Here is a 118,124-nt window from a genome sequence, read left to right as displayed (position 1 = left end):
CTATTGTTGGCGGCGTCGTCCTTCTTCCGGGCGGGCACCGGGATGACCTTCTTAATCTCCTCCGCCTCAACGGAAGCAGAAGCAGAAGCAGAAGCTCCTCCAATAATATTGGGATTGTTCGGCGACGTGAGGGAGGCGCCACTGGCCTCGGCTACGGCGGCGAGGAGGAGGAGGAGGACGAGCGACGCCTCGACGAACCTGTAGCTGGAGCAAGCCATGGTCGTCGTCGTCACAGTACTAGCTAATTAATCACACAGCTGCTGCTACTTCTCATGCTTAATTATATGGACCGGCTGGAGCATCTAGCTAGCGGGGATGGATGCAAGGCGTGACGCAACTACTCACTCCGATTCCGATCCGGCGATGGCCATGGCCATGACCATGGAGACGACGTGGTTTGGTGGCCAACGGCAGGGGCATGCATGCATGCAATTGCACAGGTGTCTTTTCTTTCCTGTTGGATGGAATTTGGAAAGCAAATTGCTTTTGGCGTGGAAAAGGTACCAAACCAAACAGAACCCGAGGACGCCACAGAAGGTTGGCGCCAAATCAATCAGCACCATTAAAAAAGGGTCTCATCTGGGCCGTCCGCTCCCGGGGACCCTGAGGCCCTAGACGGCCGAGATCAACGCTCGAATTGCCCCCCACCCCCCAAAAAGTGTCATTTCCCTACTTCCTCTCCTCTTCTCTCTTCAAATCGCATTTCGTTTCGCCACAGCTCGCCCCGCCCAATCTTAATCTCATTTGCCACTATCGTTGTCACACCCTAAAAACCCTAATATAGTCATCAAGCACGCATATTCATCATGGCATCATATTTAATGCTTTCGGTTCTTTTTAAGTGTTCAAAACTTTTGAAATAGCACATCGGTAATTGACCCGTTTTTCCACCATATAATTATGAGTAGGAATCACTTTTGAATAGTATGGAGGAGGAAAAGAAGAAAAACGTTATGCACGTGAGCCCAGCCCACATCTGACCACCAAGACTTAGAATGGTCACTTGAAACTCATCGACCACGTCACTCACTCTCTCTATCTCACTCACTTCCTACCCCAACCCAAAACCAAGAGAGAGAAGGGAGCTCACCTCGACCACCACGATGCCTAGAGATCTACGGAAGAAAACTTCCTCGAGCTTCCCGAAGCCTCCCTGAGCTCCTCCCCACTGTCTTCCTCACTGGAGAAGCTTTCCCCACATTCTTCCTCCACCTCAAGACCGAGCACCACCTCAGAGCTCAATCTCCAAATCGAGACCTCCCCGGAGCCGGCCAACCCTTAAAGGAGCTTCTACACAGCAAGACAAGATATCTCCGACCATTTACCCAACATCCCTAAGCTCAAATCGATCCCCATTAGCTTAGACGCAAGCTCCCTTTAGACATGGACATCATCCATGGGGTCCTCGAGTTGGGCCCCGTGCATGTCACCCAAACCACCCTAAATGAATTATCTTAGTCTGACGGAGTGTTTTGGTACCACTATTAACTACTACATAAACCCCCTTCACTGCCGGTTTTGGAGTCGGCAGTGGGTAACGGGGGACTATCACTACCGGCTCCTTGGACTGGCAGTGAAAAAGGTTATCACTGTCGGCTAAAGGATTCAGCTGGCAGTGATGCCCAAGTATCACTGTTGGTTAGTGGTTTCAGCCGGTAGTGTTGTGCCTCCCTCCTTCTACTCCGGTCCTGTCCTACCTCTCTGTCCTCCCTCTCTCTCCTCGATCTGTCCGTCTCTCTCCCACTCAATACATGCATACAATGAGATATATGTAATGTAAATCAATAATAAAGGCACATTCATTAATACATAGTAATTTATGTCACACATATACATAATAGTTCTCACAGGTCACCCCCCAAAAGTCGGTCGAGTTGAGCCAATCCAATATCCCTTTACCTCTCTTGCGATGAGAATCGCGTCTTCGCGCGGACGGCTGATGGCATCTGTACGTGCGGGGACGCTGGGGGGGGGGGGCGATGGTGGTAGAGCGGAGGACCCAGCCATGCTTGATCGATCGCAGCGTTGCCTAAGCTCTAGGCTCGTCAGCGTGTCAAAGACATCGAAGTCTGACTTCTGAACGCTAGTACGGTTTGAGCATTCGACCTCCCCCGTAACGCACTGACGGGCCTCCTCTTGGGCGCACTAACAGGCCACTGCTTCTTGCTCCTCCTTCGCATCATTGTTGGAAGGCCATTCTGTCGAAGAGTCATTCGATAGTACCAACTCCGAAATACACCTTCATTAATACATAGTAATTTATGTCCTATATTAATAGTGGCGGACCCAGAACCAAAATGATCGGGTGTCCCATACATGTGACTATGTATGTTCGGCCTGTTCGGGTGTCCTATTTGTTCAGAAAGAAGGTGTCACATAGGTCTGATGTACATAATGGATCCCTATAAAACGAAAACTACACGGTGTCCTAGCCCCTACCTACATGTGGGTCCGCCCATGTATATTAATACATAGTAATTAATGTCCTTCATTAAAATGGTGTCATTTGGTGATATATAAGCCATCTAACTCTCTGATAGACTTCCTCATTATCGCATACTCTGTACTAGAAGGTACGGTGTAATCTAACATGATATACTACAAACCACACTAATGCTCTCTGAACTAGTATTGCACTAGTGAATACATCATAGACATAGCAAGGTTTCTGATATTTCAGCTAACAAATATATCCTGATCTAGTTCTTCAAAATTTAAGACATCATCATGGACATGGCTGCTATGCCAACAAAGTGCACAAACTCTGAACAGAACAAATAAGAAAGTGTCGAGTAGTAGAACTGAATATCAGTTTGCAAAATGACTGCTCAGAGAAGCTAACATAATAATTTACCAAGTATCAAGTATATTAGACATATTTTGAACTTATAGCAGCACACATCCAGAGATCAATTTAACATGTATTGCATTAGATAGCCAAACCAACATAGATTTATTAGTGTATAGTTACAGAACTGAACATACAATAAGTAACATCCAGATCTATGCTAGTGTACTCAGAAATCAAGTCCAGTCTTAATGCATTCTTTTATCCTAGAGCATAAAGCACATGTAACTAGCTGTCCAGATTAACATAGTAGGGAGGAAAGTGATGATAAAATTTACCTTTACTCTATCAGTAGGCGAGGCGCGCGGGCGCGGACGATGGCGGCATGAGTGGGAGAGGGGACGGCGGCATCGGGGTCGGGGACGGAGACGGTGGTCTTTGGGATGGGGATGGCAGGGCTCTAGGGAAGGGGATGGTGGCCTCCGGGATGGGGACGATGGGGCTCTGGGGACGGCGGCCTCCGGGATGGGGACGACAAGGCTCCGAGGATGGTGGCGTCGGGGAGGATGCGACGGGGACGATGGCGTTGGGGAGGAGGCGGAGGGAGGCGTTTTAGCGCCGAGGGCACAGGCCGGGAAATTTTTTGTAAGTGTTAGAGGGCGTGCGTCAAGCAATTATATAGGGGAGGAATTTCACTGCTAGCTCAATATGAGCACCGGCAGTGAAAGAGTAACTTCACTGCTGACTCAATAGGACGACTATTAGTGAAACTATTTTCACTGTTGGCCCAATAAATCCACCAGCAGTGAAAGTAGTTTCACTGCCGGTCCAATGTGTCAACCAGCAGTGAAAACCCTTTCACTGTTGGTACTGCGGGGTGTAAAAAATTTGATTTAGTTTCGCGCGCACACCTAGAGAATTGAACCCATGAGTGCAACAAGTAAGAACGAACAAACCGTTAGGCTACTTAAGAGTTTTTGATTGAGTTTGTACTATCTATATTTATTAATATTTTGTTGACCTAAAATCCTAATACATGTTCATTTAAATTTAAAAGAGTAACTTCACTGTCGGCTTAATAAATCCATCGGCAGTGAAAGTAGTTTCATTATCGGCCCAATATATCCACCGGCAGTGAAACTCTTTTCACTGTTGGTACTACGAGGTGCAAAAAAATTATTTTAGTTTTGCGCGCGCGCAGAGAAATTGAAACTTCCATAACAAAAGTGAGGTATAATTGCATCTAAAACAAATTCATACATAGTAATTAATACAATTTATCTACTTTGTCTTAACGATTCGCCCTTCATTATGAGTATTTGTTGATACCATTCTTAGATTTTTTTTTTATTATTCAACCCTTATTTATGACTCATTGAGAAAAAAATGAAAAATAAATACGCTCATACCTAAATTTTTTATATTAGAGGTTGCTAATTAAATAAAATATAAAAAATACAATTGGATCTTGATACATATCTAATTATTATGGCTAATTTTTCTAATTCATTACAAATAAAAAATAAATATGCTCATACCTAAAGTTTCTATATTATAGACTTCTAAATTTATTCATATGGTTCATTAGGATTAACTTTGAAGATTTGCCTAAGTCTCTATAGGGATAAGATCAACTTTAGTTTTTTAGGTAATATTTTGAGTTAAAATGCTAAATATAGGATTAAACTTGGGGATTTCAACTTACTTGAGCTTAAGAGGCTCCTGCTAGAAGCTTGCTTGCTGTTGGGGGAAAATCCAGAGTTCACTTATCCTAAAAAATGAAGAAATGGTAAATGAGCAAATGGAGAGGAAAGAAGAGATTTTGTTTGGATAGTTAGAGAGCTCATCTAGACCTTCTTCTTGACCAAAATTGAGTTTGAGTGGTAGAGGAATCAATGCGGGAGACGGGATGAAGTAGTTGTTGCCATAGGAGATTTTGCGAGGGAGAGAGTACTGAAATGACTTTGTTAGCTCGAGGTAGAAGAAGGTGGGGAAGAGGAGGATATCACTACCGGCTCATATAATCCACTGACAGTGATGTAGTGATATCACTGCCGGTCAGTAGATTAAACTGGCAGTGATGAGGTGTGGGTGCATCACTGCCGGCTAAACCCATCAGCCGGCAGTGATGACCCTTATCACTGCCCGTTTATAAGCCACGATAGATGATTCTTTCCACGGGGCTAATGAACTAGCAGTGATGGGCCAGCATATAAGCTCAGTTTTGTAGTAGTATTTGATCAAAGGCATCGCTGGAGCCTTCGTCAACAATCTTGCTAAGGTGCTGGTGGCCAGGCCAGCAGTTTGACTGCCATATTGGCCGGTTTGACTGCCACATTGGCCGGTTTGACCGTCGGCTTGGAACTTGATCGGTTAGAATAAAGTTCAGATTCCATAGTCAAGAGTCAGACCGCCAGACCTTGCAATTTGATCGCTAAGGGCCCAGTCTAATCGGCATGGGTACTCAGTGTCGTTTTCTTCTCTGTTCGACCGCCATGGTCTAATCGCCACTCCACCCAGTCTGTCTGCTAGCTACTCATAATCCAATAAGCCTAGGTTGTCTCATGTGATGTTTAAACCCCTTCTATCCCAATCGATTAAGCGTTCTTTTGAAAATGTTTTCATATCATGCCACATTGCATCTAGTTCACAATCATGCATCATAAGCATACCTCTTAGTTCTTTATTTTGTTCATTCGATGCATTGTTTCCATTGATTATAGAGTGACGTATCGACAGTTCAAGAGGTCGAGATAGAAGTCAAACTGAAGGTGTACGTGAGTGAAGCACTTGATAACCAAGGCAAGTATCGATGCATATTTCACCTCTACTTTGGATCTACATGTGTTTAATTTTGATAAATTATCGTTTTATGCATGTCATGCATGTTTAGCAAGTTAATGTCAGGTTTTGTGGGTAGATCCTAATTATTGCATTGCCCTACCTTGACATTGTTTATTCCTTGATTCATTATAACCTAGGGTGTCATTATGTAATTGTCAAACATAAAATGGATGTGATGTGCTTAGCAAGATTAGGTCACTAGTAGAAGTCGAGCAGTGGAGCATTCCTTCATTCGCGAGCTATAGGGCTTAATTGTTATTTATAATGAAAATGATGTTGGGATAAGGAGTTTGTGAGAATGAGATGAGATGTGGGTGGTGTTAGGGGCAAGTCGGGAGTAACCTGGATGTCATAGGCTACTTGCATCGATTAAGCACCGATCGTTATTTGTTGTTGGTTTAATTACTTTCCATACTTCCACATATTCAATGAATGTACGAACAAACCGATTATCATATATCGTGCTAACACTTGACTCGTGACCCTATGATGCGTAAGAGAAAAAGAATGATGAGAAGTAAGGTGGTGAGGAGCCGGAGGTGTCCGGGACACACTCGCCATAACCTTGGTGCCATAGGGGCAAGTGCCAGTAGGTAGTTCCGGGTATGAAAAAGATTGTCCGGGGGCCAAGTGGATGGATCCGGGTCATGGGTAAAAATGTGCCCCCTACAGGGTGTAAGATCAATTTGAATTATCGTGCTCTCGGTTATGAGCATGCTTATATCCATTTGCATTAATCGTAGAGTTTCCAATATTTGGGTGATTGTGATTGTATATGGTATGTTGGGAAGTGACTCGAGTATGTCTATGATGAGATGAGTAGGTTCTTAGGTTAGTATGTCTACACTATGTTCTCATGACAGAATAGTGTAAGTGGATATATGTTAGGTGTTCACACTCTTGAGTAGATAAATTATCCTTAGAGTCGGGTTTTATATGTACCCATTATGAGTAAGTTTTGCGAGTACATTCACACGCACATTACTATCGTTGCGTTTTTGCATGTGAGAATGATCTAGTATATGGCTACTTCATGCCTGCCGATGTCGATGATGGGAAAGAGTAGTGGTGGGCTACTCGTGGTGACTCAGTGGTGTCTTAGGGAAAATGGCACTACCTCTTTGCTGTTTATAGATGTTACTCTACTACATAGTAACATTAACGGGTTCGGATATGAACTTGTTGTATTTTGTTATCTTGGTGTTTGTTGATGTTATGTTGAGAACTAAACTTGTTTAAGTGGCTCTCATCCTTAAATTTCAGCAAGTGGTACTTGAATTTGTTGAACTTGTAATGACTTAAAGACTTATAATATGTTTTAGATTACTTGCTCTTTATTACGCCTTAATATGATGAAGTTTGTTGTAAATGTGTGTGTTCCGATCTTAGGCATAAAACACATACCGAGACTATTATGATTGGATTTGTCTTAATTAGTTCATGACCGTGATGGTTGTTTTGATATGTGGGTTAGCACGTGACACGTCAAAGGCAGACATGTGCTACCTCTTATCTTCAGGGATGATCACTCGATTTGATTAATTCAAATACAATTTGGATGGTTCCTCATATAGGTGCGCCCCGCCCATTCCCAATCCCAATCTCATTTCTCACCACCACCGCATCCTCCTCCTCCTCCTCCTTATTTATCATCCCAACTCTGAACTCTTCCCCCCCCCCCCTCCCTTAAAATCAATCGAATCGTCATAATCTCCTTTTTTCTCCTCGCAATAACCAATTAATGTCCTTCAGGCAGCATCAGATCTGATCCATCCATGGTTGGGGCTCGATGACCAAACTCGTTGCGCGCAACAGGAAGCACGTCAAGGCCACCATCCTCAAGCGCTCCAGGGACGACAGCACATTCACAAGATGGTCGGTGCATGCGTTTCTTTCTTCTCCTTGCCATTTGCTTCTTCCTCCCTCCCTTCCTTCTCTCACATGCTAGATGAGACTGATGTGCAAGGTCAAATTCCAATCCAATCCACAGCGAGAACTACAACAAGGAAGTCCCCGTTGTCCTCATCGACATGCACAACTACAGCTTTGATTCCAAGATTAGGATGACCCTTGGTGAATGTGCTCGTCTTGTTTCCATTTGATTCGATTACCCCAATAATAAATCAGATCAGTTCAGGAACCAACCAATGGCTTGTTGTGCTAACGCTCCCTTGCCCTGGCCTCACCTCAGAGGTGTAGGTTATGGAGAAGACCGTCGAGGTCAAGAAGTCCTTAGCTGCTAAGATATAGAAGAGCGCCAAGAAAGGCAAAGATGAACCCAAGCGCAAGCGCTCGCCCACCGCCTTCTTCCTCTTCATGTAACCATCTAATATTTCCATACTCCCTTGGTTTTGGTTGGAGTAATCAATTGGAGACTCTCATACCTTGCATTGCAGGGACGACTTTAGGAAGGAGTACATATTCTACTACGTACATTATATTTATCTGAATTTCTTGTTTTGTGTCGGCAGCTAACTGTATGTATTCACACATGAATGTGTTGCAGGTTGCAAAGGAAGGAGGGAAGAAGTGGAACTCCACGACTGAGGAAGTCAGTGCCACTTACTACAAGTCCCCTAGCTACTTAGCTTGTTTTTTCTTTCATGTTCCAAATTCCTTCCTTATCTTGGTATTAACAATACTCCAGAACAGTTTATCATCGATCACTACATGTGTTGTTATTGTTGTTGTTGTTCCATCTATGTGGATCAGGAGAAAATGTCGTACATTGAAAAGGTTGTGGAACTCAAGGCTCATGATGAGAATGCTTGAGGGCAGTGGCATAAGTCCTTGTTATTTTTTATCACATCTTGATGCAATTTTTGCTTGCTAATTCAGCTACCTACAATATAATAAATGGCGATGGCTCACACTAGTTTCTGTCTAATTTGGTCTTGCCTATGTAAATCTGTGATGCAGGAGAATAATGTTGTCAATGGTGCCTATGTAAATCTGTGGAGAAACATAAGGCCAATGGTGCCATTGAGTGGGAGGTGGATCAGCCAACAAAGCTACTTCGATACAACAGTGACGGTGATGAGGATGAGGCGGGCGACCAGGAAGATGAGGACACGAGTTGGATGACGACTTGGATGATAACATGTAGATGGACGAGCTACTCTTGTCCATTTTTGTAAAGGAATTGGCAGGTGTTTGCGTGAGTCTAGATTAGATTGTCATTAGTTTCAAGAGGCCTGGGGATTGTAGTGCTAGCAGCAGTAGTGAAGATGGCATGTATTGTACTCCAGGGCTATTGCAGTCAATGATTCTGGGAATTAGAAGGCAGTGTTAGCTCACATGGTTGAGGACATGTTGTGGTGTATGAATGAATTATTGTTCATCTTGAGCTTCATTGGAATACTCCATCTAGAATTCATAGCGTGGCTTGAGATTGAATCCCTGAGCAGTAGCGGTGCTAGTGGTTGCTTTGTTCTTGTTGCTAGTAATAGGCATTGCAAGTACGTGTTGCTTTGGTTATGAATGAAAAGAAAAACAGTGGTGAGCTGCATATCAGTCGTTGATTAATCTTTGCTTTGAATTCTAAGATGAGGTCGTTCGAGGTATTTGCAACTTTAGCCTCAACTGATCGATTAGAATTGCAATCGGATAATTTTTTTCGAGGCAATTAGTGTTTGGTGTCTATTGGGAACTAAATTATTTGGCACTGAAGGGATCAGTGTTGTCCTAAGAGAGGGATGAATGAATTAGGACACTTAGAATCTATTTAACTTTAAATTTTTCACAAGATAAATTTATCTTAATTTCTATCTAAATATGCTCTAGATTTATCTAGTGTGTCTACTCTACCGCTCAAGAGACAAACTCGACATAAGAGATTTTTATCTCATGGTATCGATTGTATGAATGTCATCCCTAGTCTATGTTGGAGCTCTACCAAGGATATGCTCCTGGACGGCACCCGGTCACGACTCTTGAGCCACCAAGGCCTCAAACCAGATGAGCCACCAAGATAAGACCTCACCACAAACCTCTCTTCCGATCACTTACCTCCGTGATCACTTCAGAGCTTGAGCCACCAAGGTAAGGGTCACTGCATTCATGTACACGTGTCTTGCCATCGCTCCACACCAAGTCGGAGGGTCAACAAGTTACCGACGAATCACCAAGACTTCAAAGTGCTGGCGTACCAAGAGGTATAAGGTTGGATCACTCCTTGATCCAGTCTCTAGGTAACAATCACCTAGCAACATACTCTCTATACCTATAAATACTAATCACTCACTAATCTTGTGCTTAATCGTCTTGGATGATCACTTTAAACACTTTGGTGGCTTATATGTCTTCTCAAGTATCTATGAGGTTCCCTGGACTCCAGCAGTATGCCACACCTTCAAATTACTGAGTGGAGGGGTATTTATAGCCTTAAACCCGCCAACTAGTTATTTTCCCAATAGCTCAGAAATGCTGTTAACACCGGATGATCCGGTGAGAATAGTAGTACTAACACCGGATCATACGGCGAGTACATTCTCAAAAACTAGTCGTTGGAATCCACTCAACGTCATCCTAAACACCGGACACTCCGATGTCATTTGAACTCTATCATCGGACTATCCAATGAGTGTCTTGAACCAAACCGCGCCAGTAGTTTTTATTTGTGCAAAATACTTCGGTGTAAGGCTCCGGTGCACTTCCTCTTGACACCGGACCATCCGGTCAGTTCATCTTCGTTCTTCGACACTTGGAATCGTCTCTGCAAGAAATGTTCCGGTGAAACCTCCGGTGAACTCACTTCCCATCACCGAACCTTCTGGTCCATTGTTCTTTGATCTTCAATACTTGCAACCCTCTCTGCAAGAATTGCTCCGGTGTATATCTTCCGCGATCACCAAACTTTCCGGTGAATCCAACTTCTTCTGTCCTGAGCCAAAATACTCCGGTGATCACCTTCTTCATCAACACCAGACTATCCGATGGCTTCTTCAGTTCTGCTCTTCTCTGTAGATAAAGCTCTGGTGTTACACCGGCTAAGCACCGGACTATCCAGTGAGGCTAACAGTCTCTGAACACAATGCTCCGGTGAGTGTAAACTTCTCCGCACTAGACTATCCGGTGAGGTAAATCTTGCTGAGACTTCTCTAATTCAACCAAACTTTGTCCCAATTATGGTGGCTTTTTGATATATTACATCCATAAGACTTAGTAACATATATTCTTGATAAACATGTTAGTCCTATTGACTATATTTTCATTAATCACCAAAATTATAATCATGACTTAATATGATTATTTTTGCTACAGACACTTTGGTACAATATTTTAGGACTACATTTGCAATGATTATAATCAATAAGCGGAACAAGAAGCTTACAATTTGAAGGAAAAAAAATGTCTGCTCAATAAAACTAAAGAAAACCTTGAGATTGTAAAAAAATTGAAGTGAATAAATCTATGAGTATTATTACATTGATGACGTTTAGGAACAAAAATAGCAACATTTCACAAACACATTAGCAACAATTAGAGAATACATTCACACTAAATTTGAAAAAGAGAGTATGCATAATCCTAGAGAATATGTTACAACAACCAAAGCTAACAAATGCTAACATTTGTCGGAAACACATGTAAAATTTTAGGACAACAATGCATTGTATCGATAATTTTGCAACATTTCAAGAAATATTCTCACAATATTTTAATCTACATAATCAAATGTCCATTGCTCCCTAAAACAAATTTCCATATCCAAAGTACGATTCAACTCTTCTTCCCCAAAACCTCCATCTCCAACTTCTTCCTCATGTTTGTACCCAACTACCGTTTTCAACCATGATTTCTCATGCCAAAGACTATGATGGTGGTGTCATGTAGGAGAGTAGCGGCAGTGAAGTCCATGAGTGTAGGTGACAGAGGAGAAGCTACTAGTGAAGGAGGAGCTAATGTAGGTGAAGGAGATCAAAAGAGCTCGACCAAAGGCCTACGTTCACTCGTGATCAAGCTCATTTAGTATGACGACTTTGTTACTATTGGTTGTGTGGCCATTACTCGTGACTCGAGGACTTTGCGGAGGAAATGAAAATAGTGGAGAGTAGTTGATAAAATTGAGGAGAGCCTAACTAGCAAGCACTAAATCACGGACATACCCCAGATAAACATCGATAGTATTTCTGAGTAGAACAATAGTTTTGGACGTATGTTTGTTACTTGTTAGCATAACTGTGCCTTTTCTACATAACAAATGGGTATATATCACATTATACCATCCAAAGATCATGTATATTTTTTTAACATAGCACTCGTCAAGCGATGGACTTTGCATCGCCTTGTTTCTCTTTTGGAACTAAATTACATGTGTTAGTGTCCTAGCCACTAGATCCAATGTTTTATGTAGCTATCTCCCAAGCATGCTTTCCTTGTTACCACTAATGCCCTAGGGTTCCAACTGCCAAACGCGAGGATTGTGATAGAGTTCTGACGCAATACTAGGAGCCTAGGATTTTGATCGAAGATGGAGAGTGGTGGTAGAGCTAGGGTTTAAGCCAGAGTTTGCGAGGGAGGTGGTCGGTTTAGGGTTTTGTTGAGATCGGATAACCATTGACCATTAGATTCAGCTATGGTTGTCAAATTGGTCATAAGAATTACTTGGGAAGTCGATCTCTTTTCCTATGCAACTTTTTTGTGTATCATAACGAGAACTCGAAATTCAAGTAAGAGATGTATAATTGAATTTGTGGTATAATACCAGTACTATTCAGGTACGAATCTTGATACAAATTGAATGGTGTAGATGCCACGTTTGCTTTGTTCCCAAAGAAATGGTCAAAATGAAGAGAAGAGGCTACAAACAAGAGGTCTAGGGTAGCAGGCCCGCCCTGCACTTGCCAGGTCCTGCGCTGCGCTGCGCTGCGCTGCACTCCACTGCAGGTGGGTGGTCGTGGCCTCGGGCCTCCTCTTTCTCTCCCTTCCCCACCCCACCCCACCCCACCCCTCCCTGACGAGAGAGAGAGAGAGAGAGAGCAGCGCGGCGCAGGTGGGCGCGGGGTAGATGAGCTCGTGAGTGGGTTGCGGACGACCACATCCTTCCCATTCCATTCCATTCCATTCCATCCCCCACTGCCCTGCCTCCTCTCCTCTCCTCTCCTCTCCTCGGTCTGCTCTGGTCTGTGTCTTGAAGAATCCAGCGGCGCAGGAGCAAGAATGGGACAGATGGGCAACGGCGACGGTGGCGGCGGCGGCCACCCGCACTCAAACCCCAACCAGTACCACTACCAAGCGCTCCTCGCCGCCGTGCAGAACCCAAACCAAACCCTCCACCCCTTTCCCCTCCCCTTTCCCCTCCCCTTCCCCTTCCCCGCGGGTCAGTCACCCCCTCCCCCTCCCTCTTTTTTACTATACTTTATTTATTATCATTGCCTGCCTGCCTTCCTGTCATGCCGCATCCTCTCTCCCCTCTCATCTCATTTGTGGATGTGGATGGACTAGGGCACCGTAAATAATCCCTTCCAAGTTCGATCCTTTGATCTTATATGCCAATTTTCTTTTCTTTACCATCTTGTTTAGTAATTCCGGCTAGGCCCACCCCACTCCACAAGTGCTTAATTTTGCTGCTACTCCACCACCGCCAGTGATTTGTAATTCATTTGGGCGAGGACACTGGTTTTTCAGTGGTATTTGTCGGTTCAGTTGTAAGGAACACACATCTTAGCCCAAAAACAAGCTTCGGTTTGTTAGATATGATGATAATTCTACATCAAAATCCAAACCTAATGGACTGAATCAATAGCGGTTACTTCGCTTGGTTTAATTGACTGCAAAAACCATTACATTATGATTGATTTTTTAAAAGGATAGACTCCCAAGCTGAGGGTTGCTGGGACATAAATCAATCGATTACCATATGCAATACAAGATAAGGGCAAATGAAGTACGTTAACAAAAGATTAGATTTTTTTTGCTGTGCTAACAATGTCTTGAGAACAAAGCATGCCGACTGAAAAACCGAGCAAAACTGAGTTACCCAAAAATCAGGCCAAAACCATTTTTTCTTTTAGCTGGGCTGGCTGACCAATGTGCTTGAATATTGGCCAGTGCTGTTCGGAGCTCCGGTTTCTAATTTTTCTTACTCATCCCTATGCAGGACCAGGAGCTGATGCCTCAGCACACAATGCTGCTCCCCACTCTCAGACTCCAAGAGGTTTCACTGATTGGAGCGCATCCAACAGCGCCTTCGCGTCCCTTGCTGCGCAACCCGCTCCTGCCACCAGCAATGCAGCCTACAATTACAACCTCTCCCAGTCTTATGCTCTATGGACCCATTACATGCTTAACAAGAATGTATCTTACTCTTATCCTGCACCACATGAGGAGCATGCCCCCCCTTTGCGCCATCATCTCAGCCAGGATAAGGATTCAGGTACATCTCCAGTTTATGACTCTGAGCATGCAAAGCTACTTTCTTTTCTTCTCATGTTATTGAGAGACAACATTGCAATCCTTCTTGGTATGCTTAATTTTGATCTAAAGAAAACTGAGATGGGACCATTTAGTCCTTTCAGAAAGTTAGAGAGATGCTTTCTTTCATTCCTTTCAGGCTATAAATATAGCTTGCTCGAACTAGCAATTTTGATTAAGCTTGTTTTGTGTGGTTTTGTTTATGTTCATCTGACCTTGAAGCGTGTAAGTTGGCAGGGAATTTATATATCAGTATATTATTATCTGTGGCTGGAATTGGTGATGCATATATTAGAATCCATAGAGGCATTAACTGATAACTAGAGCTTCCCTACATTCATGTAAATGTGGGGCAACTAATGGTGTGTTGCAATAGTCAGCCTATCTGAATTATTATCCTCTAATGCGGAACCAATATGATATTCTTTCACAATGCCACCTCAATTAGTTTCTTCACATATCCTATGTAAACAACAGGTTCTGCATCCAGCCTCGGGGTTGAATCTTTCACTACAATGTCCCTAGGACCAAATATTTGCACTCACATGCCTCCCATGGAAGGATCTATATCTGCCAAGGAAGCTGATAATTCAGAGGTATAGATAGATATGAAGCTTCAGGGTTATGATAAACTTCAATGCTTTCATGACCCTGCCTAATCCGTACGATGCATAATACCCAGGATCTGCCTACAGTAGTTAGAAGCAGTGATGAAATGGAAACCGGAAACAGTGGTGAAGTCCACCGTGAGACAGTTGGCACTCTTCCGGATTTGAAGCAAGGTCATGAAAGCTGCACCACTGTGAGTAATGTGATACATTTAACATGTCCTTTCCATGTCTGACTTTTACTGCACATATCTTTCTCTTGTGTTGAACCTACATCGATAAGTACTACAGAAAAGAAGAAATTGATTAAATATTGCTTGATATATTTCTAGTTACTCGATGAGGCTTTAGTCATTGAACAACTAGGCAAATGAAGGATGCCAATTCCCTAGTAGTTCAGGAATCAGAACTTCAAATAGCCTTAGATGGTGCATAGATCAGAACACTAATACAGTAAGTGGACATATATTTCTCGCGTAATTAACAAGTTATTTTCCTTCCTGTGTGCGTGGGGACTTGCACGTCTTTCAGAAGTTCAACTCTGGGGAATACCAAGTCATTTTGCGCAAGGAGTTGACAAAGAGTGATGTTGCCAATGTCGGAAGAATTGTGCTTCCCAAGGTATATTATATCACTTGAAATTTTCCATCCTATTATTCTGACTTTCTGAGAGTGAGAGAACTATAGTGATGTGTGAGCTATGCTTTATAGTAACTTTTTTTTTGGTTTTTGCAGAAGGATGCTGAGGCTAGTCTTCCACCATTGGTGCAAGGGGATCCTCTGATACTGCAGATGGATGACATGGTGCTCCCAATTACGTGGAAATTCAAGTACAGGTATGCTCTCGGTCATCTCATGACATATTTCGCATGCAGGGCGTGTTTGGTTGGAGGCCTCATGTGGCCAAGCCAAATTTTGGTCCTGTCCAAAATTTGGTCTCGCTTTGGCCGGCCAAAATTTGGCCTCCATTTGGTTCGTGGCCAAGCCAAAATTTGGCTGGCCAAAATTGGGGCGGCCGTTTTGGCCGCCCGAATTTTGCCCAGCTGTGCTGTAAAAATTTTTTGGCCTCCAACCAAATGGAGGCCAAATTTCCTGGGCACGGCCAAAATTTGGCTTGGCCACATGGGACCTCCAACCAAACACGCCCACAATATTGGAAAATGAAAACGAAGAACAAAATATGGTTGATTGATAATGGCTTACCAAGAGACCATAACTTCTTTCTTGAGGAAAGATGGGAAGTTGAAGGCATTGTATAGATTGATTTATTAAAATGTCACACCACCTTCTTTAATTTGAAGGTTATGAAAAGCAGTTGACACAGCAGGTGCCTGATTTCTAGTTCTGGGTTCATTGCATCATAAGTAGGCACAGCGTGCATTCCATCATAAATAGCAAAAACTGATGCATTTTTCCTGTCGCCAATTTCAAATGCTTACTCTAGTGTCCTCATACTCATGCTATGCTATTTGACTATTTCAGATTCTGGCCAAACAACAAAAGCAGAATGTACATCCTGGAAGCTGCAGGTATGCTTCAATATGGAATTGGATACAGTTTCAAATATTTCCCGAGTATCTGGACATTGATAGTTTGAACTGTCTCATTCTCTTCGTCAGGAGAATTTGTGAAGACACATGGCCTTCAGGCAGGGGACGCCCTCATTATCTACAAAAACTCCGTGCCTGGCAAATTTGTATGCAAAATTTCCTTAGTTCTTCCATTCATACTATATACTAATATTCTATATCTGAATCAAGCAAACATGACTTTAAATTCAATTATCGAGTTTGGCATAGCTGATTAAAAATACTTAAATCTAGAGCAAAACTTTCTCATTGCACAATTGTCAGTTGGATACATTTTTCTTTTCTTGAAGATTACGTTGATATCCTTTAATTTTACCTTTGTTTTGTATGAAGATTATCCGTGGGGAGAAGGCCAGTCAGCAGACAACAAAACCCTAGACGCATTTCTTTCTATATGACTGCAACAGCGTCAAAGAAGGTGTTGGAGGATATGAATTAGTTCACAATGCAAGATAAGTTAATATGGAGTTATCGACTTTCATTGCTGGGTCACCGTCACATGAGAATGAGAGAAGAAAAAAAAAAGGTGACGAGTCTCTGACTTCTTGACTCCGAGTGGATGGAGAAGAGGAAGAAGAGAAATTTTGGGAGAACATTGGAAGTGCGATTCTGCAAGCCTAGATCTGATTTGGGGACAAGTAGTTTACGCCTTTTTAATTCAGCTGTATTTGGAAGCTCGAGTTCTGCATTGCATTCTGAACAACATTTCGCAGTTTTTGTAAATATCTTGGATCTATAAGATAAAGGAAGTGGCCTGGACCTTATGGAGGTTCATATTCTAGGGGTGCTGCCTCTTTCTTTTCGTTTCGTTTCGTTTCGTTTTACCAGAGTTTTTTCATGGGTACTCCTGGCAGCAAATAAGACGGAGAGTGGACAAGGTTGAGAACAATTTAAGTGCATATTAATCAAATTTAATCTTGCAAACATTTATTAATTTGTATGAGAGGCGTCAATCTACCTAGAACAAAAACCATGCCTTTTGTGAGGTGTCGCTCTTGTCTTCTCCAGTCCTCCTCCTCCTCCTTCTCGTGCAGTCGGTCAGGTCAGTCGTGTCTCTCCTCTCCTCTCCTCCTCTGTCTGCTGAGGCATCTCATCGGCAATTCGATCGGCATAGATACAGCACAGAGGCGAGGCATAGGATAGAGCCGGAGGAGGAGGATCCCCAGGCCTTGGATTCCTTCCCTAGGGTTGTTGGGCAGCCTGCTAGGGTTAGGCTCGACGCTGGGGGCAGGGGGACGGGGCTCCTCCTCCGCCGCCAATGCCTCCCGGTGCTAGGCGCGCCGCCAAGCCCGGGCGCAAGTGGACCAGGGAGCCGCGGCTCGGCGACCTCGTCCTCGCCAAGGTCAAGGGCTACCCGCCCTGGCCCGCCAAGGTCCCCTCTTCCTCCCTCCCTCCCTCCCTCCTCTGCTTGCGATTGCGACTGCTATTGCTATCGCTACTGCTATCGCTATTGCTATGCTAGGGTTCCCTCCCTCTCCTCGGATCCCTTTTGGGGCTGGGGTTAACGCTCTCCATTCTTGTCTCCACAGGTCAGCAGGCCCGAGGACTGGGGCCAAACGCCAATGCCACGCAAGTTCTTCGTCTACTTCTTCGGCACCAGAGAGATGTAAGCTCCCCCTCCCTCACCGTTGTTTTCCCTGCCATTCTTGCAACTCATCAATCAATCGGATCACGTGCCAAACACGCTTGATACATGTCTCGCCTAAAACTGTCATACTAGATTCCTTATTTAATAAATAACCAACACTGATATTACTTTTCTACTTCAACTGCTGCTTCATGCTAGTCACGTCGAAAACCTACCTGGATTCAGGGATTCTTGTCCGGTATGAACAGAAATTGTTAGGGTTATATCCATGCGACACGTCACGCTTACCATGCAGTTCCTCAATAGTGTCGTTTAGCTCAGGAAACTGAACGGTTTGGGTCACGACTCTCCGCAGAAAATAGCACTTTCTCCCTTCTAGAGGTTTATGCTCATGATTTATTGCCCCACTGGTCAACATTACAGTTGTGCAACACCCGAACTTTATTCGACTAGTTCTGCTTAGTTGGGTAGATTTCTTTTTGTATCTGTACCAAATCAAACCCATTATTGTAAAGTGTAAAAAGTCATGCGATTATTGGCTCCACCGTGGATCTAAGGTTGCTTGTTGCTGTGCCAGGTCAGTCCACGAGGTATATATATTTTTTATTGGCTTGACAGATGAAAGCAATACTTATTACTAGAAACTGCTTCCGGAAATATCCTCACTGTGTCTCTTTAAGCCTTTTATTTTGGTTACTCAGTCCATCTTAAAATACTCTCGACTGTTCCTAAGGCCTCTATTTTGTAAATATAACAAAAATAAGAATGGTTTTAATTCCTTTGTAGCTTGACCCTGTTGAAGCTTGACAGAGCTTGCCTAAACCTTTTCTACCTTGTTTTTCTTTTAAATGTTTGGCATTTGCTTTAACTCGTAAAATGACCGTAACATAAAGCATTTGTCTTTATCGCTGTTAAATCCTCTCATCATTTCCTCTAGATTTGGTGTGCGTTTGTTGCCTTTGCTGCCCTACATATCTGCCTTTTCTTTGCTATGATAAGTGCTTGATTGCTAATGAACAAACATCATCCTGCAGTGCCTTTGTAACTCTGGCAGATCTTCAGGAATTTACCGAAGAGGCAAAAAATGAGCTGTTAGATCGAGCTCCGAACACTAAATTGCCGAAAAAATATGCCCAACCTTTTAGTGAAGCTGTGGAGCAGATCTGCAAGGCCCATGATGAGCTGCCAAAATCATCTGAAATTGCAAGCGGTGTTTTGCCTGATCAGAGTGAAAAGCCTACAGAGCACCTTGTGAAGTCGCATAATAATGGTGAGACTCCAGGATTGGGACAAATGGAAGGTGATAGTCCTATCGACGACTCTAAAACTTTAGGGCAAGGGTCAGGGACTGAGGAGGATGTGAAAGACGTTGGTCATGAAAAAGGGGATCCTTCTGTAGCAGTTTCTCAAAAGAAAAGACCTTTACGAAAGGATCATGATCACCCCAAGACAAAGAAGTCTGTTGCATCCAAGTCTGTTCTTGACATGTACCATGAACAGGAGCATTCACCAACCTCTGCGTGTGCAGAAAGGGAGACTGAAGAAGTAAAAGTTGAGAAAGAGAGCCGCCCACCAGAAGGTTTTGTTTTGGACCCCAACTTGGAGGTAGTTTGCGCTCTTGAAGTACCAAAGAAATCTAAAGCTAACAAGCAGTCGAAGAATGCCGAAAGGAAGGAAAACAAGCGTGCTGACATTAGTGGTTCTACTGGAAGGATTGCTACTGAAGCTGCAACTGATGCTGTATTAAACATGGGTGCTGACAAAGAGAGCATAGGATTTAAGAAGTCAAAAATCATGACGAAACAATCACTGGCCAATGATTCAGAGAAAAGGGACTATAACAAAATTGTGCATGGCAAGCCTGACAAGCAGTCGACTGGAAAGTCATCTGCAGGATTTTCTTCCAATAAGAAGCCTCTGCCTGGTAGCGGGCAGCGCAAGCCGGACCGTAGTACTGATACATATCCGGCAAAGAGGCCAAGACTTCTGGACAGGGCTGGTGAAACAGTTAAGACAGTGGCCAAGAGTGAGACGATGCTAACTGTTAATGACGAAAAGGATAATGCTATGAAGCATGAGAGATCTACCACTGTAGAGACAGGAAACAACACAGTTCCCAAGACTGGTATCAGCGATGATAGGGCACGGAGATCAGGGAGTGTTCTGTCACCTGTATCAAGGCTTCATTCTGAGGGATTGGAACCAGGATCTGGTTCTGCAACTCAGTCAGTTGTTGCTGATTCTGCTAAAAAGGGCTCCAGCATGAAGGAGGGTGCCTCCCGTGTTGATAGGCAATTGGTGAAACCCAAGAGAAGAGCGTGTCGCTTTGATGATGATGAGGACGAAGGACAGCGGACACCACTTCATAGAACTTCTGCCAAATCTTTCTCCACACATGTAGTCCCAGCTGAGAATACAGGGACTCGGGGGAATTTTTCATCTCAAGTTGGCAATGCTTCTGTAAAAAAATCTGGCGCTGCAAGAGAAGAGAAACCAAGATGTGTTGGGATGTCACCTGTGACGCATGAGCCAGTTTGTTCTTCACCAAGTCAAGATAAAATGCATGCTAGACAACAGATAGTGGGGAGAAGATCGATCACAGGCTCAGTTGATACTCCTGCTGGTTTGGGTAACAAAATTAACCTGGTAGATCGGAAATCCTCTGGACAATTAAAAATGCCGGCATCCTCTGAAGTGAAGAAACTTCATAGTAGTTCTTCTAAACTATTGCACCAAACATCTGGAAACTCCCATTCTCGAAAGCATGCTGCCTCAGAAAAGAATGCCTTGTTGTCCAAGTCAGAAAACACGAAGGCAAAACCTAAGCCTGGGGCACAGATAGCTACGGCTGTTGAGAATAAGGTAAGCGCCACTTTGTCAGCTGAACGAACTGGGAAGTGGGATCACTCGAAAGAGGAAAGGTATACTGCTTTGAAGTTTGAACCAACCAAGTTTCTTTCCAATGTTCATCTTTTTGCGTCCAAACAGGTTTAGCTGTGCACTTTGTTGATAGTTTGCGGTTTTCTCTTGCAGATCAAATTTTGTTGATAAAGCAGCTTCTTCTGAACCTAACCCTGATTCCGTCAGGTCAATGAAACATCTTATTGCAGCTGCCCAAGCAAGGAGGAATCTTATAGTGTCTTCTCATGGAAAGTTCGATGGGTCTTTGGCTGATAATACTGGTCTTACTTCAACACCATATGGTTTGCCTGGACTAAGCCCTAGTCCTGTTTTTCGCATTCCATCCGCATCTAGAATTTCTTTTCCAGAGAGCCCTGGTCAACGTATTGTTCTGAAAAGCCCAATGGAGCTTGACCATGAACATGGAAAGAGTCCCAAGCCTAGGCAGACCAGCGGTTCACCGAGCGGTGGTACAGATGCAGTGATTGCTCGTGATGCTCTGGAGGGAATGATAGAGACACTCTCGAGGACAAAAGATAGCATAGGGCGTGCGACACGTCATGCAATTGAGTGCTCCAAATATGGCATTGCTGGAGAGGTCCCCCCCCCCCCCACCTTCTCTCTCTCTCACACACACAAATATTTTGGATCTGGCATGTTCATGAACCCACATGCCATCTGCATGATTGTTTCATCATTAGTTAAGTATCCTTATTAATTTGTTTGTCATCCAGATTGTCGAGCTTCTCATACAGAAATTGGAGAGTGAGCCTAATTTGCATCGCAGAATTGACCTCCTTTTTCTCGTGGACTCCATAACGCAGTGTTCTCATTCTCAGAAAGGTATGTTTTTTTTGGTATTACATAAATCCTAGTCTCAGAGCTATCTTATGCCCAAAATTTATTCTTCCATCTGAATTCTGATACGTTCAGGCATTGCTGGGGTTTCATATGTTCCCACTGTTCAAGCTGCATTACCTCGTCTTTTGGGTGCTGCTGCTCCACCTGGAGTTGGTGCTCGTGAAAACCGGCGCCAGTTCCTCAAAGTATTGACGTTACTACCGATTCTTATTATATTTTGTGAACAGTTGATTAATTTTCTGCTGCTTGGCTTTGTAGGTTTTAAGACTGTGGCTTGAGAGAAAGATTATGCCAGAAGACATACTCCGAAGGTACATGGGTGACATTGAGGTGCCAAATGATGATACTAGCACAAGTTTTCTGTTGAAGAGACCATCCCGCGCCGAACGCTCTGTGGACGATCCTATTAGGGAGATGGATGACATGCTTGTTGATGAGTATGGAAGGTATTGTGTGACCTGATATGCCATTTACCTGTTCTATGCCTCAGTTTAACTAATTTTATTTTTTCCAGCTGGAGTTGTAAGTTCTGTTGGATTCTTCTACCCAACATTATAAATTTATAATGAGTTTGTTTAAAAGATGAGTATATGACGACTGGATAAACCACTTAACATTGACATTTATCTATATCCTTGGATTGCGTTTTAGGTTGCCTTGATATCTATGCTGGGTAGTAATAATCATGTCTGGCACATATTGGACATTCATATGTGACACAGCTTCAAATGGCACGAACTAGAGGTTGTATCTTTTTCAATTCAAAAAGCCAAGAAACACAGCAGCACCAGTACCTTCCTCACTTATACATGACTTTATTTGTTTCATATTGTAGAGTGCAGTTGTTATGTTTTAGTATTGTGGAACCATAGTATACTATGGTAATGTCACATACTCACATGCTTTGATGAGATTAAGCCATGGTAGCAAGATTTTCAAAACATGCTTTTTGTTATTGTTAAGAGAGCATCACAAGGACCTTGTTCATATTGCAAAAGTTTGTTGAATTTAATATGAATCTCAGTGAATGTGCTGTTTGGAAGTAAGGGTTCGTGTATCGAAGAAATGAAGTAACTCCCACATCGGAAATGTTCTGCTTTCCTAATGAATATCAACTCGTCATTGACATTCTTGACATATGCTCTGTGGTTTGTTCTTTTTTTCTCAGCAATGCAGCCTTTGAGCTTTCTGGAATTTTATCAGCAAAAATCTTTGAAAATGGTGAAGATTTTCCTCAAAATAATGAATCATTACCATTTATTTCGCGGCCAGTTGAAAGTGATGGCATACAAGAAAATGAAGATACTATTGCTCCAACATCTGTTACGGAACACATTATTTTACCAGAGACTGAAACTACTGATGCTGCTATGGAAGATGCTTCGGAGTTCCTAAGAAACAAGCAACAGACTGTTGAAGCTGTCCTCATTGAGCATGACTCTAGGCAAGAACCGGGTTCAGAGCAGGCATTGATTGATCAGAATGAGCTTCCCCCTCTAGCCGAGGGCCCTCCACCACTTCCATCGGATTCACCTCCTCCTCCACCACCCTTGCCTCCTTCACCACCACCTGCTACACCGCCACCGCCGCCACCGCCTCCACTTTCGCCAGCTTCGCCACCTCCGCCTCTGCCATCTGGACCACCTCCTCAGCCTGCTCCACCACCACTGCCAACCCAGTCCCCACCTCTTCCTTCTATTCCGCCGCCTGTTCCTTCATCTCCCTTATCATTGGGTTACCAGTCTCCAGCGCCAGAGTACTTCAGGGCCCCCAATGTAATACTTTTCCTGTAACTTACTTGCACATCCTGATGTGTTCTTGGTTGATAATTAAGACTTGTGTTGCAGGGCGACCGACTAACACAGATGACAGGAAATACATCGATTCAAGCTATTGGAAATACAACAAACTTCATTCCTGGTGGATCAGTCAATGGACAAGCTGCGGTTAATTTTGTACCTTCAATGCCAACAGAGTATGGAAACAATAATGTATTTATAGCACCTCAAGCTTCTAATGGTAATTACCAGTTTCGACCCACTGGTGTACCTTTTCATCAAGGGAATTTCAGTGCCTTTCCATCTTCTCAAACACTACCAGTTCATTCCCACTCTCGTCTTGCACACATGAATCCCATGGGCCAACAAGCTGTACCACCTCAGTGCAATCCTTATGCAGTGCAGTCCTTTCCAAATAGTCAAAGCCATTATCCATCTGATGAACATTGGCGAATGGCATCTGGTAACTTTAGTCCAGATGACCAGCATAATAATTGGTCAGCAGGTAGCAGAGCATTATCTTGCTCAGAAGGGTCATTCATGAAGGATGGTATTTTTTCTGCAAGCTGTTTAAATGTTATTTTGGACCAGCTTGCAGACCGATAATAATAGTTAACTTCTCATGTAGGATATTCAAGGTCTAACATCGACAGAACTTCAATGAATCCTATGAGTCATCAACATCCTGTTCTAAACCATTTCCCATCTGGAGCACCGATACCAGGTTTTTGGCTTCTTAAGAGTTTATGGTTGCCTCCTGGAGGGCTGTGCATCCATACGAATCTTAATGAAATTTTTATAAGATCCACTGACAAGCAGCCCCTCTGAGCTCCAATGTGCTGTAATGGGAACTTGTCAATTAATCTTATGAAACATTTCAGGAAAAAACAGTCCTCTGGTGGATGGCATCTATGCATTTTCTTTCAATTGTTAAAACCTTTTCTTTCTATTTTTGTTTTTGACAGGCCATGTTGTTCCTCAGATGCTACCAGCCAGATCTGATATGCACACACTTAATTGCTGGAGGCCTTCTTGATGAAGTTGTACATTGAATTCCTCGCTTTCCGGTACTCTCTTCTCTTTTGCTCTTTAATGTGCTTTTGTATTCCCCCCCGAAATATCTTCAGAGTTCAGATATCTTTCTTTTACATTTGTCTAAGATCCTTTCATCTATCCACTCACTCATGAGCTATGTGACCTTTCTGAAATTGTTGTTATACAGGTTTTGACATGGGAAGTTCGGGGCACTGGAGACCATTTGAGTTCGAGATACAACAAGTGGTGCTTCTGTTAGTCTGTTTTGTGATGAAGATACACTTGCATGGGGTGTAACGATGAGATCTGCCATAGTATTTGGAATGGACATTTTACAATGTAATTAGTCTTGACAGCAGCATCCAGCAGACTAATCTCCTAGTGTAAGCGCATGTTTCACATGACACAAATGTTCTCTGTTTCTTTAGATGTTGCTTCCAGCATGGCTCAGGACTGCGAACTATTTTTGTTATATTTTGCTCAGACGTGCGTTAGCCATAAGCAGAGGGTCTGGTAGTAAAATATTGGGAGCTTATTTATACCGTGTCATTTATTGATGGTGTCTATGGTATGTTCTGCAGTTCACTTTATTTGGACTGCTGTGCTCACTGTGCAACACTGTTTCAAGTTTCAATTAGATAAACACATCTAACCTCTTAAAGAAAGGCTGAATCTCCTGCCTATTAAGTGCTTTATATTTGCTGTTTAGACAAGAATTATGCTCAGCCAATATAGGGTAGCAGATACATAAGTTCTTCCGAAATATGTTGAGTTTAGTAAGAGAGAAAATGGTGTTGGGTTTGTTTGGACAATGAAATACATGAGAATATTTAAGAGCTCTGGTTTATTTGGGTTTCCAAATATTTGCTGATATTGTTTCCTATGTAAATTACCTGGTGTCATTACGAACAATTTTTGGACATCAATATTTTTGCATGTATGCTACTACATTGATTAATTTTTGGGATTTTTCTTTAGGAACAATGCATCACACACTTTTCACAATGGTGCACATAGGAACACGAATTTGTATTCTTTTTTCCAAAATAAATTTTCCTATCTAACTGGGTGGCATTTGGTAAATTGGAATATTAGTTGCATGGAGGGAAGTTAGCGTAAAGTTTGAATTTAGTAAATTGGAATATTAGTCGCATGGAGGGAAGTTGGCGTAAAGTTTGTTAAGACGTAATGCAGAAATATTATGTGCTTTTGCAATTGAGTCATAAATATCTCTCATTTGGCCTTATGATCAATTTGTTGTAGGAATATTTGAAAGAAAATAAAATGGGCTGTACATTTGTACTAACATATAGGCCTGCAAAGTAGGTTTTTACTTTTAGCTCATGAATACATGAGGATGGAAAGTTCAGTGTGTGTATTTTGTTTTTCTTATGTGATTCATAACTGTGGGAGATTTGACCTCTCAAGATAAAAGACAGCTATTTAGGAACTATATTGTGTATCATTCTACTCCGGAAATTTTGCTTGTTCCATTTCTCTTGAAGTACATGACTATTATTTGGGTTTTGTGGTTAAATTCTCCTGTGGATTTTAGAATATTATTGGGTTTTTTTTGGTAACCATATTATTTGGGTATTTTGGTTCTCTCAGTTCTGTCGGCGAGAGCTACAGGGTCTCCCAGTTTGGTCGGCAAGAACGTATAAATTCTCCTGAGGAAGGGCCATCTCGATCTCCCAGTTCTGTCTGCGAGAGCCTTTCACTCTGCAATGCTATAGGATGAGAATGAGAGTGCTCGAGAGAAGGTAAGTAGCAGATATTGTCGCTATATTATGCAATTTAGTTATTGCTTTTGTGTGTGGTGAAGTATGTTTATGCTGTCTAGGGAATGCCCTCAAAATTCGACTTGGTCTAGATTCTGTTAGTTCATCTATTGATGGATGCACTAATAACTTTGGTTTTACCAGTTGCTCTGTTGTTTGTTGAATTTCCTGTTCTACAGGTTATGGGTGTTAATGTTTGATAGGAAAGAGATTAGAAAAGAAGAGAAATATTTGGCTGTCAGATAACTAAAGTTAAGTTGTGGGGGAAGAAAGAGAAATGTTTGACTAATACATACTGAAAAGAAGAGAAATATTTGGCTGTCAGATAACTAAAGTTAAGTTGTGGGGGAACAAAGAGAAATGTTTGACTAATACATACTGGCACCTATTGCATCAGAAGGGAGTTTATCACAGGACCACAAGGTATGAGAAGGGTTTATCACAGGACAACAAGGTAATCACTGGCCTATATCTTTTGAGATGTGAGACCATCTGATACCAAGAAGTGATAGTTGCTTGGTCTGTATATAGATTGCGATTGGGTTTATTTTGAAGCTCTGTATATTTCAGCTAAGTGTGCAAAAGTCCATATCCAATCCTATAAGTGAAAGATCGCTCAGTCGAGTCCCCTTCTCTTGTCTGAGTTATGTTTTTGTTTAGTGATATATTCCTTTGGAAATAGTACATGCATAGGATTTTTTTAAAGATCTCACCCTTTCTGAAATTCAGTGCTTGTTTCTTTTGGCCGTTAATGCTTTTTGGAGCCATGTTCAGAGGATGTTTTTGCTTATTAAATGTACACTTTTAAAACTGGACAATAAAGCAAAATAAGCACTGGCCGTCCTGTCCATAATGTATTGGTATTGTGCTAAGGTAGATGATGAAATAGCTTGAGAATTGCCAGTGATGATAATGGCATGCATTGCGCTTCTTTTTTTTTTTTTTTTTTTTTTTGCCCTAATAGCTTTTGCAACCCAGTTTTAGTTTCTAGGCATTTACAAAGAATGAACATTTGTAGTGGCTTATTTGTATTCCATTATTTCGATTTTTCAAGGGTGTTGAAGTCAAGATGAGGGAGGTACCATAAGTTAGACATTGGAAACTCCAAAGATGAAAAAGTGTACAAGAATGGGCTCTTGAAGAAGAAAACTTATGACGTATGCCATTACTTGCAAGGCATGATACCTATAATATGTTGCTAAGGTACCTTCTGATGTATAATATGAGTTATGATGTACCTCCTGTCTTCTGATAGATGCTGTTAAACAATACTCTGAGGCACCGATCAGTCCTAATACAGACCATGATTGAAGCCTCCGTGGCTGATGCGACTATGGTCAAGTTATTGATATGCTCTTTGAAACATGCAAACCTTTCTTTTTCTCGTAGACTACCCAAGTGCAGCTACCATATCAGCAATGCTTAATTCGCCACGGAGATGGAGTGTGCAGGCGGTGCCCCTCCACTCAACTCGCCGGGAAACAGCATCGCTGGCCTAGACAGCACAAGTGCTGTAGGCGGCCTCCTGCTGCCTGTCAACTTTGTGCACTTCTTAACCTGTGAGATATTGTTTAACCTTGTCGCGCTTTGATTTGGTGAAACTAATAAACAGTGATTTCTTTTATTGATTGATCTTGGAAAAGCAATGGCTGTTGTCTCCAGCATTTTTGCGGGGCTTTATGGAGCAGTCATTGTCGACCAGGTTGCTATCTTGCTGAATTCTTGCTCATCTGAAATTATGAACCATATGATGTGTGAAAGATTATGTGATAAACTTACAATTGCATGGTCTCACAATTGCAGAAGAAGTTGGCCTGGAGGGGATCGGAGTTTCCTATGTGGTGGCCGTTGTTACGGAGTTTGATGAATATACCACTGACTAGCTTTACCTCTGAGGGATAATTGTTTCAAAGTACAGCATTTCCTTTTTGACTGTTTTGAACTTAATGTGCTAATATACTTTGTCATGTGCTGCTTTGTCACTTAGCAGTTTTGTCGTTCCTTTTGTTAACAATTAGGCCTTCCTATCCTACCATAGAGAAGTTATCCGACTCCGTAGAGTTTTCATTCAGACTAGATGTCTCTGTTAAAGGAAGTAACATAATGGCTCATTGGTGCCAAAAGCAAGGAGGTGGACTGAGTAGCAAATAGGTAGTAGCCAGAACAAATCGATGGAGTTTGGAAAATAATCAAAGTAAGTTGTTTCTTCTATCATGGCATTATGAAATTGTTTAGGAATTGCATATTATTTTGGCTTATGAAGTTTATGATGGCTCCAACATTGCGTGAGCATTTTGTCAATGAACGTCAGTTTGGTAATACCTTGTTTCATCTTTTGGTAGCGAAATGCATAGTACTACCATGTTTATATTTGAGTGGATGCAAAGAACAAGAAAGCATCGTAACTATAATAGCTGAAGGACACATTTATCAACATATTTTGATTTAGTTAGTTCAGATTATGTGAGAAATCAGATAGTTGGGGTGTGTAATATTTGAGAACCGTTAGTTCAGATTACTCGTACTTGTCTATCTCTTCTCCTTTCGTCTGCCTATCCGTGTTTCGCTCCTGTTCCTGTAAAGAAATGAGCACCGACATCTCCAACCCGCTGCCCCGTCCCCAACTTCGCCGCCGCCTCCCTACCTCATTCTCCGCCAGATCATGGAGCTGGAACCCCATGCAGGCATAGGCGTGAGAGCCTCCTTCGTGCATCGTTGTTGTCGAATCCATGGAGGGGCGGATCCATGGAGCCAGGGGCGGAGCTAGAAAATTTAGCCAATGGGTTCACTAATTGTGAGGATTTAGTATGAACTAATTAGTGTAAAGTATAATTTTTCATCATCTTACAGCAAAATTTAGCATTCCAAGACAGTATAAGGAATAGAAATATAACATCACTTATCACATATAGTTGTTATATTAAAACTAAAGAGTGCAAGACATACTGGTTGAATGAAATTATAAAACCACTTGTTTACATATTTTAAATATAGTAGTGCCAAAATAACTTCATAGCTTCATGTGCAGCTTCTCATCTTTCTGAAAACATTGAACAAAAATGACATGTTAGTTTCACAAGTTTTAAATAAATGCTATCAGGCATCAAGCGAAACATGTAAAGTCACTCACATTTCAGAGTTTTCCCTTTTGATCTTTCATCATCTTAAAAAGATCAAACACAACATCATTACTAATGGTAGGAAACATGTCTTTCTCTACATAGCAAATTAGACAATCACTCATGAACTGATCACCCATTTTATTACGCAACTTTTTCTTGACAACATTCATAGCTGAAAAGCATCTCTCCACTGATGCCGTGGCAACTGGCAAAATCAGTACGAGCTTTAGAAATCGATAGACCAAAGGAAAAGTAATATGCTTATTTATCTTCACCAATAATTTAGCAACATCAGCAATCCCATCCAAATTGGCAAATCTTTCATCTACTCGCACGTTGTCAATGTAAGTGCGAAGTTCAGGACCAAGATCATCCAATTTTTTTGAATCAAAATTATCTAGATAAAACTCAGCTAGCTTCACTAAGCTCTCCAAGTTAAAAGTAGTAAAGGAGTCTTTTGGGTTGAAAGAAGCCATGTGACCAAGCAATGCAAAATTTACCTCGTTGAAACGGTCATCAAACTCTTGAAGTTGCCAGTCAATAACAGAATTAAGACATTCTATTTGGTAATGCTAGAGGTTTGTCTTATTGGTTCTTTGCCGTGGTTTATGCCGATTGACATATTCATCCTACATGTTTAGCTTCAGAATGTGATGTTCTTCACAAAATGAATATGCCTTCTCTAGAAGTGAGTCCCATCCATTCTCCCTTGGTTCTTGCACATCATTCCTTGTTGACTTCACACATGACATAGCATTCAGGATATCTTGATCCTTTTTTTGTAAAGATTGTGACAAAGTATTTGCACTTCCTAATATATGCAGCATCATATGCAAATAAAACACAAAATCAAAGATCTCAAAATATGCTAGAAGACCACGTGCCTGACATTTCTTCTCATTTTTGCCTTCTTTCTCAACATATTTCAGAACAGAAACAATAGATGGGAACAATCTCACTAGACTTGAGAGGGTTCTGTAGTGTGAACCCCAACGTGTGTTACCAGCTCTTTGAAGAGTTTGATCTTGATTTAACCCTGTACCAGTGCTAATCCGTCCACTACTTATAGTTTTTTTTATCCCCTCTCAATGTTTCTCTCTAATCATATCTTTTCTTTTGCAAGAAGCTCCAACCACATTGAATAAAAGAGAGATCATGTAGAAAAAATCTGCAATATCTTCATTCTTCTTTGCTACTGCCACAATAACCAACTAGAGCTGGTGAGCAAAACAGTGCACATAATATGCTGACCTATTCTCTTCCATAATTTTGGCTTTCAAGCCATTGAACTCACCATGCATGTTGCTTGCCCCATCGTAGCATTGGTCTCTGACCTGTTTTATGCTTAATCTAATATCAGTGAATAATTTTTGAAGAGCAGCCTTGAGACATATTGCTGATGTTTCCTTCACATGTACAACTCCAACTAACCGGTCAATGATAAATGCATTCTTGCTAAGATATCTCAAGATAACTGTCATGTGCTCTTTATCAGACACATCGGAAGCCTCATCAATCAACAAACTGAACACATCACCCCTAATTTCTTCAATAATAGAATTCAAAGTTATCTGTGCTAGAGATCAGCTATAACTTTTAAGAAAACAGAAATAATAGGCAATAGAATTAATGATGATGTTACCTTTGCAAAATAACTAGCAATTTCATTTTGAATGTCTCCACATACCCATTGACAATTTTCTGGAGCATTTCTAAGAACTACCTTCCGTATAGCATCATTTTGATCTGCTAAAGTCTGTACCAACTCTCGAAAGTTTCCCTTATTTTTTGACTCTTTTGATTCATCATGGCCTCGAAAATCTAAGCCTTGATGCAACAAGTATCTAACTGAATCAATTGAAGCATTAAGCCGAATTCGATTATCCTTTTTTGTAAGATCAGTTTGCTTATTGAAAGCAACCTGAATCGATTGATCTTAATTCATCAAAGCATCACATCTCTTCACTGCCATATTGTGAAAGCTATTAACATTACCCTTACCCATATGGGTATCTAGTCTGTATTTTTTGTTCCAACCGTTCAAACCTTTAATTGAAAATGCATCATTCCCAGCTTGTCCCTCATGGCAATCTCTGAAAAGGTAGCAACAGAAACAAAAGGCCTTATGCACTTTGTCACTGTATTCAAGCCAACCACCATATTCCTGAAACCATTCTGGATTAAATCTTCGTGGATCATCTCTAATGACCCTCTGTGGATAATCAAAATCAGGTGCTGGCCTATAAAGTCCCCTGGTTAAATATCTTTGCCTAATCTCATCTTGTTTCTTAGGTACTCTGAAATTCTCTTCTGATCAACCGGCTCATAAGGCAGTTCATCTAACTCAATTTCTCACTGAATAGAAGAAGGCTTTGGGAGAGCAGCAGCATTTGATTGCTTGCGTCTAAGGGGTGGCTTTGAAGTGCCTGCATCATTATCTGGACCTAATGATCGATCTTTTTTTTGAGAAATATCGTTTCATAACCTAGATTAATCAAGGTTCCGGGACACAGAGGGCAACACAGACGCACAAAGCTCACTCCCCCTTCTCAAATCTCACTCCCTCTCTGCTCCCTCCCTTCTCCCAGCCGAGCACACAGCCACACAGAGCACAACACAGCAGCAGCACGCGCCGCCGCCCCCAAATCCGACGCTGCGTCGCTGCCGAGACAAATCCACCGTCGAGCTACCCCGCCGCACCACCGTCGAGCCGTCACTGGCTAACTGCGCAGCCTCCCTCGCCGAGACGCTGGCCCGGCTTCCCGCGACCTGCGTGCGTCGCTCGCCGCCGCTACTGGCCGCTCGTCGGCGATTCGGCGGCCAAGCTCCGGCCGAGCTCGCCGTCCAGTCGACGGGCGACGGGCGACGAGCCGACGAGAGTAGGAGACGACGGGGGCTCCGGCCGAGCTCGCCGTCCAGTCGACGGGCGACGAGACGACGAGACGATGGAGTCTTGGATTTTGTTGCGTGGTGCTGAATTGCTGTGCAGCGTGCGGTGCGTCCAGTGTGCAGGTTCATACTAATTAAATGGGTTCATACTAATTAAATGCATATATACTATTACTTGGCTGCAAAAATTTATTGGTGTCAACTGCACCCAACGAGTATATACTGGCTCTCCAAGCCATGACAGGATCTGTGCGTTGGGAGGGGGATCCGGCCGCTGGGTTGGCGGCGGCCGAATCCGGGCGTTGGGAGGGCTGCGACGGCGGGATCCGGGTGCTGGGGTGGCGGCGGCCGGATTCGAGCGCTGGGCTACGACGGCGGTGACCACGGTGTTCCCGTCGCAGGCTTGCAGCCGTGCTCCATGGACCTCGTCTCCACGCGGCGTGGCTGGCGCCGTCCTGCTCCTGCTCCGCTTTGTCGCGAGTGTGCTCGCGTACTACCTCGTGTGCCGTGCGTGCACGCTGTTTGTGGACGCCCGGCTTGTGGGGTGGACGCGGTGCTGCGGTCCGGACGCCCGCGCACGATGCTGTTCGTCTTCGGGTTCCACTGGATCCGCTCGCTTATGCATCCTCTCCGGGTACATCATCTTTGTCGACCACCTTTGAATTATTTATAGTCGCTACCTGCTAGCATCAACTTATGAGAAAAACGGGCCATGACTATATTTGATTTATCTTGTTTAAACTTCTTCAGGGATCTTGTTTCTTCTGCTGCTTGCATTGATTCTGTAGTGCTATTTGATGGTCCTGGCGCTGTATCTAAAAACTGGAGACATGATGCTGAAGATAGTGGGGATCCTTCATTACCCGCTTCAGAGGAACAAGGAAGTGCTCCTAGATATTGCTTTCATTGTCAAAATGGCAAACCTCCACGCTGCCATCATTGTTTTGTCTGTAAGTCATCTTTCCTGATGACGATAACTAACCTCTCAACTCACTATAACTGTTTTGAAAGTTTCAAACTCACCATTGTACATTAGCGGTTATTTTACCATAGTAAAATGTTAATTAGTACTTGGACAAATATCTGAATTAACTCATCTTTTTGGCACTGCATCGTTTATTGACACGGCCCTTGTCTGGGTCTTCTTGTTGCTGTTCATTGCAATGATTCAGAAAGCGAACACTGTCAAGCTATGCAAAAATTTCAGTAGTTATTAGTGGCAAAAAAGTTTCAAACTCACTATCACTGAAGAGAGATGAATTCTGAAGGTTGGAGATTGTATAAAGCTTTTGGTTCTTCTGTGCTTATATACCTTGGTTTCAATATGTTTTACCTATACCATGGACAAAAAGAAATATTATCAACCGGTTTAGCTGTTCGCAAGAGTATATGTTTATAATGTTGATGCGCTAAATTTGCTTTTCCAATGCAATTTACAACTGCATGGTTTGCTTAGTAATGGACATACTAACGCAGTAACGCCTCACCTCCAGTATTCATGAATATTTTATTTGCCATTCAGAATTACTTAGTTGCTAACTTTGCATCCAAATTAGATTAATATATTTCTGCTTATATGTACTATTTTTTGTAACAACATAATGAATGTACATTTTGATTGCGCAGAGCATTACCTTATGTTCAATATATGTATGAATGGGTTAGATGGAAAGATATATGGACTTATATTTGTGATAAGAGGGAGTATATATTCTTGTTTTTATTAACACCACTTTGGATACTACTAGAATAATAGTGCGGTGTTGCCGCGCCCCCGTGTAATATTATATATTCCAATACCATTGATTGGAGATTGGAATTTTTTTTCATATATTAGAATATGATTTATCATGGCCACGCAGAAAGAATGCAAAAAATTGTATAAATGCTGAATGTAATACAACATTAGATATTTAAACATAGAAAGAGACTGAACCACAGAAATGTGCAAAAATTGCACCATTGACATCGCTGGAGACATCAGTGTTGTGACAACAATACTATCACAACACTGAGCAGACACAACGATAGCAGCAAGATAAACAACAACGACATGTTTATATTACAGTAATTGAAACAACAGTCATATTATAGTCATAATCATGTTCGAAGGTTGTAAATAGCAATAACATCATGTACAAAGAGCAACAAACAATTTGTAATACAAAAGTAGTCGCTAATAGGGATGAAAATGAACAGGAACGGTCGGGAAAAAGAACAGGAGATTTTGGCTTGCCTTCCTTTTGGATCCTGACAAGAAGCAACAATATAAAGATATTCAGAGCCACTACTATTACCAAATGGATTCAATTTCTAATATAGATCTCTAAATTGCAGGCAAATATGAAATAATGTAGAGCTGTAACAATGTATTTTTACATGGAACTGAGAATGTAGAGCTGTAATAGAATTGCAGGCAAATATGTTCATTGTAAGGAGCATTACTATGATCAACAATGTATTTTTACATGGAACTACACACGGATGACTTAAACATACAAATCAAGACCAATAATTATTTCATCAGGTTCACATGGCAGAACATAGCATGAGTATCAATGTATCATCAGTTCATCAGTAATCTGATAAAAAAAGTTCATCATTAATCACAGAATTCCCACAATCTCTAGTGACTTGCGAGGAGCACACATGGGCGCATCACTTCATCAGTAATCACAGGTTCTATGGATACATGGGTGTGGATCCAGGATAAACACGGACGAATCCACCTACGAGGAGCCGAGGAGCATGCAATCGAATCGAAGAGTCGAAGATGTACCTGAATGTGGCGGCGGTGGCGACGGGAGCATGTGGCCTAAGCCCAAAAACTTTTCCGGTGGCCTGGAGCCTAAAGGGGCTTCTCCAGTGGGCGCCATCAGCAGCTCGTCGCGGGCATGCGGCAGCGTAGTCGCACAGGAGCGGGTGGGCAGCGAGCTGGAGACGGCGGTGAGAGACTCCTGCAGTTGCGCAGGAGCGGGCAGGAGGCGAGCTGGCGACTTGCCGAGTGGCGATGGCACGAGCGACGACGGCGAGAGACTAGTGCAGTCGCGCAGGAAATGGCGACTTGCCGAGTGGCAACGGCAGTCAACAGGAGTGGCGACGACAGCCAATAGGAGAGGTGGGCAAGTGGCTAGGGTTAGGTTGGCTCCTCGTGGCCTCGTCTGGGCGCTGGGCCTTGGTAACACGGTTCGACACTTCGGCGGATGCACTATTGCTATTGGGCCTCGGTCCTGGGGGCCAAAAACGGGACAAAAACCGGGAGTATTCCGCTTAAATACAGGATACTGCAAAAACGGTTGGGACAAGGCCAAAATCGTTTTCGCTCCCGCTTCCCGGCTACCTCGTCCCATTTTCGTCCCATTCCCGTGTAAGTCCCGTGAAAACGAAAACGGCTGAGAAAATATAGAAAACGATATCGGGATGGGACGAGATTTTCCCGTTTCATTTTTATCCCTAGTCGCTAATGATAGTATAGGTTTATATTACACAGTAGAATAATGTTATCTAGTTGTAAACGTAGATATTAGTTTCTATCTAAATGTGCTCTAAATTTATCTAGTGTGGCTACTATACTATTCAAAGAGTTTTGCAACCTATAGCCAATCCTAGCAAACTATTCTAGGAAATTAAATTGCAAGAATGTAAATGCAGAAGCGTAAATAAGGTAGAGAGAACAAACTCGGCACAAGAGATTTTTATCCCATGATATCTGTCGGTGAATCAAGAACCGGGGGTCCCTAAATCCCGAGGCCAGGCCAGCAATCCGCCACGTGATGCCATCCCGCAGAGTCTCCTCCGCAAGGTAAAAAAGATTAAGTCCCGGGAGAGTAGGGTTGAAAACGGACGGGAACGGTCGGGAAAACCCTCTAACCGTTTTCACTTTCACATTTTATCTCGAAAACGAAATCGAAAACGGGAAAGTCGGAAACGGGTACGAACTCGGGAATGTCGGGATATCGAAAACGAATTAATCCGAACGGAAACACGTCGGTATCGGTCGGGAACCGATAATTCAAACAGGATATAACCAATCAATTTTCATACACTAGATGTTTGAATACTGTCACACTAGTACACCACATTCAACCGTGTTCGTTCACATAATGACATATGAGTCACAAATAGATAAATTCACACACCGACACAACATAGTCACAATAATAGCCTAATAGGAATATAGGATAGCAAAAGTGCAAAATACATAGACAAATATTCTTCCACGTAGCCGACAGCTCATCACTCATCAGCATCATTCATCATATCCATCTCTTGATATTTAGATTAATTCAACTGAACTAATTAAAAAGAAAAATCAACACCACCGACGCAAAGAGCAAGGTTTGCAGTCTTGCAGAAGCCAGTAAGCACACTGGATTTATAAGAGTTTCTGCCAATAGTATCATATACAGGTAGGCACAGATATGCTATTAGCATAATTAATAAGATATCCTTTTCTCTTAATAAAAGAAAAGAGGATTGTTAGGCCTGTGTGCTTCAGCTTGCAATGCCTGAATCTGAACAACATAGCTGAGTCCTTAAGACCTTAAGTCAGAAAACAATGTGATGATAACACTCCATCTGTTTTAGTACATGTACATTTTCTTGGGGATTATCCTTTTGCAATGCAAGTCCACTACGAAATAAAGTGTAGCCATTGCATTTTTTCCAACCACTGGCCATGCTTCCAAGGCTGTGTGAGAGAGAATGAGTGGTTAACCATTAAAGTATCTATTAATAAGGGTAAACATGACCCAATTATTAATCATTTTCTAGTTACTTCACCTAATTGATCTGTTAGCAAAAGGTTACCAGACATATACTGTGAAACAGAGAAGGTTAAATAAAACAATAGGTAAACAAGAATATCTTGCCTTGCTTCTTCGGTTTTTGAACTCTTATAGAGCGAAGCTCCTGTAGTTTCTCAACCATAAGGGCAAGCTCAAGCTGAAAGTGGAAGATTTGTATTGAGAAAATTAGTTCATTTGGAATCAAGAATATTATGCCGTTACTATTAACTAAAAAACGTCCATACAAATATAGAATCATTAGTAGATTAAAATATAAATAAAGCAACTCAAACAACTACACAATAATTATTTGATTGCATAACAACTCTTGGGGGAGGGAGGGGTAGCAAGCAGGAAGGTAGTGGAATGATGGCGCAGAAGTTGGATTGCACCTCAAAGAAAAATATACCATAGTTTTAGATAGAAACTTCCAGATAAAGAGATAATGGAGTTCAGAGGGTTCCTAAATTCATAAAACTAGAGAATAGAATGGTGTAACTTAAAGCTTGCTTGCAACTTAACTTATTCAAATTCAGTTCGATTGCACTTCAAAGGCAAATATAACAAAGTTTTAGATGGCAACTTCCAGATAAATAGATAATAGAGTTCAGAGGGTTCCTAAATTCATAAGAAAACTAGAGAAAGGTCACAGGTCACAAGAATATAAAGGTATAACTTATAGCTTGCAACTTAACTCATCCAAACTCAAGTATCAGGTTGTATTAGTATTCAATAGCACATGCAGATACACTTGCAGACAACTAATGAAACATAGTCCTCACAGAGAATAGAACTTTCACAGGACACCCTAAGCATTAATTTGGTTCCAATATTACCTCAGATTTTAGACGCTTCCTTTCCTCATTTGCTTTCTTCTTGGCAATCTGTTTCGTGCTTTCCACCTGGTTTGCATGTATACCAATGAATCGGTTAATCACTTAATCGTGGAGCCACAATGCTGTCCTACTACAAGGTATCCTTACGAATGAAACAACATTTTTCACAAATGAAAGGTACCTTGCGTTTCGCGATGTCCTTGGCTATTTGCCTAGCTCTCCATTCATCAGCTTCCTTGTCGATTCTGTCATAATCTGCACACTCCTGTGAAACATCAAGACAATGGATGTCATCCAATAGTTGGATTTTTGGTTGATTAGATGTGAAAGGAACGTCTTCGCAAATATAATGAACAGTAAAAGGCAACGATAAGTACCACCTTCTGGAAAAGCTCCGTGACATGCTTTCTTTTTCTCTTCCTCCACCGCTTATTTCTCTTGGATTTCTGAAGCTGGCGGAGCGCCTGGCGCCTGGCTGGGCGACGGCGCCTGGCTGGCGGAGTGCGGCTACGGTCTACGGAGCGTCTGGCCTCCGGCGGAGTGGCGGCTGGCGGGCGACTGCGCGGAGGCGGAGCTCTGGCGGCTGGGTGAGGGCGACAGTGCGACACGAAAAGGAATAGCCGAATAGGGGTTCAGCTGTTCAGGAAGCGGCGGTAGCAAGCTAACAGGCCGTCGGCACATGGGCCTTAGTGGGCTAGGGTTTATGTATTCAGGTCTTATCCCGCGAAGGAAAAACGGGAGGAAAACGGGAATATCCCGCATAAAAACGGAAAAATAGCAAAACGGACGAAAATAGCTCAAACCGTTTTCGGTACCGTTTTCGCCGGACCTATACCGTTTTCATCCCGTTTCCGAATAAGATCCGAAAATACGAAAACGATCGGGAAAAAACGGGATACGGCACCGGGACGGGACGGGATTTTCCCGTTCCGTTTTCATCCCTACGGAAGAGGGCGCTTGGGGCCGCAGTCAGTGGCCCCTGAGTGCCCAAGTTCTCCGATGATCTGCGAAGTCTAAGTACCGGGAAGAAAGTGCCAGGGGAGGTATGCGGTGGCCCCCGAGCACCCGAGTCCCCCGACGATCAGGAAAGCTAAGTACCGGGAGAAATGTGCCCGAGACCGCGAGCGGTGGCCCCCTGGGCGCCCAAGTATCCCGAGGACCCACTAAAGGAAGTTCCAGGAGAGAGTGCTCGGGGTTGCGTGCAGCAGCCCCCGAGCACTCGGTCCCCCGAGGATCCGTACAAGCGTGCCCGGGAGAGAGTGCTCGGAGAGGTGAACAGTACCACCGAGCACTCGGTTCCCCGAGGACAAGAAAGGGCATTCTCGGGAGAGAGTGCTCGGGGAGGTGAACAGTGACCCCCGAGCACTCGGTTCCTCGACGACTCAGAGAGCCCCCTGACAGTGGCCCCCGAGGGGCCCACTGATGAGGTGTCAGCCAGTCAAAGGCCCAAGGCCGCATTTAAAGAGCGTGCATGGCCTGTCACCTCCAACTGCTCCCGCCACGCTCGGTGTCAGTTCCTGCCACATTCTGGCAGAAGGGCGTGGGGTCATTAAATGCACGGGTCTCATCCCGTGCCATCCAGCCCGTCTTGGGATAACGTTGTAAGGGCCGAGGCGTTCCGTCTGTTGTGCTGCTGCGGTAGGAGAACAAGACAGGACGGGCATGCCGGGCCGCTTTGCGGCTGCCCGGTGGGCCCTCTCCACGACGCCTGTTGCCAGTGCATTTATGGTGACGGATGACCGGGCGTGTGACGCATTTTCCACCCCCGGTCACTTCGCCCAGAGGTGATGATGACGCCCTTTCCATTTATGGTACGTTGGAACTCGTGCCCGCCCGTTCGGGGCACGCTACTGTCGGCGGGTATTTAAAGCCGTCGGCAGAACGGACAAAAGGGGGCTGGAGGATGAATTAATTACTCACAAGCAGAGAAGAAAAGATCGAGAGCACCCAAAGCCAGCAGATACATGCAGACCGAAGAACAAGGAGCCTCAGGCTCTAAGATAGACAAACATTCTTGTAACCAGCAACATCCTTGAGGGACATTCTCAAGGCATTTATAGTATCCATACAGGAGTAGGGTGTTACGCCTCCGCACGGCCCGAACCTGTCTAAACACCAGCGTATTTACTCCGTTCCGCACTAGATCATTCCACCCCACCGGTCATCGCATTCATACCCATTTATTTCTCCGGCGAACATATTCAGGATCATCCCCCCGGCCGAATCTCTAAAAAGGGGCCCCTCGGTATCCCTGCGATAGGAGTTAACCCTCCGACGGTATCGATGGCATAAACGCCACCGCTAGTCCACGTTGGAGCTCCACCAAGGATATGCTCCCGACCGGTTCCCGGTCACGACTCTTGAGGCACCAAACCACCAAAGCAAGGTCTCACCACTAGCCTCTCTTCTAGTCACTTACCGTCATGATCACTTCAGAGCTTGAGCCACAAAGGTAAGGGTCTCCGCATCCCCGCACAATCACCTTGCCACTGCACAACACCAAGTCAGAGGGTCAACAAGCTTGCCAGCGAGTCACCAAGACTCCAATGTATCGACGTACCTCTTGGTACAAGTTAGGATCACTCCTTAATCCCCTCTCAAAGTCGCAACACCTAGCTACAACTCTCTCTAGGCCTATAAGCAATAATCACTCTCTAATGTTGTGCTTAATTGCCTTGGATTATCACTTCAGGCACTTAGATGGCTTGGATAGTGTATATGGATTTCTCTGGACAACCACCACTTCAAATGACTGAGTGGATAATTAGTTATAGCTTTAAACCCTCAAACTAGCTGTTAACCCAACGGCTCACAGAAATTGTTAACACCGGATAGTCCAGTGACAATAGTAATACAATCACTAGACAATCCGGTATGTACACCATCAGAAACTAGCCATTGAATTCCACTCAAAGTCATCATAAACACCGGATACTCTGGTGTTACTTTGTGAGGAACCGTCCAAATAATATTCTAATTAATTACCAAGAGGATCATTATTCATAATCACAACCTTGATGATTAACCAGAATATCATCCCGGTAGTCCCGACACGTGTTTTGTGTCCAAGATCGAAACACATGCCTTTCCAACATATACATCACAACAAAGCTTAAAAAAGAGCGAGTAATTAATATTATATTACAAGTTCTTAAACATGCAACAAGTTATCATAATTTACAGCAAAAGGGAGTTAGGAGGAGATTAAAACCTGCTCAACTCCTAACCAGCAAAAAAAACTAAGCAGAGGAAGACTAAAAGCTATACAACAAAAGGGGGATGGAGCCATATGCCCTTAGGCTCCATCACAAAAGCACGACCACCTAGAGTAGGATGTACTACTCTTTCCCACCACCCGCATCGACGGGCACGAAGTAGCCAAACACCGCCTCTTCCTCAGCAACAAGAGTACCTGAAAACGCAGGCTTGGATACGAAAGTACTCGTAAGACTTAAACCATATAGAGCACATATACATAGCTCGACTCCAAGGATTATGCATTGATCATTAGCAAGAATGAACCACAGGTTAAGTAAAACATATGCACTAAGCCTCCTTGACATATGTGTGAGCGACTGAATCTTAACCAAAATATATGAAAACTACCTTGCAACTAACAACCGAACAAGTGTAACTATAAACAACATGTATATCAATAAGTAACAAGTGCCCACATCACCATCTCCCACATACCGAACCACAAATCATACTCGAAACTCTACGACCGATGCAGATGGACAGAAACATGCTCATGACCGAGAGCGCGGCAGTTCGAACTGTTTATATATCCTGCAGAGGATACTCCTGAACCCACACGACTCGGGTATCATACGGCTTGTATCACCTGCTAAAGTGCACACAAGGGGATACCTATGTCAACCTTTCCCAACCAGTCCAACCGTGTGCGGCATGCATCGCTCGACCCGACGGTACTAGAACTACTCACAGAGCAAACTAGTACCACTTACAAGCCAGCCCGCACACATCGTCGAGGTTCAGGCCCCACAAAGCCACAACTGCAAAGGTATTCAGCTCGCCTTACCATTAGATCGACATGCGGTGAGTAAGGTAAGTACTAAAGCCAACTACCCCGACGATCGGTACTTAACTGGCGCAAAGCGGTCTATGGTGTTCGGTTTCCTCTACCGACCTACCTAGGGGAACTCCACATCCGGGTAGGACAAACACCTCCTAGCACCGCTCACACCTCGCCTCATACTCACCACTCGACCAACCAACATCAACAACCCAACACGGTAATCATTGTGAAAGTAATTTAACCTATAGCTCGCGAACGATGGGACGTTCCACCACTCGACATCTACCGAGGACCTATGCATTGCTAAGCATCTCGCATCACTTTTAAGTTAGACTTTATCATGAATAAACCCAGGCTACAAGGATATAGATTAACAATAATTCAAGGTAGAGACAATGCAATCAATATAGGTTCTACCCATAAAAGCCCGAAATCGACTTCCTATACATACAAACCTATAAATAAGCATAATTTATCAATATTTAGACTTTATTCAATTCAATTAGCATAGTGCAATATGTTAGATGCTTGTCTTGATGCACTGGCCCACAAAGGTGGGGTGCCTCCGGATCGCCCTCGCTCGCCAGGATCGTCGGTTCAACGTTCTGTTAGAAGAATAACACGTGTAATGCCATGAGTATGGATGAAATGTAACAATACATGCCATAAGATGCGCAAAACATGTTAAAATTGCAAATATGCGAGTTAGAACAAAATTGGGACTCAAACCAATTTGAAAAGTTGCCAAAAGTGCGAAACCTCCGGAAAATTCTCTGGAACCTCCGGACATATGCGGACTATCCACAAAATTATGCGGAACATTCGGACATTGCGCAACTCAGGCAAACTCCGGACTATCCGGAGAATTCTCCGGATACTCCGGACATATGCGGACCCTCCGGACTTTTGTCCGGACACTCCGGACTTGGGCTGAAAATGTGTTTTCGACGATTCGTCGATTGATTTAACCTCAAACTTGAATCTATGCTACATACCCTGCGCATATACCATACCAAGGGTTCTAGACTAACTTTGTAGCTTAACCCTAAGAAAATCTTGAATACAATTCAAATTGTCATTTTCCCAGAAAGTGCGGACCCTCCACACTTTGATACGGAACCTCCACATTTTGTGGACTATCCGCACTTTTATGCGGATACTCTACACTGCCTAGAACTTCTCTGATTTTGGAGAAAAAATTGCCAAATCAAATTGCGATCTTTTCCAACTAAAGAGGAACATGTTTGAGATGGTTTATGGAGTCTAGAATTCACTCATCAACCTAGCAACTCGATTCCTAACTCAAATCTCATCTAAATCCTCATTTTGGTCCAAAACTTCAAAACTCATGAACTTTGCTAAAACTCGAAATCGATCAACCAAATCACGAATTCTTACCATGGAGAGCCTAAGAGACTTACTCAAGATGCTGTGGAGTTGGGTGACCGCCGAGGAATGGAGGAAACGGAGGGAAATCGAAGAACTCTGGTGTTCCTTGTGCTTCAACCAAGAACACCAAAAGACATCAAATCTGGCTCGAATCTTTCGAGAAAACGAAAATGAATTAGATGGATGAGTAGCTTATGAGCTCTAGAATGTAATGGTACCATATGTATACCTTCAACCCTCTCTTGAGCTCGGATTTTGGAAGAAATGGAGAGGGGGAGTGAGAGCTTGAGTGGGAGGGGGAGCTCTTCCTTGTGGCCTGTTAGAGCACGGTGGGGTGTGAGAGTGGGAGCAGGTGGGAGAGAGAGGGGGGGGTAGGTGGGGACTGCCCACTTGAGTGGTTGAAGTGGGTGAGGTGTGGGGCCCACGTGTTAGATAAAGGAGTATGTTTTGACTGCGAATTCAACCATTTTCTCTCCCAAAATTTCTTCTCTCATCCAATTAACTTTTAACGAAGTGCATTAGTATTCCCAAATACAATTATGCAAAATTAAATATAATGCTTAAGAAGCATGATTATGCTTAATTGTGTGATTAAGAATTTGGGACGTGACATACTTGAATTTCATCACCGGACTATCCTGTGAGTTGTCTTGAGCCAGATTGCGTCACTTCAACCCTCTCTGAAAATAATGCTCCGGTGAGTTGTCTTGAGCCAGATCGCGTCACTTCAACCCTCTCTGAAACTAATACTCTGGTGAGATAATCTTCAGAGCACCGGACCTTCTGGTGGGTTGTTCTTCATACTTCAACATTTGTAGTCGCTTCTGCAAGAAATACTCCGGTGCTACAATCCGATGTGAACATTCCAAGCACCGAACTATCTGGTCAGATCTTCATCTTCTCTTCTGCTGGAAAATACTCCGGTGCACAAACCAAGCACCAGACTATCCGGTCAACTGTTCTCCATTCTTCAGCACATCATCCTTCTCTTAAAGAATTGCTCTGGTGAGCACATTTGCTAATCACCGGACCTTCTAGAGAGGTCTTCAGCCTTCTCTCCCCCTTTGTCAGAAATGCTCTAGTGAGTGCAACACCCTTTTCATCGGATCATCCGGTGAGACAAATCTTTCTAGGACTTCTCTAATTCAACCAAACTTTATCCGGATTGCGGTGGCTTCTTCATACATTGTATCAATGAAACCTACTAAAATATATACTTGACAAATATGTTAGTCCCATTGACTATGTTGTCATTAATCACTAAAATGACATATATATCTTAAAATATTTCGCTACAATCTTCACAAGTACATGTTTGCTACAGTTGCCTGCTCCAATACTAATACTTGGTGTAGCTATAAATACACACTGTAACACCGACTCGATTAAGTAGAAATGAAAAAAAAAATCATTCACGAGGACAGCTACGGACCAATGAGATCATACCGTAAGGACCACCCAGTCGTGTAAAGCAGCGCCCCAGCCTGTACATAGTCTCTCTTGGGGGTCCAGAGGTTCGTTCCATGAAGTTGTGCCCAAGGCAGAGACTCAGGTACGCAGGATTGGGCAGGATTGTTACTTCCTCTGCATCTTGCCCCTTGTCACCATGATCGTGATGGATGCTGCTTTTGCCTGTGCCACTCTAATCTCCGTATCTGCTCAGTTTTTGTTTCTTTCCCTCGGTAGCCAGCCTCGAGTTGTTGCTTAATTTGTTCTCTTCGCCCTTGAAGCGAGTCTCTAGTTCCAGATCCTGGCCATGGTCGTCTCCTATTGTTATCTCTCGGGATCGAGACAGAAATTTCAGCGACAACCTCAGGCTGCGAGTGGCTTCCTTGCTTCTGTTGCCGGGTGCCCATCTGTGCTCTCAAAAGCCTTGACGGTCCTCAAGTTCTTTTCGTTTAAGTTTCATGAGTTCTTTTTTTCATGAAAGTTTTAAGGGTTACGGAAGGGTTATTTCTGTCCATTCAGTTTTACTTCTCGTTTGGGGATCATTACTTTTTCTAGGTATATGTTAGTATAAATTATTAATAAATGATTTGAATGTACTTTCATGAAAAATCTAGTAGGAACATATTTTTTGGCAAACCATAATACTTTTTCGTGTATATTAGTGGCAACTTTTTATAGTTTGACACATGTTCCAAAACAGCTTTTGTTTGAGACCAACCTTTCTAACAGCCAGCGGCGAGCTCTTAGGGTTGCTAATCCACACACCTCCCGTGGTGTGCTTGAAAGCCGCAGTGGCGACGGTGCCGTCAAGCAACCCTGCAGATGAATCTGCTCCTTCCTCTTTTGTGCTTTCTTCCTATCCTCCACGGCGACGTTGGATGCAAAACAATTTCTACACGATGGTAAGGAATGAGAAGAAAATATCTGTGTTAGTGAACTGTCTGTCTTTCTCTATCAAGTTAGGCTTTTGAAGTCAATTGGCCGATACATACAGCTCAATAAAATATCAGAGCCATATGTCTCAAATGTGAGTCCTGACCGGCACAATTTAATAAGCAATTCCTATCCATTCCTATTCTACGTTTGCAGTCTAAGGAGCCAGCCTGCCCATGATCGGCCATGGCGATCTACTGCTCGGAAGGCGATCATCCTGGATCAGTGGCTTTCATCGTGGTGTCCTACCTAGACCTGGTGCTCCTGTTCGTGTGCCTCCGCCTGTTGGAGAGGGCGCCGCGGGACTCCCCGCGGCGGGAGTGGCTCAAGGCCTGCGTCTGGGGGCTGACCACGCTGCTGACGGTCATGTTCTCGCACAAGGTGGCCGCCGCTGGTGGCCTTGGTGGTGTGGGGAATGGCGTTCGCCACAATCGGTGGTGGCTTCTACGCCTTCTTCGCCCACCGGGACAAGGCTGCCCAGTTGGAGGAAGCGAACCGGTGAATGTGTACCAGCCAAAGCCAACTGCCACTGCCACTGCCATGCGCGAGCGCCTCCCCTTTAGGAGATGCAGTGGTAGTAGTTGCATGTATGTTAAGATAATAATGCGTGGTGTTAAGTGTGCTGAAGCTACTACTTACTTCAATGTCTGTCATCGTCATTCCTGAACCTACCACTACAATGTTTAGTATATATATATGGTCGTCCTGAACTTTGCGAGCGAGCATTTCTGTGTGTCTTACAGTCTGCATGCCTCTGCCATTACGTTTCCAGCAGAAATGCTACATCTGCATGTCGTCATCTCGCACCCTTGCCGTGCGCTCCGAAGCGATCAAATGCGTCTGGAATGCGGGCCACATCTCTGTCGATTTCTTGTCCACGTCGCTTACGCCGGCCATTGCTTGCACTCATCAGTGTGAAGACCTCAACGAAGCAACATTTCAAATTTAAATCTTCAACCGACTGCTTATCTTTGAATTGGATACTGGCGCGTTGATTTCATTTCAAGGCCGGGTCCATCCATATCCGTGTCAGAAAATTCGTCATTCTGCTACGAGAAAGCTCCATACTTGACCAATTAAGAGGCAAATACAAAAATTCGCTGTCTTTTCTGAACCTTAGTGGTCGCTGCCAGGTGCCAGAAATTTAAATTGCCACCTTACATACGACACTTCCCTAGGTCATGGCTGTGACGTGCTTGACCCGGAAGGCAAAGCTTATCGTTGACGTCGCATAATCTAGACACCACGTACGTCAAGTCGCACATAGATTCGACTAACTTGGTGCATGCGTTGTAAGCAGTTTCATGGAAGTTGCACAGCCTTATCGGTATGCTGAACATAGGGATTGCTGTCGGAAATACTATATGTCTCTTATGTGACTTATAGATGCTCGACGTACACCCTCTCTCTCCCAGCATCCTTCGGCACGCTAGGGTTTGGGATGTAGTTAGGATTCGGGATTAAGGGTGTGGGAGTAGGTTTAGAGGATGACCGGGGAGGCACGGCGGTGGCGAAGGATCGGCAGTGGGCCGACGTCGGAGGCAGGGGAGACTTAGCGATAGACCAACACCATCATGATTGAGGGTGTAGGGGCAGGTTTAGCATATGGCTGGGGAGGAAGGTGGTGGCTAAAGATCGGTGAGCTGTGGGGCCTTGCTGGCGTTGTCTCTCATGCATCATGCAATATTGTTCATAACCTTTTAGTGGTATTTGTGACACGCGGTCGCCCACATGCTATCAGTTACCACAAATAATTCTGTAACGCCCTCGGATTCCTTACCTAGAATTCAGGAACTCTGTACCTCTGTATCAGTCCGAGGAACAGACTGACACATACAACCATTGTCACAGATAACATCATTTCATACATTAAACGAGATTACATAATTAGAGTACATCGCTCCTCATTATTACATCATGAAGGCCCAAAGGCCAAGTACATAAATGCCCTCGGGCTAAAAGAAAAACATCATGATAGCGGAAAACTACGTAGCGACTCATGCATAGGCAACTCAACGGTAGATCGCAACCCTCCTTCCTCTAGTCTTCTGTGTAGTTGTCCAAGAAGCTATAGTCCGGCTCATCGTCTGAATCCAAAATATAAGTGTAGTATATGAGTACACAAAGTATCCAGCATGCTCTACTCAAAGCACTAGTGTATTCTACATGCATAGGATGAATCAAGGATTCTAGCTGTATAGGTTAATTTGCAGAAAAGAGAGTTTTAGCAATCCTAATGTTTTGAAAACCAAGGATGAGAAGATAGAAACCCATTTTGTTTCAAAAGTTAATGGTGTGATTAACGCATCTTTGTTGAAGCCACCACACTTCATGTAACATCCCAAAATCCTAGGTTGTAATTTTTGAGATAATTAATCGTTGTTAATACGAGGCTACAGGTTTAATTTTCAAGAGATTGAGTTTCTTTAAAATTTTAGGAGTATAAATTTGATTCTTTCAGAATTTGTCTGGTGTGTTCAATCTGTGATAGTTGATTTGTTTGATGTTAATGTATTTATGAGATTTTCTTTCTTTTATTTTCGTTGAGTTTTTCTGTGCATCACAAATCATGGTTTATATGCATAGTATCTTGTCTTAATTTTTTTAAAAAAAATTGGCTTAGCCAAAAGTTATAAAAATTTAACCAGATATACCTTATGGTCTGTACTATTTTGAAAATATTTGGTAGAATTTTTTTAGAGCGCATCTGGGTAAGTTTCAAAAATCAAAATTTTATTACCTAAAAATAGATGCGTATCTTGAGGGCCACATTCTCTCTTCCTAGTCCATTTCCTCTCTTTTGACCCAGCTCAAATCAACCAACAGTCACACTCAGGAAGCTTCGCCTATGTTCTCCTCGCCATACCGCTCCTGAGCTCACTATCAGCTAAGGACGAGCGCCACGCCTTGCTCTCTTCCCCTCCTGTGCTCATCTCAACCAAGGACGGTGACCATACCACCTCCCATGCGCTTGTCCTCCTCATCCTTATCTCCTCTGTGTCTTGGCTCATCCCCTCACGCTCGTGCATACAAGCAGCAACAGCAGAAGCTCCCTCTCTGCTCCTTTTCCATTCACAGCGGCACTTCATCTCCCTCCCGAGCAGCTCTTCCTCACTGCTCTCTCAGTTCTATCTCCTCCCTCCTGTTGTTTGTTGCACTCTTCTCTCTCTCACTGCTCTCTCTCCTTGTGTGGTCTTCACTGAGAGCACAGCACAGAAGCAGCAGCTCAGTTCTTGCTCCCTTTTCAATCATAGCTAGCAGCACACCTCTTCCTCTGTCTCGCTCTCCCTTCCACTTACGCACACAAGCAGCAGCAGAAGCTTTCCCTCTGATCCTCTTCCATTCCAAGCAGCACGCCATCTTCCTCCTGATGCGCTCCTCCCGCGCATGTGCTTGCCTTGCTCAGCCTCTCTGTCGCCGAGCTGCTGTATGGAGCACCCCTGGAGCCCCTCCATCGTCTACCGTCGCGCTCCAGCGAGCCTTGCCACGCCTGCCTACCCTCCCTGCTGTCGTCCGAGTTGGCGGGCATGTGCCCAGGCCGAGCCCCGAGAGCTACCGTCCCAAGTGGATGCCGCCGAGTTCCTGCTGGCCACCATGCCGTGTTCTTTCTGCTGCTGGCCGGGCTTCGCTGCGCGTCGACAAGTTCTGGCCGCCCAGCTGCATCACGCTGAAGTCCCGCGACGCCACGATGTCGTGTCGTCCTCCTGCGCTGCCGGCCTAGGCAACCGTGCAACCCGGAGCCACCCAGCGTGGTTCACCGTCGAACTACTTGCTGCCGACCAGCACCAACGCGCCAACGCCGCCAGACCCTTCTCTAGCTGCAACGAGCAACTCCGATGCCGCTCATCCCTATGGCCTAATCACTGCACATGCACGCAACCTCATCTTTTTTATTGCATTCCAGTAGCTAGCTAATAGTCCGGTCTAACTTCTGTGCTACTGTTCATTGTTTGCTCAAAATGACTAAGACTTGTATAATTCGTAGTAAAATTAATACTGTCGAAGGATTAATTTCAGTCGCAGGGATCTCGGGAGACCTTTTTTTTTGAGATTTGGTCAGGGATGATCCTGAATATGTTCGTCAGAGAAATGAATGGGAATGAATGCAACTGCTGGTGGTGGTGGAATGACCTAGTGCAAAATGAAGTAAATGCACCGGAATTTAGATAGGTTCGGACCGCACGGGGGTGTAACACCCTACTCCTGTATGGATACTATAAATGTCCTGAGGAAGTCCCTTAAGGATGTTGCTGGTTACAAGAATGTTGGTCTATCTTAGAGCCTGGGGCTCTTTGTTCTTCGGCCTGTCTCGTGCTGCTCACTTTTCAGCCGTTGCTTCTCTTGTGTTGTGTTCTTGTCTGTACTTGGGTGTCCTCTCTTTTTTCCATATATTCAAGGATGTTTCCTTCTGTGCCACCGACTGCTTTAAATACCCGTCGGCAGCAACGTGCCTCGAACGGGAGGGGGGCACAAGTTCCGAGACACCATAAATGGAAAGGGCGTCATCATTTTCTCTGAGCAAAATGACCGGGGTGGAAAATGCGTCGTTCCGCAACGGGCGCTGTAGGGAGGGTCCACCGGGCAGCCACTGAACGGCCCGGCGTGCCCGCCCGGTCTTGTATACCTGACACAGCAGGGCGGCAGGTGGGGCGCCTTGGGCTTCGCGATGTTATCCCGAGGCGCGCCGGATGACACGGGATGGGACCCGTGCATTAAATGTCCCCACGCCCTCTTGCCAGAATGTGGCAGGGACTGTCAGCAAGCGTGGGGGAGCAGTTGGAGGCGACAGGTCACGCGCCCTCCTAAATGTGGTATCGGGCCTTTCACCAGCTGACACCTCACCGCTGGGCCCCTGTGGGGGCCACTGGCGATGGACTTCTTAGGCCGTCGGGGAACCAAGTGCTCAGGGGTCACTGTTCAAAGCCCCGAGTACTCTCTCCCGGATATGTCCTCTCTTAGTCCTCGGAGAACCGAGTGCTCGGGGGCCACTAATCACGACCCCGAGCGCTCTCTCCCGGAATCTGACTGATCGGGTCATCGGGGAACCGAGTGCTCGGGGGCCACTGCTCGCGACCCCGAGCGCTCTCTCCCGGAACTGACTTCCTTTGGGTCTTTCAAAGTACTCGAGTGCTCGGGAGCCGCTGCTCGCAGCCCCGGGCACCCCCTTCCCGGTACTCGGCTTTCTGGTCGTCGGGGGACTTGAGTGCTCGGGGGCCACTGCCCGCAGCCCCGAGCACTCTCTTCCCGGCAGTTGGTCTTCTCGGGTCATCGGGGAACTCGGGTACCCGGGGACAACTGTTCATGGCCCCGAGCACCCTCTCCCGGGACTTAGTCTTCTCGTACTTCGGGGAGATGATCCCCGCGGGAGGACGCCACGTGGCAACCTGCTGATCTGGCCTCGGGACTCGGGGACCCCTGGTTCCTGTGTCACCGACACATGCCAAAACAGTTTTTACCATTTCTCCCACCCAACACACACAACCAAGAGATATAAGCCATCATAGATACATAGCATAAAGGAACATGTGATGGTACATAAAAGTAAGCAGTATCTCATGCAAGCAAAGCTAAGCAGTGCTATAAGCAATAAAATAATCCTGAGCATGAAGACATACTAGGATCATGGGGTAAAGGGTATAAACAGGTAATCAATCAAGCAAGGAATTGGCTCAATCAATTAGGTCAAGGGCTAATCAATCAATAACTATAAATAAAGTAAAAGCTGTCGTGAATACTATTCACTACGGAAAAACATAGGATTAATATGGTCAAGGGATTAAAAGGGCATGCTTTGGTACTCTTCCTCGCCTTCCTCAAACTCTGGCTGGTACTTTGGATCTTTCTGATCTTCGTCAACCCACTCCTGGTCTACGCAATGCAAATTATAGAGAAATAAATAATAACAGTAAAAGGGAAATTGAATTCAAATGCAAATTCAAATGGAAGAACCAAAATAACTCCAAATGCAAATAAACATATTTTTATTGTATAGATTACAATTTTAGAAAATTAATGGAGTTGGTTTCATATTATTCTGATTTAAATTGAATTAGTTATGATTTTCTAAAGGTTAAAAGGTTTTCTGAAAACAACAGGGAATATTCCCTGTCTTTTCTTTTTCTCCGAATTTCTCTGGATTTACTGAATTAAACGGCTGACAGGTGGGGTCTAGTGGCCATAGACAGAGAGAGAGAGAGAGAGAGAGAGAGAGAGAGAGAGAGAGAGAGAGAGAGAGAGAGAGAGAAATACATGGACTTGGTTTACAGATCAAAGAAACGTGGACCAACAGTCTAAGGCCTACATGAACCGGGTCTAGAGAGTGGTTTCCATCTAGGGTCCAGGTGCACTGGGCTCAGGAAAACGCAACCGGGTGAGGTGGCCCTTTTTGCGTCGCTGGCAGGTGGGACCGGGGACCGGACGCGCGCGATTCATATGGCAGCGCAAGGGGATAAATTCCAGTCCGAGCTTCTGACGGCGGCACCTCGCCGACTACACGCCATCGGCGACTACGACGACCGATCTAGGTCGAGATCTACACCTATAGCATCTACATCCTACGATGAACTAAGCCCGGGAGTCCTCGTCCCGAGACTAAGTCAAAATTGGCTATGGCCAGTGTTAAGATTATACCAAAATTTGGTTTAATTTATAGTGTTTTGTTAGTGACTAAGTCAAAATTAGACAGTGCCAAAATCTTAGATTGAAAAATCATGTTTGGATGGTGATCATGTCAAAATTTATCAAAACTGTGAGTGTGACAAGTGAATCCACATGCCAATATTTTAATTATCATTAAAATATAGTCAAATTGGATCTTGAATTGTTGATTGGATCTTGAATTGTTGATTTAATTGTAAGAAACACAATAATGCAAATGGGGATATACGAATTAGAAGATATAATTGTTTAAACCTTTCATATAAAAGAATATGAACCATTAATGCAGCCAACCAGATGCTGCCACATCAGCACATACACAGCCAGTGGCCAAGACAAAATTGGGGTCCCCGATTTGTTCGCCCGGGTGGGAGTCAAAGTTTGGCTTGGGTCTGTACTAAGGCTACCAAATTTTTTAGGGTCATACCAAATTTTGAACTCCAACCAAATAAAGGCCAAAATACATGAGCCAATTTTTGATTTGGTTAGGAAAGACCTAGAACCAAACACGCCTTAGGCGAAGCTAGGGCTTCCTGGCTCGTGGGTGGTTCGGTTGGCACAAGTGGGTGCGGTCACCTTGGCATCCATACGGTTCGGGAGCGGTTGGCTCAGCTCAATGCCTCATATGCTTCTGGAAGGAGTTCCTCGTGGAGCGGCTAGCGTCGTTGGGTAGCAGAAGGCGGTTACGGCGCAGAGATAGAAGCAGGTTTGCGGGCCCGGGCATGGAGCTCACACGCTCGGCGTGAAGGGCTAGCGCGTGCGCTGCGCTTAAAGCTGTCAATGAGCGGAGCTCGAGCGAGCCCATCACCTTAAACTTAAGTTTGATAGAAACTCGAGCCGAGCTCGATCCGAGTCAAAGATCTGGTCAAGCATACAACCAAACTTGAGCTTAGCTTGTTAAGGTCTCGAGACGAGCTCGAATCGAGTAAAGAGAGAGAGAGAGAGAGTCGAGTTCGAGTAGCTCACGAGTCTCGATCTTTTTTGATAACCTTATCTATGAGCCACATATGTATGTGGTCACGTGATTTTGAGATTGAACAATTGGACTTTGGGTTGGATGGTGAGGTTAAAAAAATAAACTTGGTTAAAGTGAATGGACACTGGTTTTACCTCGACGAATAGCAGTTGAAGTTAGCCGAGCTTTTGACGAGCTATTCAAGCTTGAGCTCGACAGACTTGTGAACTTATGGCTAGGCTTGAGCTTAGCTTATTAAAATCTTGAGCTGGGTTTGAATCGAACCTATAGCAAGTCGAGTTTGAAGGTGGGCACCAGAGAAAAAGAGGTTAGCGAGTCTGGGCCTTGCTGGGCCGTTGTGGTCCATGGAAAGAAACATAGAGAGATGTTTGGACTGGGCCGATCGATAGGCTTGGGCCTTAGGAGAGGTTAGGCTTTGGTCCAGATCCTTTAAGGTTTGGCCTACATGATCAAGAATTTAAAACATGGAATGTTACAAATTCGTTCCGTTGCTTTCGGCCACAGTTCAGTGCTATTCAAAAGGCTTGTTGCTCGACGTGTGGCACCGCCAAACCCAGTTCATTCATCGAGCAAAATCGAGCTGGACACGGTTGGAATTGATTGGATGATTGATCAATCTAACCGCGTTGCCCGAAATTCATCTGCTTTGCTTCATTTCACAGCAATAACGTTTTTTTTTAGGGAAAACATTTTTTTAGATGAGAAAACAACGTTTTGCCGGGACAGCAAAGGTTACACCGCATGTCCCAATTGATAGTCCTTGCTGCACCTACCGTCTAAACTTGAAAGGCCTGTCAGATGTTAAATGGGCTGTTTCGCTTATGGGCCTAAAAAGGTGCTTACTTTATATTGAAGATACATCAGTCTAATTACGGATATATTGTCGGGAACTAATCTTCGACACTTCACACTCACACCACACGCGTGCACATCCATACACACGCTATGGAAGTTATTGAAAAACACAAGACCTCTAGTACGTGAAAACACGTAGTACCACTAAACACGCACACATGTATACCTTAGACTAACTTGAACTAATTCCGGGTGCTACAAGAAACAAACTCCTGTGTGACACCCGAGTGTCGATCCAAGAATTGAACTCGAGCGGGTAGGTTGGCACTCCCAACGTTACCACTGAGCCAGAGGCTTCCTATATGGCGGCTAACCGACCAGGAGCACCAAATCGACCAACCTAGTACCCCACCTCACGCAAATTGGGCCGTCGTCCTTCTTCAACCTCCAGTTATCTTCTCCGTCACTGCCCCACACCTCCTCGCCGGCCTTCCCTCTAAAGCCGTCGACGGCGATTAAGCCCTCCAATTCCGAACCCTAACCTGGGCGACAGCGGTGTAACGTCGGCAACGATTGAGAGGCTGAGAGGAGGAAGAACGAGTTACGATCGTCCGATGCTTGCACGAATCTGGAAGGTGGCCGGGCTGACGACTCCAGTCAGTTAGCCGATATATATAGGAACAGGCAACAAGGCCTCCATTTAGGAACTACCATATATTGTGTATCATTCCACTCCGGAAATTTTGCTTGTTCCATTCCTCTTGAAGTACATGACTACTTTTTGGCTTTTGTGGTTAAATTCTCTTGTGGATTTTAGAGTATTATTTGTTTTTTTGTTGTAACCATATTATTTGGGTATTTTGGTTTTTTCAAATATTCAGTTAATTCCACATGCTCAGTTGTATTGCCTATATATTGTATAGCATTGCTCCTTTCAGTTTCAAAGAAGAAAATAGAGTGTTATTTTTTTTGTGCAAAATTGTACATTTCAAGTATCAGAATATTTGTTGAGCTCTAAGACTATTTTGTCTGTCTATTAATGAATTTGATATATTTATCTACTGTGGAGAATGGTGGATGTCAAAATATTCGTCTCTCTTAAATTTATGTTTACTGCACTAACCAAGGTCAGAAACTGGTTCCAAGGTTACAACTATTTGAGCAATGAATTTTTTTCAACTTGAAATGAAGTTCTATAGTTTAACATCATTTATTCATATCAAGATGGCTGCAAGGTCTCAAGAAGATATCGAGTGAGTTAAATGAACCCATAATAATACATGAAAGCACATACATATTCTAGTCCGGTATCGAAATTGTTACAAGGTAGGAGTAACAGGAAATAAAACTGAGGCATTGGAGTGGAGGGATCATCTGTATCTTTTGTGGTTGGTAGGATGTGTGATCCATCCATCAGTTGAGCTCTTGGTACCAACATTTTCACAAACTACGTTTACTGGTCGGGTTGAGTCGAGTCCTGTCCGGTCGTCCTCCTCGTCTTTATTTTATTATCCCTGGTTCATTAGCATAAATAAATATCCCTAATTAATTAATTAAAAAAAACGAGAAGGGAAATGCTGCTGCTAATGAACCAGGGATAATAAAATAAAGAAATAATAAAACAAAGCAATATTATAATCCTCTCTCTGCTGTGCTAATGCTAATGCTACCAGAGAATAGCAAGGCAAGGCAGCTCTTCCTCTTCCTTCCTCCCTCTCTCTCTCGTCGCCTGCCTTTGGGTTTCCTTTGCTTTGATCTAGAGAGACAGAGAGATGAATCAGAAGAGGAGAGAGGATTTCCGTCGCCGACATCGAGATCGAGATTGTTGAGACTGATCGCGCACCGCACAGCGTCATCACATCGTTCGCTTCCAGTTTCGATCCTTGCTTGTCTTCACCCTCCCGTCGCCCTCATCGATTCAAGGGTGCGTATGCCTATTGCGATTGCGATTCTGTACGATTTTCTTTTCTTTTGCCTTCCCAATTTGCTCTGATTCCGCTTTCGTTTCGGAGATAACATTACCTAGTATGAATTTATTTTATTTGGTGCAGTAACAAACCAAACAGGAATCCCTAGATTAGATGAGGCCTTTTGGTTTCTGATTGAGGCAGCCATAGTCTGGGATCGATCGATCCATTTAGATTTGATTTGATCGAGCATTTACGATCCCTCCACCTGTTTAGACTCTCATCTCCCCAACTAGTTTGTAACAATAATAATAATCATAATCATCCCCCCCCCTCCTTCCCTTGCAATGCTTGCTATTCCATCTATCTCTTTGTTTGCTCGACTGCACTGCCTCGTCATTGTTATATTTCCCCTGCCTTACTCTAGTTAACCTGGTAAATCACCACGGGATGATGATGACTTCTTCTCCCATTCTTCTTTTTTGTTTTGGGACTCCCGATTTTTCTACTTGTGTCAAAGGACGGAAGAGGGTTTTATCATTTTCATATCTGCAGCTTAAGTTCAGGCTGTTCTTGGTTTCCCCATTCCAAAGTTTGTTCGCCGTGCTTCCTATATTCTATTCCTCATTTAGGGTTTAAGTATTGGGAGTTCAAATCAAAATACTACTCTACTCCCAACGATTCTTGCGTTGCAAGTTGTTGTTTCAGGTCAAACATGGTTGTGCCCCGGTGGGAGCATTCTGAAAGGGATCATTCTGCTATTTGGTCAACGAGCTACTGTCACTGGGACTACCAAATGGCTCTCAACCTCCTTAGTCTCAGATCATGGCTGATGCCTCAATGTAACATCAGCGACCTTATCACCTTATGTGCCGCCATTTCTTTCATGACCTAATACATTGTTATAATTCTAACATAGATGGCCTATTCAATTTATCAGCAAAACGTGTTGTTGACTTTGTACTGTGTGGATGCTAAGTTTGTGTCAACAAAATGATTAAATGATTTTTCCCCTTTTCTTGTATCAAAAAATTGGGACTGCACTGTACATATTTGCAAAGTTCTGATGTGTTTTCTGCCCTGCCACTTTTGCAGGATTGATGCAAAATGCTACCTGGACATGCAACGGCTATTGGAACTGCTGATGGTGTCGTAAATAGGAGGCCTCGTCGCCTGTTTGGAAGATCCTCAGAGAGGAAGAACCCACTCAATGTTCAGTTTGTATGTGCCAAAAATCTGTGAATTCTCCTCCTTTACTTGCTTGAGAAGAAATACCATCTTCTGCCAGTATAAGTGTGCTGTGTAATGCTTTCCTTCCTACCATTTTCCAGGAGCGTCAAGTAGCTCGCCTGGAATCAAGACAGCAGCAGCAGAGGTATAGAGTTCTTATTTTTTCCTTTTTCTAACTGGACCAGTTTATGCACGTGGAATTATGCTATAGTACCAAGTAATGCATAAGTTTTCTACTTTCTGAATTGATGGGATTTTTCCATCTTTCTTTCTCCCTTCATTTATCATTTACAAGCTTAATTACAGAAACATCTTTTTGCAAGAAAGAATTTTATCTTCCAGCTGGAAGCTGTATATGGCATTCTGCCCTTTGTCAGTTTTTTTTTTCATGTTTCGCCTCTGGTAATTCTTTATATCTGCCCTTTGCTAATTAAAAGCTATGATTGTGCCGTTTGCTTACTTGTCAGGTGTATTGTCCTCACGGTTATTCCCTTCAATTTCTGTTGCGATTTCAAATCACCCTTGCTTGCCGAAAATGGAAGTAATCACCCCTCATCCAAACCTACATCTCCAGAAGGGAGCCTTGAGCCATCATACTCATCACCGAGTATTCCCCATCATGTTAATGTTCCAGATGAATCTCACAGAAAATGGCCAGATAATACATCAAGGCTACTGGAGGAGAAATCCCCCACATCCAATAGTATGCCCAATTCAGATTTCCTAGTCAGTAGCTTTACCAAGCCAAGCGTGAATGCAAGACATACTGCAAGAAGGAAGAGCAAAAAGAAAAGCAAGAAGCACAGGCAACATTGTAGAAAACCAACAGATGGATCTGAAGTTAAATGCAGAGAGAGCAACAATACTGCCCCTGCGATTGATGTGGGTGATTGTGAAGATTTGACACTTTCTCCTAAGCATGTTGGTGACATACGCTTTGAGGAAACTTTTTCTCCCAGTTCTTCTGCTAAAGAAGCTTCTGAAGAGGCTCCTGAGAGTGAAAATGATAATGAGTACCATTGCTGTTCAGGTGCTTCAGTTTCAAGTACATTCTACTGTGATGATACAGAACTCTCCAGATCAACAACTTCATGCCCTGGATTGTTTGGACAATGTAACAGCAGTAACTTCAGGTATTTGGATAACGCTCCAAATTCCGTATTTACGGGTTCATCTCAAGAAACTTGTTATGCTGGTGATAGTGTGAACTGTAGCCATGATACCGATACTATGTTGATCTTCAGAAATGAATGCGGACCTGATCCGTGCGAAGCGACAGAATTTTGCAGCTCTAGCAGTGGAGTTGATGAGAATTGGCTAGAAAAGTCCGATTACGGCAGTGGCATTTGCCAAAATGGTGTTGGCACGTGCAATGGAGTCCAAGCAGTCCATTTGTGCAGTGACACAAGCAGCGACAGTGATTTCCATCTGGTAATATCTAGAAAGAGAGCCAGAAAAGAGAAGAAAATGTCACTGTGGAAGAGTTATGGAGAATGTGCATCGACTGTTACATGTGGTCGAAATGAAAAATATGTTGGTCGCTCTCCTAGGCAGATGACCAAGGAACTCAACACTGAGGATTGGTCCCGTAGACAAAATCATGTTGGCAGCATACAGCCTCAGTATGGAGTTGCGTTAAAACATTCCACCAAGAATTTCATGCATAAGCCAAGTAATGTTTGCACAGAGACCCAAAATGGAGTTCCATTGAAAGATAACAAGTTAGGAGCAAGTCTCAATCATTTTACAAGTCTGAAAGAAAACAACCGTGGAAAATCAATTAACGGTTTTAACACAGTGCAGCATGTTCATTCAAACAGAAAGGTATCCGATGCTGTTCACAGCAGAGAATCCTTCCATTGTGAGATGAGATCAAATTCTTCTTCTGAACCGACAACTCCGAAGTCTTCAAAGGGCAATTGTACTTCAGAATCTGGTGAATCAACAGATCATACTGTAGGAGCTCTTCTCACGCAGAAAAGAGGGCTGCAAGATTCAGTTCGAATCAATCATGCCAGTAACACCATTTCTGGACTATCATCACCTGGTATGACTTCATCTTTAGATACTTTGCATCACTTCTTTTTTCTTTTCTTAATATCGAAACTTTATGATAAGATAGTAATTCTGCTTGCGGCGGATTTCTAACATCGAACATGATTTGTCCTCAAATATAGCAGGTTCTAAGTCAACTCCTACTAACTTGGTGGTCGGATGTGATACAGTTCCATCCATTGGAGGGAACCATGACTGTCAAGTGTTCTGTGACTCTGGAATGCATCTAGTTGAGATGATCAAGGTTGCTAATGATGCCTATAAAGTGCAGGTTGCTGCAGATGTTCACCTTGCTGCTGGTTATCCAATTACTGATCTTGAAAGATTTATATATTCTGCAACTCCAGTCATTGGTCATGTACCTTGCATGAGAAGCTGCAATTGTTCATGGGACCAAGTAGGTAGTAACTCAGTTTGTCAGAATGACGTCTCTAATATTTCCCTAAGGAGCATATGGGAATGGTACGAAGAGCCAGGGTGCTATGGGTTGGAAGTAAGAGCTCTTAGTGATCTCAGCTCTAAAACATCATACAGCAACAGTTCAGAGTTCTTTGCATACTTTGTACCTTATCTATCTGCAATTCAGTTGTTTGGGTCGTCTAGGAAGGATATAAATAACAGTTTTGGTGTACAAGGGGGAGGATTTTTGAAAGCATCAAGTACTTCAAGGTCCTTGAGCTCTCATCCTGTAGATGCAAAGTTGCATAAACCGTTTGAGGAAAATTTGTCAGAATCATCTTTCTTTGTAGAAGATCATGGAGAACTCATGTTTGAGTACTTTGAAACAGACCAGCCATCTTTTCGACCTCCATTATTTGAAAAGTAAGTTGTCCACAGGTGTTTTGTGTATATACAGATTATAAGAATGATATCTCAAATATTATGAATGTGATCACTACTTCCACTTTTTTCTTAAGTTCCTGGCACTGGGAGTTCTTGTAAAATATTTCATGTCTCATCAATCTGCTGTCATTTATCTCAAAAATGTTTTCTGGGTTCACAACTGCAAAGGATCCCAAATCTATCACAACAGGCAATGAATTTAACAGTTCTTGTTATGAACAATGTAATACAGGCAAGGAAGTTTAATAGTTCTTTTGTGAACAGTATGTTCTATAAACCGTTAATGAGTTTGTGAACCATGGCAATTTTCACAACCAAGTGACCTTGAGGCGTTTTTTTTTTCTGGTGATGCAAATTGGTTATGCTGATCAGGATGTTTATGACCTAGACAAGAGAACTTATTTTGTGCCCAAGTGAGTAGCTTAGAGCTCGGATTTATATGCTGCTAATGACTCTATTCATAAATGTGGCATGAGATGTACTGTTTTCATTTTGGTGCAGTCTTTCTCCTATGATTGTAGTGTCCTTTGTTCCACAACAAGACAGAACTTCAATGGAAAGTGTTATTGCTATTTATCTGTACTGGTTGTTTGCCCCCTCTTTCCTGTATTAATAGCTTCGTGCAATCTAACGTAGGATCAAGGAGCTTGTTAGTGGTGCAAATGTTTCTGACCACCAAATTCTTGGGGACCCTGAAAAGCTGCAAAATTTGAAATTGGGTGATCTTCATCCAGCTTCCTGGTTTGTTCCTGATCCTGGATGCTTTGTTCCCCAGCTCCTCAACTTGTACTGTTATCAATGATAAACATTTGATTAGTTATTTGGCTGTTGTGATCAAATCAGTAATGTTTCATTTCTAGGTTCTGTGTTGCCTGGTATCCTGTTTACCGTGTACCCCGTGGGAACTTCCGTGCAGCATTTTTGACCTACCATTCACTGGGCAAATTGGTTTCACAAAAATGCTCCCCAGATATGACTGGTGGGCATGCCCGCATAGTTTCACCAGTTGTTGGTCTCCAGAGTTACAACGACAAGGTACCATCTCTACTTCTCTTTTCCTGACGAGGGTAGGAATTGTTTGCACCACTGAGTGTATCCTCCATGCAGCTACAAATTCAACTGAAAATCCAGAAGATAATGATGCAAACAAGTGATTAGTTGCTTGGCAAAATTTTGTTTCCAATGATGGGTTGGTTTCCAGGTTCCAGCAATGTGGCAATGTTCACCCATCTGACCCTTGTATCTTTTTTTTTTTTTTTTTTTGCTTTTGATCATGAGCTTATTCATATTAAGGGGATGGGTTGTAGTTAGCAAACTTTCTCATTAATGTGTAAAGCAAAGTGTGGTAGAAGCTAAAACTGATAAGGACAGTGATAATTGCTCCTTAATTATAAGGAAATTTGATGTGGGGGTCTTGGTTAAAGAGTGATGTTGGAAAGGGTCAAGCAACGTTTGATTCTTGGTTGCTACATGAGAGAATTGTTATTGGTACATGAGCGATGCATGTTCTTGAGTGCTAGAAACTGCTATATTTACATGAGTTTAATTTTTTTATGCCGAACTTGGTTTGATTTGCAAACTCTTGTTTGCAGGGAGAGCATTGGTTTGAGCTGATGTGCCCAGATTTGAAGCAATCGGCAAGTCGTGCTGAAGTTGTGAAAGAGAGGCTGAGGACACTAAAGATGGGTGCACTAGCCATGGCAAGAGCTGTAATCCCGAAAGGAGCTGGGGAGTCTGTGAACCACCATCCAGATTATGAGTTCTTCCTGTCTCGGCGGCTATGCTCTGAAGAAATCAAACAGCGATAGCTTCCTGCTGACTGTAGTGCAACAAAGGGAAAAGAAAAAGAAAAAAAAAACAGTAGTGCTTGATAGGACATTCCACTAACCAGAGGCCGGCTATAGTTCATCCTAGAGAAGAGGAGAGGAGAGGAGAGCGTGGGTGTGATACGACCCATTATACAGACAGACAGGTAGACTGTAATCACCTAACCTGATACCGATGCAAACTGAGTTGAGTTTTAGACTTGTACTGGTGTAATGATGCAGGTGTTTTTGTACAGACAAAAGTTTGGTACCGCAGTTGGCAGTAACGTTTGTGTACAATTGGCCTTGTTTGCGTGTATGACAGTACAATTATCGGCTTCTGCTTGCCTTCCTCCACCAGTAAATAGTAACGCTACCCCTTGTTATCCTGCTCCTGCAGCAAATATTCAACACGAGGGGGAGAGAGAGGTTTGTTTTAGATGTTCTTGTTTCTGAATGAGCTAATACGTCTTAACTACAACACTTAAAAAGAGATAGGTGTATAGAGCGTTATCAATAATTTGAAGTAGAAACCCTGAATACGTCTTAATACCTTATCTAGGGCGCTGCTGCTAATTACGCCACACCCACTGACTCACACGCAAGACCTACAAACTATATCCACACCACGCGTCCTATGAAAATCTACGGATGACTCTGCTTACACTGATCGAGAAATAACACCGAGTCTGATCCAGGAGTCGAATTCAAACCACACACCGAGTGAACTAGTGTCCTCAACAATTGAACTGGTGCATTGGTAATACGAGATCTACAGCTCGACATAGGCAAAGACTCCTCTATTTGTCTTAAATAAAGTGATGGACCATACTAAAACTCTTGGGCTTAGGCTCTTGTTTAAACAATTTTAGACATAGCATTTGAGAAACGATTAAAGTACAGAAACGGACAATTCTATTTGTGGCACATCCTGCAAAATTTATCTACATCTTTTAATTGTACCTACAAATATATTCTGAATATACTTACAAGTTAGGTTAATATGCCAAATAAAGCAGTTGATCAGGGGGCTCTCGCGACTCGCCAGCCGCCAGGGCATCTTCTCCAACACCGTCCCTCGGTCCCCCTCCTTCTTCCCCTTTGGTGGTGAGATGGAGCCGGACCTCATCTCCCTATAGATCTATATAGCTAGAGTAGTCTAGTCCCTAAATAAATTCCCTTAGTACTTTAGATCTACTAAGTTAGGGTTTAGCTTTTCCATGGTGATGAGCAGGCATGGGGATTGTTACTTCTTCCATCTCTTCACTGGCAGCGATGACAGATTATGCAAGTTCTCCGGAGAAGATCTAGGAAGGTACATTTTTCTCAGCCTGGTTGTGAATGGGTTCGATGAAATTGTGCTCCCTTGGTTTGGGTGCTCCTTCTTCTGGGATGTTGACGCTTCAATCGGCAACACCGGCTTTGTGTTTTGGGTCACTGGCTTGTTAGGTGGCATCGGATTGCTGATCTGCTAGGGAAACAAAGATGGTGACCGATGCTCGTTCATAGGCTCTTGCCGTGCCAGAGTTGGTTAGTGTTGAGACTATACTTGTTTGTACGCATCTCTTGCGGTTTTTCAAGGTCTAAAGCCTCTTTGGTTTTTTTTGGTAGATCATCTGTGTTCCGTCCTCAATGTTCTTCATCTCCACACGATCTTGCGGTGGTTTGGCGATGTCTTGAGGTGATTGGGATCCATGTTGGACTTGGAGATTAGAACATGTGTCCGTGCTTATGTAATTTAGTTAATCTCTAGGGTTCCTTTTGTAATATCAGGTTGTAATCACTGCTATTAAGTTAATATAATCCATGCACTGCAGAAAAAAAGTTAGGTTAATATGCTCACAAGTTGGTTATACTAATTGAGTGAGTCAGATATACATGTCGTTTAGTTAGATTATAGTTACAAGTTAGTATACATATATGCACCATTTACATGTTATTTATGCGTAGTTATAATATTTTATTACCACTTATAAGTCGGGTACACATGCTTACGACTTTACGCATGGAAATTTCTTTCTTTCTAGTGATATAGACATTTCTTTGCAAAATTGAAAAAAGGCAGTAGTTATTTTTGGGCCTCACTACGTCGGGGTGGGATCGGCCCAAAATCTGGCCCAGACCTCACTCAGAGCCTCCCTCGATCACACCCACCGCACCGCGGCTTCCCTTCGTCGCCGCCCGCCGCCAGCCTCCGGTGCTTCCATCGAAGAACGGAAGGCAGCTAGTCGCACTTGCCCCGCCGACGCGTCGATTGGCATTGACTTTGCATGGAGTGGTGATCCATCCGAACTTGGGGTTGTTTTCTTTCCTGTGATGGTAAGGAACCCTAACTTGCTTGGATGTATTTTTTTCCCCTTTTTTTCTAAGAATTAGTATTACTTGTTCCAGGAGATAGTCTCTTACCTGCTTCTGTAAGGGGATGCCTTTTCTCGTTCTCCTGCTACCTATCGCCTTTGTCAAAGCATGTCTACACTAGATAGCACAGCTTTGAAGGTTCATTTCATTCTGCTAAAGAAAGAACGATATCCATTTTCACAAGGCATTCAATGCTTCTATCGCTTGTAGATGGCCACAAAACTTGATCAATCTTCTCCAGCTGAGTCTCGGCAAGCAAAACCCACTGCATCGCCATCTTTGGCACCCAAACTGTCAATTTTTGGCACAAAAGCTGGATTTGTCATACCCAAAAATAAGCTAGCTGGTTCACTTGTTATCCGGGGCAGCAGCGCCAAGAATGAAACACCAACTGCATCCAAGGAAGAAACCAACAAACATGTTCAAAGAAAGACAAAGTGGGGGCCTGACCTTGCCTTGGAGCCTGCCGTGTGCAAAGGCAGAGCTTTGGCCTACCAGGTATCGTAGAATCCATTATCAGTCTCCACTTTGAGCTCAACAAATTTACACTTCTCCTTTTCTTTTATCTGGCATCCATTATTCTACGCTGGGCTCTCATTTTTTGCATTTTGATACAAGATGTCCGCTTCAACTAGTAACTAGTAGTTACAACACGTCACCATTTTTGAGTTAAATTGATCTTCAGAATTAGCCTAGACAGCTGTACATAATTCCATGTCACTTTCAATCACAGTGATATCTAACTTGAGATCATATTTTCTCAAATATCTGTTTCTCTTTGTAGCCTTTTATCTCTGTGGATCTACATTTCAAATTAAGCAAGGATGCATACATTTTTCTAATTGCTTTAGAAATTCTAGTACTGGCCTGATATGCCAGTTTCTTTGACGAGAAAGAAAATGTGTTGAAAAACATGCTCTCAAGCTGCCTATAGTTCCACATTACTGTGCAGTCTAGGCCCAAGAATTATTCTTTTGAAGGGATAAGCCCAATAATTATTAGCAGCCTATGCCCCCTGGTTGCCTAGCAGGGGACAGAAATGGGCATTTTCCTTGTAGTTCTCTCTCATGTAGGACGCTTCAATTGCCAGGTGCCATTAATTCATATTAGTGCATGAGCAGATTCGAGTGGAGCAAATTACCAAGCTGCTGAAATCTGAAGCTCTGGAGATGGGCAAACTCGAGGGTTCAATGTCTACTGCAATGGGGCCAAATTCTGATGGTGCTGACAATTTGAAAGAGAATGAGGTATTTCTAATCTGAATAACTTGCCTATTTTTGCAGTCCCTATTTTCTATATAGGGTCTATGGTCTGCAAAATTTTTTGGATCTAGGCCTATATTGTGTCAAAAATGTGCTTTTGAATGTTGCATAGTCTCTTTGTGGTTATGTCGTTAACGAATATAGGCTCTCATTTGGTAAGCATGTTTTTTTCCCTTTGGCAGGAGGGCAAGGCGGAGCTCTTGGAACTTGAAAGACGAGAAATTATTGGTCAGAGAAGTTTTTTTTTTAAATCTGTATTCGTGCACTTATTTATTTACTGAATAAAAAATAACTATATGCCCATGTCATCGCATTTTGGTGCTGATGGGGCCATGGGGGAGTGCTCTATCGAGTGGTATCTTGCTTAATAATGCATGTAGTTGCCCAGTTGGTGTGTTTCTGTTAGGTTCTGGACAGGATGTCAGGATATTGGTCTTGCAAAAAATCTGTATTTAGTCTCGAAGAAAGACTGTAGTTTTAACTTGAGTGCATATTATCTGTAGGTGAAATACTCTGTTTGAATCCGGGATATAATGCTCCTGACGACTACAAACCATTACTTAAGGAGACAAAAATCCCTCTTCCGGTATGTAAACGCAATACTGTTTGATGCTTATTGTTTGGTTTGACCTTTAACCATTAGTTGTTTTGCTTGTATGCAAGAAGTTGTCCATCTTTTTGTTCTTATGCCAAGACTTCTTTTCATACTCCAGGAGGTCCTTCTACATGAATTATGAACTTACACCAATATAAGCGTATCCCAGTTTCCTAGTGCCATCTACTAGAATAATGTATCACTGCTTGAATTGTCTCTGAGAGTAGTGTATTGTTTGTTCATCCATTTTATCTATGAAATGCTGTAATTCATTGTTGGCTGGACTTGCTATTAACAGTTATCCTTTTGTTAAAGTTTTCCTAAATCTCTGTATATATTTGGCGCATTTACCTTCTGTTGTTTGCCATTGCAGGCAAAAGCACATCAAGGATATAATATTATTGGAGTTCTTATAGGACCTGAGAGCAATACCCAGAAGCGGCTGCAGGAAGTATGAGCTACTCTTGGATATCTTATAGTACATCTGTTAGACTCTGTTGACTTTGTTTACGTATGGCAGGAAACTGGAGCTATAATACGAGTATATGGGACTAGAAAAATCAATGGAGAGAAGGTAAATTTGTTTTCTTTATTCTATGAATTTACTGTTAACATAATTTTCACAGCATATGTTTGAATGTCTTGGTCTATTTTGCACTCCCTTTTTCGGCACAACTTTTAAGTTTCATTTTTTATCTTTATGCTCAAGCTCTACAGATCTACATCATATCATATTCTTGTGTATTTTCCTTACAGTAAATAATTGTGATAGCAATTTCAGCACACTAGACAAATGAGGTACTTAAAATTTTTTTATTCATGCTCAGAGTGAGATTCATTATCCAGAAATAGATGAAGCTCAAGCTGCTTATGAAGACTTACACATCAATGTCTCGGCTGACTCTTACGATAAAGTAGATGCTGCAGTTGCATTGATTGAGCTTCTCCTTACTCCTGTCTCCGTAAGTTCAGCAACTGTCTTCTCTCTAAAATATCTATTCTGTTAACTAAGCATGGAGCCATTTCGATCTTATTCAGGTAAAATCAACAGATACTACAACAACTGCTACTGTTTCTTCAGCAGTTACCTCTGATGCTGTAAATCCAGTTGATGTGCAACTGGTGCAGAGTACCACTTCACAGCCAGGTTTACTTCACTACCAATCACATAATGCCCCTTGGTTCTCCACTCCCCGAACCAATGGTCCATCAATTCCTTCATCCGGGCCTGTTTCGAGTTCATTGCCTAACAATCCGTTGCAACTACAACCTCAGATGAATACCATGCCAAGAAATCCAGTTCCTGTTCCTGGACCTCCACCATCAATACCAAACATTCAACAGCCTCCATCTCAGCTTCGAGCGAACCCCTCAAATTGGCCTCCATTTGGTCAGCCACCTGGAATTGTAACCCCACAAACAACACCATCTTCCTCAGTGCCACCACCAGTTAGGCCCCTTCAAACACCCCATTCATCTGGTGGATGGCCATCTTTTTCTCCTGTTATGTCGCAATCTCAGAGGTCTCCACAAGCTCCACTGACTTTTATGCCAATGAGACCTCCTATTTCTGTCTCTCCTCTTGGTTCAAATCCACCGCAAGGTCCCGTTGCATTGGTGCCTCAGTCAAATGTTCCCACCAACTATCGCAGTCAGCCACCAGTGGCAAATTTCACTCCTTCAGCAACACTGCTTTCCAGGCCTCCTGGTGGAGCACAGTCTTTTCCGCCTCAAGGTCCTTCCTCAATGCAGGTACTACCATTTCCTGCTGGGGCATCAGCGCAGTCACCTTACCCACTTTCCATGCAAGTGCATCCTACAATGTCGACACCTGATACAATGAGAGGCCCACCTACCTCAGCTCCTGCAAGCACAAGCTACATTCAGGCATCCATAGGCGCTTTGAGACCTCCATGTCCAGCCGCTGGTGATTTTACGTTTTGTCCTGTTGTACCACCTTCACATACCCTAGACTTTCCAGCATCGGCCAGTCAAATGGGAATACATGGCAACATTCACCCTGGTTTACCTCATGCACCATTTTTCCGCCCTGCCAATGTGGCAGGTCAAGGTTTCCAAAGGCCTCTTGATGGCAGGCCCATGGGTCAGCCTCGGATGCATGCCCCACCTCCACACTTCCCTGGAGCCTTCCCCAGGAATCCATCTAGTCATCAATTACCTGTGGGGTTTCGAGCGATCCCTCCAGCAGTTCAACCAGGTGGACGGATAATTTCTCCTCTAATGCCGCCACCGTCAAACGTGTCCAATTTCTTACCTTCTCGCCCATTTCAGTTCATGCCACCGCCACAACAGAATCTGATTCCGAATACGAACAGGCAAGGTGACAATCCAGGTGGTGCCAATCCAATATATGATCCTTTTGCACCAACAGCAGCCTCAGGAGCGAAGAAAACAGATGGCGACCCTTAGTATGAGGATCTCATGGCGTCGGTTGGTGTGAAGTGACTGCTGGGATCTCTGTGAGATCCAAGTTGTGAGCAGATCTGGCATGTAGTAGTTTGGATTTCATTTGCTACTGCTAGTTGTTCTTTCTGGATTTCCTATGGCCTCCCTCCATTAAAGAAAGAAAAAACCGCTTGTCTAAATGGAAATGAGTGGAATTTGACCCAGATAGTCTTCTGAACACATGTTGTGGGGTGTCAAGGTTGCGATCTCATGCGTGTTATTCCTGGCATCACTTGTTATTTATTATGAAAGGAGGAAATTGTGATACTGTTAAAGAGGAGGCAATAGCATTTTATTTTCTTCTTTTAGTTTATGGCTGTGACGATCACGTGTAGATCAGTAGATGAGATGATCTCAATGTCACAAAAAAAGCGTATGATACAATATTTTGGTTATCTGAGCCTCTCGCTAAACCAAAATAGGTTGTGCTATAGTTTTCTTTTTTAAAAAAAAAAAATTATTTAGAGAAGACGGTGATGTGCATTATTTATGCTTCATATTATACCGTACGTGCAAGAAGAATCGAACAGGCATGAGGTCGACTGGAGACTGCTTTAGCTCAGCTCAGGGGCTAGCCCGAATGCGGGAATTTCACAAGATTTATATAGTTTCGTATAAAATTTGCATTTCGAATGTGGTTTTTTTTCTGCTGGTGCTGGCCTATAAATTGGGCAGAAAAAAATGGTTTGAGATAAAAAGAAAAGAGTGAATTGCACAAAACTGCAGATATTGTGTTATTTGTAACATAAAACTACAAGTATTGTGTCTAATGATATAAAACTATAAGTATTGTGCATTAATTTTACATAAAATCTGATTTTAATTAGATTCATCTTAAAAGTAGTTTTATGTTTCTCAAAAAGTTCAGAATTTGTACGTGTTCTATAGTACATTTATATGCTCATTTCTATACTTATAAAAGAAATCACTTTTTCACCGTATAACTTAGGGCTGAAAATAATTTTAAAAATTAATTCATCATATAAGAGGAATATTAGTGAATTTTCTTATATTTTTGAAATTTTATTTGAGACCTAACAGTTGTTAAGAGTTATAAAAGTAGTATTTTTAAACAATTTTAGTTTAAATTCTACATAGATTTTTTGGGTGAATTTAATTAAAATAGGTTGCATATGTAACATGTAAAAAAGTTCTAGGATTTTTTAAAAAATATAAGACCATTTTTAAATAAATTTAATTAAAACTGAATTTTGTGTGAAATTAGTGTACAATATTTATAGTTTTGTGTTACTAAGCATAATACTTATTGTTTTATATTACAAATGACATAATTTTGTGCAATTCACTCAAAAGGAAATGAAAAGGCTGGAGGGTGATAATGTATTGATTTTAATTTGGTGCAGCTGCAGCCTGCAGTATGCAAAATCAAGGCTCAGATTTATGCCGAAAATTTAGATATTTTGAACTTTGGGATCAATAAATAAAATCCCCTGCATTTCCTTTATTCTTCTCAGCAGGAAGGAGCTGCTGCTGGTCCTCCTGCTCCTGCCCCTGCTCCGCTCTGCCAGTAGACAGCCCATTGCTTCGGCGGAGTCGAGAGGAGTAGGGTAGCTGCTGCTGCTGCTCCGGCTCCGACCGACGTCCAGCCATTGCTTGCCTCAAACCCTACCTTCCTTCCCTCTCTCTCTCTCAAATGGGGATGGGATCCGTCCCTTTCCTTCCCTTCCCTTCCCTTCCCTTCCTAGGGTGGGCAGGATTTAGGGTTTCGGCCTTCCTTTCTTCTTCTCGGATCGATTCGATTCCATTGGAATCCATCCCCTCCCTCGCAGGCGCAGGCGCAGGCGCAGGGGATGACTGGACTGGACTGCCTCTGCCGAGCAATGCACTTCGTCATCCACCAGCATTCTAGTACTCTCTTCTCTAAGGTAAGCTAAATAGTAACAAGGAAAGAGAAACAGAGGTCATTGCATTGCATTGCATTGCATTTTGTGAGATTGGATCATCCCTATTAGCTGCTTACCTTAGATTAGAGGAGGGATGCTTGGGGAGATGGCCGCCGACTCCAGCATGAGCATGAGCATGGCCATGGCCTTCCACCAGGGCCAGGGGCTCACGGTCACCTCCTCCTCCTTCTACAATCACCACCACCACCACCACATGCTCTCCTTCCAGTCCAATCACGATCCCACCCTCATGCCTTCCACTCCTAGAGGACCTAGACCAACCCCTGCTACCACTAGCAATGCCACCCTCTTCCTCCCTCCCAGCCCTGCCAACGTGACTCCCACCCCTTCCTCACTTCACGGGCCACCATCCGCTCCAAAGTACAAGTTTGTCACTGGTTCGCCTGCCGATTGGACAGCCCATGAGCTCGCAACATTGAAGGAGGGCCTCATCAGGTTTGGTTAACCATCCTTTGCTTTCTTACTGCTTTGTGTTGTTACTTACTACCTGCAATCTGAAATGTATTAGATTAGGCCTGCCTGAAACAACTGCTTTCCTCTTTTCTAGAATATCGTTCGACCTATTAAGCTGAGCTTGCCCAGTAATGTTGAGTAAAATATTTCAAGTTCATCACTCGTCGGATAGGAGATAGTAGGACTAGTGGTGCTTGCTACATGCTTATTCGATCCTATCTCGCCGCTTCCTTTTGGCTTTTCACTCTGGCTCTTTGTTCAATGACAATACTAGATACACTCATGAGCCTAATATTATGAAGTACATCAAGATTGCTGCTATGCTGCCCACTAGGACTATAAGAGATGTTGCATTAAGGTGCTGGTGGACTCCTGTAAGTTAATCCTTTTCATGCTTTTCACTCATGTATTCACCATGCCAGGTTCTCATCTCCATAGGTCTTAGTCTTGATCTGCCTCTGACTTTCTGAGAGCAGCTTCTCAGTGTTACCAGAGTGTCAACAAATCGCACACACCCTGACACATTTGTCACTCTCATCATCTTGTTTTCTTATCTGAATGTGGTCTTTTGCTTGAATACAGCATACACCTTCTTGAATACATAATTTGTTTCGTGCTTCTTTTCATTTTGCACAAGGGATTTAAGCTTTTTATGGCGTTGAATTACAAATGAACTGTCATACTAGTAGGAAGGATTATTTAGTGAATTGAAGCCTGCGGCAATTTGTGCAAAGCTTGGTTCTTATTGTAGTTACAATATGGAATGAAACATCATGTCTTTAGGTTTGCATCTTCGCTAATGGCCTGGACCCAGGTCTAATTTGTTTTCAGTTCTTAGATTTTTCATAACATGGCAGGTGTAATTACACTTGCCTATTTTGTTGGTGTGCTATTGCAATTCCAGGGCAAGGAAAGTAGGAGGAGGAAACCTGATGAATATTATTCTGGGAAAAACATGGCAGACTTGAAGGTATTCTTGTATCTAGCGATATCAATTATCAAGTGATTCATTTAGATACATACTCTGGTAGTTCTAAATCCTAAGCAATCCTTCTTTTTTTTTGTAGTATTAACCCCGTGTTTTTCTGATAATGAAATTCCTGGGTCATCGCTGCAGGATAACATGGCCACCTCTACCTCGGTAGCTAATATTCAAATGGCACCTCCAAAAAATGTGGTTCCATTTTCGATGTCGATGCATCATCCAAATCTAAATGGCTTTATCCCTACGGAAGGTTGGTCCATCGCTTAATGCTTTGTTCCCTTGAATGTGCTAAACTGTTTGCTTTATGTGACATTTAAATTTCAAGTGTGTGGTTGAATGTGCTAAACTGTTTGCTTTATGTGACATCTAAGCTATTATACGCTTGGGGTAATGGAAGGGGGAAATAGGTTGTAGACTGGGATGAAAGAACCTTTGGGAGAGGGAGACTACTAATGCGCCCCTTCTTGATTCAAGAAGACACAAAAACTTAAGGAAAGTTATGTCGTATCATATCTAATACATGGAATATATCTAAAAGGAAATAACCCCTACACTAGCAACAGAGAACTGATTGTTCCAACTACTTGCATGGATGGGAGCCATATGAACTGTGCATGAGGTTGCGATAGTTCCTGTGGACAGTGCTGTCACATTGTCAGATATCTATTGCTTCTGTTGCACGAAATGTAACTGTAATATATGTTATTACTGAAAAACTTATGCTTTTCTGATGTGATTTCGTGGAACTACTTCGTACTGATTTTTGTATCTCCTGACAATGTTCCTTTGTTTCATTTCTTAAGCAGTCCCTGTTTTGGATAGTGCAACTCAGCATCTTCTGGAGGAAAACAATCAGTTACTCAGCCAGATAACTGCAAATATCGAAACTTTCAAGGTTTGCGTGCTGATATACTTTACATGTTTTTGTGCTCATAAATGTATCAGTGCGTCATACTTGACTTCAACTGCACTGGGCACTGCTGCTAGGGTGCCCCCGCCATCTTCTGCTCAACAGATGGGACATGGAGATGAAAAATGACATTTGCGCAAAGCACATAGTAGTTCAAAGCTATGCACAAAAGCTTGAGTTGTAGTCCACAAAGGCTTGAGTTGTTGTAACTGTTTCTAAATTGCAAATTTCTTGTAGATGGAGGAGAATATGGACCTCTTTCTACATACAAATGACAATATAAGAGCAATTTCGAAATGGTATGATATTCTTATTTGTTGTGTTTCATTTATTCCTTGTATGGTACTTAAGTGAGTTAAGTCTGACACACGAAATATGCATAAGCCATATGTTTTGAGTGTGTTGTACTAATTGTCTCTATGTAATTGATATGAACATGGAACCTTGCATGGGAGCTGTCTTAGGAGATGAGTTGCTAAATAGTGAAACTGAGTGATGGCAACGCTTGTGTATGTTAATCTGCAGCCGTGGAAATTCCTAGTAGTTTTCGCTCTCAGGAGTTTTCCTTTCATACAATACAATTGAAGCAAGCAGATGTTTTAATGAAAGCAAGTAGATGTTAAGCAGAGCATGATCCGAGCTGTACTGTTGTGGCCATTATGTTTGTTTGCTCCTGTTTTGCAGTTAACTAATTTATGTAAATTCATGTGATAGAATGAGGGAGACACCTGGTATCATGGGTCAGATGCCTCCGTTGTCGGTTCCTGTAAATGAAGAGCAACTAAATTCACTTGTTCAATTGGACAGAGTGGTAAGACCACACCACGCCCTTATGATTATATCATAGATCTAGAAAGATGCCAACATTGAATGTTAGATAACTCTGCCACAAAGCTGATGGCTGGTGTAATATAAATTGGACGCAAGGAGAAGGAAGGAAGGAAGCTCACCCTGTAGTGTGGAAATCAAAAGACGAGATGAGGAGCTTTGGCCGAGTGGTTGGTCCTCTTCTGTAAATGCCCGCCCATGAAGAAGAAGAACAACCCCGTTGCCCATGAAGGGGATTGTGGTATTGTTGTATTGTGACGTAGTAGTATTGGGGGGGGGGGGGGGGTTGCTACTGGTAGTCTGCTAGTGCTGGGAGAAGAGAAGAGAGAAGAGTCCTAGAGCAGGCAGAAAGGGGCTTGCTTCTTGTTGATTCTGCCTGCTGATGTAAATACATACATACAAGCCGCGTTGCTTAATTGGTTGTCGGCTATTCCATTGAGTTGAGTTTCCTTATTGTACACATGTAGCAGGAGTAGTATGTTTTTCTTTTGAATAATAATATAATCTTCTCTTCCGGCACTGTCACTGTCACTGCTGTTGTCTTGTGTTCCAGCATACATACCATTCGCTGAGATTGCATTTGCATTCGCTGAGATTAGATTGACAAGTTGAGTCTCCAACTCAACTGAATTGATTCCGGCCCCACCCATCTGGCTGCCTAAAAGCAAGGTAGCTGTCGTGTCGGCCGCTTCCCTTCCCTTTCCTTCCACAAGGCCGGAAGCCAAGCCAAGCCGCAAGCAACTCCGAGGAAGGCCCATGGCGTCGGAAGCGGAGGAGGACGTGTGCCGCATGTGCCACGTCCCGGCCGAGGCGTACCGCCACCTGCGCCTGCCGCGCCACCATCAAGTTCGTCCATGACGACTGCCTCCTCCGATGGCTCGCCACCAGGAGCTCGCTCAACTCCACATCCACATGCGAGGTCCGTCTTCGGATTCTTCTTCTTAATCGTCTTCTTCTTAGGTTCCCGAATGATAGGCGAATATATTACCTCTCTGATTATAAATACCTGATGTTTTAATTAATATTCGGTTAAATTTTTAAAACTTTTATCGTTATAGTTTTCAAAATATTTAATTTAGAACATAAAAATCATACGTGTAGATTTATCTTGAAAAATATTTTTATAATATTATATATTTTTTTAAGAGCGGGTGAGCCCAATTGGCTCCAGAGGTTAGCTCTCAGGTGGGCGATCCGGATTCGAGCCCCGACGCCCACCCTCAGAGGCGCTCTCAGCTCCTCTGTAGTTGAGGGTGTGGGCCTCCATAATGAATTTTTTTTATTAGATATTATAACTATGAGGAAGTATCAGGTGTACAAGAGTATTTTGGTGTACATATGCACCAACTTAATCTCGTGTATTAGATTCCTCCATCCCACCTGATCTACACAAATTGGATCCAATGTATAAGATTGCGTTTGTGCATATATGCACCTCATACTTCCTCTGTAACTATATTTTAATAAAAAATAATAGTCAAAGTCGTATGTTGAAGACTGAAAAAGTAGGCCTAAAAGATAGGCAAGCTCAGTGAAAAAGGAGAGGAGAAAACAAAGTAACTACACAAAGGAGGTAATCCAAAGAGAAGGAAGAGAATGCAAGTGCACAGAGTCAATGAAACTACTCTTCCATTTATATAATGTAGGGTTGGCTCGTTGAAAGATTTTTGCGTTTCTCTGTTTTCAGATCTCACATGCGGCAATAGCAAAAACCTCCATAAAGAAAGGGTTCTGGAAAGTTTGTGCTGCCTCCTCCATCATTGTGAAGAAATCTACTGTCCAATTCCAAGTGATACCGATCGAAGACCAGCATCTAGAACTGAAAGAGCACTCAAAGAACATACGGAAAATAGTCTCCTCTATGTTTAGATTGCAGAGGATACAATTATAGTAATTACCCTCAATTTGTAGATTTTTTCTTTTGAGAATGTTCCTAGTGTTGAGTCTGCCTTTGAAGAAAAGCCATGCGAAGACTTTTATCTTTTTTTGAGCATTTCGAATTCCAAATTTCTGTGATGGGAGCTGAAGGTGATATTGACTTGTAAGGAAGAGCGTAGAATCTACTGGACCCATAATTGCTATTACCCCAACAGTATAACCGTGTATCCTTATGGGTGTTGGTTCTGAATTTGAGCTAACTTCTGTTGGAGGTTCTGAAATTCCTCGAAGGCAGGTGTAGGATTCTCTCTATATCTGGCAATAGATACATTTTTATCTTTGGCAAACATGTACAGTCAGGAGAGCTGTTCTTTGAGATAGTTTCCATTCCAAACATCATGCCATAGGAGAATTGATGATCCATCTCCTGGGCATTTTAAAGAATCTGTAACGCCCTACTTTATAACTAAATATATTTTATTTAAATATGAATTTTTTTTGATAGTTTTCTCTGTAGTTGTGGTATAACTGACAACACAATTCATATGCAAATAATATATGATATAAACAACGTAACCACAAAGCTTTCTGAAGCTTGTTATAATCTATGTGTGTATTTGGAGTGCTTAAAGTTGGGAGGTTACTTGACATAGATCTCTTCTTCTATGAACCTATTTAGGAATGCACTTTTGACATCCATTTAGTACAGCTTGAAACCTTGGAATGCCGAAAATGCAAGAAAGATTCTAATGGCTTCTAGTTTAGCTACCGGTGCAAAGGTCTCTTCAAAATCTATTCCCTCTATTTGAGTGAAACCTTGAACCACAAGTCTAACCTTGTTTCTCACTACAGACCCATCCTCCCCCTGTTTGTTTTTGAAAACCCATTTGGTGCCTATGGTGTGAATATTTGGGGTGGCTCTATAAGAACCTAAACTTGGTTTCTCTTAAAGTTTTCTAGTTCTTCGTACATAGCATTAACCCAATTTGAATCAGAAAGAGTGTATCCAACATCATGGGACTCAAAAGAAGCAACGAATGTAGAATCAGTAAAATGAGCATGATGAGCAGATTTGGATTTTATTACCTTCTCATCAAGGTCACCGATCATCTGTTGAGGGGGATGTATCCACTGAATGTGCCGAGAGACCTCACGTTGTGAGACCACCTCCCCCTCAAATGTAGCTGGTGTATGTTCAAAAGCAGCTGAAGTGGAAGTAGAGCCTGCATGACCCTCTGTCGGTGTAGAAGAAGCAAGAGCCAGCTCGGGAGCAGGTGTGATGGAAGGAAGTAGTGGATCATCCTCATCATCACCGAGAGCTGGAAGGTCACCATCTACGAAGATGCTTTCGCCAATCTCTTTGTCATATGCACACTCGAAAGTAGAACTAGCACACAGGGTTGATTCATCAAAAGTCACATACCAGGATTCTATGATGGTGTTAGTGTCAAGAATATAAACCCTGTAAGAATGACCATGAAGAGAATACCCTAAAAAAATCCCATCGAAAGAGCGTGACTCAAACTTATCAAGATTGCCAACGAAGCACCAGCAGCCAAAAACTCTCAAGTGAGAAACCTTTGGCTTCCTACCAAAGCGCAACTCATAAGAAATCAAATTCAAGATCGAGCGTAAGAAAATCCGATTAGAGATATAGCAAGCGGTGCCAATAGCCTCAGCCCAAAATCTTATAGGAGTCCTATGCTCATCCTATGCTCATCAAACATCGTCCTAGCCATCTCCACCAAAGTGCGATTCTTCCTTTCAACCACGCCATTCTACTGAGGAACGTGTGGGGCAGAAAATTGATGCTCAATGCCATGTTCAAGGTAGAAAGCATCAAAGAGATAGTTCTTGAACTCGATGCTATTATCACTGCGAATTGCTTTCAATGCACCGGGGAGTTCTTTGAACAATCTCAAAGCTAAGCTCCGAAAGTGTGAGGACATTTCACCCTTGCTCACAAGAAAGAACACCCAAGGGTAGCGAGAAAAGTCATCAACAATGACAAGTACATACCACTTCCCACCCACCGAACGAACCCGGGAAGGACCAACAGTGTCCATATGGAGAAGTTCTCCCGGTCGTTCAGTCATCACAAGATTAACTGGTGGGTGAGAGGCAGCAACCATCTTGCCATGTCGACAAGGAGCACAAACAAGATTCTTCTCAAACTTGAGCTTAGGCAATCCTCAGATTAAGCCTAGGGCACTCAAACAAGAAAGTAAATCAAAACTCATGTGCCCTAGTCTCCTATGCCACATCCAAAGCTCAGAAGAGGGTTGAGAAAATAAGCATCAAGAAGAACCAAAAGACTCTGAAAAATCTACTCCAAAGACTCTCCCTACTCGAGAAATCTGGCAAATTAAAGCGCCCGAGGAATCAAAAACTCGAGAAGCATTGCGCTTGAAGCGCACTTCTAAGTCCTCATCCAACAGCTGAGATATAGAAAGCAAGTTGTATCCCAGATGCTCCACCAAAGCCACATCCTTTAGAGTGAAACTCTCACTCTTACCATACCTTTAGCCTTCACTTTACCTTTTCTGTCATCCCCGAATGTAATGTACTCGTGTTGCTTTGTCAGGGTGAGGCTGGAGAACCATAATGCATCTTCGATCATATGGAGCGAACAACCAGAGTCGATGAGCCACTTGTTCTCCAGGCCTCCGCCCGCCACTTATATATGAGAAGAATAATAGGTGGATAGCTCAGTACTGAGGTTACACAAAAACCTCTTGGGAATCTGCCCTGAAGCAGTAAAAGTAGGTGAATGCAAATCAACACTATTGTGCTGAGGGTGAGCGCCACATAGGTTTCTTCTTTGTGGGCTGTGGTGGGGTATTGATTTTGGATTTATCGTCCTTAAGGGTAGTAGGTGTGGTGAAAACAGTCTTACCATCCCCATTGTAAGTCACCCTCTCTAAACCCAACCCCAAAGCTAAACCTGTCTTATCCGCGCACATTTTGGTCTTGGCCAAAATCAAGTTCATTTTACCCTTGCCTTCTGAGCATTTCTCCACAAGAGAAAGGAGATACTCATTCTCGGTCACGAGCTTCTCAACTTGCCCTCTAACCCAGCTGAGCTTGTCCTTAAGGATGATGCAGGTGGAACAGTTTGGCTGCACACCCTTAGAATTCTCAACACTCTCCAATCTAGACTCTAGCTCCTTTATGCGCTTGGTTTTCACATCAACATCTTTTGAGACCAAAGGGTAATTTTTGCAAGCGCCTAAGAGAGTAGGTGTAGACTCCTCCTCAAGGAGCTTCATCTTGGCAGTCTCAAGTCGACTGGTGACTTGAGCATGCAAAGTATAAAGCTCGGTAAGCTCACTCATGACCACAAGGCAACTATCACACTCCTCATCCCTGTCCTTAGACCTAAACAACTCAAGCTTAGAAGATGAACATTTTAGCCTAGACTTGAGTTCCTTTACTTCTCGAACCGCTCTCTTAAGCAATCTATCCTGACTAACAAGAGCGTCATTTAAGGTATCAACTTGAATAGAAAACTGATCATAGGTAGGTGATACCTCAGAGGGGTCAAGATAAGGATCATTGTCATTATCGTCTGCCATGAAGCAGAGTCCGGTGAAGTCCTTGTTTTTCCTTTTTCTCTTCATGGACTGCTCCTCCTCCTTCGAGCTCTTGTTCTCGCTTGAGGAAGTATCGACGTCACTGAACGCCACCACAAAAGCTCAAGATGTCGCCTTGGCAACCTTCCTGGCCAACTTGTCGCGGTTCTTGAAGAAGGGCTTCTTGTTCTTCTTGTGCTTGTCGTGGTCGTGGCCGCGATCTTCCTTCTTCTTGAGCTCCGCGATCTTCCTTCTTCTTGAGCTTTAGGCAATCCACCATGAAATGAGTGGTATCACCACACTCATAACAAGCCCAAGAGTCACCTCTCCTCTGGTCTCTTCTGTTATTGTAGAAGTGGGTGAACTTCTTCATGATCAAAGCAAGATCCTCATCATCAAGTGTGTCCACTTGCTCCTCTGTGATAGAAACTAGGAAGACAAAGAAAATCCACTGGGTGAAGGGTTAGCAAAAAGCCAACTCCAGCAGGACTACCAGCACTAGGTCCTGAAACCAACACCATGTTCTGAGACAAGGGGTTTCCTAGGCCTATTCTAGCCGCCTTGGCTATCTCGGTGGATTTGAGCTTATTGAAGAGTTCATCACATGTCAACGTGTCATAACTGAATGACTCTTTAATGCTTGAGATCTTCACTTCTCATATGCTACGGTCAAGAGAATAGAGAAGCTTGATCGCTCTCTCATGGTTAGAGTAAAGAAAAACTCCAGTTGATCTAAGATTGCTAACAATCCCATCAAATTGAGCAAACATGGCATCCAAGGACTCTCCGGGGCCTTGCATGAACATTTGATATTCTTAGTTGTACGTGCTTTGGTGCTGAACCTTGATTTGGTTAGTGCACTCATGAAAGACACTAAGAGTGGACCAAATCTCACAAGTGGTATGGAGGTGTTGGACTCTTTCAAAGAGTGGACCAAATCTCACAAGTGGTATGGAGGTGCTGGACTCTGTCAAACTCATTATGACTCAGACTGGTGAACAACATATTTCGAGTCTTGTTGTTGGTTTCATATTGTTCAATTTGGGCATGAGAAGTACGAGCAACAGGAATCTCATAGTTAGAGTCTACAACCTCACATATTGCACTTCCTTGGCTTAGAAGATAAGCCTCTATACGCACCTTCCAATAAAAAAAGCCACGACCTTTAATGAGTGGGATCTTTCCATGTCTCTCCATTATCGCATATGGATCACAAAGACGGTTAAGATCAACAAGTGATCAAACCGGCTCTGATACCAATTGTAGGACCGAGAATGGAGACTAGAGGGGGGGGGGTGCATAGGCGCCTCACAAATTTCTTTGATGGCCTTTTCCTATTTTGTCACCCAATGCACCTCAACACCAAAAGCGAAAGCAAAAACTTAAGAAAGACATGCTGCAACAAAGGAAAGCTTTGCCCTTGTGGATGTAGATGAACACTAGGTTCTGTTGACACTCATCCCACAAGTCATTACCACATAACGATAGCAACTTGATGGAAGAAACATTTGCTCCAAAGTAAAGATCACCAGAACAAGAAGTTCTCCGAGTTGATGATCTAGAGGCAAGAGAATTCAAGACCCACTTGTATACATTTGTATGTGAGTTTTATGCCTCTAGCAACAAATAGAACAACTTCCCAAGGTAGGAAAATCTCAGCTCATCAATCAAAACGAAAATCTCAATCGAAAAGAAAAAACTCGTAACAAAGCAAGGGAGCCAATAGAAAGAAACTAGAAGGAGATGAACACAAGCATCGGAGGAAATATGCACTTAATTTCTTGCAAAGGTCAGCTCTCTTTTAGGCAGATTACAAAATATTTTACTCACAAAAAGCTCTCACCTATTACAAAGGCTAAGCTCTCCCCTCTCATTTCGTCTAAAACCTACCATTCAAAGCTCAAATGGCTGGCTCAAACCTCCCACACAGCCCTACCCCTCTATTTATAGGCCTAGGGAGGTAGCTTAGTCCTTAAGATTCGTTGTTCCCAAAATACCCATCTCTTCCAATGGTCTCCTACCTACCACCAGGGCATTTTGGTCCATTTTTTGCTCCATCCATCGAACGGCCGTGACGCCTTCATGACTTAGCTTTGCCTCGATGCAAGCATTGCAATGATGCCACACGCTCTCCATCCTTCCATGGTTTTGAGGCCAAACCACGAAACCGCCTCGCACGCTTCTCAAAGTATGACTTGGTATCACTTGCTTTCACCTCAAGCAAGCATCCCGATGTCGACACGTGCACTTCGTCTTGAGATCTTGACCGCCAGCAAGTCTCTCATGCTCCCGATCCCTCTGGCCGCCTTGTCACTTGCACCGACATCCCCTTCGCTGAACTTCATCAACAGCCGTCTTCATCCTTCCTTCCATGCTTTGCTTGGCCTCCATGTGCACAGCTAGGATCACCCTTGATTCTGCTAGGCCATCTCTATTATCAGGCACCAAGCACCTCGCTTTGCTCCGATCATCCCACCGTCAGCCGCCAAGTTGCATCCATCACTTGCACATCACAACTTTTGAGTGCCGAATCATCCGGCGTGTACTTCTTCTCCGGACCAGCCATCTTGCAACCTCTCTACAAGAAATGCTCCGGTGAAGCATCCGGAGAGTACAAGCCCACCAGAGCCAATTTGCAACCTCTCTGCAAGAAAAGCTCCGCCGTTCACTTCACTCCATCGCCAGACCATCCGGTGTGCACTTCAATCTTTGCCTTTGGGATAAAATAATCTGGTGTGTACATTTGCCAATCGCCGGACCATCCGGCGCATGTAAGTCCACCAGAGCCGATTTGCAACCTCTCTAGAAGAAATGCTATGGCGTGTATTACTGTCCATCGCCAGACCATCCGGAGTGTACCTCAATTTTTTCTTCTGAGTTGAAAAGCTCCGGCGTGAACCTCGTCTGAACTTCGGACCTTCCGGCGTGTACAAAATCCCAAGCGTCAGATCATCCAACGTGTACAATTTTCCTGGACTCAAAGACAAACACACCAACTCCATTTCTCTCTGCAACTTTGGTTAGCCATGATCATAATTGTATTGCAACACATATACATGCTCGTGCAATCCTCAAATCAATAAACCAAAATCACAACATTGTCAATCACTCATCACATATAAACCAAGGCACATTTTAACTTGGTTTCTCAGGATGAGATGGCTCAAGCGTGATGAGGTCACCGGGAGACCCAAAAACATATGCTATAAGTCACGGAACGGCCAAGACAGTCTAAAACGGCCTTGGGAGGCCGAGATGACCTATGCGTGGTCAAGGCCTCATGACACCGTAAAACATGTGTTGTAGGTCATGAAACAGCTAAGATGGTTGAAAATGGCCTGGGAGGCCGTAACGGTCTGGGCATGGCTAGGGAACCGGGATGCCCAAAAATTGTATGCTATAGGTCATGGAATGACCAAAAAGGGTGAAAACGGCACCTGGAGGCTGATATGGCCCAAGCGTGGCCAAGGCACCGGGAGGCCCAAAAAGGTATGCTATATTGGTCACGGAATGACCAAAAAAGTCAAAAACAACCATGAGCGGTCGAGACAGCACGGGCATGGTCAAGGCCCTGGAATGCCAAAAAATGTGTGCTATATAGGTCATCAAACGGCCAAGACGATCAAAAATTCCCAAGAGGCCGAGATGGCCAGTGCGTGGCTAGGGCCTTGGGATGCACAAAAGCTTATTCTATAATTCATAGAATGACCAACAGAGATGAAAACGACACTCGAGAGGCCGAGACAGCTCGAGCATGACGAGGGCACCATTAGGCCCAAAAACGTATGCTCTAAGTCACGAAATGACCAAGACGGTCAAAAATGACCCCTAGAGGTCGAGATGGCCTAAGCATGACAAGGGCATCGGGAGGCCCAAACACGCATGCTATAGGTCACAGAATGGCCATGGCAGTCAAAAATGGCCTTGTGAGGCCTAGACGGCCAGTGTGTCATCAAGGCCCTAGGACGCCCAAAAACGTGTGGTATAGGTCACGAAAAGGGCAAGACGAACAAAATTGGCCCCATGATGATGATATAGTCGGGGCGTGGCCAGGGCCCTAGGACGCACAAAGACTTGTGCTCCAGGTCACGGAACGGCTAACACGGGTGAAAATAGCCCCCAAGAGATCGAGACGGCCTGAGCTCATTGAGGGCACCATGAGGCAAAAAAATATATGCTATAAGTTATGGAACGACCAAGACTATCGAAAGCGGCCTCGGGAGGCCGGGACGACCTTGGGTGCGGTCAAGGCCTCAGGACATCCAAAAATATGTGCTATAGGTCACGAAATAGCCAAGACAACCGAAAATGGTCTCGGGAGTCCATAATGGCCTAGGCGTGTCTGGGGCTCCGAGACGCCAAAAAACGTTCGCTATAAGTCACGAAAACATGAGATGGTAGAAAATGGCCAGAGGCCGATCTGGCTCGTACATAGCTAGAGCACCGGGAGACCTCAATGTGTATGCTATATAGGTCACATAACGACCAAGATAGTCGAAAATGACCCTAGAGGTCGAGATGGACCGGGCATCGCCAAGGCCCTGGGATGCCCAAAAATGTGCGCTATAGGTCACAAAACAACCAAGACAGTAAAAAATGGTGCAGGGAGGCCAAGATGGCTGAGACGTGGCAAGGGCCTTAGGACACCCAAAAACATGTGACATAGGTCATGAAACAACCAAGATGGCCGAAAATAGTGCAGGGAGGCCAAGACAACAAGGGTGTGTCAAGGGCCTCAGGACACTAAAACGTGTGCTTTAGGTCACGAAATGACTAAGACAATTGAAAACGGAACCCGAGAAGCTTAGATGGCCCGAGTGTATCGAGGGCCACAAGATGGCCAAAAATGTGTGTTATATGTCATAGAAAGGCCAAGACGGTCTAAAACGGCCCTGGGAGGCCATAACGTCCTGGGAGTGGCTAGGGCTTCGGGACACACAAAAACGTGTGCTATAGGTCACAAAATGACCAAAAAGGATGAAAACGGCACTAGGAGGCCTATATGGCCCAGGCATGCCTAGGGCACTGGGAGGCCCAAAAACATATGTTATAGGTGAAGGAATGAATAAGATGGGTGAAAACGACACCCAGAGGCCGATACAGCCCGGGCACATGGAGGCCCAAAAACGTATGTTATAGGTGACGGGATGACCAAGAGAGTAAAAAATGGCACTTGAAGGTCGAGGACCTGGAACGCCCAAAAAGTGTGCTATAGGTCACAAAAAGGTCAAGGCAGATGAAAATGGCCATGTGATACCGAGACCGCTGGGGCTTGGCTAGGGCCCTGGGACGTACAAAAACTTGTGCAATAGGTTACAGAATGGCCAACACAGGTGAAAACAACCCCCGAGAGGCCTAGATGACCCAAGTGTGATGAGGGCACTGGGAGGTCCAAAAACTTATGCTATCAGTTACGTAACGGTTAAGACAGATGAAAATGGCCTCAGGAAGCCGAGACGACCTAGGTGTCATCAAGGCCTCGAGCCGCCCAAACACATGTGCTATAGGTCATGGAACAACCAAAACAGATGAAAATGACACCCGCATACCAATATGACATGGGCACGGCAATGGCACTGGGAGGCCCAAAACATATGCTATAGGTCACGGAATGGCCAAGACAGTAAAAAATGACCCCTGGAGGCTGAGATGACTCAGGCGTCGTCAAGGCCCTGGGGATGCCCAAAAACGTGTGCTATAGGTCACCAAATAGCCAAAATGGACGAAAATGGCTCTAGGAAGCCGACACGGACGTGGCGTGGCTAGGGCCCTGGGACACACAAAAAGTGTGCTACATGTCACAGAACAACCAAGAGGGGGGTTAAAATGGACCCCAAGGCCAATATGGCCCAATCATGGCCTAGGCTCTGGGACGCCCAAAAACATGTGCTATAGATCACAGAATGACCAAGATAGTTGAAAATGGTCACTGAGAAGCTATGATGGCCTGAGTGTGATGAAGGCCTAGGGATGCTAAAAATCATGTGCTATAGGTCATGGAACAACCAAGACGGTAAAAAACAGCCACGGGAGGCCATAACGTTCTTGTAATTGCAAGGGCTCCGGGACACCAAAAAATGTGTGCTATAAGTCACGAAATGACCAAAAAGGGTGAAAATGGCACCCGGAGGTCTATATGGCCCGGGCATGGCCAGGGCACCAGGATGCCCAAAAATGTGTGCTATAGGCAACAAAATAGCCAAGATGGGTGAAAGCAAACCTTGGAGGGTGAGACGGTCTGGGCATGCCGAGGCCCCATGATGCCCCAAAAGGGGTGCTATAGGTCATGGAACGGCTAAGACGAGTGAAAATGGGCCCCAGAGGGCAAGATGGTCCGGGCATAGCCGAGGCCCCAGGACGTAAAAAAAACGTGTGCTAGGTCACAGAACTGCCAAGACAGGTAAAAATAGTGCCCGGAGGGCGAGACGATCCAGGAGTGGCTAAGGCCCCAGGATGCCCAAAAACGTGTGCTATAGGTCACAGAATTGCCAGGACGGGTGAAAATAGTGCCTGAAGGGTGAGACGGTCCAGGCATGTCCAGGAACCCAAGAAACCCAAAAACATGTGCTATAGAGTTTCCAAAACGGCCAAGACGGGTGAAAATAGGCCCCATAGGGCAAGATGATCCGGGCGTTGCTAGGGCCCCGAGATGCCCAAAACACGTGCTATAGGCAATGAAATAGCCAAGATGGGTGAAAGCAGAACCTATAGGACGATATGGTCCGAGCGTGGCCAGGGCCCCGGAATGCCCAAAAGCATGTGTTATAGGTCAGAGAACAACCAAGACAGGGGGAAACAGGCCCCGGATGGCTAGACAGTCCAGCGTGGTTGAGGCCCAGGACATCCAAAAACCCGTGCTATAGATAACGGAACTTCCAAAATGGGTGAAAATGGTGCCCGGAGGGCAAGATGATCTAGATGTGGCTAAGCCCCCAGGACACCCAAAAACATGTGCCATAGATCACGGAACTACAAAGATGGTGAAAATGGTCCCGGAGGGCAAGACAGTCTGGGAATGGCTAGGGTCCCAAGACGCCCAAAAACATGCGCTATAGGTCACATAATGGCCAAGACGGGTGAAAACGGGCCCCGGAGGGTGATATGGTTCGGGCATGGACTGGGCCTGTGATGCCCAAAAATGTGTGCTATAGGTCACGAAACGACCAAGATGGGTGAAAACGGATCCTAGAAGCCTAGATGGTCCAGGTGTTACTGAGGACCCATGAAGCCCAAAAATGTGTTCTATATGTCACGAAACAGCCAAGACGGCTGAAAACAAGCCTTGAAGATCGAGATGGTCCGGGTGTGGCCGGGGCCTCGAAATGCCCAAAAGCGTGTGTTATAGGTCATGGAATGGGCAAGACGGGGGAAACAAGCCCCTGATGGCTAGGCGGTCGGGTGTGGCCAAGGCCAAGGATGTCCAAAAACCTATGCTATAGATCGCAGAACTGCCAAGACGGGTGAAAACGGTGTCTGGAGGGCAAGAAGGTCTGGACGTGGCCGAGGCCCTAGGACTCCCAAAAACATGTGATATAGGTCACGGAACTGCCAAGATGGGCTAAAACAGTGCCTGGAGGGCAAGACAGTCTGGGAGTGGCCAGTGCCCTATGACGCCCAAAACGTGTGCTATATGTCACGAAGCGGCCAGGGGGGGGGGTGAAAATGTGCCCTAGAGGGCGAGAGAGTCTAGATGATGCCAGGGACCCGGGATGTAAAAAAATGTGTGTTATACGTCACGGAACGGCCAAAACAGGTGAAAATGGGCTCCGGAGGGCGATACAGTCTGAGCATTGCTGGCACCCTAGGACGCCCAAAAGTGTGTGCTGTAGGTCATGAAATGACCAACCCAAGTGTAAACGGGCACAGGAGGGCGAGATGGTCCGAGTGTGGTCGAGGCCCCAGGACACCCAAAAATGTGCTGCGCTCACGGAATGGCCAAGATGGGTGAAAACATGCCCAAGAGGGCGAGACAGTCCAGGCATGGATAGGACCCTGGGATGCCCAAAAATGTGTGCTATAGGTCACGGAATGACCAAGATGGGTGAAAATGAGCACTGAAGGGCAAGACAGTTTGGATATAGCCGGGGCCCTGAGACAACAAAAAACGTGTGCTATAGGTCACGAAATGGCCAAGACGGATGAAAATGGGCCCCAGAGGGTGAGATAGTCTGGGCGTGGCCGGGGCCCAAGGATGCCCAAAAACGTGTGCCACAGAACATCCAAGATGGGTGAAAACAGGCCCCGGAAGCCTAGACAGCCCAGGCATTTCCGAGGCCCTAGGATGCCCAAAAACGTGTTCTATATGTCACGAAACGTCTAAGACGGGTGAAAATAGGAACTGGAGAGTGAGATGGTATAGCCATGGCCGACGCCCTAGGATGCCCAAAAGCTTGTGTTATAGGTCACGGAACAACCAAGATGGGTGAAAAATGGCCACGGAGGGCAAGACGGTCCGGAGGTTGCAGGGGACTCGGGACACAAAAAAAAAATGTGCGCTATAGATCACTGAATGACGAAGACAATTGAAAATGGACCCTGGAGGGTGAGACGGTCAGAGCATTGCTGGGGCCCTGAGATGCCCAAAAACGTGTGCTATAGGTTACGAAACGCCCAAGAGGATTGAAAATGGTGCCCAGAGGGCTAGCGGTCCCGGAACACCAAAAAACTTGTGCTTTAGGTCACAGAACATCAAAACAGTTAAAAAATGGCCCTAGAGGGTGAGACAATCTTAGCGTTGCCGGGGCCCTAGGATACCCAAAAATGTGTGCTGGTCACAGAACAACCAAGATGGGTGAAAACGAGCCCCGAAGAGCAAAACGGTCCGGGCGTTGCTGGGGTACCTGGAATGGGCCCTTGGACACCCAAAAATGTGTGCTATCGGTCACGAAATGACCAAGATGGCTGAAAATGGGCCCTGAAGGGCGAGATGGTCCAGGCGTAGTTGGAGCCCCGAGACGCCCAAAAACGTGTGCTATAGGTCACGAAATAGCCAAGACAGGTGAAAACGGGCCTCGGAGGGCGAGACGGTCTGGGCTTCGCCATGGCACCTGGATGGGCACTAGGATGCTCAAAAATGTGTGCTATAGGTCACAGAATGGTCAAGACGGGTGAAAATGGATCCCGAGGAGTGTGACGGTCCGGGCGTTGCCAGGTTCCCAGGACGCTCAAAATCGTGTTCTAGTCACAAAATTCTAGGGCCTTGGGCACTCTCGTTCCGTGTTGCTCACCTGGGGTTGTTTTCACTCATTATGATCATTCTGTGACCTGTAGTACACATTTTTTGGCGTTCCGGGGCATTGGGCACCTGAGCTGAATTGCTCACCCAAGGAAATTTTTATCATTTTGGATATTTAGTGACCTATAACACACGCTTTTGGTTGTTTCGGGGCCTTGGGCAAACCTTGCCCATCTAGGCCACCAGAGTTGTTTTCACCCATTTTGGCAGTTTCATGGTTTAGATAGTACACACTTTTTCACGTTCTAGGGCCATGGGGACACCTTGCACATCTAAGCTTTTCTATGACCTATCACCCATCATGGTTGTTCTATGACCTTTATACAGGTTTTTGGGTGTTCTGAGGCCTTAGGCACACATGAGCCGTCTCACCCTACGGGGACCGTTTTCACTCATTTTGGCCATTCCGTGACCTATATCACGCATTTTAGGGCCAAAAAGGTATCAACAATTGGTGAACCATCGATCTTTCTAATTTGTTGAAAAGATGGGGGATGCCTCGAGTAGACAAATCAAAGAAACACACAAAGAGATTTTTAGATAGATTTGGGCCTCCCTTAGGATAATAACCATACGTCCTATTTGTCTTGTATTGATCTGAGTCTGTTACAAGGGGGTGCGTGGCCAGCCTAGATGATCTAACCTAGTCTAATGGCTCTAATGACTTGTAGTCTTCTATCGCTTGTTGGCTCCTAAGGACTTATTTTTCTGCAGGGTCCCCAGGCTCCGTATATATACGGGGGTATCATACATCCTTTGGAGTCTTCCTTCCCTATTTACAAGATACCCTGGGTACCTACGGGTAGTTTTCTTTCATCCATGGACCCCTTCCCAAAGATAGAGATATACCCTGAGAATTATGGAAACCCTGGTGTATCCGGATATGGTAATCATCCAGTTTTCATCGTCAAGCCCCCCACCAGTATGTGAAATGAGGCTTCGATGGGTTAAGTACTTAATCAGCAAAGATAAGAATTTTATCCGACCACGTCATCGAGTAAGACTTGGGTTCCCGATTAGGATGATATGTCCAACCGGGTTCTCTGGGTTCTCAAATCATCTATTCGGGGTTCCGAATGCCTCCGAGTTCTCAAGCGAGTCCTCGAGAAGGTGTTCCATTTGAATAGAATTTCTGATTAGCCCAAAAATATCATCTTGCCCTTGCAAAAGGATAGGGAGGAGAAGACTTATCACTGGTCGGGTTCAAAAGTTGGACCGCCGCAGTGGAGATTTCAGGTAGTAGTGAGAATTTTTTACCTGACAAGAGATCATGATTAAAGTGGGAAAGTGTGTGCGCATGGCGGTGTGGTACGCTGAGTTCCTCGAGTTACTACTCCAATTGCTCCCGCATGCGTTAGGCATTAAATGCGACGTGACGGTAAAGAAGTGGATCGTGGCCTCGAGTTGTGCCATGGCGTTAGTCAAAGAGACGTTATCGAGAGTCATCACCCCGTATAAAAGCAGAGGGGGAGCCCACTCAATGTTCACCCCCACCGTCTTCGTTTACATCCCATCATCTCTTCGTGCTTCTCGCAGCTTTGCCTCCAAAACTCCAATGAAAACCTCCTCCTCCATGTCCTCTGGTGCCATGGGCCGAAACAAGATCGAGAAAGAGAGCTCCACCGCTGATGAGACACCGAGCGTGATTTGGGCCTGGCAGGAGTCCGATATCACGGAGGAGGCCCTAGACAAGGGAGAGCATGACGAGGTGATTGTTGGGAACGGGTAAGCTACGCTAGCATAAAACAAAATTTTTCTACCACATTCGACCAGGAAACCATGGTAGTAGGAGATCATAGATCATTACCACTGGACGTGTAGTGCATCGGAAGAAGAGTTGGAGGAGATCAATCCAATGTCATGCCCGTCAATGTAGAGGATGTAGTTCTTCGACCAGCTCCAAGCAGGTCTTCGTGCTCCTTGACCAACTCTGAGTAGTGTCACCGCGCTTCTCGACCAGTTCCGATCAGCAAGGTTGCGTCCCTCGACCAGCTCCGATCAATGTTGTCGTGTCCCTCGACCAGATCTGATCAACATGGTCACGTCCCTCACACCGAGAAGATCAGTGCCGCAATAACAGCAATGCCTCTATGGTATCCACACATACTGGGATGGATCGCCGTGCGCCGGTGTGCTAGCACCGCACACGTGGCTAGGGTTTCAGAAGATCGGGTGGAAGGTGGCGGCTAGGGTTTCAGAGTGGCTCTCTCTTTTTGCCCCACCCCATGCCTCTCCTTATATAGTGCTCGCTGATAGGTTCCCACGTTGGAAGCCCATTAGGACTCTAACTCATGGATCACAATCCAATCAAACCCATATACAGATCCAATTCGTATGCTTTGTCCCAACCCATTAAGTGTGTGACCTGCTAGGTTCATGTACAAACGGCCACGGCTCAGAAACCCTTTCCGAACTAAGATCAATAGTGGTCCCTAGTAGGACATATTGACTTCTGAGTATACATAAAGATCATATCGACTGAATCTTGATATACACATGCACCAATCCTTTTACCTTGTGATATTAGTTGAGCTCAAGGTAAGATACGTACCATCCTTGTGATAGCTCAACCATTCACTTGATCAAGTAGTGGATTCATCATGATTAAGTCTTTAATCATATTAGCATAGCTATGCACTTTCTCAATCCAACTACCTCAAGGGGCCCAGACATATCTCTCCCGTTATCTAGGAGGGGCAAATTCCATCTTGATCTCTCACACCCCATGACATATTTCATGGCAAACCCAAAAACCACGTTTATGACTACCCAATTATGGAGTAGCATTTGGTAGCCCCAAAGAATGCCACTACACATTCTGGGAATCAATGACGATTTCAGGTCTAAGGATTTTACAGGTATACAATTTGAGATAACAACTGATGGCACTTCATAAATAACAATCCCAACAGTATCTCAAAGTGGGTCTATCCAATATCATGTTCTCTAACATAAATTTCCACATTATTGATTCGGTATCTCTATACATATGACCCGTGAAACATGATCATCAATCAATACATGTGCTAGCCTTATGAATCATCACAATGATATGTGAATTGGGATCAAATTAGAAATACATCATGATATAAATAAAGAGTTTCACGAACAAGTCACATACTTTCTAATCAATGTAAATGATCATCATTCTTGGAATAATACATTATTCAGGAGTGCATAAACATAGACGTGATACAATCATCTCTATGATTGCCTCTAGGGCATATCACCATCAGTGATTCCTTCTTGGGCCCTGATCACCTGCGCGATGGCAGCGGGGCAGACAATCCCAAGCCCAGACACTGCCTGGATGGTGATTTTCCTTGATTTCTTCTGCTACGATTTTTGCTTCCCCCACCCCTTCCAGTTTTCTTCTTCAGGTGCTTGCTTTATATGGCCTAGAAATCATTTACCTCAATCCCAATTCCATCGTCATGATGAGTGTCTTGAAAAATTTGTGCGAGGGCATCTTGGGTCTATGCTTGTCCCTCGACCTCTTCATGTATTTTTACCTACTGAAGGGGTTCCAGGGCAAGGTCATCGGTGGCAACAGATTTCAGCTCTGAGAGGGAAAGATGGCAGAGTACATCGATTTCTCCGCTAAGAGCTTCGGGTCAGGATTGCACAAGAAGTGGTTCTACTACCAACTCGATCCACCGGGGCTTCCTTGCCACGGTCTCCCCCACTGTCAAGGCCAGCCTAGATAGAAGAGCTGATGATGATTGCCCTCCATCAGAATCTTATTAGAGACATCGGACATCTGAAGGAAAATGGGTTAAAGGCGTATGACATCGCCAGAGACTTCATCAAGCGCCGCTTGAGTCCTCTAAAGTTGAGCATCACTGGTGCATGGAAATCCCTACCCAAGATAGACCCAACCAGAGAAGGTGAGACATGTACTTATCGTTCCCGAGTAGCAATTTAGGGAAGTTGTGGGCTTAGTCCTCATGATGCATTTTTGCTTGCCATTTCCTGCAGTGCTTTTGCCGGATGTGGCGGACAAGAGGACCAAGCTCCTGTTTGACGCAGTCCCCGCTTCTAGCCACTCGAACGTCCCTGTCCGCATTGTGGAGATGGAGGCTGATGCTCAACAGAGGATCTTGTCAGTAAGTCTCATGAACCTTCTCGGTTTTTTATTTCATCTTCTTTTTGAGTAGTCATAACCATTGCGATGGATGTCGCGAACTTGTGATGCTCCCCGGGCGTGGGCAACCTGACCCGGAAGATGAGAACGTGGGCGCGCATGATGTGGACCCAGACGAGGTTCAGATCAAGGGGAGTAGAAGCATGAGTGGGAGCAGTGATGGTGATGCCACGTTGCAAGCCTCATCCTTTGCCGGCGGTGAGACGCTAGAAGGGGATGACTCCAGGCCATAGACATCACCCGCATCATCGGGGGGCCTGGAGTCGCCCCCCGCGGAGGTCGACTCATCGGGGGGCGACTCCAGGCCATCGACATCACCCGCATCATCTCCCTTAGCTCCTGCATACTCGATGCCGACTCTGTCCACTGGAGATCCGACCCCAGCGATGGACACCAAGGGTCCGGTCGAGACTCGAGCACTCGGAGCAGCGACCCTAACTCTGATAAGTTAAGCATTTAACCAGAGCCTTTGTAGCTGCATTGTTTGACTTCGGGTGCATCCTGGTTCCCATGGGAAGGCGATCGCTGTTGTGGGTTCATCTGGCGGTGCTCCCCTAGTCTCGATGGGATTGGGGACCGAAGGAGGCGACCTCGAGAAGATGCTCATGAGGCCGGTACCCATTCTGATGCTGGTGAAGCCTTCCCTGATTAGGAAATGGCCTAGGTATGCGTTGTTGCCATGAATGTCTTTCCTATGTTGATAGGAGCACATCATTCAAACCCCTCTTTTTGCAGGCTACTAGGAGCATTGCCTACAACCCCCAAGCCACGACATCCTCAGGCTCCAATCATGATCTCCTCCGAGGGAGACTGGAGTAGGCCTAGTGAGCCCCCAGCATCAGTCGTCGACAACCAGGAAGAGGATCTTTTGGTTCCTCAAGCTCTTCCCCCGAATTTGGTGCACGGGCTGCCCAGGGATTTTACCTGGAGGGAGATCATTGAAGGTTCCTGCGGTCGAGATCTGGACCTCGTCTTCAGCCTCCTTCATGGTTAGGCAACCGCTTAGTCGATGATATGACAGGTACTAACCTGAGATCCTGCATCTGTACGCAGTACGGCTGTAGAGAGTCCGCAATGAAGTCCAGGAGGTGACCGCCTTAGTATTCAAACTCGAGAGGGAGACCACCGAGTTGCACCATCAACTCTCCCGGGTGACCGCCGAGAAGGAAAAGGCAGACGCTGTGCTAGAGGGTTGGACGAAGGGTAACTCTTCGATAACCCAAATTTGCCACCTCTTCACCTTGTCACTCTAACATGATACTCTGAACTCTCTGAGACCCATGAAGCCATGGCCCAGGAGGGGGCCCGAATGACCGCCGCCCGATAACAACTCGCCACAGCCCTCAACGTCTTCCAGGAGGTGCTTGATGGAGTCAGGATCTAGGCAGAGCCTACCAGTGATAGTGATGCAACCAGGCTGGCCACCAGGACGACCAAGCTTGACGAGGCATACAAGGGGATCCAAGGGAAGGTGACTGAGCACCTCTCAAGCCAAGCCAGACAGAGTGCGGTGCAAGCAGTAACCTTTTTGCTGGCCATCCTGATGGCCCACTACCTGAGCATCGACCCCGGTGTTCTCCAAGATGGCTTCGAGGAGGAGTCGGAAAATTCATTGGTGCAGAAGGTGGAGGATGTGACTGGGCCGGCCAAAGCCTTCGTGAATGTGATGGACTTTGGACTTGGGTCCTTGCCATATAATTTTTCCCTGCATTTGTAATAAGAACTTGGTAGCTTTGTTAAACTTGTGGGGGTTTGTTCTTTTGAACACTTTTTGCATTTGATGGGAGTACTCTGTGCTAGATGCATTCGACAACATATCGTGATCTCCTTACTGACTTCTTCCTTTGATTAGTTCAGAATGTGTTAGTCACTAGTCGAAGCGCTTATTATAGCAAGCCTTAGGACTACTTGAGTGAAAGGTGTCGTAGCCCCCAGTCACTCATGGAACACGATAAGGAGACTTTTCACAACCCTGAGTTCACAACGTAATGATCCTTCCCTTCTCATTAGAATTGACTTTCAGAGGGTGCACAATATGTCATTTTTGGTTTCCAGTACCAAGTACTTGTTAAGCCCCTGACTGTATGTGTGCAAAGGTTTTTTTTGAGTAGGCAATCTAAAAAGAAAATGCAATAAAGAGAAGAAAGCTCACACAAAGAGGAGGATAGGTCATCGGCGAAGGAGAAGGAGAAGTCATCGAAGGAGCCTATCATTGACACCTCCTCCAATGACGTCGGTGGGGACGGAGGAGAGACCAAAGGTGGTAGTGGTGAAGGAGGGGTGACGGGTGGTTGTGGTGGAGGAAGAGATGCCATGACAATGATGGTGTAGTTACCTAGGAACTTTCCGAGGTGGAGGCGGAGGAGGAGCGACAGTTCATTGATGGAATGAGGAGGCCGAGGAGGACACGTAGTTATAATGGCCATTCGAGGAAGACGAAGGGGCGTGCGTGAGTTATGAAAGGGGCAATTAACCTATCACTACCGGTTGTAATTACCAACCGGTAGTGATAGTATCATGAGAACTGAGGCATCGGTTTATCATTGCTGGTTCACAACTACGATCACATCGACAGAGGGTGCGGGAGCCAAGGTGTCAGTCTATCACTGCTAGTTCACAACTACAACCTGCAGTAATATCATTTCACAGGGCACGAGAATCGATGCATCAATCTATCACTGTTTGTTGGTAACTTCAACCGGCACAACTACAACCTTTATTTAATTCTTCTGCCTCTGTCATTTTCTCTATGCCACAAGTGAGAGTAGAGTTTTTTATTCTTCCTTACTTCGATCATGAGAGGTACATATGTGAAGAAATGTGGTTTTCTTTTCATCATCTAGTGCTTCATTCTTCCTTACTTAAATCTTTGTTCTTTTTGTCTTAAGTTATAGTTTTCTATTTTATGTTTGTGTTATTTTTTTTTTGCAAATATAGTATTTTGTGTCATTTTGATGACTAACTTTGATGGAATGAGGTTTAGGGTCAGCCAGATGGTGACTCGTTGTTTTCCGCAATAGAAATACTCAAATTTCTCTGCGTATGACAGAATTGAGTGCGGGCGTTCCAGTATAAAATTGTATATGAGTAAATAAATAAATGAAACACACAAGAACACAAACTAAAAAGGAAACTTGTATTCTTTATTCATTCCTGGGAATTTACGAGTCTTCTCTTCTTACATAGATCCCTCTATGGCGCCTTAATATATAGACGATTGCATAATTCCTAAATCCTATAGTCTTGTAAGAACTCTAGTTAATTACGTCCGTAGGTCTGAGCTTACGGATTACCTCCGATTAAGCTGCGTCAAACGGTTGCCATTGTCAAGCCTCCTGTCCTGTACTCCATATATGTATGATGTGCTACACGATAAAAAGAAATACGAGGCTCATCACTTTGGCGAGCAACTTAAAGTCATATTCCATGATGCACGGAGTTCAAGCTAAAAGCTTTGAATTATGTTTGGCCTCATCGGTCATGAACATGATGTGTCCAGCATCGTCGGTCAGGACATAGTAAAGTTCTCTGGCCTTGTCGGTCGCAGAAAATAAGGAATTAAACATAAGACTTTTAGCTATAACTCCAGCATCGCCATGGCCGGCTTTGAACCCTGCTTTCGCTAGACTTTGATACATGATAATTTGTAGCTTATTGCTTGAGCTACTGTGAAGGTAATGCCTAAATCGGGCTCGATTGACCAAACTATGAGGCTCTTCTCGGCGCTGACGGTGCGAACTAAAACTTTTTAATTAAGCATACCTTGCTTCGCCTTCTTTTGAAGACATACATAACATTCTACGTGAATCCACATGGTCACGTGATATACAGTACTTGTGACTCCAAATCAATATAAACCTATTCCAATGATTATTAATTATTATCAAGCTTGTATCACTCTTATGATATTTCATCTAGTGCCAGTGATCAACCCTCTTTGACCGATAATGCTCAATAATTAACCGGTCATCCCATCTCTGTCTTTCTGCACTTTTACGAATTGCACCGCAGCAGTCGCATGGCAGATACCAAGGACATTTCTGCTAAACAAGAAGACAAGAACACTCTCCCTTTCTTTTCTTTCTACCACCCAACTATAAGAAGCGTTAATTCCTGCCGCCGTTACGGCATGGGTCTTGTAGACCACTCGTACCACAAGTCCACGGATCATATGTCATCACACCGATTTCCACATCATCTATATCGACCACAGACCTGTGAATCATACACTGATCCCCACCAAACATGCCGCTTTCCATACTATCTGTACCGTCAACCCATGGATCATAAGCTGATCCCTACCATCATGCCACCTTTCAAACTATCTGTCTCTACCACAGACCCATGGATCATATATTGATCCCCACCAACATGCCGCCTTCCAGCCATCAGTACTGCCAACCCAAGGATCATAAGCCGATCCCCACCATCGTACCACCTTTTAAACCATCTGTCTCTACCACAGACCCACGGATCATATACCGATCCCCACCAACATGCCACCTTCCAACCATCAGTACCGCCAACCCAAGGATCATAAGCCGATCCCCACCATCATACCACCTTTCAAACCATCTGTCTCTACCACAGACCCACGGATCATATACCGATTCCTACCAATATGCCGCCGCCGCCGATACGGCATGTCCCTATGAAAGAAAGATTGCAGGCCTTGGCACCGTGCAAATTACTCACCATGGAACGAAGTCCTTGGCATGATGAAGATGGAGCGCTGGGCGATGTAGAAGTCCCCCGGGGCAGCGATCCAGCCCAGCTTGTTTGCAGTGGCTAGGACGATCTCCAAGTATTGGTGATGTTCATGGATGGAGTAGTGATTGGTGTGGCTGTGTGTGAATGGCGAGCGGTGATTCGATATGTGTATCTGCGAGCGTGTGCGTGTGAATTGTAGATGGAAAAGCAGAGCTTCCGCCTCCTTTTTTCAAAAAACAAAAGCCCTCCCAGGCTCCCACACGTAAGGGAACAAGGGCCCTTTTATAGCCAGCCTCTAGGGCAAGCAGGGATCCCTTAGCCAAGTTGAGGCGAGCTGCGAGCGTCATCACGTATCTGTTGGCGAGCGCGTCACCGTGCGATATACTCGGTCGCCATTTCCATTGGGCTAAGGACGAAACAGCGACGGCCGTTCCTTGCGAGATATCTGGGAGTCATTCCTCGCCGAGCAGCCTTATCTAGCTTTGGGTTTAAACTCATACATACAAGCTAGCACCAGCATTATCTCCAATACGAGAACATGAGCCCTTGTTGGCGTGTAGAATCTGAAGCAGGTTGTTGGAAGCTTCTACTGCGCGTGCATATATACATATTCGTATTTAGCATGTGCCAAGTCTGAGAAGGCTGAAAGGCTATTGGACCTGTTGGAAGGCTCTACTATGCGTGCATGGCTCCATGACGTTGAGCTGCTAACCACTGCATGCATGCATGAATGTGTCTAGCCTTTTTTATTTGACGTGAACAATTATCAGACTGTATGCATGTGGCTCATTTAACTTGCTCAAAATAAGGAACGTCATTTGACAAACTGTTATGCAGATGCGCGAGGCAAGCGTAGAGTTTTTCCTGGAAGCTTCTGGAACACACGTATACCGGCAACATGCAAGGTCATCGTATACATATGTGTATACATATTTGTATTTAATTAACATGGGCCGCAAGCTTGATAAGGCCGAAAGATTATTGGGCTAGACCTGCCAAACTAGTTTCCTTGTATATATATTATTCTAGATGCCCACGTACATGTGTTATTTATCTTATTTTGAGAGTATTTGTAAGAGGCTAGTGGTCTGGCGTGATACTCCATCGTCATTCAGCCGAGCGATCGATTCCGGCCAGATTACCTCCAGTTGATGTTTCATACATGCAGCGCCACTAGTAATAGGCCTTGTATTAAGTCATGACAAAAATATAGTCCAACACTCGTTACCTGGGTCTCATTCCAGGCCTTCAGGAACGTTTGTTCATCGTTTGGGAACACCAGGTTCATCCAACCTGAAACTGGTGGATGACCGTTATTGCTGCTCTCCAGTACGCCCTGGGACCCCAACAACACCTTTTGCATTGCCTTTGATCCCCTCAACAACAATTGCTTTTTCTCTGCCCGAGACACTAAGATGTAGAGTATCTACATCAACATATGTACAATCTTGATGAAAACAGTGTTGTCTTCAACAATGGGATCCACATCAGCCTGTACGATGAGGCATAGGATCCTACAAGCAGTTTAAACATCAGGAGGGTTATGTAGATCAGAACTATTTTAGATGTAGTTTTTAATTAATTAAGTTATGTAATAGTTGTAATGAACTTATTTATTATGGTTTGTATTTAATATTAAGTCTGACTACTAGTTATTCGCAATTTGCATCTCTGCTTGTCGCAACCTTTTACCTTTGATATCCTTTAGTCCCAACTTGCAGCTAAGCACCCCTTTTTTTAATTTATATTGATAGTATCACTACCAATTCAAGTTACCAACTGGCAGTGATAAACTATCACTGATGCCTCGATTCCTACACCCCGCGTAGAGATACTATCATTGCCAGTTGTAGTTGTGAACCGGTAGTGATACTCTATCATTGCCAGTTGGTTACTTGATCCGGTAGTGATAGTATTTCTGCCCTATATAACTATATTTCTCCACCCTTCTTCAACACATAGGCTCTCCCGAACCACCACACCGACACCTCGACTCCTACCTCACGTCGCACCCTCCCCGGCAACCTCCTCCATACCTCGAAGCCGATGTCGCCTCTTCATCCACCCCGACACTGGCCTCCTCCACACCGATGACTTGGCTCCTGCCCCACGCCTCCTCCACTATGCGACCTCCTCCACATCTCGGAGCTGACACCGCCTCCTTATCCACCCCGACGTTGGCCTCTTCCACATCGATGCCTTGGTTCCCACCCCGCGTCTCCTCCACATCTTGGAGTTGACACTGCCTCTTCACCCACCCCAACACTAGCCTCCTCCAAAACAAGGTATGGATAGATGGATCATTACTAAATAATTTTAGTTGAATTTAGAGGATTTTAGGTGCATTATAAATGACTTAGGCCAATTTTAGATGATTTTAGGTCAAATATTGATTAATTTTAGGTGGATTTTATGATTTTAGTGGATTAGTTTTCTTTTATACAAATTTAATTGACGAAATAGGCCAATGATATAAGGCAACATATTAGAAAATAACAATGTTGGATAGCTAGATGCAGTTTGCCAATGATGATACCATGTCGAATTAAGTTTGAATGTGATATTGTGTGGTATGAAGATTTAGGTCGGGCAAATTAGCTAAACCCTATTACCCATAACATCATATTCAAATTTTAGGATACACAACTGAGACACAAATGAATAATTAACTTTTGTGGTCATTTCTTGGCGTAATAACTTGCTTTCATTTTTTTGTATGACTAAAGTGCACAATAGCTTGTATGGGACTGTGATGATTATACACTTATATGGTTAAGGGTCTGTAGCTTGACTGTCACAGTTACCCATCTTCTTATTCAATCTCTCTCGTATTCTAAGAGTTGTGGAATAAGATGGTATGTAGTTGTGACAATCCACACATTGTTATTTTTATGACTTGTGCCCTTGAGCTAAGGCCCTTTTTACGCGAGCCAATGAGGGCAACAATTGTTAATGATGATAGTTGTCAATGAGGTGTTGTATCTTATGTTATTTTTATCCGTTATTTTTATCTAATGTAGGGTTTGACTAATGATGTTTTGAAGTTGATTTGATGGCCACTATTGAGAGATCATATCAGGGCAGATTCACCTGAACAAAGGAGAGGAAGGTGCATTAGGTTTGGTGCCACATTCCTTCTCTCTCTCTTGTTGAAATTTCTACTGCTAGAATTAGCCACCAAACTTTCTGTCTCCATAAATTTTTTTTGTCATACATAGGATTAGCCACCAACATATTTTTATAGAGAGCTCATCTCACCTACCCGCACATATTCTGCAATGGTGGATATATAATCCTCATAAATGATTCTAAGGTATGTAATTTTATATATAATGCCCATTTTTCAATTTTATATAAATAAATGATAAAAACCATATGTGAATGATGAACTGCATGTCAACCATGATATGTGATGATGAAATAATTGTATGTGAATCATATGTGCTATTTTTTGTGTGGAATTATCACTACCGGTTTGAGCTACGAATCAGCAGTGATATCATCACTATCACTATTGGTTAATGTCATGAACGGGCAGTGAAAATAGGCTATCATGCCGGTTCATGACAAAAAATAGATTGTAATAGTAGAGATATCATTGTCAGTTCGTGACTAAAACCTATAGTGATAGTGGAGATATCACTGCCGATTTGTAGCTAAAATTAGCAGTGATAGCCTATTATCATCGCCAGTACAGGAACCGGCAATGATCATCCCTGATTATCACTGTCAATTGTTGTCACGTCCCAAAATTTTTAATCACGCAATTAAACATAATCATGCTTTTTAACTATTATTTTTAATTTTGCGTAATTATAATTCAGAATATTACTGTAATTTGTTTGAAATCATTTGGATGAAATAAAGATATCCGGGAGAGAAAAGGATTGAATTCGCAGCGAAAATGGACTCCTTTCTCTAACACGTGGGCCCCACACCTCACCCACCCTCCAACCACTCAAGTGGAAGCCCCCACCTGCCCACTCTCTCTCCTCCTCACTCTCCCTCACGTCCTGTAACACCCAAAATTCAAATTTTTGCAATAATTTAAAATTTTCCTAGAAATTAACTCAGGTGTTGCAACTTAGCTCAATAGGAAACTAATTTCTAAAATTAACTTGGCCTAGGATAATTGTTTGAATGCATTCATGCCGTTGTAGATGCAATAAGGTTTTATTGGGTGGAAAAAGTTTGCAAAATTTTGCTAGAATTCGCCGCTTTAAAACCTCTTTTGAAATTTGATGGAAATTCTAATGGAAAAAGTTTTGGAAATTAAGAAAATACTCTCGGGCCGAAATCCCCCTTCTCCCTCGGTCCAAACCCCTTTTCCTTTCCCTCCCGCGTGGGCCACCGACCTCCCTTTCCTCGTGTCGGCCCACAGGCCGAGCCGGCCTGCTGGAATCCTGAGTCGGCGCCCCGCTCTCGTTGCCATGTGGACCCGCTGAGCCCCGAGCCGAAGCCGCGCGCCGAGCCTCGAAGCCGACGGCTCTCCTTCTTCTTCCTCCGTCCGCTCGCCTCCCTGCTTAAACGCCGCCGCCGCCGATTTCATTTACGGCCTCCCCGTTCATCTCCCCGCCCTGAATCACCTCCGCCGCGTGCACGTGTCCCTCCCCCTTCCTTTCCCCTCCATTTAAAGCCGTTTTAGTGCTCAACTCCGAGTAGAAACCGCCGGCCATCAAGGCCATGACCGCCACTCCTTTCCCCTTCAAATTCCGGCCACTCCGGCCACCATCTCCCCTATTTAAGCCACCCTCTACCTTCCCGGCAAGATTCCGCACACCACACACTCGCTCACGCCTCGCTTTTCCGCTCGGAACGCCGTCGCCGCCCTTTTCTTCTTTGGCTCCGGTGAGATGCGCCGCCGCCATCGTTCTTCGCGTACGCACTGTCTCCAGCCGAGCTAACCGCTCCTTGGGACCCGCAGGTGCCTCTGGAGCCGATCCTGTGGGTCGTCATCGCCGTTTAGCCACCGGAGAGCCATCCCCGCCATCGCACCGACCGTTGCCGCCGCCCTCGTCGTCGCCCGGTCACCCCGACGCCCCTTCGGCCACCCTTTAGCTTGAGGTGAGTTCACCGGGCTCCCCTATCTCCCTTCCGCCGGTCGTCGGGGCAGCCCGGCCGCCGGAACCCCGATCCGGCCAACTCCGGCCACCCGCCGGCTACCCCGCCGCCGTTCGCGCCTCTGTACCGAACCCAGAACAACCTCGGCCGTCGATCTCCCTTCTATGGCCAGGATTAAAACCTCTTCGTTATTTGAACTTCGGTCCACCGTGGACTCATGGATCGGCCAACCGGCCCTGGTCCATGGGCTCATGAACCTATTCCATTTCCTTTCTAATAGAAGAATAAACCAAAATTGTTTATGATGTCATAAATCCAATTTTCCAGTATAAAAACAATTCAGATTTTCTCTGATAATAAGGAAATTTTGCAGAAACACCCCTGGAACTTTAAATAATCATAACTTTTTGTTCGTAGCTCCGATTTAGGCGATTTTTGCGCTCAAACGATCGTAGCGTCGCATAGAATCTGTTTATAGGGTTTTCATCTAGGTTTAGGAATGTTTGGTGTATTTCTCTTATGTTAGATTGTGTGCTCGTGTAGACGGTTCAATCCAGGAGTTCGGCAACTTTCAAGAGGAAGATTTTGAAGGACCTGTGCAACACTTCGACGAAGGCAAGTGTCTTGACCATGTTGCAAACCCAGTTTTTACATAAAGCTAGTCTTTATCAAAATATGCATACTGTTTTACAAAAATGGGTAGTATAGCAAATACTAGTGTTAGATATAGATGCTTTACCCATACAAGATCATCATGTTTATGCTTAGCCATGCTTTAGATGAACATGTAGCGTGTAGGTGATGAATCTTGAGTTATGAACTAAAAATTGATATAGGAAGAATATCATGGAAACTAATGTTGTTAAGGGAGTTAACAACAAAGATAATTGGGATTTTGGGCAAGAAATGGCTACTTTTCCCAGCATAATTGGTTGTTTGGTAGTATACCCCTATGGGGTTATTGGAGGTCTTGCCCAGCCATTTTAAGGACCGGTTCGTGGAGCGAACATCCATGGCAAACAGAGCAACCACGAGACCAATATGGTACGGCTTGACCTAGTAACTAGATGTTCTCCCAGTGTTGTATGAGCCAATCGGATGTGTAAATAAGGAAGGGTTACTTCCCGATTCTACTCGGCACAAGAGGGGGCTTCTGGAGTGGAGGGTTACTCCACTTACGTACGGCGGTGAAACCTTAGTGGGCAAGTGCGTAACTGGGAGACTCTTTGGAAAAACCTCGTAGTGATCTCTTGACGCACACCCCGGAAGTGTGTAAGGTACCTTCAAGTGCCGGCAACAGAGAAGATCATGACTCGTGGGTAAAGTGTGCAAACTCTGCAGAGTGTCAAACTGAATATTTAGCCGTGCTCACGGTTATGAGCAGCATGGACCCTCACATGATTAGTCGGGTGGGTGTTTCTCTGGGTTTGGGAATTGGGTTGAATTCCCGGAGGTTAAAGAAGATCTTTGGGAATTGGGTTGAATTCCCGGAGGTTAAAGAAAATCTTTGGTACATCTTTTCCCCGGTTAAAATAAAAATTTGTTTTCCATAGTTCAGGGCTAAAAATCGGCTTTTATGCAAATGAAACCCTAGAGAATAGGAAGCCTTATTTCAAGCCACCATATCAAATTAAATGTTTTCCCCCACTTGTTGAGTATTGGAAATACTCACACTTGTTTTCCTGAGGATGACTTCCCTGAGGATGATGCCAAGTTCTAGGCTTGTAGAACTCTCGGTCGGCTGCTTGTTGGCTTGGAGCTGCTCCGTTCTTTTTTTTCCGCTGTGGTGTTCTTTTCTTTAGACCCGTGTGTGGTCATTTTGTAATAATTTAGCGTTGTAATAAGAAACACTGTGTCTGTTACACTAATGAAGTCGCTATATGTATGAATAACTGATCCTAGCATACATATAGTTTACATTTGGTTTTGGTCTTAAAACCGGGTGTGACATGTCCCCACTCGAGCTCCCTCTCCCTCTCACTCCCCTCTCAAGCCCTCTCTCCATTTCTTCCAAAATCCGAGCTCAAGAGAGGGATTGAAGGTATGCATGTGGTACCATTGCATTCTAGAGCTCATAAGCTACTCATCCTTCCAATTCATTTTCGTTTTCTCGAAAGATTCAAACCGGATTTGATGTCTTTTGGTGTTCTTGGTTGAAGCACAAGGAACAACGGAGTTCTTCAATTTCCCTCCATTTTCTCTACTTCCCGACGGTCACTCAGCTCCCAAGCATCTTGAGTAAGTCTCTTAGGCTCCCCATGGCAAGAATTTGTAGTTTGGTTGGTCGATTTCGAGTTTTAGCAGAGTTCATGAGTTTTTGAGGTATTGGACCAAAATGAGGATTTAGATAAGATTTGATTTAGGAATTGAGTTGCTAGGTGGTTAGTTAAGTTCTAGACTCTCTAAACTCTCCCAAACATATCCCCTTTGGAGTGGAAAAGATCGCAAATCGATTTGGCAAAGTTTCCTCTTAAATAGGAGCAATTTTGGAAAGTCCGGAACCTCTGAAAAATTATCCGGAGGTTTCACAGTCCGGAACCTCTGCAAAAAAGTACGGATAGTCCGCAAAAGTGCGGAGGGTCCGCAGTTACTATTCATCAGACGCGTTGAGGCTTGTAAAATTCATAATTAATTTATTCGAACTCCAAATGACATAAAACCAGTTGTGTTAGCTTTGTATGAGTGTGAACTACGTGTTAAAAATGTTGGAACTCCAGAAAATATTTTTGAGAATTAGTGAGTTAATTAAATATGTTTCGGCTTGTTTAGGTCACGGCTAGTTGTTGCCGTGTCCTAAACTTATGAAACCACTTGTGTTAGCCTTGTATTAACATGATCTACACATTAAAAATACTATAAGCCATGAGATGAGTGTTTGAATTCCGTTGGTTAATGAAATACGCGCTGAGGTTTAATGACTCATTGAAATGGTTTCAATCTTTAACATTGCGTAATTAATTGAATCTAAACACCTTATATAGTGTATGACCATGTTTAGGTAGAGTGTGTCTAGTGTTCAAGTTGAATCGATCAACGAATCGGCGACAACACATTTCCTGCAATGTCCGGAGTGTCCGAACAAAGTTCGGAGGGTCCGCACATGTCCAGAGTATCCGGAGAATTCCCCAGATAGTCCGGAGTTTGCCTGAGTTGCGCAAATGTCCAGATGTTCCACATAATTTTGCGGATAGTCCGCATATGTCCGGAGATTCCGCACTTTTGGCAACTTTTCAAATTGGTTTGAGTGCCAATTTTGTTCTAGGTCGCATGTTTGCACTTTTAGCATGTTTTGTATATCTTATGGCATGCATTGTTGCATTTCATCCATACTCGTGGCATTGCACGCGTTATTATTTTTAGAGAGCGCCGATCCGACGATCCCGGAGGCCGAGTTCGATCCCGACGCACCCCACCTTTCTGATCCAGGACAGCAAGGCAAGCAACTAACATATTTCACCCATGTCAAATTTGAAAGTCTCAATTGATGAATATGCTTATGTATGTATGCATGTGTCGGGTACCCTTGGGAAGAACCTATGCCGATTGCATCATTCTACCTTGGTCAATTATTCAAGTAATTTCCTTGTAGCCTAGAGATGGTGTTATGTCTAGGTATGAGTATGATATACATGCTTAGCAATGCTTAGGTCTTTCAGTAGAAGTTGAGCGACGGTGTTTTCTGTTGTTCGCGAGCATAGGGATTACTAATGATTACAAATACATGCTGATGGTGAGATGGTTGGTGAGTGGTGAGTATGAGACGAGATGTGGACGGTGTTAGGGGTGTCGTCTGCCTCGGTGTAAAGTCAAGGGGTAGGTCGGGAGAGGAAACCCGAGCACCATAGACTGCTTGCATCGTTTAAGGCCGATCGTTGGGGTTGTTGGCTTTAGCACTTACTTTACTCACCACATGCCGATCTAATGGTAAGGCGAGCCGAATACTTTCGCAGCTGTGGCTTTGTGGGTGTGAACATCAACGGTGTGAGCGGGGGCTTGTAAGTAGTACTAGTTTGCTCTGGGAGTAGTTCTAGGCGCCGAGCGATGCATACCCCACACAGTTGGAGCTGGTTGGGAAATGTTATCACGAGAACCCCCTTGTGTGCACTTTGGCCGGTGGCACAAGCCGAATGGTCCTCGTGTCATGTGGGTCCAGGAGTATCCCCTTGCAGGGTGTATAAACAGTTTGAACTGCCGCGCTCTCGGTCATGAGCATGCTATTGTTTCATCTGCACCCGGTCGTAGAGTTTTCGTTGTGGATTTGTGGTTCGGGTTTGTGTTGGTGATATGGACATGGTGGCTATGTGGGAGTGGTCAGAGTTGGTACTTGTTATACTTTTGATTCACATGTTGATTACATTTACTTATGTTCGGTTGGTGGTGCAGGATAGTTTCATATATGTTAGTTAAGTTAGTTGCACACACATATGTCTAGGTTGCTTACCGCTTTAATTCACTTAACCATGTTTAACCCTTGCTACTAGATAATGCATGATCCTTGGAGTTGAGCTATGTATACATACTCTATATTGTGTAAGACTTGCGAGTACCTTTGTACTCAGGATGCTGCCTTTAAGTTGATGCAGGTTCGTAGGTCGGCAAGGAAGAGGCGGTGTTTGGCTACTTTGTGCCTGCCGATCAGGGTGGCGGGCAGGAGTAGCACACTCTACTCCGAACTCAGTGTTTTGGTATGGAGCCTAAGGGCATGTGGCTCCATATCCTTTTGTTGTATAGTTTTCTTCCGCTGCGTAGATCTTTGGGTAGTTAGGAGTTGAGGGGTTTTTTGTCTCCTCCTAGCTCGCTTTTGTTATAAATTGTTGGAATCAGTTGCATGCTTAATATTTGTAATATAAATATTTATTACTTGCTCTTTATTAAGCTATGTTGTGATGTACTATGTTGGAGGCATGTGTTCTGATCCTTGGGCATAAAACACGTGCCGGGACTATCGGAATGGTATTCGGGTTAATCGTCGAGGTTGGATTATGAATAATGATCCTCCTAATGATTAATTCGAATACTGTTTGGACGGTTCCTCACAATTGTGTAGTGCCAGTTCAAAAACCGGTATTGATGACGGTTTTGAACTGATACTAATGACGATTTCTGTAGTCAGGGGCGGAGACAAGGGGGAGCAGCCAAAGGCCAGGACCCCCTATGCTTGATGCTATTCCACTTAATACATGCATGTAATGAGCATCAATGTTTCAAGTATTAATGTCTTTTTAACAAATATAAAGTACTTGATGTTGTCAAGTATAATTTACTATCCATAGTTATTGTGAATACATGTAACAAAATATTTTTTTCTTGCCAAACTTTACCAAATTTAAAGCATTTGTCCTTAATGGTCATAATTCATGTTCTATTAATCTACTCTTTATTGACGTGAGCTCTATTTATTTTCAATTATAGAGATTTTTTTAGCAACTTATATGGTAGGCCTATATCGAACTAGCAAAGACAATATCAAAATGTTGAATGGGTAGATATCATCATCTATTATTTGAAATGTCATATATTTGCTACATTGGGCAAACTTTTGTATGAAAAAGAAAAAAAAATGATTTAGGTTGATCATGAAACAAGGATTTATCGCAACACATGTATTTTGTTCTTCTAAAGAATTGACAATAGATTAACTAATATTAAGAGAAAATTATTTTTTTTAACAATAATCAATTCTATAGCTTGCTGAACTGATTCAAATTTGTCTCTCCTCGGCCCTCCTATCGTCCAATCTGGGCTCCGCCAATCTATGAAAAATTTAGCTGTTGTAGCGAACATGCCCTTAGGAATATTGTAGCGGAACATCGTTAGAGCATGTATGTGATTTTCATGATTAATGACAGCATATTCAATGGGCCTAACATGTTTGTCAAGCATATGCTTTAGTAGGTCTCATAGATGCAATAAAAGAGAAGCCACTGAAGCCGGGACAAAGAGAGGAATGAATTGAATTTATCTTAGGATTTTTGACATGATCAAATGGGATAGATTTCTTTACAATCATGTAGAGCACTTCACAAGCTTTCCAAAGAGCCGAAGATCATCAAAATCAGAGTTCAGAGCGGAAAGTTATGCCCGAAATACGAATCGCTTATTGGCTGAAAATTGTACACGCCGGACCTTCCAGCATTCACAATTAAAATACTCCGATGTTCACAATTAAAATACTCCGGTGTTGACACAAATACTCTGGCATTCACAAAAAATACTCCGATGTTCATCCGAAGGTATGCGATGCTTATTGGATTCAATTTATATCATTGCCAATTTATTCATACATTTAAGCTATCTCCATGCATAATATGGCGTAAACTTCTCATCTCTATATTTTGTCTAATTGTGCATATGCTTTATTCTCATCATATGTATGCACACATATAGGAGGAGTTTAGATCATATTATGTGAGTTTCATGAATTATGATCCATATTGTTTTACTTCAATTGGTATCCACATAACCATTTGGATTTCTACAAGTGATATCATTTTTATTAGATCATGGTTTATGAAACTCTCTCCCAAATATTCTAATATTTTTCCTTGAGTTCAGCATGTGCTTGTAGCCCTTTTTGAGATTATTGACAAATGGGGAGAATTTTGATGACCAAAGCAAAGAGGCATGATGGTTGACAAATGGGGAGAATTGTAGATCTTGCATGGTCGATCAAGGGAGATAGTGACGATGGAGAAAGGGAGAAAATTATCTCTATTGTAGCCACAATAATAGAGGGACTAAGTGGTAAGAACAAGCATCCAATCAAAGAGGTAAGGCCTTTGGCTATTTACAATTGGTATCATTTTCGATTTGCCTCTTGCTTTGGTTGTGTTTCATCAATCACCAAAAAGGGGAGATTGTAGCGAACATGCCCTTAGGAAGATTGTAGCGGAACATCGTTAGGGTATGTATGTGATTTTGGTGATTAATAACAGCATAGTCAATTGGACTAACATGTTTGTCAAGCATATGTTTTAGTAGGTCTCATTGATGCAATAAAAGAGATGCCACCGAAGCTGGAACAAAAAGAGGAATGAGTTAGATTTGTCTTAGGATTTTTGACATGATCAAATGGGATGGATTTCTGTACAATTATGTAGAGGACTTCACAAGCTTTTCAAAGAGCCAAAGATCATCAAAATCAGAGTTCAGAGCGGAAAGTTATGCATGAAATACGAATCGCTTATCGGCTAAAAATTGTACACGCCGGACCTTTCGGTGTTCACAAATAAAATACTCCGGCGTTCACAATTAAAATACTCCGCGTTCACAAAAATACTCCTACGTTTACAAAATGAACACACCGGACTATTTTGTGCAGAGAGGTTGCAGATGGCTCGGTTGTCGTATGTACGCTGGATGTTCTAGTGTTCAAAGAGGACATCACGCCGGACCTTCCGGCGTTCACAATGAGTCTGAGTTGATTTCTAACGGCTAATTCGTGGATGATGTACACGACGGATGTTCCGGTGAGTACAATCTGTTTACACTAGATCATCCGGCGTATACAGAAAATTTGAGCCGTTGGAGCAACAGCTAGTTGACGGGTTTGAGACTATAAATACCCCTCCACTCGGTCATTTAAAGGTGCTGGAGTTTAGAGAAGTTCATGTACACCTGAGAAGACATCCAAGCCACCAAAGTGCTTAATGTGATCATCTAAGGCGATTAAGCACAAGATTAGTGAGTGATTAGTGCTTATAAGCCTAGTGAGAATTGTAGCTAGGTGCTGCGGCTTTGAGAGAGGATCAAGGAGGGATTCAAGTTTGTACCTCTTGGCACGCTGGCGCTTTGAAGTCTTAGTGACTCGCCGGCAACTTGAGTCGGAGTTGCTCAAACTTGTTGACCCTCCGACTTGGTGTAGAGCAGCGGCAAGACACGTATATGGGGACGCGGAGACTCTTAGCTTGGTGACTCAAGCTCCGAAGTGATCACAGCGGTAAGGAATCGGAAGAGAGGCTAGTGGTGAGACCTTACCTTGGTGGCTCATCCGGGTGGAGGCCTTATCTTTGTGACTTGGTGGCTCAATAACCGTGACCGGGTGCTGACTTGGAGCATATCTTTTGTAGAGCTCTAATGTAGACTAAGGGTGGAACTAATGCCATCGATACCACGGGAAAAATTCTTGTACCGAGTTTGCTCTTTATACCTTATTTACATTTCCGTATTTATATTCTTGCAATTTACCTTCTTAGATAGATTACAAGCTATTTGATCGGTAGAGTAGACACACTAGATAAATTTAGAGTACATTTAAATATAAATTGATCTATGTTTACTTGTGATATTTTTGAAGCTAAAATAATTTTAAGTGTCCTAATTTATCCTCTTTTAAGAGGTCATCGATCCCTATACCCGTGTTGCCTTCTTTAATTTGGTGATGGACGAACTCGAGAATTTTTACTAAAATATAATGGTTACGTAGCCGTCAATCTCAATGTAGCTAGCTAGGTGCGTGCTGACACACAAACACACACATTAGACATCATCACCAATCTAAAAGGAGAACGGGCCGGGGATAACAAACACGCCAAGTCACCGTCCTCCCTCCCGCTTACGCCATTCCCATCCCATGCCAACAGGATCAGGCCAGGCATCTAGCTCGCTAGCTGCTGCCAACTTGCAGTTTCCTTCGGGCCAGTGCTTGCTTGCACATATTTTTGCAGCGTGGATGTCTGCACTCTGCAGCAGGATATATATAAAGAATGAATTTCGTTTCTCGTTTTAATTTGTGCAAGGAATTAATTATTTTGATATAAAGAATGAGTTAGCCAGATATATAGAAATGAAACTATGCATGCAGAATATATAATGAGGCTTTGCCATTTGATAAAAGAAAAAGAAAACACAATATATCAAACCACCAGCCATGCACCAGTCCTAGCTTTCTAGCTTCCTTCCCATCTCTGGAGGAAAACTAGCAGCAGATGATCACGTTTATGACCTTTACCTTGCCTGCAGGCATACCTAAAGTGAAACATAGCCTTAACTGCCAGTATGTCTATTTTTTTTAAAAAAAACAAGAAATCAATCACGTTAATTACAAGTCATTCCAAACTTGCTCCCCTCAGATTAACTGAATACTAATACACAATAATGCATATGCATCATCATATCCCTTACTGTACGTCTCCTGCTCCACTTCCTCAACCCCTCCCTACCCTTCCCATTAGCTATAAAATAAATAATTAGTCATCAATTGTCACCTACAAGCTCTCTCCTTACCTATATATATAACGTCATTGCCACATCCATCTCCATCCCAACCCGAACAGCCGCCACTAATCTGTGCGCCTTCATTTAATTCCTTACATCCATCGCTGCTCTCAAGTGCTATAGCTCTCCTGCAAATTAAGGGATCGGAAGAGATAAATCAATAGACGATGGATCCGAAAGTTTCTGTTGCTCTCACTCTGTCCCTCGTCGGTGGCTTAAGCACCTCACTAGGTACCAACAAATAACCCTTCATCCCTTTAATTACCTCCGATTATCATGTATTCATGATGACATGAGTTGTTTGATTTGATGCATACAAGTACTCATGCATGATTAGTATCTTCAATATATAGCTCCACTTCATATATATAATTGAGTTTTCCAGTTGCTCTCTCGAATTATGAATTTTCTGAAGGTTTCAGTTGCTTGCTCCAGTCTTGATTTTTCCTCAGATTTTGAACTTGCAATGGTACAAGCTAGGTATACAGGGTATTCCTATATATACCTATAAACAGCCACCTACACAGGCTATACAGTAAATAAATTGTGCTGGTCATTATGATTAACTAACGTCTGTTTAAATTTTGAAGTGAATTGGTAAAAAGCTATATATTGCATCCAGAAGAACTAACATAGATTGATCCTATTATGCAAACAATGGCAAATATTTTATGCATATAGATTGTTTCAAGAGTAAATTTTGCGGAATTACATGTAGTAACAGAACTACGTGTAAGAAACAACCCTATTTGGGAAAACTATAGGTTTAATTTTTATCTAAGTTTATATCAGTGAGATTTGTATGCTTCTTAAGCTCCTCAATAGAACCCACTCAATCCTCAGATGACTTCATGCTCCTTCTTGTTCCCACTTACAACTGTGTCAGGTCATCATACTCATCCCTAAACTCCAACTAGCATTGAAATATCGGACAGTAAAATGGCTCATCCTCTAAAAAAATTAATTTATTTCAACGATGTTACAATATTATACACTGATAAATAACCCTCACATAATATAATTAAGGGGATGGATTTTCATCAGACATCCGATATATAACAATCTATCCGACATTTGTAAATATAATTGACTCACAAACTTGTAATATAAGTGTTTATACCTGACTTGTTAATGGTGTCAATAAACTTGTAATTATAAATTAACGAATAACTTGTAATACACTTGTAACTAAAATCTAACTAACTTGTAAGAACATATATACAACCTACTTGTAATTGGCGTAAACAACTTGTAAGCACATGAAACTAACTTGTAATTATGTTCAAATATGACTTGTAAGTGTCCAATACGTCCGATGGATAGAATTGTCCTACAACTAATCTCATAAAAAATAATCTGAACCAAGAAGGCAATGCTGGTATTTCTTATTAGTGAGATCATTGTAAGGTACAAACAAACAATTTCTTTTAATACCAAATTAAGGGAGTTGTACATTAATTTCTTTGAAGAATCTTGGGATTGATATTCTAGGTAGTCATCGAATGCAAGATGTTATACCTCTCAGTAGCTAGCATTTTTCATACCTTATTCCAACAATTTTTCATACCTTGTATACTGTTCTCCAGGTGCACTATTGGCTATACTAAATCGTGCTCCAAGCAACAAAACACTCGGGATGTTACAGGTTAATGCTATGACTATTTAATAACCACACTGCCCATAGAGTTAGGTTCAAAGAATAACAAGAGTTTATTTGTGCACAGAATTCAACATTTTAATAAAAAACATTTCGTCCATTTTTGTAGGGCTTTGCTACTGGACTCATGTTGAGCATGTCTTTCTTTGACTTGGCTTATGATGCTGTCAATGCGATTGGTTTTCTGAAAGGAAACCTATGGGTAAGAAAAGTAAAATGTTTTGTTGGACATTCGTAACATTTTCTTATCTTTTTAACTTGTGGGTTGCAGTTTTTTGCAGGAGCACTTCTATTTTCAACGATTGCTGATGTTTTCCCTGAGCCAGATTGTAGTTTGGAAGACAAAAATGACAAACAGGTCCCATCTTCCCTCAACTTATTTCAGTAGTCATTCAGTTACACTTTAATGGGAAAACTAACATGGGATTCCCCTCTATATTTCATTTGGTAAACAAGACTGGTAATAGCATAGCAGGAAAGCAACTTATGATGAGACATCGCCGAAGAGTTATCTTTAGTGTAGTTGTCACAGCAATTGGTAAGACTTCAACAAGCCTAACGTACTTTTCGTAGCTTTATATAGAAGATTTTCTAACCGAACTATTTGTATATTTATACTGATGTCTTTGTATACAAGAAATTATGAATTCTATCAATATCCACAGATCTATGCATGTGTTCTCATCAGCCTTTTAATTGACCAATGTGAAACATGAAACTGATGAAAGTAAACATACCTTGCAACCTTAAATATAATAAGTACTATGTCACAATGTTTTCAATAACAGTGAGACACAAAAACATGGCATATTTGTATTAGTAATATACAAATCCACCTTTTCATCATAAGCATTTATTTATATATAACATTTTGTTTCTCAAGTAAAACATGTTAACTCTAAATAATTTAAAGGAGTAAGATTGCTATAGAACATAAATTCCTGATGCTTGTTGAATGAAACAAGTAGTAGAAAACTTTTTTATAGTTCACATTATACATGTAAAGCCAAATTAATTATTCAAGATTATAGATATAATTTAGCAAGTGATATCGACAGTAATTTTTCAAGTCATGTTCAATCAAAAATAAAATGGTAATAAAATAGTTTCTGATGTAGAGGGGGCAATATGCATATAAAAATAATGAAATGCCTCTTTCTTGCAAGTTTATTTGGTTGTAATGATTGCATTCACAAAAAAAATCCCATCGACAGTTGCCGGTGTGAGTTTGCAAAACTTCCCTGTGGGTACTGCTGCATTTCTTGGAACAACAAAGGTATTGTTCATTGTTTTCCATGTTTGGATAATTTAATCTTTGTTGACCCATGCTCAATGTTGTAACAAATTTCTCATCAAGGTTCAAAGACAACTGAAGTTTTCAGTAAACAGAAGTACTTTATGCATTACAATTGAATAAATTTCTCTTGCGTACTCATCCTTTTTATGTACTGAATTATCATTTGATGATTACATGATTAATTGAAATAAAAATAACATAATGTTCAATTTACTTTTTTTGAAGAACTATATGCATTCAAACAAATGTTATTTTCTCGTATAATTTCTATATCATGTTAGTCAAATTGATCACGTTCTAGTCCATTTCATTGACATTCTTTATTTTAAGAAACATTAATCTTTTAATATACAAACAATGCATAAAAAGATATTTCGTTCTTGTATGTTATTATTGCAAAGCTACATTTTGCAGTCTTGGTATTTAAATAAGTAATACCCCATTTTTTGTTATTGAATAGTAATAGCTAAAATTGTATAGTTGGTTAATCTCTTAATCTATGTACTTATTAGGGCTTCCGTGTTGGCCTTAACTTGGCTCTTGCTATAGCTCTACACTACATCCCAGAGGTAATTGACTCTACCCATGTCCTTTTGGATGGATTGGTACTTAAATTGTCACCTCACCCCTTCCGAAGCGCAACCCATGCCCTTTTATATTGCTTTCAGTGGGAATCAACAAAATTTCCACACCCAATGTCAATCAATTACGAAAGTGAAAACATGGAAAAAGATACTCCCCACACTTTTATGACCACACAAAACATTGTATATTTAGTATTTAATACACTTATTAGTTTTTTAAAAAAACACAGGCAGAAGCTCTGCCATTCATTAATATTAGAAAAGAGTTTTACAAAAGCACACAAAATATGACATCAAATAGATGCCGCCCAAGCACCTCTGCAAGGCTTAATGGACCAGAATTACAACACTTAGATAAAACACTCATAAACAACAACAAAAGAGGCGTAACCAAGGCATCTGTTGAGCCCCTACTATGTGACTTCACATAGATAGTTAATCAAAAAGTAAACATATTTTTTCTGACCACGTAGTTATTCACAACACAAATCAAATGTGCTAATATATTTTTCTTTCATCCCCAGGGTATTTCAGTAGCTCTCCCAGCATATTTTGCCACTTGCAGGTCCTGATTACAATTTTCTTTTCTTTTTTAAGAATATGACCCACTTCATTTTGTATGTGTTATAACAAAATGCTAAATTACATGTTCCATCATATAATAACTGCGAAGTGTGTAAAAAATTCAAATAAATATATATATGTGGCAATTATTTGCAAGATAAATGAATAAACACATTTTACACTTTTGTAATACTAATGTTTTCATGTCTATGGTGCAGCAAATGGCAAGCCTTCAAACTAGCAACACTATCTGGTTTCGCAGAGCCACTAGGTGTAATTTTTGTGGGTAGGTTGACTGTTTTAAGTTATTCTACCGTAACTAATTTGCTCAAACATTGGTGTTATTAATATCTGAACCAACTCTGTACCTTAAATCAGAAGAAAACATTCTACTGCAACTAATTGGCTCAAACCATTGATGTTATTAATATTTGAACTAACTCTATACCTTAAACCAGAAGAAAACACAGGGAGGGAGGGATTGAATAACACAGCACAACATGATAGTAACTTTATGTTACATAACATAGTGTCAATTCCAATGTAAAGGTAATGCTTCTATTGTAATATAAACTAAAGAGCGGCAGGGCATTCTATCATAATAAAGATAGATGTGATGACTAATTAGTAATGAACAATGCTAGAACAAAAAAAAAGGCGCAAAGGTTCCCATGAGGTATTTATCAATGATTTGTGGTGACCATAAAAAATGCTCTAATCAGCATCATGCAAGAGATGCATTAAACAGTTCAATTATTAACTGGAACAATTCCCTCGCTATGCACAAGTGATTTTAAAATAAACTCAATGTTCAGTTAATATACATGAGGAACTTAGGAATGATGTATTTAGTATTTATCGTTATTCAAAACAGAATGGTTCTGAAGATTAGAACTTTCTCAACAGAAAAAAATGTAATGATAATGAGAAAGTTGTTGAGTTCATACACTTCTTTATTTAATTTGTACCTCCTGTACCTCAATGCAATGCATGTGAAACCAAGTTTCTTGCAGCATACGTATTCCCAAGCAACTTGAATCCTGAAATATTGGAAGGTCTACTTGGATTAGGTAACTACAGTTTTAACAAAAAAAAAATTTCAAAATTAACTAATAGTATTCGCCTAATAACCGATATTCCTTCTTTTGTACAGTGGGAGGAGTGATGGCCTTTCTAACATTGTATGAAATGCTACCATTAGCATTTGAATATGCTGGACGCAAGGATGCTGTTAAAGCAGTATTTGTTGGCATGGCTTTTATGTCAATGAGGTGTGTTAAACTCTTAACCTATGATATTAAGAATGTGCAGAACATCTTAAAACAACATGTAACATGAGATTGCAATTTGGTGAGCAATTGTTACCAAGATTATAGTTTGATAAACATACTATAGCACAATTATGTTCTACTTGCATTTGCAGCTTGTATTTCCTAGATATTAGCCTCCCAAAGGAGATGAATGCTTAACATTTTGGCCTAAAACCGATGCATACTATGGTCAAGAGCATTTCATCATGGGTGGTTCAACAAGGTATCTTACTATTCCTTCATATTTTTATAACTCTGTTTATCAGGAAATAAATTTCATTGTCGTTATTTTTTGAAAACTATAAAGTTTTGAGTTTACGTGATAAATAATTCAATATTTAAATTGTAATGGAATTTATTTGAACTTTTAGCCCATAGAGATTTTCGTAGAGGTGCGGACCCATTGCTTTCATGGTTGAAACACTGACATAATTATGAATAATGCTTATATATATCTACTACACTATTTCACTTTGTGTTACTGTGATTATGCACTAATATTAGCTAATCTTATGACATGAAAAAATATTAGTCCGAGATTCTTATGGTACATTCAAAAGTGAAAAACAATTACAATGTACCATGACTATTTTCAGATCCCTCTTTTCAATGAACTATAATTAAGTTCTGTGAAAAAAGGGCATAGCACAAAGACTTAGTGGATTATTTATAACAGACACTATCTATACATTTTCCTATTTCTTGTATAATTCCCAAGTACACTTGCAAGGCAAATATAAAAGTCCAATATAGAAATATCTAAAAAGTTTCAAAAATGGGCTAATGTTTTATTGTATGTCGAAAGAATATGTGTGGTGGGGAAAACAAATTGACCAGCGTACCTTTGTATTTCATTCATAAATTTGACCAGTCGAATTTCTGTAGTTTCTACATGTGTTGGTCAGAAGGATGTGCACACTCCACAACATGATCAGATGGTTTTCAGCAATATATAGGCAATACAACGACTCGTAAATCAGGGCCTTCATCAATATCCTCCCAGATGTGTGGCGACAATGGTTGCATGACAGTTATATCTCTCAAGAAAAGAAGTATAAGCAGGCAACAAGTCAGAATCAATTGGCAAGGGGTCGACGATTACGGGCGGAAACTTTTTCTCTTTCAAAACAGGTTACTAACATATCATGTAAATAATGGATAAAATTGTATTTATTGGAAAAAGTAGACAAACTGACCAGCTCATATGATGTAAA

At 43.3% G+C, this 118,124-nt stretch overlaps 8 protein-coding genes and 1 pseudogene across 22 annotated transcripts in view; 8 read left to right on the top strand and 1 right to left on the bottom strand.

Annotated features, from left to right (window-relative positions):
* Window positions 1-12,559: 12,559 nt before the first annotated feature.
* LOC133894962 (B3 domain-containing protein IDEF1-like) lies at window positions 12,560-17,018 on the top strand. The gene is made up of 9 exons (XM_062335167.1): window positions 12,560-12,953; window positions 13,734-14,009; window positions 14,525-14,643; window positions 14,730-14,849; window positions 15,187-15,276; window positions 15,391-15,491; window positions 16,138-16,184; window positions 16,275-16,351; window positions 16,578-17,018. The coding sequence occupies exons 1-9, from the start codon at window positions 12,794-12,796 to the stop codon at window positions 16,620-16,622; spliced, it is 1,035 nt and encodes a 344-aa protein (XP_062191151.1). The 5' UTR covers window positions 12,560-12,793; the 3' UTR covers window positions 16,623-17,018.
* Window positions 17,019-17,247: 229 nt separating this feature from the next.
* LOC133894959 (ENHANCER OF AG-4 protein 2-like) lies at window positions 17,248-28,399 on the top strand. Of its 7 annotated transcripts, none has more exons than XR_009905564.1 (18): window positions 17,249-17,616; window positions 17,774-17,850; window positions 18,867-20,753; window positions 20,866-21,331; window positions 21,468-21,576; window positions 21,667-21,779; window positions 21,853-22,040; window positions 22,763-23,369; window positions 23,442-23,922; window positions 24,001-24,096; window positions 24,338-24,439; window positions 24,595-24,790; window positions 26,019-26,170; window positions 26,368-26,642; window positions 27,243-27,391; window positions 27,578-27,747; window positions 27,851-27,890; window positions 27,992-28,399. XR_009905564.1 is itself a non-coding variant. In XM_062335166.1 (12 exons), exons 1-11 carry the CDS (start codon window positions 17,503-17,505, stop codon window positions 24,406-24,408), a joined length of 4,209 nt encoding a protein of 1,402 aa, XP_062191150.1. In that variant the 5' UTR covers window positions 17,249-17,502; the 3' UTR covers window positions 24,409-24,439; window positions 24,595-24,960. The 7 variants fall into 7 exon arrangements, 1 of the variants encoding a protein (XP_062191150.1); XR_009905563.1 differs by having other exon boundaries at window positions 27,832-27,890; XR_009905565.1 differs by having other exon boundaries at window positions 17,248-17,616; window positions 23,460-23,922; window positions 27,578-27,890.
* A 3,937-nt stretch (window positions 28,400-32,336) lies between these two features.
* On the top strand, window positions 32,337-33,877 carry LOC133895920 (uncharacterized; the record flags this gene model as incomplete). Its single annotated transcript, XM_062336450.1, has 2 exons — window positions 32,337-32,833; window positions 32,950-33,877. Coding segments are annotated over 2 exons (783 nt in total), but the record flags the coding sequence as incomplete, so codon positions are not given.
* Window positions 33,878-36,893: 3,016 nt separating this feature from the next.
* Window positions 36,894-38,503, bottom strand: LOC133895916 (U11/U12 small nuclear ribonucleoprotein 59 kDa protein-like). The gene is made up of 5 exons (XM_062336443.1): window positions 38,421-38,503; window positions 38,203-38,311; window positions 38,004-38,087; window positions 37,823-37,888; window positions 36,894-37,143 (listed from the first exon to the last, which is right to left on the bottom strand). The coding sequence occupies exons 1-5, from the start codon at window positions 38,501-38,503 to the stop codon at window positions 37,036-37,038; spliced, it is 450 nt and encodes a 149-aa protein (XP_062192427.1). The 3' UTR covers window positions 36,894-37,035.
* A 6,157-nt stretch (window positions 38,504-44,660) lies between these two features.
* LOC133894921 (uncharacterized) lies at window positions 44,661-46,276 on the top strand (annotated as a pseudogene).
* Window positions 46,277-55,726: 9,450 nt separating this feature from the next.
* LOC133895478 (uncharacterized) lies at window positions 55,727-62,200 on the top strand. Of its 3 annotated transcripts, XM_062335811.1 has the most exons (9): window positions 55,727-55,984; window positions 56,676-56,809; window positions 57,063-57,188; window positions 57,299-57,342; window positions 57,665-59,244; window positions 59,375-60,074; window positions 60,732-60,836; window positions 60,956-61,130; window positions 61,688-62,200. In XM_062335811.1, exons 3-9 carry the CDS (start codon window positions 57,075-57,077, stop codon window positions 61,901-61,903), a joined length of 2,934 nt encoding a protein of 977 aa, XP_062191795.1. In that variant the 5' UTR covers window positions 55,727-55,984; window positions 56,676-56,809; window positions 57,063-57,074; the 3' UTR covers window positions 61,904-62,200. The 3 variants fall into 3 exon arrangements, with proteins under 3 accessions (XP_062191795.1, XP_062191797.1, XP_062191794.1); XM_062335813.1 differs by lacking the exon at window positions 56,676-56,809 and having other exon boundaries at window positions 59,378-60,074; XM_062335810.1 differs by lacking the exon at window positions 56,676-56,809.
* A 1,793-nt stretch (window positions 62,201-63,993) lies between these two features.
* On the top strand, window positions 63,994-68,885 carry LOC133895454 (branchpoint-bridging protein-like). Its single transcript, XM_062335774.1, has 10 exons — window positions 63,994-64,219; window positions 64,292-64,396; window positions 64,469-64,756; window positions 65,380-65,505; window positions 65,703-65,748; window positions 66,024-66,106; window positions 66,489-66,566; window positions 66,636-66,689; window positions 66,943-67,077; window positions 67,154-68,885. Exons 2-10 carry the CDS (start codon window positions 64,367-64,369, stop codon window positions 68,543-68,545), a joined length of 2,232 nt encoding a protein of 743 aa, XP_062191758.1. The 5' UTR covers window positions 63,994-64,219; window positions 64,292-64,366; the 3' UTR covers window positions 68,546-68,885.
* Window positions 68,886-70,044: 1,159 nt separating this feature from the next.
* LOC133896429 (uncharacterized) lies at window positions 70,045-75,844 on the top strand. Of its 7 annotated transcripts, none has more exons than XM_062337035.1 (9): window positions 70,046-70,941; window positions 71,234-71,333; window positions 71,864-71,929; window positions 72,077-72,194; window positions 72,748-72,839; window positions 73,092-73,153; window positions 73,569-73,665; window positions 73,782-74,601; window positions 75,370-75,844. In XM_062337035.1, coding segments are annotated over exons 1-7 (801 nt in total). In that variant the 5' UTR covers window positions 70,046-70,579; the 3' UTR covers window positions 73,570-73,665; window positions 73,782-74,601; window positions 75,370-75,844. The 7 variants fall into 7 exon arrangements, with proteins under 7 accessions (XP_062193015.1, XP_062193019.1, XP_062193018.1 ...); XM_062337034.1 differs by having other exon boundaries at window positions 73,732-74,601; XM_062337033.1 differs by having other exon boundaries at window positions 73,569-74,601; window positions 75,370-75,842.
* A 35,617-nt stretch (window positions 75,845-111,461) lies between these two features.
* Window positions 111,462-118,124, top strand: part of LOC133894823 (zinc transporter ZTP29-like) — a 6,693-nt gene continuing 30 nt past the window's right edge. Inside the window, exons 1-13 of the mRNA XM_062334993.1 lie at window positions 111,462-111,729; window positions 113,085-113,143; window positions 113,265-113,357; window positions 113,427-113,513; window positions 113,612-113,693; window positions 114,370-114,431; window positions 114,965-115,021; window positions 115,561-115,601; window positions 115,819-115,886; window positions 116,614-116,670; window positions 116,754-116,871; window positions 117,024-117,133; window positions 117,796-118,124. The exon at window positions 117,796-118,124 is cut by the window's right edge and continues 30 nt beyond it. Coding sequence (XP_062190977.1) covers window positions 111,666-111,729; window positions 113,085-113,143; window positions 113,265-113,357; window positions 113,427-113,513; window positions 113,612-113,693; window positions 114,370-114,431; window positions 114,965-115,021; window positions 115,561-115,601; window positions 115,819-115,886; window positions 116,614-116,670; window positions 116,754-116,871; window positions 117,024-117,069 — 834 coding nt within the window. The 5' untranslated portion in view covers window positions 111,462-111,665 and the 3' untranslated portion in view covers window positions 117,070-117,133; window positions 117,796-118,124. The remainder of the gene's footprint in view (window positions 111,730-113,084; window positions 113,144-113,264; window positions 113,358-113,426; window positions 113,514-113,611; window positions 113,694-114,369; window positions 114,432-114,964; window positions 115,022-115,560; window positions 115,602-115,818; window positions 115,887-116,613; window positions 116,671-116,753; window positions 116,872-117,023; window positions 117,134-117,795) is intronic.

The sequence above is a fragment of the Phragmites australis genome, chromosome 16 (assembly GCF_958298935.1).
Source record: "Phragmites australis chromosome 16, lpPhrAust1.1, whole genome shotgun sequence".
Taxonomy (NCBI): domain Eukaryota; kingdom Viridiplantae; phylum Streptophyta; class Magnoliopsida; order Poales; family Poaceae; genus Phragmites; species Phragmites australis.
Note: the sequence above shows the minus strand (reverse complement) of the source record. Positions and strands in the feature narration are given on the sequence as shown.

Excerpts from the sequence above, each read along its gene's own strand:
- LOC133894962 (XM_062335167.1), top strand. The coding sequence starts at position 12,794 with ATGGGACAGATGGGCAACGGCGACGGTGGCGGCGGCGGCCACCCGCAC. Across the intron at positions 14,850-15,186 it reads GTCATGAAAGCTGCACCACT|AAGTTCAACTCTGGGGAATA; the intron begins GTGAGTAATGTG and ends CACGTCTTTCAG. Across the intron at positions 15,277-15,390 it reads GAAGAATTGTGCTTCCCAAG|AAGGATGCTGAGGCTAGTCT; the intron begins GTATATTATATC and ends TGGTTTTTGCAG.
- LOC133894959 (XM_062335166.1), top strand. The coding sequence starts at position 17,503 with ATGCCTCCCGGTGCTAGGCGCGCCGCCAAGCCCGGGCGCAAGTGGACC. Across the intron at positions 20,754-20,865 it reads GATCACTCGAAAGAGGAAAG|ATCAAATTTTGTTGATAAAG; the intron begins GTATACTGCTTT and ends TTTCTCTTGCAG. Across the intron at positions 21,332-21,467 it reads AATATGGCATTGCTGGAGAG|ATTGTCGAGCTTCTCATACA; the intron begins GTCCCCCCCCCC and ends TTTGTCATCCAG.
- LOC133895916 (XM_062336443.1), bottom strand. The coding sequence starts at position 38,503 with ATGTGCCGACGGCCTGTTAGCTTGCTACCGCCGCTTCCTGAACAGCTG. Across the intron at positions 38,312-38,420 it reads ATTCCTTTTCGTGTCGCACT|GCGCCGTCGCCCAGCCAGGC; the intron begins GTCGCCCTCACC and ends TCCGCCAGCCAG. Across the intron at positions 37,889-38,003 it reads AGGACATCGCGAAACGCAAG|GTGGAAAGCACGAAACAGAT; the intron begins GTACCTTTCATT and ends CATGCAAACCAG.
- LOC133895478 (XM_062335810.1), top strand. The coding sequence starts at position 57,075 with ATGCTACCTGGACATGCAACGGCTATTGGAACTGCTGATGGTGTCGTA. Across the intron at positions 57,189-57,298 it reads ACCCACTCAATGTTCAGTTT|GAGCGTCAAGTAGCTCGCCT; the intron begins GTATGTGCCAAA and ends ACCATTTTCCAG. Across the intron at positions 60,075-60,731 it reads CGACCTCCATTATTTGAAAA|GATCAAGGAGCTTGTTAGTG; the intron begins GTAAGTTGTCCA and ends AATCTAACGTAG.
- LOC133895454 (XM_062335774.1), top strand. The coding sequence starts at position 64,367 with ATGTCTACACTAGATAGCACAGCTTTGAAG. Across the intron at positions 64,757-65,379 it reads GCAGAGCTTTGGCCTACCAG|ATTCGAGTGGAGCAAATTAC; the intron begins GTATCGTAGAAT and ends GTGCATGAGCAG. Across the intron at positions 65,506-65,702 it reads ACAATTTGAAAGAGAATGAG|GAGGGCAAGGCGGAGCTCTT; the intron begins GTATTTCTAATC and ends TCCCTTTGGCAG.
- LOC133896429 (XM_062337031.1), top strand. The coding sequence starts at position 70,580 with ATGCTTGGGGAGATGGCCGCCGACTCCAGCATGAGCATGAGCATGGCC. Across the intron at positions 71,930-72,076 it reads AAAACATGGCAGACTTGAAG|GATAACATGGCCACCTCTAC; the intron begins GTATTCTTGTAT and ends TCATCGCTGCAG. Across the intron at positions 72,195-72,747 it reads TGGCTTTATCCCTACGGAAG|CAGTCCCTGTTTTGGATAGT; the intron begins GTTGGTCCATCG and ends TCATTTCTTAAG.